Source organism: Erythrolamprus reginae, chromosome 2 (genome assembly GCF_031021105.1).
Source record: "Erythrolamprus reginae isolate rEryReg1 chromosome 2, rEryReg1.hap1, whole genome shotgun sequence".
NCBI classification, from domain to species: domain Eukaryota; kingdom Metazoa; phylum Chordata; class Lepidosauria; order Squamata; family Dipsadidae; genus Erythrolamprus; species Erythrolamprus reginae.
Window position 1 is genome coordinate 26236997 of NC_091951.1, and position 143678 is coordinate 26380674.

Sequence of the window (143678 nt, forward strand, 5' to 3'; positions counted from 1 at the left end):
AAAATTGATCGGGTCCAAAGACGGGCTACAAGAATGGTGGAAGGTCTTAAGCATAAAACGTATCAGGAAAGACTTAATGAACTCAATCTGTATAGTCTGGAGGACAGAAGGAAAAGGGGGGGACATGATCGAAACATTTAAATGTGTTAAAGGGTTAAATAAGGTCCAGGAGGGAAGTGTTTTTAATAGGAAAGTGAACACAAGAACAAGGGGACACAATCTGAAGTTAGTTGGGGGAAAGATCAAAAGCAACATGAGAAAATATTATTTTACTGAAAGAGTAGTAGATCCTTGGAACAAACTTCCAGCAGACGTAGATAAATCCACAGTAACTGAATTTAAACATGCCTGGGCTAAACATATATCCATCCTAAGATAAAATACAGAAAATAGTATAAGGGCAGACTAGATGGACCATGAGGTCTTTTTCTGCCGTCAGACTTCTATGTTTCTATGTTTTATAGAATTACACAATGAGCTTTCTTAGGTGTGACTCTCAAAACCTCTCTACATCCCAAAACTTTATGACTGATTTCCTATGACTCCCAAGATTTTAGGATATGGCAACGCCCTCAAGCCACACACTCCCAAGAGAACTAGCCTCACTCCAGCTGGCCAGGGCTGCACCCAAAAGCTTCAGGAAGGAAGAATTTTTTTTATCTGCTAAATGCCATGTGTAATTCACAATTTTAAATCCCCCAGGTCCTAATCCATAATTTTAAATCCCCCAGACCACTAATATGATTTTTTAAAGAATAAATACATTGGAAAATTAATCATCAGGGAACTTCCATTTTATTAATATGAAATGCAACTATTTAATAGAAAATTATAAATGCTTATTTAATTATAACAAAATTGTAAATGCTTATTTAATCATAACAAATATTTAAAGTTTGTTTTAATTGTAACAAAATTATTAAAGTTAGTGTAATTATTTTTAAAAAATGAAGCTTATTTGGTGGTAGCTTGCTGATGATGTTCACGAATCCCAGCGACCAGTTAGGTCCCACAGAGTTGGCCTTCTCCGGGTCCCGTCAACTAAACAATGTCGTTTGGCGGGACCCAGGGGAAGAGCCTTCTCTGTGGCGGCCCCGACCCTTTGGAACCAACTCCCCCCGGATATCAGAGTTGCCCCCACCCTCCTAGCCTTTCGCAAGCTCCTTAAAACCCACCTCTGCCGTCAGGCATGGGGGAATTGATATTTTTCCTCCCCCTAGGCTTATAAAATGTATGTATGGTATGCTAGTATGTATGATTGACTGTGAATTGCCTCACAGCTGCAAGCTAAGTATCACAGAACTGATAAGAGACTTGTACAAATTACCAGTTTGTTTGGAGACTAGTGATCTTTGCTATACCAAAAGAGGGCTTAGTTTAAGTGAATTTTCATTATAAAGAACATTGTTTTGACTTTTCAAACGTGTGTGTGTCTGAAATTTGTACCTGTGAATTTTTGGGAGGAGTCTACCAGAGAGCCCGACAGAACAATTTGAGGGGTTCTTTCTATGAGTGGGTTTTTGTTGTTGTTGTTGTTTAGTTTTGGCTGGGCACAATGACTATACACTTGTATTGTTCCCGGGTCTTTTTGGACCCGGACTAAAAAAATGTTGATTTTAGCTACTGTGGTTGTTTGAATACCTATTGCACTAGTAAACTATATGTGAACATGCTTGATCATAAACAAATGAAAAATGAAATTAATTTTTTTTTATTTTTTCAGGAAAGGGTAATTAGACACGTGTACTGTTTCGGGTCTATTTGACCCGAAGAGTTTTACAGGCCTGAAACTTGTGATTTACTTTTCCTCATTTGAGGGGTTCTTACTATGAGTGTGGGGTTTTTTTGGGTGTTGGTGGTTGGGGGGGGGGGTTGGTTTAGCTAATGCTACGTGCTGATTGTTACACTTGTACTGTTCAGGTCAATATTGACTTTTACAGGTCTGAAACTTGGGATTGATTTATTTTCCTCATTTGAGGGGTTCTTAATATGAGTGGGGATTTACGGGGGGATTGGGGGGAGTTGGTTTAATTTAATTAATAATAATAATAATTTATTGGATTTGTATGCTGCCCCTCTCCGTAGACTCGGGGCGGCTAACAACAATAATAAACACAACATGTACAATCCAAGAATAAAAAACAACTAAAAACCCCTATTATAAAACCAAACATACACACAAACATACCATGCATAACTTGTAATGGCCTAGGGGGAAGAGCTATCTCAACACCCCCCATGCCTGGCGGTATAAATGAATCTTGAGTAATTTATGAAAGAGGGAGGGTGGGGGCAGATCTAATCTCCGGGGGGAGTTGGTTCCAGAGGGTGGGGGGCCACCACAGAGAAGGCTCTTCCCCTGGGGCCCGCCAAATGACATTGTTTAGTCGACGGGACCCGGAGAAGGCCAACTCTGTGGGACCTTATAGGTCGCTGGGATTCGTGCGGTAGCAGGCGGTTCCGGAGGTAATCTGGTCCATTGCCTGGTCCATTTACCTGTTGCTACATGCTGATTCAATATTGACCTGAACAGTACAAGTGTAACAATCAGCACATAGCATCAGGTAAACCCAACCACCCCCAAAACCTCTGCCCCAACCACGGCCCCCCCAAAAACCCACACTCATAGTAAGAACCCTTCAAATGAGGAAAAGTATATCAATCACAGGTTTCAGACAAGTAAAAGTCAATATTGACCTGAACAGTACAAGTGTAATAAAGAGAAAGATCTATAATTTTGAGTTAGTGCTGAGTTTTACTTTGAAATTAGTGCTATTTTTGCTTCTATCCATGATGCTGGTGTCTTTGCCTCCTTTAAAACTGCATTCTATGTGAGGGTTATTCGGAAAGTAAGGTTACAAGCTACGTAGCTCTCGCAGGGAATGTTCGCGGCGGAAGCTGGTATTACTATCGTGTAGCAGGAAGCCAGTGGAAATGAACGAGCAGTGCCAGTGGTCAGTAGATCATCAACTGGCATTGTGGTGAAGTTTAGAGATTAGCATCTATTTATTTATTTATATTTATTTATTGTTAGAGTTGAAAGGGACCATGAAGGCCTTCAATTTCAACCCCCCTGCCCAAGCAGGAGCCCTATAGCACACCAGTCAAGTGGCAGTTCAATCTTCTCTTATAAACATCCAGAGTGTTGGAGTTCACAACGTCCGCTGGACGTTGTCCAGAGTTTCCATGTCTCTTTTGAAGTGCGGTGACCAGAACTGAACACAGTACTCTAGGTGTGGTCGGACCAGGGCGTAGTAGAGTGGCATTAAGACTTCCCTGGTCCTGGAGTGTATTCCCCTGTTGATGCAGCTTAGGATTGTGTTGGCTTTTTTAGCTGCTGCTGCACATTGTTGGCTCATGTTTAGTTGATTGTCCACCAAGACTCCGAGGCCTCTTTCGCAGTCGCTACTGCTAAGAGGGGTTTCTTCCAGGTTGTATGTGTGTCCAAGGTTTATTCTGCCTAGGTGAAAGACTTTGCTCTTCTCGATGTTAAACATCATTTTGTTGGTATGGGCCCACTGTCTTAGTCTGTTGCCAAGGTTGGGAAACACTGTTCTAAGGTATTGGCTACCCCTGCCAGCTTGGTGTCGTCTGCGAATTTGATTCCGTTTCCCTCCAAGCGCAAAGTGTGCACTGTAATATGCTACCTGAATGCTAAGGGCATGAACGCTGCTGCGATGTACCCAAGATTTGTGCATGATGGGTGCCCAAGATTTTCTCGCCAAGGCTGAACTTTGAATTTTTTTGGCTGAAGGACAATGGGTATGGCACCACTGCCCTGACTAATGTTTGCTCTCTGGAGTATGGTCATAAGCCCAAGTTTCATCTCCTGTCACTATTACACTATGCAGTTGGGAAAAGCCTCACCGTCAATCTTGAAACGGTCAAGAAATTATCGGGTGGCACCGTCTGTCCATTTTGTGCACTTCAGTAAGCATCTTGGGCGCCCACCACAGCAGCGTTCATGCCCTTAGCATTCAGGCAGCGTATTACAGCGCACACTTCACACCTGCAGGGAAATGGAATGTGGACACTCATCTCTAACCCTCACAACGCCAGTTGATGATCCACTGCTCATTCGCTTCCGTTGGCTTCCCACTACACAATAGTAACACCAACTTCCTCTGCGAACATTCCCTGCAAGAACTGTCACGCTGAGTATTGACAGCCCCAGGGACATTCAGAGATGTTCAGTGTTATTTAGTAATTAAATAGTTAACTGTGTGTGTGTTTTATTAAGGTCCTCCCATTATGATGTAAAATCCTGCCACGTCATTATGTGCATCACATCCGTCTTTATGAGATTCTCCATTTTATATAGTCATTCCTTTGTTAGAAGTCATTATGTGAAGACGTATTTTATTTGCCTCTCATGGCATATGTTTATTTTTTCCTACTTTTATAATAAAAGAAACCTTGTTTGAAAGCTAATGCTCTCTCTCACTCCATCGCCTCCAGAATGATTTATTATGGTTCACAAGGACTGTAATTAATCGCTATTTTTGACAAGAACTGCATGCCTTGTAAGCTTACTTTCCGGATAACCCTGGTATTTTGAGTGGTGTTTCCCCTAAGGACTCTTGTAGGTTTTTTTACATAGCTCAATTGGGAGTCCATCAGGTCCTGGGGTCTTATTATTATTTTGCCTTTTAATTGCCTCTGTTAATTCTGTCATTTTAATAACTTCGTTTAACATAATTTTTATTTCCTCTGGAATTTGGGGGAGATCCCCTACTCAGAAGCATTGTTGTGTATTTTCTTCTACAATGTTATTCTCCTTGTATACATTTTTATAAAAATCATATATTTTTTCTTTTCTTCCAGGCTATGACATAATATCCCCTTTTCATTTTGTAATTTGCTGATCAGTCTACTTTCCTTTCCTTATACACCACTTACCTGGTTTATTTGCATTCTCAAAAGAAATTTTGTTTAGTCCTTAATATTTGTTGCGCTAGCACTTCCTTTTCCAGCAGGCTTAACTTATGTTTTATCGAGTCCTTTTGTTGTTTTATATCTTTTCTTGCTGGTTCTATTTTTAATCCTGTCTCAAGTTAATTGTTGACTTGGGTCAATCATGAGTTCATAGAATAACAAAGACTTATCATCAAATATATCTGGAAGTGCTACATACTTGTGTTCCCCCCCCCCAAATAAGACCCAATTTTATTTTCTTTTGGGTCCCAAAATAAGCACCAGATCTTTGTTTCGGGGCATGTCTTACCCGCTTACCTTAGGACGATTGCAGCCAGGAAGCCCCTGATACCTGTTCCACCACTGTCTGATTTCTCCTGCAGCTGCTCATTGCCAGACATTGTGTAGCTCTGGTGAAGCCCATGCAAGTTGTGTCCCAACTGTTTCACAACTGATTAAAATACTTTTAACTTCGGGAGGATTTTCTCTTTTTTACTTTTATTTAACGTAATAATGTTTTGAAAAGCTATCATTACCTATACGTTTCCTTTTCGCTAAACCTCTCTAAGTGCACTAACAAAGGAAATTCAAACATTCACTAAATTCATCATTTTCTGAACTCAGTTCAAAGATTTTTCAATGGTATGAGTCCTCTGGTGTATAACTAGGTAGGAATTCTGACTGAAAGTTTTCCCACAATCAGAACATTCAAAGGGTTTCTCTCCTGTGTGAATCCTCTGATGTATTATCAGATGGGAATTACACCTGTAACATTTCCCACAGATAGGGCATTCAAAGGGTTTCTCTCCTGTGTGAGTCCTCTGGTGTATAACCAGGTGGGAATTCTGACTGAAACTTTTCCCACAGTCAGGACATTCAAAGGGTTTCTCTCCTGTGTGAGTCCTCTTGTGTTTCACCAGATTGGAATTAGCACTAAAACTTTTCCCACAGTCAGGACATTCAAAGGGTTTCTCTCCTGTGTGAATCCTCTGATGTGTCACCAGGCTGGAATTATCACTAAAGTTTTTCCCACAAATAGGACATTCGAAGGGTTTTTCTCCTGTGTGAGTCCTCTGATGTCTCACTAAGCTGGAATTACCACTAAAGTTTTTCCCACAGTCAGGACATTCAAAGGGTTTTTCTCCTGTGTGAGTCCTCTGGTGGGTCACCAGGTGGGAACTAACACTAAATTTTTTCCCACAGATAGGACATTCAAAGGGTTTCTCTCCTGTGTGAGTCCTCTGGTGGGTCACCAGGTGGGAACTAACACTAAATTTTTTCCCACAGATAGGACATTCAAAGGGTTTCTCTCCTGTGTGAGTCCTCTGGTGAGTCAGCAGGTGGGAATTCTGACTGAAACATTTCCCACAGTCAGGACATTCAAAGGGTTTCTCTCCTGTGTGAGTCCTCTGGTGAGTCAGCAGGTGGGAATTCTGACTGAAACATTTCCCACAGTCAGGACATTCAAAGAGTTTCTTTCCTGTGTGAGTCCTCACGTGTGTCACCAGGCTGGAATTATCACTAAATTTTTCCCCACAGATTGGACATTCAAAGGGTTTCTCTCCTGTGTGAGTCCTCTGATGTATTATCAGAAGGGAATTACGCCTGTAACATTTCCCACAGAAAGGACATTCAAAGGGTTTCTCTCCCGTGTGAGTCCTCTGATGTTTCACTAAGCTAGAACTATCACGAAAATGTTTCCTACAGGTAGGACATTCAAAAGGTTTCTCTCCTGTGTGAGTCCTCTGGTGTACCACCAGGTTGGAACTAACACTAAAACTTTTCCCACAGTCAGGACATTCAAAGGGCTTCTCTCCTGTGTGAATCCTCTGATGTGTCACCAGGCTGGAATTATCACTAAAGTTTTTCCCACAGTCAGGACATTCAAAGGGTTTCTCTCCTGTGTGAGTCCTCTGGTGAGTCAGCAGGTGGGAATTCTGACTGAAACATTTCCCACAGTCAGGACATTCAAAGGGTTTCTCTCCTGTGTGAGTCCTCAGGTGTATCACCAGGGTGGAATTAAGACTAAAGTTTTTCCCACAAATAGGACATTCAAAGGGTTTTTCTCCTGTGTGAGTCCTCTGATGTTTCACTAAGCTGAAACTATCACTAAAGTTTTTCCCACAGATTGGACATTCAAAGGGTTTTTCTCCTGTGTGACTCCTCTGGTGTCTCACCAGGCTGGAACTCAGACTAAAGCTTTTCCCACAATCATGACATTCAAAGGGTTTCTCTCCTGTGTGAGTCCTCTGATGTCTCACTAAGCTGGAACTATCACGAAAATGTTTCCTACAGGTAGGACATTCAAAAGGTTTCTCTCCTGTGTGAGTCCTCTGGTGTACCACCAGGTTGGAACTAACTCTAAAATTTTTCCCACAGTCAGGACATTCAAAGGGTTTCTCTCCTGTGTGAATCCTCTGATGTGTCACCAGGCTGGAATTAGCACTAAAGTTTTTCCCACAGATAGGACATTCAAAGGGTTTTTCTCCTGTGTGAGTCCTCTGATGTGTCACTAAGGTGGAACTATCACTAAAGTTTTTCCCACAGATTGGACATTCAAAGGGTTTTTCTCCTGTGTGAGTCCTCTGATGTTTCACTAAGCTGGAACTATCACTAAGGTTTTTCCCACAGATTGGACATTCAAAGGGTTTCTCTCCTGTGTGAGTCCTCTGGTGAGTCAGCAGGTGGGAATTCTGACTGAAACATTTCCCACAGTCAGGACATTCAAAGGGTTTCTCTCCTGTGTGAATCCTCTGATGTTTCACTAAGGTGGAACTATCACTAAATTTTTCCCCACAGATTGGACATTCAAAGGGTTTCTCACCTGTGTGAGTCCTCTGATGTTTCACTAAGCTGGAACTATCACTAAGGTTTTTCCCACAGATTGGACATTCAAAGGGTTTCTCTCCTGTGTGAGTCCTCTGGTGAGTCAGCAGGTAGGAATTCTGACTGAAACATTTCCCACAGTCAGGACATTCAAAGGGTTTTTCTCTTGTGTGAATCCTCTGATGTTTCACTAAGGTGGAACTATCACTAAATTTTTCCCCACAGATTGGACATTCAAAGGGTTTCTCTCCTGTGTGAGTCCTCTGATGTTTCACTAAGCTGGAACTATCACTAAGGTTTTTCCCACAGACAGGACATTCAAAGGGTTTCTCTCCTGTGTGAGTCCTCTTATGTCTCACTAAGTTGGAACTATCATGAAAATGTTTCCTACAGGTAGGACATTCAAAAAGTTTCTCTCCTGTGTGAGTCCTCTGATGTTTCACTAAGCTGGAACTATCACAAAAATGTTTCCTACAGGTAGGACATTCAAAAGGTTTCTCTCCTGTGTGAGTCCTCTGGTGTACCACCAGGTTGGAACTAACACTAAAACTTTTCCCACAGTCAGGACATTCAAAGGGCTTCTCTCCTGTGTGAATCCTCTGATGCGTCACCAGGCTGGAATTATCACTAAAGTTTTTCCCACAAATAGGACATTCAAAGGGTTTCTCTCCTGTGTGAGTCCTCTGGTGTATCACCAAGTGGGAATTCCGACTGAAACTTTTCCCACAGTCAGGACATTCAAAGGGTTTCTCTCCTGTGTGTGTGGTTTTGTGTCTCAGGAGGTGGGAATTTCTAATGAAATCTTTCCCACAATCTTGATACTGATAAGGTTCTTCCATGGAGTGAATCCTTTGACATATTACCAGGCGAGAATTATGACGGAAACTTCTCCCAGAGTCCAGATATTGAACGGGTTTTTCTCCTTGATGATTCCTCTGATCTATCACCAACTGGGAATTATAATTGAAAGTTTCTCAATGATCAAGACATTCAAAGCATTTATCTCCTATGTGAGCCTTCTGGTGTATCACCGCGCTGGAATTGTGACTTTTCCATAGTTAGGACATTCAAAATGTTTCTCTTCTGTGTGAGTTCCCTGGTGTCTCATAAGATGTAAATGTTATTGAAGCTGTTGCCACAAGCTGGACACTCACCAGTGGATTGACTCCAACCCTTTCATTCAAGCTGTTTTCTTCCTCATAAGGAGGAGCCTGCATTACTGTCTGCTCTATGTAACTTTAGTATTGACCTTTTCTTTTCCATGGAGTTCCAGATATTTCTCTCTTTTGCCGAATGAAAAATAATCTCCTTTCACTTTTCATGTAATGTATCCTTGGGTTCTGCATAATCTGCTTATTCTTTCTTGATTTTCTCTATTTTTTGTAACAGCTGCTGGAGAAGGAACAGCATTCTATGGTTTTCTGAAGGAAATGATTCAGATGTCACTCATTTTCTTCCCTTTTCAATGTTGCATATTATTTACAGTTGTCCAGAGTGCTCTTATTGCCATCCTCTTTGTCTATAAGATTCAAAGAAAAGAGTGACTTTAATTATATATGAAATGGTTAGAGGATGTGAAAAAAGAAAAAAAGGTATATATTACAATGAAAAAACACACGTGTCCCAATACTAGAATAATCACTTACATTATTGATAATTCATATGACAAATGGAGTTCTACTGAGATCCATGTTCAAACATCAATTCAATCAAATTCAGCTATGTAGTTGGGTCAATCACAAATTCTTAGCAATGCAAAGTGTTATCATAAAATATATCTAGGGATAGATTATATAATTGCAGATATATGCATTGAGAAACAAATAGATACAGTGATCCCTCGATTATCGTGAGGGTTCCGTTCCAAGACCCCTCGCGATAATCAATTTTTCGCGATGTAGGGCTGCGGAAGTAAAAACACCATCTGCGCGCATACGCAGATGGTGGAGGGTCGCAGCCGGCCTGGGGGGCTTTCCAGCACCCCCCCGAACCCGGGTTGGGGGTTCGGGGGGTGCTAGGAAGCCCCCCAGGCCGGCTGCGACCTTTTAAAACAGCCGCCCCGCGTCCCAGCTGACTTCTGAAGCAAAAGCCAAAGGCGAACTTCCGCGCTTCAGAAGTCAGCTGGGACGCGGGGCGGCTGTTTTAAAAGGTCGCAGCCGGCCTGGGGGGCTTCCTAGCACCCCCCTGAACCCGGGTTGGGCATTCGGGGGGGTGCTAGGAAGCCCCCCAGGCCGGCTGCGACCTTTTAAAACAGCCGCGCTGCGTCCCAGCTGACTTCTGAAGCCAAACGCGGAAGTGGTATAGCAAAAAAACCGCGCACGTATTTTTAATTTATTATTTTTTGTAAAATCGCGATATAGCGTTTCGCGAAGATCGAGATCGCGAAAATCGAGGGATCACTGTACACCTACCTACCCGTGTATATAGGGAGAAAATCTATGTCTTTCATGCCTGAAAAAAATGTACAAAATGGTGACAGTCGAACCTTCTGAGTTAAATTTAGAGATGTGGGGGCTTTAACTGAGGAAATGATACCGAAAGCTTGTGCAAGATTTGAAGCACCACCTTTCGTCAGCTGCAAATAAGAACAGAAAATACCGTCTACATTGCTCTGGTGACATCCCCACTCAAATAGTCTCTATTTCACCTACCACAATGGGAACTGATATCTGTGTCACTAAGTAGTTCAATCATTAAATATGATGTCACATGACAGTGCCATCTGTTCCCCTGGAGTTGTTAAGAAAATTACTGCGGGTTGTTAAAGTCAATTTCATAAGACTGTGACTTGCAATTTCCTGCCAGATACCCACTGATTTTGGTGGTGAGGACCACCTGTGCAACTAAAGATCCTCACGCACCAAGGAACTAGCGGTGGATGGGAAAAGAGCTGATGTAGTTCCCATCTTCAAAAAGGAGGGAGAAAAATGGATCCACAAAACTATAGGCCTCGGTGAGGGGTAGCATATAAATCCAACTAATAAAGAAAATAAACAAACAAACAAATAAATAAATAAAGGCAAATTACCCTGACATCAATACCTGGGAAGATCCTGAAAAAGATATAATAATAATAATAATAATAATAATAATAATAATAATAATAATAACAACAACAACAACAACAACAACAACAACAACAACAATAGCTCACATTAGAGAAACATCGTTCAGCTGTGGCGAGGGGGGCGTTTGCCCAGGTTCGCCTTGTGCACCAGTTGCGAACCTACTTGTACCGGGAGTCACTGCTCACAGTCACTCATGCCCTCATCACCTCGAAACTCGACTACTGTAATGCTCTCTACATGGGGCTACCTTTGAAAAATGTTCGGAAACTTCAGATCGTGCAGAATGCAGCTGCGAGAGCAATCATGGGCTTTCCCAAATATCCCCATGTTACATCAACACTCCGCAGTCTGCATTGGTTGCCGATCGGTTGCCGATCACAATTCAAAGTGTTGGTTATGACCTATAAAGCCCTTCATGGCACCGGACCAGATTATCTCAGGGACCGCCTTCTGCTGCACGAATCCCAGCGACCAGTTAGGTCCCACAGAGTGGGCCTTCTCCGGGTCCCGTCAACTAAAGAATGTCGCTTGGTGGGACCCAGGGGAAGAGCCTTCTCTGTGGCGGCCCCGGCCCTCTGGAACCAACTCCCCCCAAAGATTAGAATTGCCCCCACCCTCCTTGCCTTTCGTAAGCTGCTTAAAACCCACCTCTGCCGACCCTCTTCCCCCTAGGCTTTTACAATTCTATGCATGGTATGTATGTTTGTATGTTTGGTTTTTTAGATTAATGGTTTTTTAATTGTTTCTAACATCAGACTACTATTGTACACTGCTTTATTGTTGCTGTCAGCCACCCCGAGTCTCCGGAGAGGGGCGGCATACAAATCAAATCAAATCAAATCAAATAATCAAATCAAATAATAATAATAATATAAATAATTAGATTTGTATGCTGCCTGTCTCTGAAGACTCAATGAAACAAAAAATATTGCAAACACCTAGAAGCAAAAGTAACAAAAAAAGCTTCTTCCAACATATAAGAAACAAGAAAAAAGTCAAGGAAACAATTGGTTCATTGCAGGGAGAAAGTGGCAAGAAGGTGGACAAGCAACAGAGAGAAAGCAGAGGTACTTGACACGTTTTTTGCATCTGTCTTTACACAAAGGGAAAAAAACAATCCAACCTATCAAAAACAGCACCACAAAAAAACATATTAGGAACGCAAGTTAAAATAGGGAAGAAAATGGTGAAGGAATCCCTGCCTTCCCTAGACAAGGGATAGGCAAAGTTGGCTCTTCTATGGCATATGGACTTCAACTCCCAGAATTCCTGAGCTAGCATGATTGGCTCAGGAATTCTGGGAGTTGTAGTCCACAGGTCATAGAAGAGCCAACCTTGCCTACCCCTGCCGTGGATGAATTCAAATCAACAGGACCAGATGGATTAAACTCCAAGGTTCTGAAGGAACTGGCAGACGAGATCTCAGAACCACGGAACTATATCTTTCAAAGATCCCGGAGCACCGGGGAACTGCCAGAGGACTGGAAAAGAGCTGATGTAGTAGTTGCCATCTTCAAGAAAGGAAAAAAAATCAGATCCAGGAAATACAGACCTATTAGCCTGACCTCAATACCAGGGAAGATTCTTGAAAAAATAATCATGCAATGAACTAATGAACACCTAGAAACAAAGTAATAACCAAAAGCCAACATGGATTTGTCAAAAACAGATCATGCCAGACTAATCTTACAGTATTCTTTGACAAAGTGACAAAATTAGCGGACCAGGGGAATGGTCTCAATGTGGTTTACTTGGACTTCAGTAAGGCTTTTGACAATTTAGACTACTACTAAATAAAGTAGAAAAATGTGGGATGGACAGCAACATAGAAACATAGAAGACTGACGGCAGAAAAAGACCTCATGGTCCATCTAGTCTGCCCTTATACTATTTTCTGTATTTTATCTTAGGATGGATATATGTTTATCCCTGGCATGTTTAAATTCAGTTACTGTGGATTTATCATCCACGTCTGCTGAAAGTTTGTTCCAAGGATCTACTACTCTTTCAGTGAAATAATATTTTCTCACGTTGCTTTTGATCTTTCCCCCAACTAACTTCAGATTGTGTCCCCTTGTTCTTGTGTTCACTTTCCTATTAAAAACACTTCCCTCCTGAACCTTATTTAACCCTTTAACATATTTAAATGTTTCGATCATGTCCCCCCTTTTCCTTCTGTCCTCCAGACTATACAGATTGAGTTCATTAGGTCTTTCCTGATACGTTTTATGCTTAAGACCTTCCACCATTCTTGTAGCCCGTCTTTGGACCCGTTCAATTTTGTCAAATTATTATTATTGTTGTTGTTGTTATTATTATTATTATTATTATTATTATAGAAACATAGAAACATAGAAGACTGACGGCAGAAAAAGACCTCATGGTCCATCTAGTCTGCTCTTATACTATTTTCTTTTTTTAATCTTAGGATGGATATATGTTTATCCCAGGCATGTTTAAATTCAGTTACTGTGGATTTACCAACCACGTCTACTGGAAGTTTGTTCCAAGGATCTACTACTCTTTCAGTGAAATAATATTTTCTCACGTTGCTTTTGATCTTTCCCCCAACTAACTTCAGATTGTATCCCCTTGTTCTTGTGTTCACTTTCCTATTAAAAACACTTCCCTCCTGGACCTTATTTAACCCTTTAACATATTTAAATGTTTCAATCATGTCCCCCCTTTTCCTTCTGTCCTCCAGACTATACAGATTGAGTTCATTAGGTCTTTCCTGATACGTTTTATGCTTAAGACCTTCCACCATTCTTGTAGCCCGTCTTTGGACCCGTTCAATTTTGTCAAATAACATTACCAGATGGATTCAACTGCACCCAACATGTAGTGCTCAACGGAACTACATCTACATGGAGGGATATATGCAGTGTGGTAGCTCAAGCCTTTGTTTTAGACCCAGTACTCTTCAACATCTTCGTCAATGACTTGGACAAGGGGATAGAGGAGGAGCTTATCAAATTTGCAGATGACACCAAACTGGCAGGAATAGCCAACACTCCAGAAAATAGGTGCAAAATACAGAAGGATCTTGACAGACTTGAACAATGGGTGCTATCTAACAAAATGAAAAAAGTGGAAAAAAATGGTGAAAAAAGTAAGGTTCTATATTTAGGCAAGAAAAACAAAATGCACAGGTGCAGTATATGTGGTATATTGCTCAACAGTAGTAACTGTGTAGTGGACAACCATTTAAATATGAGCCAGCAGTGTGTAGCAGCTGCCAAAAAAGCCAATAAAGTTCTAGGCTTCATTAACAGAGGGATAGAATCAAAATCACGTGAAGTGTTAATACTACTTTATAAGGTCTTGGTATGGCCACATTTGGAATATTGCATTCAATTTTGGTCACCATGGTGCAAAAAGGATATTGAGACTCTAGAAAAAGTGCAGAGAAGAGCAACAAAGATGATTAGGGGACTAGAGACTAAAACATATGTAGAATGGTCGGAAGAACTGGTTTAATGAAAAGAAGGACAAGGGGAGACATGATAGCAGGCTTCCAATATCTTAGGGGTTCCACAAAGAAGAGGGAGACAAATTATACTCCAAAGCACCTGGGGGTAGAACAAGAAGCAATGGGTGAAAACTAAACAAGTAGTGAAGTAACTTAGAATTAAAAAGAAATTTCCTGACAGTTAGAACAATTAATCAGTGGAACAGCTTGCCTCCAGAAGTTGTGACTGCTCCAATACTGGAAGTTTTTAATAAGGTGTTAGATAACCATCTGTCTGAAGTAGTGCAGGGTTTCCTACCTAAGCAGGGGGTTGGACTAGAAAGCCTCCAAGATCCCTTCTAACTCTGTTGTTGCTGTTGTTGCTAAGCAAATATATATCCAGAAGTTAACATGTCAAAAACAGATCATTCCAAACAAATGTTATTTCATTCGTACACAAAGTGACTAAATTAGCAGACCAATGAAATACATAGTAAAATTGGATTTAAGTAAGGCAATTGACAAAGTAGACCATAACCTACTTTTTGGTAAAATGGAAAAATGTGGGATAGTTACATCATTCAGAATTTTATTTTGTTCTATATAAGTGTATACATTATTGAAATAAATGAACATTTGCACAATATTATCATTTTTTGAGTTTCACCTGTATTAGGGGGCTGGAGATTAAAATATAAAGACGGGTTGCAGGAGTTGGGTATGTCTAGTCTAGGGAAAAGAAAGACTAGGGGTGACAGGATATCAGTGTTCCAATACTTGAGGAATTGCTACAAAGGTGTGTGGGGGGGGGAGGGCTGTCAACCTATTCTCCAAAGCAGTGTTTCCCAACCTTGGCAACTTGAAGATATCTGGACTTCAAATCCCATTCGCTGGCTGGGGAATTCTGGGAGTTGAAGTCCAAATATCTTCAAGTTGCCAAGGTTGGGAAACACTGCTCCAAAGCACCTGAAGGCAGGACAAGAAACTGGATGGAAACTAATCAGGGAGAGAAGCAACTTAGGACTAAAGAGAAATTTCCTGACACTGGGAACAATGAAGCAGTGAAACGGTTTGCTTTCAGAAGTTGTGGGGGCTCCACCGCTGGATGCTTTTAAACAAGAGACAGAATAGCCATTTGTGCTTGTGCAGCGCGTCGGAATAGAAGACCCGCAAGGTCCCTTCCAACTCTGTCACCAACCCCCAGTGATGGAGCACCCACAACCTCTGCAGGGAAGCCATTCCCAAAGAATCAGCCTTAACTTGAAAGAGACTTTTTCAATCTTTCCACCAGCAGAAAATTGCAGCCACCAGATTCACAGCGTGCAGCGCCACTGGGCTTAATTTGGGCAGGAGGGGAACCTGCAGCAGCAGCTGACATGTTTCAGCCCGGTTGTTTCTCTGCTTCCAGGCCGTGGAGGAAATCAAACAGCCCGACTTGCTCCCGGACTCTCCACCCACCTGCCCTCGATTCACCTTCCAACTGCTGCTTATATCATAGGAAGAGCACAAAAGCCGCTCTGCGCGCCACTTTCCTCCCGTGGGCGATCCGGAAAAGGAAGTTTGGCTGTTCCAAAGGTCCTTTGTGAAAAGGCAATTGGAGTTCTACTCTTTCCTGGTCTTCCAACCCTTCTAGCAATACAGAACTCGATGGTTTTAACTCCTTTAAGATCAACCACAGGTACTATCCGCTTTCTAGGTGGAAGTGTTGCTTGTTTGTTCACCAGCTCAGATAGGAGGCCGAAAACCATGCTTCTGCACTTTCTGCCTAAGGCGTTTGCAACACGTTTCCGCTGATTAAATGCTATCAAGTTGTTTTTGACTTCTAGCAACCGACTTTTACCACTGAGCCAAGTGAAATGTGATGCTTCCTAGCAGCGAAGGGCTACCACACTATGGGCGTGGCTTATGCAGGGCGCCCTGCATTTTCTTTCAACATCTTTCATGTGGGTGGGTGGGGTGCTATCCCAAAGCACCGTCCCCCAATCCGGGCAGTAGTTAGTGTCAGCCCCTATGCCTGTTTCAATGTTCATATGTTGTAGGCTAGTTAACGTTTCTGAATACATCTACACCATATCTATCCTTGACCAGGATATACTTCTTCTTCTATGACTACTTCAGCTTCAACCACAACAACACAAGAGCACACAACAGATTTAAACTTAATATTAAACGCTTCAAACTTGACTGTAAAAAATATGACTTCAGTAACCGAGTTGTCGAAGTGTGGTACTCATTACTAGACTCAATAGTGTCATCCCCAAACCCCCAACACTTTACCCTTAGATTATCTACGGTTGACCTATCCAGATTCCTAAGAGGTCAGTAAGGGGCAAGTAGAAGTGCACTAGAGTGCCTTCCGTCCCCTGTCCTATTGCTCTCCTATATCTCCTATACCTTTCTTCTATTCCTATATCTCTTCCTCTATTCTTTCATTGATATGTTCTATTACTATACAGTATCTTCTTTTCTATTCTTTCATAGATATATTTTACTATGAGTATCTCCTCTATAACTGTCATCATGTATTTTACTATGTGTGTGTGTGTGTGTGTATATATATATATATATATATACCCACTAAAACTCTCATTGTGTATTGGACAAAATAAAAATAAATAAATAAATAAATATAAGTCTAGAAAGTATATTGTTCTTCTGTTGGAAACTTCTGTCTCCATGCATCAAATATATTCAATTCATCCACTATAGTAAAGATTTAGGTAAAAAAAAATTGAGTTTTATTCTTTTTTGACATTTTGTAATCGGAGTCCTTTCTTCCGCTGTTTAAATCCAGAAGTGAATAAAGTTTCCATGTCCCCTTTTTTATTATCCTTTCAAACTATAGTCCATAATTTAAAAGGACAAAGTTTTTTCCATTCTTTTAATTATATTTTACTCCACTGATGGTATTGAAAACAAATGTTTTCTCCCAGATGACTCCAATCTTGTTCCTCACTTTCTCACCATCAGAATAGCATTCCAGTCATCTCCGAAAAAGCTGACAGCTGGGAAGCTAGCCTGTGGCTACCTTGGAGATCTGCAACAGCCCCCACAATGTGTTTTCCTTCTTCACCACTCACCTGAGTGGCTCCGACTGTAATTAGGGTCTCCAATCAGCTGGGGCTCGGCAATTCAGCCCCCATGGGAAGTGAGCCTACTGTTCCGATATTGGCCCTGCCTTCCATTTCCATGAGAAAACTTCTTGTGAGTTCAATCAAACTAAGACCTGGCCAAAGTGTGGCCTGCGGGTCTCATGCGGCCCGCCTGCTGTCTGTGACCGGCCCGCGCCGCTGTCTGTGACCGGTCAGCGGAGGTCGGTGTCCGCTTCAGTGTGAGGATGAAAGAGCTCACCGTGTCTGCCGGGACTCTTCCTGGTAAATCATGAGAAAAGCAGGAACAGGAGGAGTCCTGGCAGATGTGGTGAACTCTATCATCGTCGGGCAGTAGGAAAAGTGAAAAGTCAGGACTCCGGTAGTTTAAATCAAACTGGTTTATTCATGGCAAGAGAGAATACAAGAACACTGGAACGGTAGATTTGCCGGAATGAGGGCAACGGCTAACCCGTTGCCCTTTTATACTCTTTTTAACGCGGGCTTTTCCCAACTGACACACATTTAACTTTCGCGGCTATTTTCTGAATAGCCGCGTCTTAACCAATCGCAGATTTTCTGCGAATATTTTTTAACAAACACAACACCCCTCCCTCTTCGGCTGAGACCATGATTACGTGTTAATCCACGTCACATAGTCCTGCAAGCGGATTGGTGGCTTTACAGATCTCTGGGACCTGCGCAGTTCATTTTGCTGGGAGCTGCTTGCCTGGACGGCTGGCTCCGTTGCTCCGCTAAGGCTAGTCTCTGACGGGCCTGGTTGCGATGATGCATTTTGATCTTCGCCGGCCGCCAGGGGCAACAAGCAGCCATCGCTGGAGTCTCGAGGTGGTTCTGGTAAGTCCTCTATTGGTTTGTCTACAGTAGGCAAAATGTCTGAGTTAGTCTTAATTCTTTTGCGTAGTTGGTCGACATGCCGATGCCAACTGCGCCCATCTGTTAATATTACAACATATGTTTTTAAACCTGTTTTATCCAATACTGTTCCATCTTTCCATTTATCGTTCGAATCATAGTCTTTGGCATAAATTAAATCCCCGATGTTAAACTGTCTCTCACTTTGTAGTTTTATTTCTTTTTGGTCATTCTGGTAATTTGGGTGAATTCTGTCTAATTTGGAACGAAGGTTTCTGCCCATTAAAAGTTCTGCCGGGCTTTTGTTTGTAGACGCTGACGGCGTAATATGCTGAATGGTTAAAAATTCATCAATTTGTTGTTGCCAATCTCCTAATGGTGCTTTGTTTAATGCTTCCTTTGTGGTTCTAACCATTCGTTCTGCTTGCCCATTAGCTTGGGGAAAATGAGGTGGAGTGAGCACATGCTTAATGCCCTGGTCTGCAAGAAATAGTTCCATTTGACGGGCTGTTAACTGAGGCCCGTTGTCAGATACCAAAATATCTGGAATACCATGTGTGGCAAACATTTTCCTTAATGCCTTTATAGTTGCACTAGTAGTTGTGGATGCCATGAGTTCAATTTCCAGCCACTTGGAGTATGCATCCACAACCAGTAAAAAGGATTGGCCCCTGATTGGTCCTGCAAAGTCAATATGTATTCTAGACCAGGGCCCTCTTGGTGTTGGCCACTCTGATGGTGTGACTTTTGGTGGGTTGGGTCTTGTTCTCTGGCAGGGTATACAACCACCCACCCATGACTCTATGTCCTTGTCCAAACCTGGCCACCATAAATGACTTCTGGCAATAGTTTTCATTTTGACTATTCCTGGGTGACCTATATGCAATAACTGCAATGCTTGCTTCTGTAAGGATTTTGGAATAACAACCCTGTCTCCCCACAATATACAATCTTTTAACACATTTAATTCAAACTGTCTATTCTTAAAAGGTTGAAATTGGTTTGGTTGTTGTTCAATTGGCCATCCCTTTAATATCCATTGTTTGATGTATTTCAAAATTGGATCTGCTTGTGTCTGATTGGCTATTTCTGTTGCTGTTAATAACGTTTGTTTACTAGTTTCAATTAATAAAACGCTTGAGGCAGGGGCTGGATCACTGACTAAATCTGTTTGGGGGCACCTGCTTAATGCATCAGCATTTCCTATGTCTTTCCCCCCCCTGTGGATTAATGTATAATTGTAAGCGGCTAGAAAAATAGTCCAACGAGTCATGCGAGGAGAAAGAAAGGCGGGAGTTTGTTTGTTTCCCGCCAAAATGCCTAAAAGCGGTTTATGGTCGGTGATTAATGTAAAGGGCCGACCACAAAGGTAATAATGAAAACGTTTAACTCCAGCGACAAGGGCTAACGCCTCCTTGTCGAGCTGGGAGTAATTCCTTTCAGCTGCCGAAAGAGTTTTAGAATAATAAGCTATTGGGGCTTCTGTGCCGTCCGGAAAGTTATGGCTGAGGACGGCTCCTATGCCGAACGGTGAAGCGTCGCAGGTTAGGGATAAGGGCATAGCTACATTATATTGCACTAGGACACTGTTGGAGGAAAGTAAATTTTTTACTGCTTGGAAAGCGGCTTGTTCTTTTGGTCCCCACGTCCAGGCAGAGTCTTTCTTTAGGAGGTTATGAAGCGGTTCTGCCACCGTCGCTTTCTGTTTAAGAAAGACGGAATAAAAGTTAAGGAGTCCTAGGAATGCTTGTAAGTCTGTCTTATCTGAAGGGATGGGGGCATTTCTTATGGCATCAACTTTGTCATTTGTGGGGTGAATTCCAAAACGATCTATTGTAAAACCCAAGAATTCAACTTTGGGCACAGCCCAAGAACATTTGTCTGCTTTTAAATGGAGTCCTGTTTCTTTAAATTTGGTTAAAACGCGCCTGATTCTGTCCCATAACTCAGATTTGGATGTGGCTGATATTAATACGTCGTCGAAATATGGAACGACCCCAGGAATATTATTTAAAATGCGTTCCATCAGACCCTGAAAGATACCTGGGGCGGTAGAGACTCCAAACTGGAGCCGGGTGCATTTAAAGGCACCTCTATGAGTTACGATTGTCTGGGCCTCAGAGGTGTCTTGATCTACGGTGAGCTGTTGATATGCCTGTGCCAGGTCCAACTTCGCGAAGATGGACCCATTTCCTAAGGTGTGCAAGAGTTGTTGCACTACTGGGATTGGATAGGCATTATGCTGTAGTGCTTTATTAATCGTGGCTTTATAATCTGCGCAAATTCTAATAGAGCCATCCGGCTTAATGGGCGTTACAATAGGAGTTTCCCATTTGGAATGATCAGTGGGAACTAAAATGCCCTGAGCTATTAATTTGTCCAATTGTTCATCCACTTTAGGCAAAAGTGGAATGGGGATTCTGCGGGGCTTTAATCGGATAGGCGAAATATTTGGGTCCAAATTAAACGAAATGGGGCTGCCTGTATATTTACCCAGAGTGCTAGAAAAAACTTCGGGAAATTCTTTCAATAAATCATTTGGGTCAAAAGAGTCACATACATTGTTAACCCCTGAAATTTCAATACCTAAAGGTTGTAACCATCTAAGTCCCAGTAAGGAGTGTTTAGGGCCGTCAACCACTAACAGAGGTAAAAACCCTTGAAATTTTTTAAACGCAATAGGAACATTTAAGCATCCTAATACTGGAATTGAATGGCCCTGAAAATCACTCAAACCCGGTTCCCAAGGTTGCAAGTCAGTTTGTTTTACACGAGGTAAATATAATTTAAGTTTTTCCCAAGGCATTATGGAATGTCTGGAACCGGTGTCTAATTCCATTTGGCAGGGGTGGCCGTTGAGGAAAAGAGAAACAAATAGCTTGTTTTCCGCAGCGGGAAAATTGCAGTTTACGGAAGAAGGGGAGTTACCTCGTTGGTTAGAAGAGGGCGGGTTGTCAGCCGGGCGGGAAACGTTGCGCGAAAACGGTGGTCTTCGATTCCTCGGTGAAAAATAGGGTCGTTGGTTTTGCTGAGTTGCTGGAGTTGGGTTGGCGGCGCGGCAGACTTCAGCGATGTGGCCGCGGCGCTGGCAACGGCGGCAATAGGCGTCCTTGAAATGGCAGCGAAAACGAGGGTGATTTCCGTTGCAGCCGGCACATCTGTCTGCACGGGAGGCTTCTTTGGCGTCATGGTCGGAGGCTCTTCGGATTTGGAGACAGGTGTCGTCTGGAGTAGCGGATTCCGCGTGTTTTTCATCAGGAGGGCAGGCGTGCCAAGGTGATTCATCAGGAATGTGATGAACGGTTGAGGTTGCGCGTTTAATTTCGGCAACAGATGTTTCAGATACCTCGGAGGCTTTTGCTGCCTTAAGAATGTCTTGGAGAGAGGCATCCTCATCAACTAAGTATTTCTTCTGGAGCGTGATATTGGTTAGACCGAAAATAAGGCGGTCAATCAGCTGTTCCTCTGGATCCTTGTATTTGCACTTCGGGAGGAGTGCGCGTAGGCGAGTTATAAAATCGTTGGTGGATTCCCCGTCCGCTTGCCTCATCTGAGCGAATTGATGGCGGTATACGCGGACAGGAGTCGTCGGCTGGTAATGAGCGGCAAGTTTTGCTTGTAGAGTTGACCATGCGACGGTTTCCAGGGTGTCTGGGTCAACGAGTGTAGAGGCTAGGCTGTAGACTTCTGTGCCGCAATAAGCGAGGAATATAGCTTTCTTCCTCTCGTCATCGGCGTCATGTAGATTGCTCGCTTTCAAGAAAAATGTGAATTTGGACATATACGAGGTCCAAGCTTCCGTCTCGGAGTTGAATACGGGCGGCGGTGGAGCCATGGCCGAGTTCATGGCTGCGTTAGCGGGAGTTCGACCTCTTCGTCGCCACTGAAAAGTCAGGACTCCGGTAGTTTAAATCAAACTGGTTTATTCATGGCAAGAGAGAATACAAGAACACTGGAACGGTAGATTTGCCGGAATGAGGGCAACGGCTAACCCGTTGCCCTTTTATACTCTTTTTAACGCGGGCTTTTCCCAACTGACACACATTTAACTTTCGCGGCTATTTTCTGAATAGCCGCGTCTTAACCAATCGCAGATTTTCTGCGAATATTTTTTAACAAACACAACAAAAAGCAAGTAGGATGCTTGGCTGCATAGCTAGAGGTATAACAAGCAGGAAGAGGGAGATTGTGATCCCCTTATATAGAGCGCTGGTGAGACCACATTTGGAATACTGTGTCCAGTTCTGGAGTCCTCACCTACAAAAAGATATTGACAAAATTGAACGGGTCCAAAGACGGGCTACAAGAATGGTGGAAGCATAAAACGTATCAGGAAAGACTTCATGAACTCAATCTGTATAGTCTGGAGGACAGAAGGGAAAGTGGACGACATGATCGAAACATTTAAATATGTTAAAGGGTTAAATAAGGTTCAGGAGGGACATGTTTTTAATAGGAAAGTGAACACAAGAACAAGGGGACACAATCTGAAGTTAGTTGGGGGAAAGATCAAAAGCAACGTGAGAAAATATTATTTCACTGAAAGAGTAGTAGATCCTTGGAACAAACTTCCAGCAGAGGTGGTTGGTAAATCCACAGTAACTGAATTTAAACATGCCTGGGATAAACATATATCCATTGTAAGATAAAATACAGGAAATAGTATAAGGGCAAACCAGATGGACCATGAGGTCTTTTTCTGCTGTCAGTCTTCTGTTTCTATGTTTCTATCATCCTCGCACTGGAGGGGACCCCGACCTCCTGCTGAGAGTGGTCGAGCACAGAAACCACTCAAACACTCCAACGCAGTGACTGTGGTGCATCGTGTTGCCATAAAGCAAACAATTAGGGGTCTGTAGAGTGGGTCTGGGTGTTTAAGTGAGGCCAGGGTCTGGGTCTTTACAGTATTGGGTAGAACTGAGTTAATTAGTGTTAATAGAAGGTACATGGTTGTGAGGGATTGCCATTGTAAACTGCATATTGTAAACTGTACCAAACTTGTACTTAAAGAGTTATGCTGCATGGGAATCCCAGCAGCGCAAAAATGGGCACTTCGCTGGCAACGGAAGTCCGTGGGTGGGGTTTCCCAGCGAGGGGAGCCTCAGGGAAATCCCAGCATTGCAAAAACACAGAAGTCCGGAGGTGGGGTTTCCCATGGAGGGGAGCCTCAGGGAAATCCCAGCAGTGCAAAAACAGGCGCTTTGGCTGGCAAAAGGGGTGAATTTTGGGTTTGCATGCATTAATCGCTTTTCCATTGATTCCTATGGGAAACATTGTTTCGTCTTACAAACTTTTCACCTTAAGAACCTCGTCCTGGAACCAATTAAGTTTGTAAGATAAGGTATCACTGTATTCCCCTTGATATTTTGATACTCCAGATACCCCCCGCCTTATTTTTTGTCATGCTCAAAACTTTTTTTTCTAGTTTTGTTTTCCCCATCTGTAAACCTCAGGGGAAGAAGAGTTTTGAGGATTTCCAGAGAAACAAATAAGATGTTGATTGCTACCTTGCTTTTTAAATCTGCATGTGATTTAGTTTTCCATACTTATCTCTTTGACAATCCTGTAAGATTCACATAAAGTATTAATTTAAATATGGTTTACAAAATGGCTGCACAATATTTTTTAAAAACATATCCCAAGGCATATATTACAATAAAAGGCAAAAAGGCAAAAATGCTAACTTAACGTCTTATATTAATTATTTACATTTAAAATGTACATGTCAAATACCTATTCAGTTATGAAATTTATTTGGTTGAGTTATCATCAAATATAAATGGGAGTGCTGGGAACAAATTACACACGCACACACACACAGATATATATTATATATATATAATTATTTACAGCAGCACAAAGCTTACAACTTCAGCCTGATGATGGTGAATGTGATTTCACCGAAACGTCACATAGACATTCAAAATATTGTCGTCAGGCATGGGGGAATTGAGATATCTCCCCCGAGCCTATATAATTTATGTATGGTATGTTTGTAGGTATGTCTGCTTAAAAATGGGGTTTTCTTAACTACTTTAAATTTTAAATTGTAAATTATTAGATTTGTTATGAATTGTTTTATTATGTTGTGAGCCGCCCCAAGTCTACGGAAAGGGGCGGCATACAAATCTAATATATAAATAAATAAATAAATAAATAAATAAATAAATAAATAAATAACATGAGGCAAAACCCGAACTCAGATCTACACACACACACACACACACACACACACACACACACACACACACATATATTTGATGATAACTCAACAAATAAATTTCATAACTGAATGGGTATTTGATATATATTTATATACAGTGGTACCTCATCTTACGAACGCCTCTTCTAACGAACTTTTCAAGATACGAACCCGGTGTTCAAGATTTTTTTGCCTCTTCTTCTGAACTATTTTCACCTTACGAACCCAAGCCGCAGCTGCTAAGATGAAGGGGTTTCTTCCCCCCCTTTTTTTAAGAAAGGGAGGGGTGGCTTGGAGTGGGGAAAAGACTCCATTTAATTAACCAGGAGAACGGCGTGTTTGCAAGCAATGAGGGGGGGTGTCTTTTTAAGAAAGAAAAGGGAGGGGTGGCTTGGAGTGGGGAAAAGACTCCATTCAATTAACTAGGAGAACAGAGTGCTTGCAGAGGCACTGAAAGGGTCTTTTGAAGAAAGAAAAGGGAAGGGTGCCCCCCTTGCCTTTCTTCCTTCCCACTCACCCTTTAAGCCTAGCCTTGCTTCTTCCACCCGCCCCCTTTAGCTGCTCCTCCCTGCCCTCTGTTCGCCTCCCTTCTAAAGTTTGGGATTTTCCTGAAGGATTTGCATGCATTATTTGCTTTTACATTGATTCCTATGGGAAACATTGTTTCATCTTACGAACTTTTCACCTTACGAACCTCCTCCTGGAACCAATTAAGTTTGTATCATGAGGTACCACTGTATATATACACATACATACACAGTGGTACCTATACAGTGATCCCCCGATTATCGCGAGGGTTCCGTTCCAAGACCCCTCGCGATAATCAATATTTCGGGATGTAGTGGTGCGGAAGTAAAAACACCATCTGCGCATGCGCGCCCCTTTTTCCATGGCCGCACATGCGCAGATGGTGGAGTTTGCGTGTGGGCGGCGGGGAAGACCCTTCGGCCGCCCAACAGCTGATCTGCTCCGCAGCGCGGCAGCAGCGAGGAGCCGAAGATGGGGTTTCCCCGTTGCCCAGGCTCCTTGCTGCTGCCGCGCTGCGGAGCAGATCAGCTGTTGGGCGGCCAAAGGAATCTTCCCTGGGTCTTCCCGCCGCCCAGGCAAAGGGGAAACTCCAAGATCGCTTGCTGCTTGCCCGTCACCCGCTTGCCCGGCCGCTCGCTTGCCGCTTGCCCGTTCGCCCACCCGCCCGGCTGCTCGCTTGCCGCTTGCCTGTTCGCCCGCCTGCCCGCTTGCCCGCCCGCCTGGCTGCTCGCTTGCCGCTCGAGAGCAAGAGGGGGAGAGATAGAGAAAGAGAGAGAAGGAAAGAAAGAGATGAGAGAGGGAGGAAGAGAGTGTGAGAGAGGAAGAAGCAAGATAGAGAAAGAGAGAGAAAGAAAGATGAGAAAGGAAGGGAGTGACGTCATCGGGTGGAAAAATCGCGATATAGCGATTCGCAATGATCGGGATCGCGAAACTCGGGGGATCACTGTAAGAACCTAATTCGTTCCGTGACCAGTTTCTTAAGTAGAAACATTCTTAAGTAGAAGCAATTTTTCCCATAGGAATCAATGTAAAAGCAAATAATGCGTGCAAACCCATTAGAAAAAAAATAAAAGCTCAGAATTTGGGTGGGAGGAGGAGGAGGAAGAAGAAGAGGAGGACCTTCGCTGCCCAGAGTGAAGGGAGCGTTTCTTTTCTCTGAACGTTGGCAGAGGTTTATTCCCTCCAAGCGCCCAGAGAAAGGAAAACGTTCTGTTCGCTCTGGGCTGCCAAAGCCTCCTTAAGCGCCACCGAAAGGCTCCTCTGGCAGCCCAGAAAAAGCCCATGATGGCCGGGATTAAAGGGGGAATGGCAGGAAACTGGCCGGGCCTTCATGCCGCTCTCAAAATTCCTGGGAAATCTTTCCGGGCTTGGGTTCTTAAGTAGAAAATGGTTCTTAAGAAGAGGCAAAAGAAATCTTGAACCCATGTTTTCCCAATAATAAAACCCAGTTTTATTTTCTTTTAGGGACCAAAATAAACACCAGGTTTAGTTTCAGGGAATATCTTACACCTTGGGAACATTGCAACCAGGCTGCCCATGCCCTAACACCTATTGCACCGCTGCTTTACTTCTGCAGCCACTAGTGGCTAGACACCATGTAGCTTGTCGCATAGCCCCGACCCTCGGAAATTAACTCCCCCCCCGGAGATTAGGACTGCCCCCACCCTTCTTGCCTTTCACAAGCTCCTCAAAACCTACCTCTGTCCTCAGGCATGGAGAAATTGATTCCCCTGGGCTGTTTCCGCTTTATGTATGGTCTGTATGAGATGTATGATTGTTTTTATATTAAGGGTTTTAAATTGTACTGTTTCTCGTTATGAGCCACTCCGAGTCCTCAGAGAGGCATACAAATCTAATTATTTATTTATTTTATTCATTAGATTTGTATGCTGCCCCTCTCCGAAGACTCGGGGCGGCTCACAACAACAATAAAAACAATATAGTAGTAGAACAAATCTAATATTAAACATATAAAACCCTATCATTATTTTTAAAAAACCAAACAGCACATTCATACCAAACATAAAACAAAGTATAAAAAAGCCTGGGGGAAAGGTGTCTCAACTCCCCCATGCTTGGCGGTATAAGTGAGTCTTGAGTAGTTTACGAAAGACAGGGAGGGTGGGGGCAGTTCTAATCTCCGGGGGGAGTTGGTTCCAGAGGGCCAGGGCCGCCACAGAGAAGGCTCTTCCCCTGGGGCCCGCCAAACGACATTGTTTAGTCGACGGGACCCAGAGAAGGCCAACTCTGTGAGACCTTATCGGTCGCTGGCATTGGTGCGGTAGCAGGCGATTCCAGAGGTACTCTGGTCCAATGTCCTGTATTGGACCAGAGTATTATTATTATTATTATTATTATTATTATTATTATTATTAATAATAATAATTCCGACTTCAGACTGACCGAATTCTGAAGTATAACACACCAGACATCCTGATTGTGGAGAAAAGGAAAGTATGGATCATCGACCGCAATCCCAGGAGACAGCAGAATTGAGGAGAAGCAGCTAGAGAAATTAGTGAAATACGAAGATCTAAAAATCGAGCTGCAACGACTCTGGCATAAGCCCGTGAAAGTGGTCCCAGTGGTACTTGGCACACTGGGCGCAGTACCAAAGGATCTCAGTGGACATTTGAAAACCATCGGAATTGACAAAATCTCCATCTGTCAATTGCAAAAGGCTGCTTTACTGGGATCGGCAAACATAATTTGCCGCTGCATCACGCAGTCCTAGGTGCTTGGGAAGCGCCCGACTGGTGATGAAATACGAAATCCAGCATAGTGACCTCGTTTGCTGTGTTCTATTGACATAGTAGTAGTACTGTAGTAGTAGTAGTAGTAGTAGTAGTAGTAGTAATAATAATAATAATAATAATAATAATAATAATAATAATAATCTTTGTCCAAATTGTTTCTCAGCTGATTAAAACACTCAACATCTGGAGAACTTTTTTTATTTTTGAGGAATTGTTTTAAAAAGGTACCATCAGCTATCCTTTTCCTTTTGGCTAAACTCCTCTACCTACACTCCAACCATTTCCACTTGATTGTATTTTCCTTCACTCTTGCTTTCCTTCTAAGAAGGCAGAGACGAACGTGAGCCAAATATGAGTATGCTATGCTGCCGGTTGCATCAGGATGTTATGTGGTGTGGTGTGCCATTACCACAGTTCACACCAGGGATGAATCCAGGGCTCATTGAAAATGGTGGCTGCTTCCAGGACAAAATCACAATGTTCAAGAATGCATGTCGTTCCCACTCTTCCCTGCCCTACATGAAGTTCAGTGATCTTCAAAAAGTATGGGGGCGAGTGTGAGGTCAGGTGGAGTGGGTTGAAAGTCAGGTGTAAGGGGCCCCTGGGCAGGGGGGGAAGTGAAAGGCCAAGGGGACACAAGGGTTAGGTTACAGAGCACAAGGATGTCTTGGAGGGTGGGGAAGGCCTAGAGATGCCTATGGAGGAAAGCTGGTCCTGCACTAGGCGGTCAAGATTTTTCTCCAGTTCTGAGTAGACTGAAATGACCGAGAAACACGGTTTCTAACTTCAACTCTTTATTCTCAGCAGGAGATTAACAAGCCGCGGTAACACTTTCACTCTGGCGCGTGCTCGGCAGAAGACGCGTAAGACCGGAGGCACTTCTATTTATACAGTTTCGCCCAGCAACAAGCGACGCCTGACAGCTCTCCAAGATTGGCGCCAAACCACAGCAGCCAATGAAAAGCTGGTAAACAACTCTTATTATAAATAGTGAATTCTGCTTAACAACTCATGTTTTTAAAACTTTACCCTGATACAGAATTTTGTAGAAACTTCTGGACATAACACCCCTCCCCCTTCTGGCTGGTTTTTTACAGAAGTTTACTCGGACAAACAAGTAATAAAATCGTCCAAATGGGCAGGCCTTCTTGGTGTTCGCTCCGACCGGCGAGGCTCGTTCAGGGCCTGGGTGTCCACAGAAGATGATGGTTCCTCGGATCCTGTTGGCGCAGAGTTTCCACGGCTGGAACATGGCAGAGCTGGGGCAGCGCTGGAGTGGTCACTGAACCCAGGTAAGTCCCAGTCTATTTGTTCCTGGGTTCTGCCCGGTCTGGTATAACTCCCTGTGGGGAGTGAAGGAGTAGAGACCCCATTACTTGTGTTAGCCATATTTTCCCTTATACTGGCTGTCTCCAGTCTCCCCCGTATATGATCTATGTGCCTCTTCCAGAGGCGGCCACCACACAGTTTGATCATATAAGTTTTAGGACCTGTTTGATCGGTCACTATTCCACTCTCCCACTGTCTGCCCATGTCAAAATTTTTGACATATACGTTTTGACCCACAAACACTGAGCGCTCAGGGGTCGTTGCGTTCTCAGGCCTCAATTTTACATAAGAGGGGTGCAGCCTGTCTAAGGGAGACCTCAACCTTCTCCCCATGAGCAGCTCGGCGGGGCTCTTATTAGTTGTTAGGCTTGGCGTGATGTGCTGAGTGAGTAGGAAAGTATCCAGTCTTTCCTGTATATCCCCTGGTGATGACCTCTTGATGGCCTCCTTGGCCACACGGACATATCTCTCCGCCATACCATTAGCCCAGGCTGCGTGGGGTGATACCAAGGCATGTCTGACCCCCAGGTGGGCTAAGAACATTTCTAGTTGCCTAGAAGTAAATTGGGCATCCAATTTATCCATTAGTGGTAGCGGTACCCTGCGAGGTTTTAGTCGAAGGGGGGGAACAGCAGGATCTAAAGAGAAAGAAATTGGGGGGCCCTTATAAGTACCTAACCCGTCCTTAAAAACTTCAGGAAATTCTTGTACAAAATCAGGTACCTTCAGATAAGTCAGTTTGTGAAGACCAGTAACAGCTAACCCCAAGGGAGCCATCCAATTTAGACCCAAAAGGGAATGATTAGCCCCCTCAACATTCAGAACAGGTAACAGATGGTGAACATTCCTAAAAGTTATAGGCACTCTAGTGCTTCCCAAAACCCTGATCGGGTGCCCCTGGAAGTCCTTTATTGTAATGTCCAGCGGTTGCAAAGAGTCCTGTGACAATTCAAGTATATAAAGTCTCAGTTTATGCCACGGCATTAAGGTAAATCTGGAGCCCGTATCCAGCTCCATGTGGCATGGTTGCCGATTTAGCAAAAGAGGAACAACAATTTTATTAGGGGCTGGTGGATAGGTGCCACAGTCTGTGTGTGTGCGGTTACCTCGGTTGTTCCATGGCCTCCGGTTCCCTCGTCCTTGTTGCCTGAATGGGCGGTAGGATCGTTGAGCAGGAAAGGTAGGCAGCAGGTCCTGATTGCAGAGGATGTCATCGGGTAGGGTGGCTCGGCAGACGGCGGCAATGTGGCCTCGTTTGTCGCAGCGGCGGCAGAAGGCATCCTTGAAGGGACATCTGGATCGTGGATGTTGACCCCGGCATCCGGCACAGGCTTGGAAGGGCGGACGAGGTTGTCTGGCAGGCGGTCCTCGCAGCTGGCAGCAGTGGTCCTCATATGTGTCGAAATCAGATGAGTTGTAGTCATGTGGATGACTGACGGGGGCACACGGAGCCTCAGCAATTTTACACACAGTAGTCAGCTTGTCATTAGACTTCAATTCAGCTGCAGTGGCTTCCGCAACTTCTGCTGTCTGAGCAGCCTTAATTACATCCTGCAGTGAAGAGTCGTCAGCTGCAAGCAGTTTATTCCTGATGGACACATTTTTCATACCAAGATAATGGCATCTGTCAACCTTGCCTCAGGATTTTCAAATTGACACTTGGCTAAAATAGTTCTGAGGCGCGTGGCAAACTGGTTAATAGTCTCTCCCTCGGCTTGAGTCATTTGGGAGAACTGGTGTCTAAAAACCCTTGCAGGTTTAGTTGGCTTAAAATGAGTTGCCAACTTGTCGCTCAAAGTTTGCCATGGCACCGAATTAGCAGGTTCAGGGTCGGTCAAAGTACCGGCCAAATCAAAAATTTGCGTGCCGCAATAGTTTAGAAATAAAGCCCTTTTTCGGCCGGCGGCCGCATCTTTCATGCCGGCGGCTTCGAGAAAATTTTCAAATTTGGCCATATAGGCAGTCCAAGTTGACCTCTCAGGGTCAAACAGTTCAGGCGGCTGGATGATCGAAGGGGTCGCCATAATGATTTTCCCGTAAAGAAAAAATTGCCTCTAGACCCTCGTCGCCAGTGAAATGACCGAGAAACACGGTTTCTAACTTCAACTCTTTATTCTCAGCAGGAGATTAACAAGCCGCGGTAACACTTTCACTCTGGCGTGTGCTAGGCAGAAGACGCGTAAGACTGGCTTCTATTTATACAGTTTCGCCCAGCAACAAGCGACGCCTGACAGCTCTCCAAGATTGGCGCCAAACCACAGCAGCCAATGAAAAGCTGGTAAACAACTCTTATTATAAATAGTGAATTCTGCTTAACAACTCATGTTTTTAAAACTTTACCCTGATACAGAATTTTGTAGAAACTTCTGGACATAACATAGACAGTATTTTGCTTAGCGACTTGCACATTTGATTAATGGCTGCCCCTGTTGTGTTTGGGCCAGCCGTTGCTCCCACAGATGGGAGAGACGTGGCACAAAGTGAATGCGAAAGCCTGGCTGACAGCCAGGAAGATGTGGCAGACAGCCAGGAAGATGAGGCCACTGGTACACAGGATTCAGCAGACAGCCCAAGGGATTTGGCATGCAGTCCCTCAGACAGTCTTTCGTCCCTGGATTCTTCTGCAGATCAATATATTGATCTGCGTAGCCGAAGAGCTATGCAAAGAAGGGATCGCTTTAAGGAGTATTACAAGTCATTTTAGGAGCACCTGGGCTGGGTGTGGTTCTTATACTGAGGGCTGGGTGTGGTTCCCTTAATGAGGGCTAAAGGGATAAAAGGGAACAAAGGCCAAGGCAAACTGGCTGTTTATCTGTGTTATTTTGTGGTTCCTGCTCTGAAGTTTCTGTTCCGTGCCGTTGGAGTTTTCAACCCAGCTTTTTCAGACAAGTGGGAGGTGAAAACTCTGGGACTTGCTGTTTGCTCCAAAGATTCAAAAGTCTTTGCTCATTCCAGGTTGTCTTTGTTTGTTTTTTCCTGTGTTTTTGTATGCGGCTGAAGTAAGCCTTGCACTATAATTGTTTTCGGACACTATGAACTGTTTTTGAGTAACCCTTTTTTGTTTATCTAATACACGTTTGCTGATTAGCAGAGCACGTGTGTGTTTGATTTCTTTTCCTTGGACTGTTACGCATTGCCTGAACCCAGTCAGGCAGAACAGCCCCAGGGAGAGCAGGGGGATTTAGGTAATTAAGGAAAGCAATTTCAATTAATAGCTGTTGCAATATTGCAACCAAAATTCAAGGCCCATAACAGTTATATATTGATTACTACTTTTATGCTGGCTGTGGAATTCTGGGACTCCAAAGAGAAAACAGAAACTCCACATAGGGGAATTCCATAACCACACAGAAAAGATCCACCAAATGGCCATATAGTCAGATACAATCCAGGTACAAAAAGGACACGAAGGAATATGGGATAAGCCCATCATCAAGTATATTAGATAAATTTTTAACTGGCCCTGAAAATAAAATCATTTCCAAACTGTATACTTACTCACTACAATATGAAAGACACGACGATGTGGTAAAAGTACCTATGGTGACATGGGCACAGAGCATTGTTTATAATATTCACTTGGAAGACTGGGAACAAATAGGGAATAGAAATTTAAAAATATCAAAATCAGTATCTTATAAGGAAAATTAGTACAAAATGTGTTGTTGATGGTATTTGGCACTGACCCAATTAGCTAAAATATATCCAAAATTGAGCCCAAATTGTTGGCAGTGTAAAAAAAATAATGGCACCTTCTTCCAGATGTGGTGGTCATGTTCCGAGACAAAAAAATTGTGGACAAAAATACACAAATGATTACAAGAAATAACACAAACAAAGATAGAATTCTTACCGGAATTGTTCCCATTGGGAATATTTAAAACGGAATACAGTAAAGCAAAAAAAAATACTTTATATTACATATTACGAGTGCAGCCAGAATTACCTTTGACCAATATTGGAAAAATAGAGAAACACCCACCCCCATCAAAAAGTAGTAATTAATAAAATATATAATTGTCCAGAAATGGACACATTGATGATGGAATTAAGGGGCCAAAAAGATTTTGAGTATTATGAAATAAGGGCACATTGGCACCGATGGATTGAGTTAAGAAATAGAAATAAAAAGATCACAAAAGATACATAAAAGCTAGTAAAACGAAGAATATACATATGTAAATTTAATGGTTTGAATAGGGACTTTGTGATTGTATGAATTAACACAAATATTACACTAATTACCGTATACGCACCTGCTGATAAGACGCACCTAGATTTTAGAGGAGGGAAATAGAAAAAAATATTTTGAGCCAAAAAGGGGAGAGGAAGAGAGGAAGGAGTGAAAGAAGGGAGTGAGGGAGGAAAGAAGGGAGGAAGGAAAAGGAAAGCAAGAAATGGAGGGAGGAAAGGAAGGAAGGAAGGAAAGAAAGAAAGAAAGGGGGAAGGGACAGGAACAGAGGAAGGAAGCAAGGAAACTTATGAAAGGGGAGAGTAAGAGAGGAAGGACTGAAGGGAGGGAGGGAGGGAAGAAGGTAGGAAGGAGAAAGAAAAGAAGAAATAGAGGAAGGGAAGGTAAAAGAGAGAAAGAAAAAGAGCAAGAAAGAAAGAAAATGAAAGAGAAATAAAAATAGAGAGGGGGAATGAAAGAAATGGAAGGAGGGAAGGAAGGAGAGAAAGCAAGAGAAAGAAAGAAAGCAAGAGAAAGAAAAAAGAATGAAAGAGCAAGAGAGCAAGAGAGAAAAAGAAAGAGAGAAAGAAAGAAAGAAAGAAAGAAAGAAAGAAAGGCAACTTCAAAGAAAGGCTCACTGAGCATCTCTCACTCTCTCTTTCTATCCCTCTTTCTTTCTTTCTCTTCCTTTCTCTCTCTCCTCTTCCTTTATTTCCTCTCTCTCCCTCCCTCTCTCTTTCTCTCCCCCCCTCTCTCCCCCTTTCCCTCTCTCTTTCTCTCTCTCCCTCTTTTGCTATCTCTCCCCCCTCTCCCTCTCTCTTTCTCTCCCCCCTTTCCCTCTCTTTCTCTCTCCCTCTCTTGCTATCTCTCCCCCCTCTCCCACTCTTTCTCCCTCCCCCTCTCTTTCTCTCTCTCCCCCTCTCTCTTTCTCTCTCTCTCCCCCTCTTTCTCTCTCTTCTTCTCACTTTCTCTCTCTTGTTTTCTTTCTGTCTCTTTCTGTCCCGGGCTCTCAGCAAGGGGGTTGCAGGAGAGGCGGGGCCGGCGAAGGTGATATTCAATGTCGGGGGCGCTCGGGCGGTTGCGCGCGCTCCCTATCTCCCTGCTAGCCCACTCGGAATATTCAAAATAAGAAAAACCTTCGCCGGCAAAGGCTTTTCTTATTTTGAATATTCCGAGTGGGCTAGCAGGGAGATAGGGAGCGCGCGCAACCGCCCGTGCGCCCCCGACATTGAAGACCTCCGCTGAGAAAAACCTTTGCCGGCATTTCCTCTCGGCGTCAAGGAGGTGCAGCGGCGGGCGGAGAGAGGGAAGGGGGGGCAGCGGCATCCCTCCTGGCCTTGGCGGGCCGCCCGACCCTCCCCACCTCCTGCAAATGCGGCGGGCGGCGGGGGGAGAGCGAGGAGCCGGTTCTGGCGGGCGCGGGGCTTGGCTGGCTGGCTGGCGGGGGGAGCGCCGTTGGTGGTGCGGAGGGAGACCCTCCTCCGGGAGGGAGGGGGCCAGGCAGCAGCTAGCCAGCCAGCCGGCGGGATGGCGCTTCCGAGTTCGCAGCCTCCCCCCCCCCCCCGCCTGCATCTTCGCTCCATAAGACGGGGCTGATTTTTCTTCCTACTTTGGGAGGAAAAAAACTGCGTCTTATGGAGCGAAAAATACAGTAATTAATATGTATATTATTACAGGAATTAATGAAATATCCGATGTAGCAATGCAGAAATACTGAATGTTGCTGATATTACAATTTTTTTGTTTGTCCTTTATTTTTTGTTGTTATTTGCTTGTCAGGGTTTTTTTTTCAAAAAAAGAGAGAGAAAATATCCACCAAAAATTCATTTTTGAAGAATTCCACTATACAGTGGTACCTCATGATACGAACTTAATTGGTTGCAGGAGGAGGTTCGTAAGGTGAAAAGTTCGTAAGACGAAACAATGTTTCCCATAGGAATCAATGTAAAAGCAAATAATGCGTGCAAATCCTTCAGGAAAATCCCAAACTTTAGAAGGGAGGCGAACAGAGGGCAGGGAGGAGCAGCTAAAGGGGGCGGGTGGAAGAAGCAAGGCTAGGCTAAAGGGTGAGTGGGAAGGAAGAAAGGCAACGGGGGCGCCCCTCCCTTTTCTTTCTTCAAAAGACACACTTTCAGTGCCTGTGCAAGCACGCTGTTCTCCTTTTTAAAATGCAAACTCTTTCCTCCTCCAAGCCGCCCCTCCCTTTTCTTTCTTCAAAAGACACCCTTTCAGTGCCTGTGCAAGCACGCTGTTCTCCTACTTTTTAAAATGCAAACTCTTTCCCTCTCCAAGCCGCCCCTCCCTTTTCTTTCTTCAAAAAAGGGGGAAAAAAGAAACCCCTTCATCCCAGAAGCAGCGGCTTGGGTTTGTAAGGTGAAAATAGTTTGGAAGAAGAGGCAAAAAAATCTTAAACACCGGGTTCGTATCTCGAAAAGTTCACTAGAAGAGGCGTTCGTAAGATGAGGTACTACTGTATCTACAAAAGGTAATATCCAGAAGCTTCTGCTGATAACCAGAAACTAGTTAATTAGCCATTTTCCTTTTCTGTCCACCTACAAATTTAATCCTGAGAAATGTTTGAGCAAAATGAATCAAGCCAAAATTGAAAAAATCAATTTCAATGAGAGATCACAAATGAAATTCAAGCACTCTAAAGTCATCTATTATTCCTCACACAGATTACCTTGCGTGCAATAAGGGATGATTTATGTTTGAAGTAATGTCCACACACTGGATATTTCAACGATTTGTCCATGGTGTGAGTCCTCTGGTATATCACTAGGTGGGAATTCTGACTGAAACTTTTGCTCAGATAGGACATTCAGTGGGGTTTCTTTCCTGTGTGAGTTCTCTGGTGTTTCACCAGGCTGGAACTATGACTAAAACTTTTCCCACAATCAGGACATTCAAAGGGTTTCTCTCCTGTATGAATCCTCTGGTGTATCGCCAGGCTGGAATTATCACGACAACCTTTCCCACAGTCAGGACATTCAAAGGGTTTATCTCCTGTATGAGTCTTCTGGTGTCTCATCAGGCTGGAATTATCACTAAAGCGTTTCCTACAGTCAGGACATTCAAAAGGTTTCTCTCCTGTGTGAGTCCTCTGGTGTTTCACTAGGCTGGAAATATGACTAAAAGTTTCCCCACAATCTCGACATTCAAAGGGTTTCTCTCCTGTGTGAATCCTCTGGTGTGCCACCAGGTTGGAATTACCACTAAAGCTTTTCCCACAGATAGGACATTCAAAGGGTTTCTCTCCTGTGTGAATCCTCTGGTGCGTCACCAAGGTGGAATTATCACTAAAGCTTTTCCCACAGATAGGACATTCAAATGGTTTCTCTCCTGTGTGAGTCCTCTGGTGTGTCAGTAGGCTGGAACTCTGACTAAACCTTTTTCCACAATTAGGACATTCAAAAGGTTGCTCTCCTGTGTGAATCCTCTGGTGTGTCACCAGGTTGTAATTACTACTAAAGCTTTTCCCACAGATAGGACATTCAAAGGGTTTCTCTCCTGTGTGAGTCCTCTGGTGTTTCCCCAAGCTGGAACTCTGACTAAACCTTTTTCCACAATTAGGACATTCAAAGGGTTTCTCTCCTGTGTGAATCCTCTGGTGTGTCACCAGGTTGTAATTACTACTAAAGCTTTTCCCACAGATAGGACATTCAAAGGGTTTCCCTCCTGTGTGAGTCCTCTGGTGTTTCACCAGGGTGGAATTTTCACTAAACCTTTTCCTACAGAAAGGACATTGAAAGGGTTTCTGTCCTGTGTGAATCCTCTGGTGTTGTATTAGGCTCCAATTATAACTAAACCTTTTCCTACAGTCAGGACATTCAAAGGGTTTCTCTCCTGTGTGAGTCCTCTGGTGTCTCACCAGGGTGGAATTCTGACTAAAGCTTTTCCCACAGATAGGACATTCAAAGGGTTTCTCTCCTGTGTGAATTCTCTGGTGTGCCGCTAAGCTGGATTTAACACTAAAGCTTTTCCCACAGATAGGACATTCAAAGGGTTGTTCTGCTGTGTGAGTCCTCTGGTGTTTCACCAGGCTGGAATTATCACAAAAACCTTTCCTACAGATAGGACATTCATAGGGTTTCTCTCCTTTATGCATGGTCTTGTGTCTCAGAAGGTGGAAATTACTAATGAAATCTTTTCCATAATCTCATAAGATTTCTCCATGGAGTGAATCCTCTGACGTATTACCAGGTGGGAATTATGATGGAATGTTCTCCCATAATTTGGACCTTGAATGGGTTTTTCTTTATGATTCCTGTGATCACCAAGTTGAAATTATAACTGAAAGTTTTCAACGACCAGGGCATTCAAAGTATTTTTCTCCTATGTGAGTCTTCTGGTGTGTCACCAGGCTGGAATTGTGACTTTTCCAAAAGCAGGACATTCAGGTAATTTGTGTGGCTTTTCTCTTTTCTGGCTCCTCTTGTGCAAAATCAGCTATTTATTGGCAATCTTTGTTTCTCGCATAATAGGCAAATCGATGGAGCTTTTCCACAGCTGATATTCTTGAGCAGCTAAAAAAGGGGGGCAATGCCTTGTTTAGTGGTGTTTTCATTCCAGTCATTTTTTGCTCAGAGGGAGACGCCTGCATTATTGTTTGTTCTACGCGACTTGATTTTACTGTTTCCTCCCCACTGACTTCTAGACATTTCCCTCTTTTGCTGAATGAAAAATAATCTCCCTCCACTTTTCATGTAATGTATCCTTGATTTCTTCACTGTCTGCTTATTCTTTCTTGATTTTCTCTCTTTTGTCTAATAGTTGCTGGAAGAGGAACAGCAGTGTATGTTTTTCTGAAGGAAATGGAAAATATTTTGATTTCTGGCTTGATTTTCTTTTCTTTTCAACGTTGCTTGTTATTTACAGTTGTCCCAAGGGCTCTTATTGCCATCCTCTTTGCCTGCAAGATTCAAAGAAAAGTGTAACTTTAATCTATATGCATAGAAAAATGTCTCTGTGTGTATGTTCCAGCATAACTCTGGAATGACTTGAGCAATTGCAACTAAATTTAATACACAGTTTACTGTATGGAAATAAATATTGTGGAGGGAAGATATCGCTAACCCCCTTCAGTGTGTGTGTGCATGTGTTACAGCATGATTCTGGAATGCCTGGACTGATGAAATGAAAAAGACTAAATTATACCCAAAATGTGAAGTCACAGTACTTTTTACAGTGATAGTTATTGTTGTTGCTATTATTATTATTATTATTATTATTATTATTATTATTATTTATTAGATTTGTATGCCGCCCCTCTCCGCAGACTTTGGGCGGTTCACAACAATAACAAAAACAATGTAAGAACAAATCTAATAATTTAAAAACACTAAAAAGCCCATTATTAAAAGCAAACAAACACACAAACATACAATGTATAAACTGTATAGGCCCGGGGGAGATGTCTCAGTTCCCCCATGACTGACGGCAGAGATGGATCTTAAGAACTTTACGAAAGGCAAGGAGGGTGGGGGCAGTTCTAATCTCCAGGGGGAGCTGGTTCCAGAGGGTCGGGGCCGCCACAGAGAAGGCTCTTCTCCTGGGTCCCGCCAAACGACATTGTTTAGTCGACGGGACCCGGAGAAGGCCAACTCTGTGGGACCTAAATGGTCGCTGGGATTCATGCGGCAGAAGGCGGTCCCGGAGATATTCTGGTCCGATGCCATGAAGGGCTTTATAGGTCATAACCAACACTGAATTGTGACCGGAAATTGATAGGCAATCAATGCAGACTGCAGAGTGTTGGTGTAACATGGGCATACCTTGGGAAGCCCATGATTGCTCTCGCAGCTGCATTCTGCACAATCTGAAGTTTCCGAACACTTTTCAAAGGTAGCCCCATGTAGAGAGCATTACAGTAGTCGAGCCTCAAGGTGATGAGGGCATGAGTGACTGTGAGCAGTGAGTCACAGTCCAAATAGGGCCACAACTGGTGCACCAGACGAACCTGGGCAAATTCAAGATACAGCCTGTTGTGCCTTCAAATGGTTTGTACTCTACAGCACTGTGGTAAAGGCTTGCAGTACTCCTATATCAGAGGGGGGCTCCCTCTAATACAGGATTGGGCTAAATACATATCTGGGCTATGCCGGGTTATCAGCTAATTGTATATAAAATGGTTGGAGATGATGTAAAAAGAAAAGTATATATTGCCAAGAAAAAAGAACCATGCCCCTATAAGTAGAATAACCATTTACATTATTGATGATTCATTTGACACTTGGACCACTACTGAGATCCATGTTCAAATATCCATTTAATTAAATTCAGTTGCTTGGTTGGGTCAATGACAAATTCTTAGCCATGCAAAGTGTTATCAAAGAAGTGGTAAGTGAGGACTACCTGTGCAACCAAAAATGCCAAAAGGTCCTCAATAGGTACCGTGTTTCCCCGATAGTAAGACCCCCCCGATTGTAAGACATATGGGGGGTTTCAGGGGGGTCGGCTAATATAAGCCATACCCCGAAAGTAAGACATATGTCTTACTTTCGGGGAAACACGGTACTAAAAGCGAGGGAGGCATTGGAGCAGTTCGCGGCGCCCTGGCGGCGGTTCCCTCCGCTTTGACGGTGCTGGTCCGCTCGCTCGTCCCCGCAACCGACCCGTTTCCCCGACACGCGTCTGGAGGGGAGGAGCCGCTCTGCGCAGTTGGGCAGCCCTGCCTGCCGGAAAGGAGGCGGGCGAAGGAGGGCGCAGCTCCGGCCGCCCGCTCGGCTCGCTTCTACAACTTCGGACCAGCGCCGTCCTTCGCCTCGCATTTCCGGGTTGGCGAGCCTGGATTGTTTTTCCTGCGAGCGCTGGTCCCCGATAAGCCTTCTGCGCCTGACTCGGCGAGGCGAGAGGGAAGAAGGAGAAGCGCAAGTGGATGTGGAGCGAAGGAAGGATAAATGCCTCCCGGGCGCTCCGCATCCACTTGCGCTTCTCCTTCTTCCCTCTCGCCTCGCCGAGTCAGGCGCAGAAGGCTTAGCAGGGACCAGCGCTCGCAGGAAAAACAATCCAGGCTCGCCAACCCGGAAATGCGAGGCGAAGGACGGCGCTGGTCCGAAGTTGTAGAAACGAGCCGAGCGGGCGGGCGGAGCTGCGCCCTCCTTCGCCCGCCTCCTTTCCGGCAGGCAGGGCTGCCCAACCGCGCAGAGCGGCTCCTCCCCTCCAGACGCGTGTCGGGGAAGCGGGTCGGTTGCGGGGACGAGCGAGCGGACCAGCGCCGTCAAAGCGGAGGGAACAGCCGCCAGGGCTGCTGCTGCGCTGCCGAGCAGATCAGCTGCTGGGCGGCCGAAGAAACCTTCCCTGGGTCTTCCCGACTTCACCCTGTCAATTTGGTGAGTGGAGGCGGGAAACGGCGGGGGGGGGTATGTAAGACATACCCCGAAAGTAAGACCTAGTGGGGCTTTTGGGGGTAAAAAGAAAGTAAGACACTGTCTTACTATCGGGGAAACACGGGTATTTTTCAGGAAGTGCTGGATTAAGCACAATTGAACCTGGTTAATACAGGGATGGGACAGAAAATACCATAATCATTGTCAAGACATGGAAATAAAAAACTTGTAAATTTTATTCATCTATCATTTTCAAGACACGTTTGGATTGCAAACTTGATATCAAGAGGGCAATATCAAGATATAATGAGAGACTTTAACTACCCTAATATCAACTGGGAGGCAAATTGTACAGGAAGTGGGAGGCTGAACAGATTCCCAACTAACTTAGCTGACAACTTTGTCATCCAAAACGTAGAGGAGGGAAATAGAAGAAAAACTATACTGGACCTAATTCTTACTGGTAGAGAAGAAGTGACAGAGCGCGTTGAAGTAGTAGTAGTAGTAAGAACAACAACAATAATAATAATAACTGAGTTGGAAGGGACCTTGGATGTCTCCCATTTTTTCTTGTAATTTTATCATAGTTTCCTGAATTACCAGGAGCGTGTTCTGCCTGACCGGGCTCAAGCGATAATTAACAGTCCAGGAAAGAAGGTCAGACACACACGTACATTGCTAATCAGCAAACTTGTATTAAACAGAAAAGGCTAAAGAAAACGGTCCTTATTTTCAGGAGTAAAACACAGTTTCCCTGAGGCTCCCCCCACTGGGATTCCCTTCATTTTTGCTGGTGTTGCTTTAAATCCCAGTGAGGGGCGCCTCAGGGAAATCCCAGCAATGCAAGAACGGGCGCTTCAGGTGGCAACGGAAGTCAGGAGGTTGGGTTTCCCAGCGAGGGGAGGCTTGCAATGGAAGTCCGGAGGCGGGGATTCCCACCGGTGCAAGGCAAAAGGATGGGGTTGCACGCATTATTTGCTTTTACATTGATTCCTATGGGGAAAATTGCTTCGTCTTACTAACTTTTCTACTTATGAACCTGGTCACAGAACGAATTAAGTTCGTACGACGAGGTATCACTGTATATTATTAAGTGGTATCAACCACTTTACCATGGTTACAGTGGCCAAAAAAGCTAATGCAATCATAGACTATAATAACAGAGGAATACAGACAAGTTTAAGTGAAGCGTCAGTATCAATTTATAATGCTTTGCTAAGACCACAGTTGGAGTACTGCAAACATTATTAAACAGATGTTGAAACTCCATAAAGAGCCCATAGAAACATAGAAGACTGACGGCAGAAAAAGACCTCATGATCCATCTAGTCTGCACTTATATTATTTTCTGTATTTTATCTTAGGATGGATAAATGTTTATCCCAGGCATGTTGAAATTCAGTTACTGTGGATTTACCAACCACATCTGCTGGAAGTTTGTTCCAAGGATCTACTACTCTTTCAGTAAAATAATATTTTCTCACGTTTCTTTTGATCTTTCCCCCAACTAACTTCAGATTGTGTCCCCTTGTTCTTATGTTCACTTTCTTATTAAAAACAGTTCCCTCCTGAACCTTATTTAAGAGCAAGAGAAGAGCAGCAAGGATAATTAGGGGGCTGGAAGATGAAATAAATAAAGACCAGTTGCAGGAATCGGTGTCTAGTCCTGTGATATCTGAGGGCACATGCGGTGTTGCCCTATGTCAGCTACAAATGCATGTGCACACTGGCCAGCTGATTTTTGGCCTTCCCTACATGGGAGGCCATTTTCACCCTGCCCAGGCTTCAGGAAAGCCTCCAAAGACTTTGGGTGACAAAAAATGGACCCAACAGGCCTACTGGAAGTCCAGAGGCTTCAGTGAGACCTGCGCGCATGCAAGGGAGGGGGCAGCATGCAGTAGGTTTTGTACACATGCAGAGGGGAGGGCATTGCATGATGGGTGTGGGCATGTGCGTACGTGCCCTTTTGGCACTCCCAGCAAAGATAGGTTCACCATCACTGCTCTAATCTAATGACAAGAAGATCTAGGGGTGACACGATAGCAGTGTTCCAATACTTGGGGGCTTCCACAAAGAAGAGGGGCAGGGTCAACCTATTCTCCAAAGCACCAGAAGGCACGACATGCAACTGGATGGAAACTAAGCAAGGAGAAAAGCAGCCTAGAGCTAAGGATAAATTTCCTGACACCCAGAACAATCAGTGGAACAGCTTAGTCTTCAGAAGTTGTGAGTGCTCCATCACTGGAGGCTTTTTAAAAAAAAGTTATTAGTTTTCAAAAAAAAATTAAAACAAGCAAGCAAACAACAAAAATAGATAAATAAAAAAGGACAAACAAAGAAGAACTACAACAACATATATAATATTAGCAAACATTCGGTATTTCTGCATTGCTACATCGCATATTTCATTAATTCCTGGAGGCTTTTGAATGGAGACTGGACAGCCCTTTGTCTGAAATAACATTGCCTCTCCTGCTTGACCAGAGGGTTGGAATAGAAGACCTCTAAGGATCCTTCAAACGATGTTCCTCTGTTACTCTCCTCTAGTGATGGAGCACCCACCACTTCTGGAGAATCAACCTTAACTTCAAAGAGGCACTTTAAATCTTCTCGCCAGCAGAAAATTGCAGCCACCAGTTTCACAGCCTGCAGCACCAGTGGGCTTAAATTTGGGGAGGGGAAAAGCCTGCAGCAGCTGACACGCTTCAGCCCGGTTGCTTCTCTGCTTCCAGGCCGTGGAGGAAACCAAACAGCCCGACTTGCTCCCGGACTCTCCTTCCACCCCCACCCCCCTCCACTCACCTTCCCGCTGCTGCTTCGATCCAGGCAGAGGAGAAAAGCCGCTCTGCGCGCCACCTTTCTCCCATGAGTGATCCGGAAGAGGAAGTTCTTCTGTGCTTCTTCTCTGCTTCCATCCTTTCTAGCAATGGAGTACTCGATGGTTTTAACTCCACTGTTAAAAGGCTATGCATTTTTCAAACGCAGATGTTACCTACCCGATTGCCATCTCCAGATACCGTAGGAGGCAGAAAATCACGCTTATCCCCGCTCTACTACCTAAGGCGTCTGCAAGATGTTTTCACTGTTTGAATCCTATCACGGTGGTTTTGACTTTTAGCAACCGACCTTTGCATCTGAGTCTAGTGAAATATGAGGCTATTTAGCTTACGAAGATTAGGTGTGCAAAGAAAAGGTCACGATGTGTGTTCTCTCCCCCAGAATTACAGAATAAGCTATTTTGGGGTGAGGGTTTCCTCAGTGGAGATCAAAGACTTTCTATACCTCAAAACTTTAAGCCTTATTTAAGGTGGCTCCCAAGGATTTAGGATATGGCAGCACCACCAGGTGAGATGCCCTAGCGCAGTGATGCTCAATCTTTTTGGGTTTGCATACGAAAATGAAGGTCACATGGGGGGCAGTCATGCAGATGCATGCCCACACCCATAATTCCATATTTCCACCCCTGTATGCCTTTCTAGGAACCGGGCAAGGGCAAATACGGCCTTCCCCAGTCCTCTGGAGCACTGTTTCCCAAACTTAGCAACTTGAAGATATTTGGATTTCAACTCCCAGAATTCCCCAGGCAGCGAATGCTGGCTGGTGAATTCTGGGAGTTGAACTCCAGATATCTTCAAGTTGCCACGGTTGGGAAACACTGCTCTGGAGGCTGAAAACAGACTATTTTCCAACTCCCAGTGGGCTCATAAGACCCGAAACCCATTGGCTTGTGCAGGACAAGAGCTCGAGTGCCCACCAATACGGCTGCGGGTGCCACTTATGACATGCATGCCATCACGACTCTAGGGGAGCCAGCTTCACTCCTGCTGGTCAGAGCTGCATCCAAGAGCACATAGTGGAGGAAATTGTGTATCTGGTAAATGCTGTTTGTCCATGCCGTGGGACGAATAGATCAGAATGGAGCTCAACTAGTGGAATATTACCCTGTGTCTTCTGTAAATTTAACAGAACCAAAAAAGAATTAGACATGGGGTTGGGAACTACCTGAAGATTGGAAAACTACATTTTGCATTTTGCTTACTCCAGCTGAATATGTACATTATTTTTCAGAGTATAAAATGCACCTTTCCCACACCAATAGAGGGTGGAAATTTCGGTGCATCTTATACACAGAATACAGCAATTTTTGGCCTCCCGAAGCCCCATGTCCAACTTGGGGGGGGGGATGGGCCCTTTTGCCTTTCCCCAGCCTCCAGGAGCTCTCTGCAGACGTCCCAAATCCTCTGACACCCGACACCCCCAAAAATGGGTGAAAAATGGATCCTTTTTTTTTTGTTGCCAAAAACAGGGTGCACAGAGGTTTGGGGCTTTTTGCAGAGTGGTCCTGGAGCCGGGAAGGACAAAAATCTTTTTTCTTACTTACCTCTTTAAAATTTTGCACCAGTGTGTCTTATAGTCCAAAAAATACAGTAGTTTGGGACAGTGAAATTAAACACCAATGTGCTGGGTGTGCTATTCATTGGATGGTGGTGGAAGGTTCATTCCAGATCAATTGTATGGGTTTGGGTAATTGATTTAAGGGATTGTTTTTTTTCTTTTCCTCTATGCCCCCGACCAGGAAAAATTTACATTTACTGTGCCTGCAGTGAATCATTCAGAACCTAACAAACATCATACTGGACAGTTTTACTGCAGGGAATGTTGAATAGTCCCACGTTGTGTCAGCTTTATGTTGCCGCAGCATTAGCTCTTTTGCAAATATTATCCATTGGCTTTGGTATATCATTGTATGGATATTTTAATTGGAGCCCCAAAGATAAAATCTAATTGCCGTTTTAAATACAAAATGATTTAAGTATTTATGGACTGCAGGCTCCCCCGGAAAAGATACAGTCGCAGACCAAACCCCCGAGAACCTATGCACTGCCATTTTTGCAGTTTTAACTGTAAATTCCTTAGCTACTATTTGTTTTTGTTTGATTGTCAATAGCTGCCCTTTGGCAACAGCAGTTGTCATTCCCCCCAAACATTCATTCAAACAACGAAGGAAGCAAACCTATGGGTGCAGCTAGGTAACATCACGCAAAATATTTTTCGCTTATCTGGAGCTTATGATATGGAAAATTTGCTGTCTACACGTCTAGTCCATTTTCACCCCTTCTGCAGTAAATAAAAACTTCACTGGCTTGGGTAGATTTTTATTAAATGGGAATTTTAATTATGGAAACACAGTGGTACCTCTACTCAGGGCCGCCATCAGGAATTTTGGGGCCCCATACAGCCTAAGTGTCTGGGGTCCCCTCCCTTCTTCCTTCCTTCCTTACCTTTTTCTTTTTCCCCCCTCTTTTTGTTTTTCTTTTCCTTCCTTCCTTCTTTCCTCACCCCAAACACTGGCACTCTGCATAACCCATGCGGGGGCTTTGGCTTCCCCTCTGCAGAACAGAAGCTGGGGACCCCTCCCTCCACATACACCAGATCCCTATAGCCCATCCGAGGGCTGGCAAAATAGGTGTGCCCCCCCACCTGCTTTTCTCTCTTTCTCTTTCTCTCTCTCTTTCTCTCTCTCTCCTTTTCTCTCCCTTTCTCTTTTTCTCTTCCTCTTTCTTTTTATATCTTTCTCTCTTTTTTCTCTCTCCCAACCTCTCTCTTTCTCTCCCTCCCTCTCTCTTTCACTTTCTCTCTCTCTCCCTCTCTCCCCTTCTCTCTTTCTTTCTTTCTCCCTCTCCCTCTTTCTCTTCCTCTTTTTATCTCTTTCTCTCTTATTCTCTCCCTTTCTCTTTTCCTCTCTCTTTCTCTCCCTCCCTCTTTCTCTTTTTATCTCTCTTTCTCTCTCTCTCTCTCTCCCCCTCCCTCTCTTTCTATCCCTTTCTCTCTCTCTCTCTTTCTCCCCCCTCTCTCTGAAGTGGGGAGGGCCGGGTTGGCACCAACGGAGCTCGAGACGGGGTGCAAAAGCAAACTACTCAGCCGGCCCGGGCCCGGATCGGAAGGAAGGAAGGAATTGTAAAAGGGGTGATCAAGAGAGGAATGGGTGAATGAATGGACGGAGGGTGGGAAGGAAGGAAGGAAAGAGGGAAGGGACAGGAACAGAGGAAGGGTGCAAAGAAAGCAAGGAAAGGTGTGAAAGGGGAGAGTAAGAGAGGAAGGAGTGAAAGAAGGGAGGAAGGAGAAGGAAAGCAAGAAATGGAGGGAGGGAAGGAAGGAAGGAAAGAAAGAGGGAAGGGACAAGAACAGAGGAAGGAAGCAAGGAAACTTATGAAAGGGGAGAGTAAGAGGAAGGACTGAAGGAAGGGAGGGAGGGTAGAAGGTAGGAAGGAGAAAGAAAAGGAGAAATAGAGGAAGGGAAGGTAAAAGAGAGAAAGAAAAAGAGCAAGCAAGAAAGAAAGAGAATGAAAGAGAAATAAAAAGAGAGAGGGGGAATGAAAGAAATGGAAGGAGAGAAAGAAAGAGAAAGAAAGCAAGAGAAAGAAAAAAAATGGAAGAGCAAGAGAGAAAGAAAAAAATGAAAGAGCAAGAGAGAAAGAAGGAAGGAAAGAAAGAAGAAAGAAAGGAAAGAAAGAAAGAAGGAAAGAAGGAAGGAAAGAAAGAAAGAAGGAAGGAAAGAAGGAAGGAAGGAAGGAAAGAAAGAAAGGCAACTCCAAAGAAAGGCTCACTGAGAGGATGCATGAAAAGAGGGACCGAGATCTCCACTTGCCTCCCCCTCGCGCCTCGCCCTTCCCACCCGGCTGCCCGTGCGCGCTTACCTGCTCCCAGTGCCAGCAGCAGGAAGGCGAGCGAAGAAGCCATTCGCTCCAGGAGGCGGGCGGTGTTCACGGCCCCCCCGGAACCCCCGGGCCAGCACCTCCGGAGGCCGAAAGGCGTGGCTCTCTTGCCCTCGCAATCCTCGGGGGGACACAAGGCCAGCAGAGAAGCCGGCCGGGCTCAACCTTCTCCCGGCTTCCCCAGCAGCGCGGCTTGGCTTCCGGAGGGCCGAGACACCCCCGTGGCGACTCCTCCTTCCGCGGCTGCCATCGGGGCCCCCTGCCTGTCTGCCAGCCTCCCTACCTTCTTTCCTCACGGGGGTGGCATGAAGGTGCAGGCCGCGGTTGGAGAAGCTCCACAGAGGCAGAGTTCGGCGAGGTGTCTCTGGTCCTTTCACTCGCCTTGGCGCGCTTTTCCCCATCGCAATCGGGGTTGGAGAGATTTGGCGGCCGCCCCCCCCCCCCCCCATTTTTCAATTTGGCCGGGCCTCTGACGTCAGTCCCAGTAGTACCGGCCTATCGGCGGCCCTGCCTCTACTTATGAACACCTCCACTGACGAACTTTTCAAGATATGAACGGGGTGTTTAAGATTATTTTTGCCTCTACTCCCGAACCATTTTCCACTTTCAAACCTGAGCCCGGGTGCGTGCGCTCTCTTACTGCTGCAGGGATTCCCAAGTGGACAGCGGTGGCACACTCCACACACACACACACACACACACACACAGAGGTGACAAACTCCCCACTCCCCCCACCCCAGGCTCGAGATCTGTGTTAATTGGAAGAACCGGTGAAAGGAGAAGCGGAAGCCAGGAGACGCGCATCTTCCTCTTCGTCCTCCTATTGATCCCATAATTGCAACCATAATTCAAGGCCCATAACAGTTATGTAGTTATGTATTGATTACTACTTTTATGCTGGCTGTGGAATTCTGGGACTCCAAAGAGAAAACTGAAACTCCACATATGGGAATTTCATAACCACACAGAAAAGATCCCCCAAATGGCCATACAGTCAGATACAACCCAGGTACAAAAAGGAATATGGGATAAGCACACCATCAAGTATATCAGATAAACTTTTAACTGGCCCTGAAAATAAAATCATTTCCAAACTATATACTTACTCACTACAATATGAAAGACACAACATAGAAACATAGAAGTCTGACGGCAGAAAAAGACCTCATGGTCCATCTAGTCTGCCCTTATACTATTTCCTGTATTTTATCTTAGGATGGATATTTGTTTATCCCAGGCATGTTTAAATTCAGTTACTGTGGATTTATCTACCACGTCTGCTGGAAGTTTGTTCCAAGGATCTACTACTCTTTCAGTAAAATAATATTTTCTCATGTTGCTTTTGATCTTTCCCCCAACTAATTTCAGATTGTGTCCCCTTGTCCTTGTGTTCACTTTCCTATTAAAAACACTTCCCTCCTGGACCTTATTTAACCCTTTAATATATTTAAATGTTTCGATCATGTCCCCCCTTTTCCTTCTGTTCTCCAGACTATACAGATTGAGTTCATTAAGTCTTTCCTGATACGTTTTATGCTTAAGACCTTCCACCATTCTTGTAGCCCATCTTTGGACCCGTTCAATTTTGTCAATATCTTTTTGTAGGTGAGGTCTCCAGAACTGAACACAGTATTCCAAATGTGGTCTCACCAGCATTCTATATAGCGGGATCATAATCTCCCTCTTCCTGCTTGTTATACCTCTAGCTATGCAGCCAAGCATCCTACTTGCTTTCCCTACCGCCTGACTGCACTGTTCACCCATTTTGAGACTGTCAGAAATCACTACCCCTAAATCCTTCTCTTCTGAAGTTTTTGCTAACACAGAACTGCCAATGCAATACTCAGATTGAGGATTCCTTTTCCTCAAGTGCATTATTTTACATTTGGAAACATTAAACTGCAGTTTCCATTGCTTTGACCATTTATCTAGTAAAGCTAAATCATTTACCATATTACAGACGCCTTCAGGAATATCAACCCTATTGCACACTTTAGAGTAATCGGCAAATAGGCAAACCTTCCCTATCAAACCTTCCCCTATGTCACTCATAAACATATTAAAAAGAATAGGACCCAGAACAGACGCTTGTGGCACACCGCTTGTAACCTGACTCTGCTCAGAATACTCGCCGTTAACGGTGAGTATTCAGCCAGCTGCAAAATGATGTGGTAAAAGTACCTATGGTGACATGGGCACAGAGCATTGATTATAATATTCACTTGGAAGACTGGGAACAAATAGAGAATAGAAATTTTAAAATATCAAAATCAGTATCTTATAAGGAAAATTACTACAAAATGTGTTGTTGATGGCACTGACCCAATTAGCTAAAATATATCCAAAATTGAGCCCAAATTGTTGGCAGTGTAAAAAAAATAATGGCACCTTCTTCCAGATGTGGTGGTCATGTTCCGAGACAAAAAAATTGTGGAAAAAAATACACAAATGGTTACAAGAAACAACACAAACAAAAATAGAAATCTTACCAGAATTGTTCCTATCGGGAATATTTAAAAAGGAATATAGTAAAGCAAAAAAACCCTTTATATTACATATCACAAGTGCAGCCAGAATTACCTTTGCCCAATATTGGAAAAATAGAGAAACCCCCACCCCCACCAAAAAGTAGTAATTAATAAAATATATAATTGTCCAGAAATGGACAAACTGATGATGGAATTAAGGGGCCAAAAAGTTTCTGAGTATTATGAAATATGGGCACATTGGCACCGATGGATTGTGTTAAGAAATAGAAATAAAAAGATCACAAAAGATACATAAAAGCTAGTGAAACAAAGAATATACAGATGTAAATTTAATGGTTTGAATAGGGACTTTGTGATTGTATGAATTAACACAAACATTACACTAATTAATTAATATGTATATTATTACAGGAATTAATGAAATATCCGATGTAGCAATGCAGAAATACTGAATGTTGCTGATATTACAATTTTTTTGTTTGTCCTTTATTTTTTGTTGTTGTTTGCTTGTTAGTCAGGGGTTTTTTTCAAAAAAAGAGAGAGAAAAGATCCACCAAAAATTCATTTTTGAAGAATTCCACTATACAGTGGTACCTCATCATACGAACTTAATTGGTTCCAGGAGGAGGTTCGTAAGGTGAAAAGTTCATAAGATGAAACAATGTTTCCCATAGGAATCAATGTACAGTGGTACCTCGAGATACGAGTTTAATTCGTTCCGGACCTGGGCTCTTAAGTCGAGCAGCTCTTATCTCGAACGACTTTTCCCCATAGGAATTAATGTAAATAATTTTAATTGGTTCCAGCCCTCAAAAAACTCACAAAGTTAGTCTAAATTATGCAGAAAGACATGTTTTTAATGAAGAAATGTACATGTACATATAAATGAATAATGAAGTTTCTTTCACTTAACTTGTAAACTTTCTTAAACTTTTAAATTTACATATGTTCAACTTCTCTGCCACCCAATCCTGTAGGACAGAGGTCCCCAACCCTTTTTGCACCAGGGACCGGCTTTAAGCGATCAAGAGAGGAATGGGTGAATGAATGGACGGAGGGTGGGAAGGAAGGAAGGAAAGAGGGAAGGGACAGGAACAGAGGAAGGAAGCAAGGAAACTTATGAAAGGGGAGAGTAAGAGAGGAATGAGTGAAGGGAGGGAGGGAGGGAAGAAGGTGGGAAGGAGAAAGAAAAGAAGAAATAGAGGAAGGGAAGGTAAAAGAGAGAAAGAAAAAGAGCAAGAAAGAAAGAAAGAAAGAAAGAAAGAAAGAAAGAAAGAAAGGGGGAAGGGACAGGAACAGAGGAAGGAAGCAAGGAAACTTATGAAAGGGGAGAGTAAGAGAGGAATGAGTGAAGGGAGGGAGGGAGGGAAGAAGGTGGGAAGGAGAAAGAAAAGAAGAAATAGAGGAAGGGAAGGTAAAAGAGAGAAAGAAAAAGAGCAAGAAAGAAAGCTGCAAGCACCCCCCCGAGCCCCCCAGGCTGGCTGCAACCTTTTAAAACACGCGCGCCGCTTCGCAGCTGTCTCCTGAAGCCGAACGCGGAAGTTAGCGTTTGGCTTCAGGAGACAGCTCCTTGGCACTTGTATCTCGAATTTGGGTTTGTAAGTAGAACAAAAATATCTCTCCCCTCCCAGCTCTTATCTCGAGTTGCTCTTAAGTAGAGCAGCTCTTATGTCGGGGTTCCACTGTACAGTAAAAGCAAATAATGCCTGCAAATCCTTCAGGAAAATCCCAAACTTTAGAAGGGAGGCGAACAGAGGGCAGGGAGGAGCAGCTAAAGGGGGTGGGTGGAAGAAGCAAGGCTAGGCTAAGGGGTGAGTGGGAAGGAAGAAAGGCAAGGGGGGCGCCCCTCCCTTTTCTTTCTTCAAAAGACACCCTTTCAGTGCCTGTGTAAGCACGCTGTTCTCCTACTTTTTAAAATGCAAACTCTTTCCCCCTCCAAGCCGCCCCTCACTTTTCTTTCTTCAAAAGACACCCTTTCAGTGCTTGTGCAAGCACGCTGTTCTCCTACTTTTTAAAATGCAAACTCTTTCCCCCTCCAAGCCACCCCTCCCTTTTCTTTCTTCAAAAGACACCCTTTCAATGCTTGTGCAAGCACGCTATTCTCCTACTTTTTAAAATGCAAACTCTTTCCCCCTCCAAGCCGCCCCTCCCTTTTCTTTCTTCAAAAGACACCCTTTCAGTGCTTGTGCAAGCACGCTATTCTCCTACTTTTTAAAATGCAACCTCTTTCCCCCTCCAAGCCGCCCCTCCCTTTTCTTTCTTCAAAAGACATCCTTTCAGTGCTTGTGCAAGCACGCTATTCTCCTACTTTTTAAAATGCAAACTCTTTCCCCCTCCAAGCCACCCCTCCCTTTTCTTTCTTCAAAAGACACCCTTTCAGTGCTTGTGCAAGCACGCTATTCTCCTACTTTTTAAAATGCAAACTCTTTCCCCCTCCAAGCCGCCCCTCCCTTTTCTTTCTTCAAAAGACACCCTTTCAGTGCTTGTGCAAGCACGCTATTCTCCTATTTTTTAAAATGCAAACTCTTTCCCCCTCCAAGCCACCCCTCCCTTTTCTTTCTTCAAAAGACACACTTTCAGTGCTTGTGCAAGCACGCTATTCTCCTACTTTTTAAAATGCAAACTCTTTCCCCCTCCAAGCCGCCCCTCCCTTTTCTTTCTTCAAAAGACACCCTTTCAGTGCCTGTGTAAGCACGCTGTTCTCCTACTTTTTAAAATGCAAACTCTTTCCCCCTCCAAGCCACCCCTCCCTTTTCTTTCTTCAAAAGACACCCTTTCAGTGCTTGTGCAAGCACGCTATTCTCCTACTTTTTAAAATGCAAACTCTTTCCCCCTCCAAGCCACCCCTCCCTTTTCTTTCTTCAAAAGACACACTTTCAGTGCTTGTGCAAGCACGCTATTCTCCTACTTTTTAAAATGCAAACTCTTTCCCCCTCCAAGCCGCCCCTCCCTTTTCTTTCTTCAAAAGACACCCTTTCAGTGCCTGTGTAAGCACGCTGTTCTCCTACTTTTTAAAATGCAAACTCTTTCCCCCTCCAAGCCACCCCTCCCTTTTCTTTCTTCAAAAGACACCCTTTCAGTGCTTGTGCAAGCACGCTATTCTCCTACTTTTTAAAATGCAAACTCTTTCCCCCTCCAAGCCACCCCTCCCTTTTCTTTCTTCAAAAGACACACTTTCAGTGCTTGTGCAAGCACGCTATTCTCCTACTTTTTAAAATGCAAACTCTTTCCCCCTCCAAGCCGCCCCTCCCTTTTCTTTCTTCAAAAGACACCCTTTCAGTGCCTGTGTAAGCACACTGTTCTCCTACTTTTTAAAATGCAAACTCTTTCCCCCTCCAAGCCGCCCCTCCCTTTTCTTTCTTCAAAAGACACCCTTTCAGTGCCTGTGTAAGCACGCTGTTCTCCTACTTTTTAAAATGCAACCTCTTTCCCCCTCCAAGCCACCCCTCCCTTTTCTTTCTTCAAAAGACACCCTTTCAGGGCTTGTGCAAGCACGCTATTCTCCTACTTTTTAAAATGCAAACTCTTTCCCCCTCCAAGCCGCCCCTCCCTTTTCTTTCTTCAAAAGACACCCTTTCAGTGCCTGTGCAACCATGCTGTTCTCCTACTTTTTAAAATGCAAACTCTTTCCCCCTCCAAGCCGCCCCTCCCTTTTCTTTCTTCAAAAGACACCCTTTTCAGTGCTTGTGCAAGCACGCTATTCTCCTACTTTTTAAAATGCAAACCCTTTCCCCCTCCAAGCCGCCCCTCACTTTTCTTTCTTCAAAAGACACCCTTTCAGTGCCTGTGCAAGCACGCTGTTCTCCTACTTTTTAAAATGCAAACTCTTTCCCCCTCCAAGCCGCCCCTCCCCTTTCTTTCTTCAAAAAAGTGGGGGGAAGAAACCCCTTCATCCCAGCAGCAGCGGCTTGGGTTCGTAAGGTGAAAATTGTTCGGAGGAAGAGGCAAAAAAAATCTTAAACACCGGGTTCGTATCTCGAAAAGTTCGTTAGAAGAGGTGTTCGTAAGATGAGGTACCACTGTATCTACAAAAGGTAATATCCAGAAGCTTCTGCTGATAACCAGAAACTAGTTAATTAGCCATTTTCCTTTTCTGTCCACCTACAAATTTAATCCTGAGAAATGTTTGAGCAAAATGAATCAGGCCAAAATCAAAAAAATCAATTTGTCACCTACAATTTCAATGAGATCACAAATGTAATTCAAGCACTCTAGACTCATACACTATTCCTCACATAGATTACCTTGTGTGCAATAAGGGATGATTTATGTTTGAAGTAATCTCCACACACTGGACATTTCAAAGATTTGTCCATGGTGAGAATCCTCTGGTATATCACTAGGTGGAAATTCTGACTGAAACTTGCGCATTTGATTAACAGCTGCCCCAGGGAGAGCAGGGGAATTTGAGAAATTAAGGAAAGCAATTTCACTTAATAGCCGTTGCAATATGCAACCATAATTCAAGGCCCGTAACAAGTTATATCTTGATTACTACTTTTATGCCGGCTGTGGAATTTTGGGACTCAAAATCTTGGTGGAAACCAAGGAGAAAACTAAAACTCCCCATATGGGAATTCCAAAACCGCATAGAAAAGATCCACCAACAATCCCTTTTTGAGGAATTCCACTATTTCTACAAAAGGTAATAACCAGAAGCTTCTGCTGGTAATTAGAAACTAGTTAATTAGCCCTTTTCCATTTTCCTTCTTTCACCACTTACAAATTTAATCCTGAGAAATGTTTGAGCAAAATGGATCGGGCCAAAATTTCTCACCTACAATTTCAATGAGAGATCACAAATGAAATTCAAGCACTCTAAAGTCATCTATTATTCCTCACATAGATTACCTTGTGTGCAATAAGGGATGATTTATGCTTGAAGTAATCTCCACACACTGCACATTTCAACGATTTGTCCATGGTGAGAATTTTGCTGAGATAGGACATTCAGTGGGGTTTCTTTCCTGTGTGAGTCCTCTGGTGTGTCACCAGGCTGGAACTATGACTAAAACGTCTCCCACAATTAGGACACTCAAAGGGTTTCTCTCCTGTGTGAGTTCTCTGGTGTGTCACAAGATTAGAATTCGGACTAAAACTTTTCCCACAGTCAGGACATTCAAAGGGTTTCTCTCCAGTATGAGTCTTCTGGTGTCTCATCAGGCTGGAATTATCACTAAAGCGTTTCCTACAGTCATGACATTCAAAGGGTTTCTCTCCTGTGTGGGTCCTCTGGTGTGTCACCAGGCTGGAACTCTGACTAAACCTTTTCCCACAATTAGGACATTCAAAGGGTTTCTCTCCTGTGTGAGTCCTCTGGTGTGTCACCAGGCTGGAACTATGACTAAAAGTTTTCCCACAATCTCGACATTCAAAGGGTTTCTCTCCTGTGTGAGTCCTCTGGTGTGTCACCAGGTTGGAATTATCACTAAATCTTTTCCCACAGATAGGACATTCAAAGGGTTTCTCTCCTGTGTGAGTCCTCTGGTGTGTCACCAGCCTGGAACTATGACTAAAAGTTTTCCCACAATCTCGACATTCAAAGGGTTTCTCTCCTGTGTGAGTCCTCTGGTGTGTCACCAGGTTGGAATTACCACTAAAGCTTTTCCCACAGATAGGACATTCAAAGGGTTTCTCTCCTGTGTGAGTCCTCTGGTGTGTCACCAGGCTGGAACTATGACTAAACATTTCCCCACAATCTCGACATTCAAAGGGTTTCTCTCCTGTGTGAGTCCTCTGGTGTGTCACCAGGTTGGAATTACCACTAAAGCTTTTCCCACAGATAGGACATTCAAAGGGTTTCTCTCCTGTGTGAGTCCTCTGGTGTGTCACCAGGTTGGAACTCTGACTAAACCTTTTTCCACAATTAGGACATTCAAAGGGTTTCTCTCCTGTGTGAGTCCTCTGGTGTTTCCCCAAGCTGGAACTCTGACTAAACCTTTTTCCACAATTAGGACATTCAAAAGGTTTCTCTCCTGTGTGAATGCTCTGGTGTGTCACCAGGTGGTAACTCTGACTAAAACTTTTCCCACAGTCTGGACATTCAAAGGGTTTCTCTCCTGTGTGAGTCCTCTGGTGTATCACCAGATGGGAATTACTACTAAAGCTTTTCCCACATATAGGACATTCAAATGGTTTCTCTCCTGTGTGAGTCCTCTGGTGTTTCACCAGGCTGGAATTATCACAAAAACCTTTCCTACAGAGAGGACATTCAAAGGGTTTCTCTCCTGTATGCATGGTCTTGCGTCTCAGAAGGTGGGAATTACTAATGAAACCTTTTCCACAATCTCATAAGATTTCTCCATGGAGTGAATCCTCTGACGTATTACCAGGTGGGAATTATGATGGAAAGTTTTCCCACAATTTGGACCTTGAATGGGTTTTTCTCCTTTATGATTCCTCTGATCACCAAGTTGAAATTATAACTGAAAGTTTTCAGTGATCAGGGCATTCAAAGTATTTTTCTCCTATGTGAGTCTTCTGGTGTGTTACCAGGCTGGAATTGTGACTTCCATAAGCAGGACATTAAGAGAATTTGTGCGGTTTTTAAAAAAAGGGGGGCAATGCCTTGTTTAGTGGTTTTAATTCCAGTCATTTTTTGCTCACAGGGAGACGCCTGCATTATTGTTTGTTCTACGTGACTTGACTTTCCTGTTTCCTCCCCACTGACTTCCAGATATTTCCCTCTTTTGCTGAATGAAAAATAATCTCCCTTCACTTTTCACGTAATGTATCCTTGACTTCTGCACAATCGGCTTATTGTTTCTTGATTTTCTCTCTTTTTTTCTAACAGTTGCTGAAGGAGAAGCAGCATTGGGTGATTTTCTGAAGGAAATGGAAAATAATTTGATTTCTGGCTTGATTTTCTTCCCTTTTCAACGTTGCTTGTTATGTACAGTTGTCCCAAGTGCTCTTATTGCCATCCTCTTTGTCTGTAAGATTCAAAGAAAAGTGTAACTTTAATCTATATGTATAGAAAGATGTCTCTATGTGTATAACTCTGGAATGACTTGAGCAATTTCAACCAAACTTGCTACACAGCTTACTGTATGGAAATAAATATTGTGGAGGTAAGATATCGCTAACACCCTGACATAGGGGAAGGTTTGGTAGGGAAGGTTTGCCTATTTGCCGATGACGCTAAAGTGTGCAATAGGGTTGATATTCCTGGAGGTGTCTGTAATATGATAAATGATTTAGATTTACTAGATAAATGGTCAAAGCAATGGAAACTGCAGTTTAATGTTTCCAAATGTAAAATACAGTAGAACCTCGACATACGAGGTGCTCTACTTACGAGGATTCCGAGATACGAGCTGGGAGAGGAGAGACATTTTTGCTCGACTCCCGAGCTCACATCCGGGATACGAGCCAAGAAGAGCTGGGCTGGCTTGCTTTGCTTCCGAGTTGATGCAGAGCCGAATAAAGCGTCACGCCCCTCTGACGCTTTCGGCGGCTTCCGAAGCGACGCTGGGCTCTTTTGCCGCCAAAAGCGTCAGGGGGGCGTGACGCTTTATTCGGCTCTGCATCAGCTCGGAAGCAAAGCAAACCAGCGCGGCTCTTCTCGGCTCGTATCCAGCTCTTGGTGAGTCCTTGGCTTCTGCTGGGGGTGCAGAAGCGGGAGGGGGGGAGCAAAAACAACGGACGAGCACTCGCTGCGAGAGAGGTGGGGGGGGAGGGGGGAGCAAAAAAACCTGATGAACACTCGCTGCGAGAGAGATGGTGGTGGGGGAGCAAAAAAACCTGACGAACACTCGCTGCGAGAGAGATGGGGGGGAGCAAAAAAAACTGACGAACACTCGCTGCGAGAGAGATGGGGGGGAGCAAAAAAAACTGAGGACTACTCGCTGCGAGAGAGATGGGGGGAGCAAAAAAACCTGAGGACCACTCGCTGCGAGAGAGATGGGGGGAGCAAAAAAAACTGACGAACACTCGCTGTGAGAGAGGTGGGGGGGAGCAAAAAAAACTGAGGACTACTCGCTGCGAGAGAGATGGGGGGAGCAAAAAAAACTGAGGACCACTCGCTGCGAGAGAGATGGGGGGGAGCAAAAAAACTGACGAACACTCGCTGCGAGAGAGATGGGGGGGAGCAAAAAAACTGACGAACACTCGCTGTGAGAGAGGTGGGGGGGAGCAAAAAAAAACTGAGGACCACTCGCTGCGAGAGAGATGGGGGGGAGCAAAAAAACTGACGAACACTCGCTGCGAGAGAGGTGGGGGAGGAGCAAAAAAAACTGACGAACACTCGCTGCGAGAGAGGTGGGGGGGAGCAAAAAAAACTGACGAACACTCGCTGCGAGAGAGGTGGGGGGGAGCAAAAAAAACTGAGGACCACTCGCTGCGAGAGAGGTGGGGGGGAGCAAAAAAACTGACGAACACTCGCTGCGAGAGAGGTGGGGGGCAGCAAAAAAAACTGACGAACACTCGCTGCGAGAGAGATGGGGGGAGCAAAAAAAACTGACGAACACTCGCTGCGAGAGAGGTGGGGGGGAGCAAAAAAACCTGACGAACACTCGCTGCGAGAGAGATGGGGGAGCAAAAAAAACTGACGAACACTCGCTGCGAGAGAGATGGGGGGAGCAAAAAAAACTGACGAACACTCGCTGCGAGAGAGATGGGGGGAGCAAAAAAAACTGAGGACCACTCGCTGCGAGAGAGATGGGGGGAGCAAAAAAAACTGACGAACACTCGCTGTGAGAGAGGTGGGGGGGAGCAAAAAAAAACTGAGGACCACTCGCTGCGAGAGAGATGGGGGGAGCAAAAAAAACCTGAGGACCACTCGCTGCGAGAGAGATGGGGGGAGCAAAAAAAAACTGAGGACCACTCGCTGCGAGAGAGATGGGGGGGAGCAAAAAAACTGACGAACACTCGCTGCGAGAGAGGTGGGGGAGGAGCAAAAAAACTGACGAACACTCGCTGCGAGAGAGGTGGGGGGGGAGCAAAAAAACCTGACGAACACTCGCTGCGAGAGAGGTGGGGGGGAGCAAAAAAAACTGAGGACCACTCGCTGCGAGAGAGGTGGGGGGGAGCAAAAAAAAACTGACGAACACTCGCTGCGAGAGAGGTGGGGGGCAGCAAAAAAAACTGACGAACACTCGCTGCGAGAGAGATGGGGGGAGCAAAAAAAACTGACGAACACTCGCTGCGAGAGAGGTGGGGGGGAGCAAAAAAAACTGACGAACACTCGCTGCGAGAGAGATGGGGGGAGCAAAAAAAACTGACGAACACTCGCTGCGAGAGAGATGGGGGGAGCAAAAAAAACTGACGAACACTCGCTGCGAGAGAGATGGGGGGAGCAAAAAAAACTGAGGACCACTCGCTGCGAGAGAGGTGGGGGGAGCAAAAAAAACTGAGGACCACTCGCTGCGAGAGAGATGGGGGGGAGCAAAAAAAACTGACGAACACTCGCTGCGAGAGAGATGGGGGGGGAGCAAAAAAAACTGAGGAACACTTGCTGCGAGAGAGGTGGGGGGAGCAAAAAAAACTGAGGACCACTCGCTGCGAGAGAGGTGGGGGGGAGCAAAAAAACCTGAGGACCACTCGCTGCGAGAGAGGTGGGGGGGGGAGCAAAAAAAACTGAGGACCACTCGCTGCGAGAGAGATGGGGGGGAGCAAAAAAACTGACGAACACTCGCTGCGAGAGAGGTGGGGGGGGAGCAAAAAAAAACTGACGAACATTCGCTGCGAGAGAGGTGGGGGGGGAGCAAAAAAAACTGACGAACACTCGCTGCACTTTCCCTGCGAGAGGCGGGGGGAAAAAAAGCAAAAAACCCCTTGTAGCGTTCGTGCCCGCGCTCGTCCCATCAGCACAAAGGGAGGGAAGTCAGAGGGCGTGGGATGGAGAGAGAGAAAGAAGGGAAGGAAGGAAGAGAAAGAGGGAGGGAAAGAGAGAGGGAGAGGGGGGAGAAAGAGAGAGAGTGAGAGATGCTCAGTGAGCCTTTCTTTGAAGTTGCCTTTCTTTCTTTCTCTCTTTATTTTTCTCTCTTGCTCTCTTGCTCTTTCATTCTTCTTTCTTTTTCTTTCATTCTTCTTTCTCTCTCTTGCTATCTTTCTTTCTCTCTTTCTTTTTCTCTCTTGCTTTCATTCTTCTTTCTTTCTCTTTCTTTCTTTCTCTCTTTCTTTTTCTCTCTTGCTTTCATTCTTCTTTCTTTCTCTTTCATTCTTCTTTCTTTCTCTCTTTCTTTTTCTCTCTTGCTCTTTCATTCTTCTTTCTCTTTCTTTTTCTCTCTTGCTCTTTCATTCTTCTTTCTTTCATTCTTCTTTCTTTCTCTTGCTTTCTTTCTTTCTCTTGCTTTCTCTCCTTCCTTCCTTCCTTCCTTTCCTCCCTCCATTTCTTGCTTTCCTTTTCCTTCCTCCCTTCTTTCCTCCCTCATTCCCTTCTTTCACTCCTTCCTCTCTTACTCTCCCCTTTCATAAGTTTCCTTGCTTCCTTCCTCTGTTCCTGTCCCTTCCCCCTTTCTTTCTTTCTTTCTTTCTTTCTTGCTCTTTTTCTTTCTCTCTTTTACCTTCCCTTCCTCTATTTCTTCTTTTCTTTCTCCTTCCCAACTTCTTCCCTCCCTCCCTCCCTTCACTCATTCCTCTCTTATTCTCCCCTTTCATAAGTTTCCTTGCTTCCTTCCTCTGTTCCTGTCCCTTCCCCCTTTCTTTCTTGCTCTTTTTCTTTCTCTCTTTTACCTTCCCTTCCTCTATTTCTTCTTTTCTTTCTCCTTCCCACCTTCTTCCCTCCCTCCCTTCATTCATTCCTCTCTTACTCTCCCCTTTCATAAGTTTCCTTGCTTCCTTCCTCTGTTCCTGTCCCTTCCCCCTTTCTTTCTTTCTTTCTTGCTCTTTTTCTTTCTCTCTTTTACCTTCCCTTCCTCTATTTCTTCTTTTCTTTCTCCTTCCCACCTTCTTCCCTCCCTCCCTCCCTTCACTCATTCCTCTCTTACTCTCCCCTTTCATAAGTTTCCTTGCTTCCTTCCTCTGTTCCTGTCCCTTCCCCCTTTCTTTCTTTCTTTCTTTCTTTCTCTTTCTTGCTTTCTTTAAAGGAAGAGAAAGAAAGAGAGAGAGAGAGAGTGAGAGATGTTCAGTGAGCCTTTCTTTCTTTCTTTCTTTCTCTTTCTTTCTCTTTCTAGCTTTCTTTAAAGGAAGAGAAAGAAAGAGAGAGAGAGTGAGAGATGTTCAGTGAGCCTTTCTTTCTTTCTTTCTTTCTCTTTCTTGCTTTCTTTCTTGCTCTTTTTCTTTCTCTCTTTACCTTCCCTTCCTCTAAACTTTCTTACTTGGCTGATTTTAATTTTTCTGCTTGCAGGCAAGTTGGCTTCCGGTTTTCTCGGTGGGAAAAAAGAGATCTCGGTGGTGTCGGTGTTTAGAGCGAGCATGGCTCCAAAAAAGGCCGCTGAGAAGAAGAAGAAGGTGATGATATCCATAGAAGCGAAGCAGGAGATAATCAATTTGCACGAAAAAGGGACTCGTGTTGTTGACCTTGCAAGGAAGTTCCAACGCAGCACATCCACCATCTGTACAATCCTGAAGCAGAAGGACATCCTTAAAGGTGTTAAACCAGCAAAAGGTGCGACAATAATTTCCCAACTCAGGACGTCTGTTCATGAAGAGATGGAGAGGTTATTGCTAATTTGGATAAAAGAAAAGGAGCTGGCCAGAGATACAATAACAGAGGCGGTCATCAGCGAGAAGGCTCGTGCGATATTCGCCGATCTGAAGAGCAATGAACCATCCTCGTCGGGAGATCCAGATGAGTTCAAGGCAAGCCATGGGTGGTTTGACAGGTTCAGAAAAAGAAGTGGCATTCACTCAGTGGTTAGGCATGGGGAGGCAGCGAGTGCAGTCATCAAGGCAGCGGAGGAGTTTATTATGCGTTTTGCTAGCCTGGTTGAAAAAGAAGGCTATGTCTCTCAACAGATATTTAACTGTGATGAGACTGGGCTGTTTTGGAAGAAAATGCCCCGTAGGACTTTCATTACTGCTGAGGAAAAGAGCCTGCCAGGACATAAGCCCATGAAGGACCGTCTAACCCTTGCATTGTGTGCAAACGCGTCGGGTGACTGTAAAGTGAAGCCACTTCTCGTGTACCATTCGGAGAATCCTCGCGCGTTCAAGACGCACAAAATTCTAAAGGAAAGACTCCATGTCCTGTGGCGCTCCAATGCAAGGGCATGGGTAACGAGGCAGTTCTTTGTGGACTGGGTAAATCTTGCTTTTGGTCCTACGGTGAAGGAATATCTTTTGGCTAATGAACTCCCCCTACAAGCCTTACTGCTGCTCGACAATGCTCCAGGCCACCCACCTGCTCTTCAAGACGACATCCTTGAAGAATTTCAATTTGTGAAGGTTGTCTTTCTCCCACCCAACACGACTTCAATCCTGCAACCAATGGATCAGCAGGTCATAGCTAACTTCAAGAAGCTGTACACGAAGCATCTGTTCCGCCGATGTTTCGATGTAACAGAGAACACCAACTTGACACTGCGTGAGTTTTGGAAGGATCATTTTAACATCGTTTCTTGCCTTAACATCATTGACCTTGCCTGGCAAGAAGTGTCAAGGCGAAACTTGAACTCGGCGTGGAAGAAGTTGTGGCCTGCTGCTGTTGCACCAAGGGACTCTGCTGAGCCCGAGGGTGAGACCGAGGACATCACCGAGACTGACACCCCATTGGAGGAGATTGTGTCACTCGGTAAGTGTATGGGTCTGGAGGTAGACGAGGGTGACATCAATGAGCTTGTCGAAGAGCATGAAGAACCGCTCTCTACAGAGGACCTGAAGGCGCTCCATGACATGCAACAGATGGATCTGACCCAAGAGATGAGCAGCAGTGAGGAAGAGATGCAGGAACCACAGAAAGCCATTCCTACCAGTGAAATCAAAGCGATGCTAGCGCAGTGGGAGAACGTTGTCAGTTTTGTGGAAAAAAATCACCCAGAGAAAGTAGCCACGAGTCGTTCAGCTGCACTGTTCAATGACACCTCATTGACTCACTTTCGCAACATTTTGAAAAGCAGGCAAGAGCAGATGTCATTGGATAAATTTCTTATGAAAAGAGCTGCTCCAAGTGAAAGTGCAGCCAAAAAGGCAAAAACAGATGATTAGGCTACTGTGTACATATGTAAATTTAAAAGTTTAAGAAAGTTTACAAGTTAAGTGAAAGAAACTTCATTATTCATTTATATGTACATGTACATTTCTTCATTAAAAACATGTATTTTTGCATAATTTAAACTAACTTTGTGATTTTTTTGAGGGCTGGAACCAATTAAAATTATTTACATTAATTCCTATGGGGAAAAGTCGTTCGAGATAAGAGCTGCTCGACTTAAGAGCACAGGTCCGGAACGAATTAAACTCGTATCTCGAGGTACCACTGTAATGCACTTGGGGAAAAGGAATCCTCAATCTGAGTATTGCATTGGCAGTTCTGTGTTAGCAAAAACTTCAAAAGAGAAGGATTTAGGGGTAGTAATATCTGACAGTCTCAAAATGGGTGAGCAGTGTGGTCGGGCAGTAGGAAAGGCAAGTAGGATGCTTGGCTGCATAGCTAGAGGTATAACAAGTAGGAAGAGGGAGATTGTGATCCCCTTGTATAGAGCGCTGGTGAGACCACATTTGGAATACTGTGTTCAGTTTTGGAGACCTCACCTACAAAAAGATATTGACAAAATTGAACGGGTCCAAAGACGGGCTACAAGAATGGTGGAAGGTCTTAAGCATAAAACGTATCAGGAAAGACTTAATGAACTCAATCTGTATAGTGTGGAGGACAGAAGGAAAAGGGGGGACATGATCGAAAGATTTAAATATGTTAAAGGGTGAAATAAGGTTCCGGAGGGAAGTGTTTTTAATAGGAAAGTGAACAAAAGAACAAGGGGACACAATCTGAAGTTAGTTGGGGGAAAGATCAAAACCAACGTGAGGAAATATTATTTCACTGAAAGAGTAGTAGATCCTTGGAACAAACTTCCAGCAGACGTGGTTGGTAAATCCACAGTAACTGAATTTAAACATGCCTGGGATAAACATATATCCATCCTAAGATAAAACACAAGAAATAGTTTAAGGGCAGACTAGATGGACCATGAGGTCTTTTTCTGCCGTCAGACTTCTATGTTTCTATGTTTCTAAGAGGTAAGTGAGGACTACCTGTGCAACCAAAAATGCCAAAAGGTCCTCAATAGGTATTTTTCAGGAAGTGCTGGATTAAGCACAATTGAACCTGGTTAATACAGGGATGGGACAGAAAATACCGTAATCATTGTCAAGACATGGAAATAAAAAACTTGTAAATGTTATTCATCTATCATTTTCAAGACACGTTTGGATTGCAAACTTGATATCAAGAGGGCAATATCAAGATATAATGAGAGACTTTAACTTCCCTGATATCAACTGGGAGGCAAATTGTACAGGAAGTGGGAGGCTGAACAGATTCCCAACTAACTTAGCTGACAACTTTGTCATCCAAAACGTAGAGGAGGGAAGTAGAAGAAAAACTATACTGGACCTAATTCTTACTGGTAGAGAAGAAGTGACAGAGCGCGTTGAAGTAGTAGTAGTAGTAACAGCAACAACAACAACAATAATAACAGAGTTGGAAGGGACCGGGGGGGGTGGGTGTCTCCCATTTTTTCTTGTAATTTTATCATAGTTTCCTGAATTGCCAGGAGCGTAGTTTGCATTTTTTGTGAGGCATTACAGTAGAACCCGGACTTACGACATTAATTGGTGCCGGAAGGAGGCTCGTAGGTCGAAACGCTCGTATGACGAAACATTGTTTCCCATAGGAAACAATGGAAAAGCGATTAATGCGTGCAAGCCCGAGAGCTGAGGCGGCGGTAGCGGCGGCGGCGGCGGCTGCGGGGAGTCCAGCACTGCCTGAGCTGTGAAGGTAAGGGCCAGGGAAAAGGGAGCCAGGCTGCTTTTTCTTTCCCGGGGGAGCGGGCGGGAAGGGCGAAGCCTCTAGGCTGATTCGCCTTCCTCCGCCGCCGCCAGCCGAAGCGAGTTGCTGGGCTGCGCGTGGCGGGAGAAGCCAGGACAACGCCGGAGCGCTGGGCAGCACTACCGCCGCCGCCGCGGGGAGAGGTGGGCATGTGGGCTGGCGGCATTGGGCTTGGTGGAAAGTCCGGGGGCAGCTCCAGCGACTCCCCTCCCGTGGCTGCTGTTGAGGCGGCAGCGGCGTCCGCCTCCGGCGCGTGGCTCTCTCTCCATTCTTCTCTTTCCCCCTCTCGGGCTCCGAATGCGGCGGCGGGAAGAGGAAACGAGGCGCAAGGCAGCGCGTCTGCAGGAACGGGTGGTGGGGTGCCGTTCTTGTCCTCACGGCGCAAAGCCACACAGTCCCGGATCGCTTGCTTCCCCGGCCAGCAAGCCGGCTGCCTGGGAAAGCGCTGAAAGCTGAAAGACAGCCGGCTTGCTGGCCGGGGAAGCAAGCGATCCGGGACTGTGTGGCTTTGCGCCGTGAGGACAAGAACGGCGCCCCACCACCCGTTCCTGCAGATGCGCAGCCTTGCGCCTCGTTTCCTCTTCCCGCCGCCGCATTCGGAGCCCGAGAGGGGGAAAGAGAAGAATGGAGAGCCGCGCGCCGGAGGCGGACGCCGCTGCCGCCTCAACAGCAGCCACGGGAGGGGAGTCGCTGGAGCTGCCCCCGGACTTTCCACAAGCCCAATGCCGCCAGCCCACATGCCCGCCTCTCCCCGCGGCGGCGGCAGCAGCGGTAGTGCTGCCCAGCGCTCCGGCATTGTCCTGGCTTCTCCCGCCACGCGCAACTCGCTCCGGCTGGCGGCGGCGGAGGAAGGCGAATGCGGCTTGGAAGCTGGGAGGGGGGCGGAAGAGCTAAGTGGCCAAAGACGTTCCGCCCCCCTCCCAGCTTCCAAGCCGCATTCGCCTTCCTCCGCCGCTGCCAGCCGCGGTTCCGAGTTGGGGGGGTGGGGGGGTGCTTGGAAGCCCCCCAGGCCGGCTGTGGTCTTTTAAAACAGCCCCGCCGCTTCTCAGCTGACTCCTGAAGCGCGGAAGTTCGCCTTTGGCTTTTGGCTTCAGGAGTCAGCGGAGAAGCGGCGGGGCTGTTTTAAAAGATCGCAGCCAGCGTGGGGGGCTTCCCAGCACCCCCCCGAACCCGGGTTGGGGGTTCGGGGGGGTGCTGGAAATGTCAGGGGCGCACGGGCGGTTGCGCGCGCTCCCTATCTCCCTGCTAGCCCACTCGGAATACAAAATAAGAAAAGCCTTTGCCGGCGACAGTCCCCCTAACAGCGTTGGGATCCCCCCACCCCCAGCAGAAGCCAAGGACCCCCAGAGTGGGGCGGCAGGGGAGGCGACAGCCTCTCCGCTCACCAAGTGCCAGGATACGAGCCGAGAGGAGCCGGGCGCTGGCTTGCCTTCCTTCCTTCCAGCGTCGCTTCGGAAGCCGCCGAAAGCGTCAGGGGGGCGCGGCTCCTCTCGCCTCGTATCCCGGATGTGAGCTCGGGAGATGAACAAAAATGTCTCTCCCCTCCCAGCTCTTATCTCGAGCAGCTCGTAAGTAGAGCTGCTCGTATGTCGAGGTTCCACTGTACGTGATTTATTTCCCCCCAGCATGCTGTCTATTGATCTTTGAGTTGATGGTGATGCTGTTGGCAGTGTAGGGTTGGAACATGTCTTCTTTGTTGTGGTAGTTGACATTTAACTGCCTTAATAACTTCACTCCACTCTACCATATATTTTAATCTCTCACTTTACTCTAAAAACCACTTTTCTTTTCAAATTGTTATTTTCCAGAGTATTCTTAGCTTGTTCCTATATAATCGTGTAGTACTTATAGTTAGCAGGCTTAGCAGTGCAGATAAATCAACAACAATAATAACAATAACAATAAGAGTTGGAAGGGACCTTGGAGGTCTTCTAATCCAACCCCCTGGCTAGGCAGGAAACCCTACACTACTTTAGAAAGAGGGTTATCCAACATCTTCCAGTGTTGGAGCATTTATAACTTCTGGAGGCAAGCTGTTCCAGTGATTAATTGTTCTAACTATCAGGAAATGTCTCCTTAGTTCTAAGTTACTTCTCTCCTTGTTCAGCTTCTACCCATTGCTTCTTGTTCTACCCTCAGGTGCTTTGGAGAATAGGTTGACTCCATCTTCTTTGTGGCAACCCTTGATATATTGGAATACTACTATCATGTCTCTCCTGGTCCTTCTTTTCATTAAACTAGCCATTCCCAGTTCTTGCAGCCGTTCTTCATATATTTTAGCCTTCAGTCCACTAATCATCTTTGTCGCTCTTGTCTGCACTTTTTCTAGAGTCTCAACATCCTTTTTGCATTGTGGCAACCAAAACTGAATGCAGTACTCCAAGTGTGGCCTTACAGCATTACAGTGATACCTCGTCTTGCAAACCTCGTCTCCATACAAACTTTTAGTGGTACAAACCCGGTGTTTAAGATTTTTTTGCCTCCTCTTCCGAACTATTTTCACCTTACGAGCCGCCACCTTTGGGATTTCCCTGAGCCTCCCCTCACTGGGAAACCCCAAGTCCTGACTTCCGTTGCCACCCGAAGTGCCCGTTTTTGCATTGATGGGATTTCCCTGAAGCTCCCCCCGCTGGGATTCCTTTCATTTGTGCTAGTGCTGCTTTGAATCCCAGTGAGGGGAGCCTCAGGGAAATCCCAGCAATGCAAGAACGGGTGCTTTGGCTTGCAATGGAAGTCCGGAGGTGGGGATTCCCAGCGGTGCAAGCCAAAAGGGGTGACTTTTGGGATGGGGTTCCACGCATTATTTGCTTTTACATTGATTCCTATGGGGGAAATTGCTTCGTCTTACTAACTTTTCTACTTACGAACCTGGTCACGGAACGAATTAAGTTCGTAAGATGAGGTATCACTGTATATTATAAAGTGGTATCAACCACTTTGCCGTGGTTACAGTGGCCAAAAAAGCTAATGCAATCATAGACTAGAATAACAGAGGAATACAGACAAGTTTAAGTGAAGCGTTAGTATCAATTTATAATGCTTTGCTAAGACCACAGTTGGAGTACTGCAAACATTATTAAACATTTGTTGAGACTCCATAAAGAGCCCATAGAAACATAGAAGACTGACGGCAGAAAAAGACCTCATGATCCATCTAGTCTGCCCTTATACTATTTCCTGTATTTTATCTTAGGATGGATAAATGTTTATCCCAGGCATGTTGAAATTCAGTTATTGTGTATTTACCAACCACGTCTGCTGGAAGTTTGTTCCAAGGATCTACTATTCTTTCAGTAAAATAATATTTTCTCACGTTGCTTTTGATCTATCTGAGGGCACATGCGGTGTTGCCCTATGTCAGCTACAAATGCATGTGCACACTGGCCAGCTGATTTTTGGCCTTCCCTACATGGGAGGCCATTTTCACCCTGCCCAGGCTTCAGGAAAGCCTCCAAAGACTTTGGGTGACAAAAAATGGACCCAACAGGCCTACTGGAAGTCCAGAAGCTTCAATGAGGCCTGCATGCATGCAAGGGAGGGGGCAGCATGCGGGAGGTTTCGTACACATGCAGTGGGGTGGGCATTGCATGATGGGTGTGGGCTGTGCGTACGCACCCTTTTGGAACCCCCAGCAAAGATAGGTTCACCATCACTGCTCTAGTCTAATGACAAGAAGATCTAGGGGTGACACGATAGCAGTGTTCCAATACTTGGGGGCTGCCACAAAGAAGAGGGGCAGGGTCAACCTATTCCCCAAAGCACCGAAGGCAGGACATGCAACTGGATGGAAACTAAGCAAGGAGAAAAGCAGCCTAGAACTACGGAGAAATTGCCTGACACCCAGGACAATCAGTGGAACAGCTTAGTCTTCAGAGGTTGTGGGTGCTCCATCACTGGAGGCTTTTTAAAAAAAGTTTTATTAGTTTTCAAAAAAAATTTAAAACAAGCAAGCAAACAACAAAAATAGATAAATAAAAAAGGATAAAAAAACAACAACTACAACAACAAATATAATATTAGCAAACATTCAGTATTGCTGCATTGCTACATCGCATATTTCATTAATTCCTGGAGGCTTTTGAATGGAGACTGGACAGCCCTTTGTCTGAAATAACATTGCCTCTCCTGCTTGACCAGAGGGTTGGAATAGAAGACCTCTAAGGATCCTTCAAACGATGTTCCTCTGTTACTCTCCTCTAGTGATGGAGCATCCACCACTTCTGGAGAATCAACCTTAACTTCAAAGAGGCACTTTAAATCTTCTCACCAGCAGAAAGTTGCAGCCACCAGTTTCACAGCCTGCAGCACCAGTGGGCTTAAATTTGGGGAGGGGAAAAGCCTGCAGCAGCTGACACGCTTCAGCCCGGTTGCTTCTCTGCTTCCAGGCCGTGGAGGAAACCAAACAGCCCGACTTGCTCCCGGACTCTCCTTCCACCCCCACCCCCCTCCACTCACCTTCCCGCTGCTGCTTCGATCCCTGGCAGAGAAAAGCCGTTCTGCGCGCCACCTTTCTCCCATGAGTGATCCGGAAGAGGAAGTTCTTCTGCGCTTCTTCTCTTCTCTCCTCCCATCCTTTCTAGCAATGGAGTACTCGATGGTTTTAACTCCACTGTTAAAAGGCTATGCATTTTTCAAACGCAGATGTTACCTACCTGATTGCCATCTCCAGATACCGTAGGAGGCAGAAAATCACGCTTATCCCCGCTCTACTACCTAAGGCGCTTGCAAGATGTTTTCACTGTTTTAATCCTATCAAGGTGGTTTTGACTTCTAGCAACCGACCTTTGCATCTGAGTCTAGTGAAATATGAGGCTATTTAGCTTACGAAGATTAGGTGTGCAAAGAAAAGGTCATGATGTGTGTTCTCTCCCCCAGAATTACAGAATAAGCTGTTTTGGGGTGGGGGTTTCCTCAGTGGAGATCAAATACTTTCTATACCCCAAATCTTTAAGACTTATTTAAGGTGGCTCCCAAGGATTTAGGATATGGCAGCACCACCAGGTGAGATGCCCTAGCGCAGTGATGCTGAATCTTTTTGGGTTGGCATACGAAAACGAAGGTCACATGGAGGTAAGTCTTGCAGATGCATGCCCACACCCATAATTCCATACTTCCACCCCTGTATGCCTTTCTATTTATTTTATTTATTTTTTAGATTTATATGCCGCCCCTCTCCGCGGACTCGGGGCAGCTCACAGCAAAATATAACAAATAATACGGCCTTCCCCAGTCCCCTGGAGCAGTGTTTCCCAACCTTATCAACTTGAAGATATTTGGACTTCAACTCCCAGAATTCCCCAGGCAGTGAATGCTGGCTGGGGAATTCTGGGAGTTGAAGTCCAGATATCTTCAAGTTGCCAAGGTTGGGAAACACTGCCCTGGAGGCTTAAAAAAGACTATTTTCCAACTCCCGGTGGGCCCAAAAGACCCGAAAACCATTGGCTTGTGCAGGACAAGAGCTCGCGTGCCCACGGATATGGCTCCGGGTGCCACTTATGACATGCATGACATCACGACTCTAGGGGAGCCAGCTTCACTCCTACTGGTCAGAGCTGCATCCAAGAGCACATAGGGGAGGAAATTGTGTATCTGCTAAAAGCTGTTTGTCCATGCCATGTGACGAATAGATCAGAATGGAGCTCAAATAGTGGAATACTACCCTTTGCCTTCTGTAAATTTAACAGAACCAAAAAAGAATTAGACATGGTGTTGGGAACTACCTGAAGATTGGAAAACTACATTTTGCATTTTACTTACTCCAGCTCAATATGTAGATTATTTTTCAGAGTATAAGATGCACCTTTCCCACACCAATAGAGGGTGGAAATTTTGGTGCATCTTATACACAGAATACAGCCATTTTTGGCCTCCCAAAGTCCCATGTCCAATGGCAAAAAAAAAAAAAAAGGTGAAAAATGGATTCATTTTTTTTGCCAAAAACAGGGTGCACAGAGGTTTGGGGCTTTTTGCAGAGTGCTCCTGGAGCCGTGAAGGGCAAAAATCTTTTTTCTTACCTCTTTAAAATCTTGGTGCGTCTTATACACCAGTGCGTCTTCTGAGACAAAAAAATTGTGGACGAAAATCCACAAATGGTTACAAGAAATAACACAAAGAAAGATAGAATTGTTACCGGAATTGTTCCTATTGGGAATATTTAAAAAGGAATATAGTAAAGCAAAAAACCCCCCTAATATTATATCAAGAGTGCAGCCAGAATTACCTTTGCCCAATACAGTATTAGAAAAATAGAGGAACCCCCCACCCCCACCCCAGAAAAAGAAAGTAGTAATTAATAAAATATATAATTGTCCAGAAATGGACAAACTGATGATGGAATTAAGGGGCCAAAAAGATTTTGAGTATTATGAAATAAGGGCACATTGGCACCGATGGATTGAGTTAAGAAATAGTAATAAATAGATCACAAAAGATACATAATAGCTAGTAAAACAAAGAATATAAATATGTAAATATTAATGGTTTGAATAGGGACTTTGTGATTGTACGAATTAACACAAATATTACAGTAATTAATTAATATGCATATTATTACAGGAATTAATGAAATATCCAATGTAGCAATGCAGAAATACTGAATGTTGCTGATATTACAATTTTTTTGTTTGTCCTTTATTTTTTTGTTGTTTGCTTGTTTGTCAGTTTTAAAAAAATCTGAAAACTAATAAAACTTTTTCAAAAAAGAAAGAAAGAAAAGATCCACCAAAAATTCCTTTTTGAGGAATTCCACTATATCTACAAAAGGTAATATCCAGAAGCTTCTGCTGATAACCAGAAACTAGTTAATTAGCAATTTTCTTTTTCTGTCCACCTACAAATGTAATCCTAAGGAATGTTTGAGAAAAATGAATCAGGCCAAAATTCAAAAAATCAATCTCTCACCAACAATTTCAATGAGAGATCACAAATGAAATTCAAGCACTCTAAACTCATGTACTATTCCTTACATAGATTACCTTGTGTGCAATGAGGGATAAAATATACCAAATAGTATAAGGGCAGAGTAGATGTGTATAAAATACACAAAATAGTATAAGCACAGACTAGTTGGACCATGAGGTCTTTTTCTGCCATCAATCTTCTATGTTCCTATGATTTATATTTGAAGTAATCTCCACACACTGGACATTTCAAAGATTTGTCCATGGTGAGAGTCCTCTGGTATATCACTAGGTTGAAATTCTGACTGAAACTTTTCCTGAGATAGGACATTCAATGGGTTTCTTTCCTGTATGAGTCCTCTGGTGTTTCAACAGGCTGGAACTCTGAGTAAAACTTCTCCCACAGTCAGGGCACTCAAAGGGTTTCTCTCCTGTATGAGTTCTCTGGTGTCTCACCAGGCTGGAACTCATACTAAAGCTTTTCCCACATATAAGACATTGAAAGGGTTTCTCTCCTGTGTGAGTACTCTGATGTGTCACCAGGCTGGAATTCTGACTAAAACTTTTCCCACAATCAGGACATTCAAAGGGTTTCTCTCCTGTATGAGTCCTCTGGTGTATCACCAGGTGGTAATTCTGAATGTAACGTTTCCCACAGTCTGGACATTCAAAGGGTTTCTCTCCTGTGTGAGTCCTCTGGTGGATCACCAGGTGTGAATTCTGAATATAACGTTTCCCACAGTCAGGACATTCAAAGGGTTTCTCTCCTATGTGAGTCCTGTGATGTTTAACCAAGCTAGAATTATTACTAAAACCTTTCCCACATATAGGACATTCAAAAGGTTTTTCTCCAGTGTGAATCCTCTGGTGTTTCACTAGGCTGGAACTATGACTAAAAGTTTTCCCACAATCTCGACATTCAAAGGGTTTCTCTCCTGTGTGAATCCTCTGATGTGTCACCAGGCTGGAATTATCACTAAAGCTTTTCCCACAGATAGGACATTCAAAGGGTTTCTCTCCTGTGTGAGTCCTTTGGTGTTGCACCAGGCTCGAATTATAACTAAAACATTTCCCACAGTCAGGACATTCAAAGGGTTTCTCTCCTGTGTGAATTCTCTGGTGTTTTACCAGGCTAGAACTCTGAGTAAATCTTTTCTCACAATCAGGACATTCAAAGGGTTTCTCTCCTGTGTGAGTCCTCCGGTGTCTCACTAGGCTTGAATTATCACTAAAACCTTTCCAACAAATAGGACATTCAAAGGGTTTCTCTCCTGTGTGAGTCCTCTGGTGTTTCGCTACGCTAGAATTATCACAAAAACCTTTCCTACAAATAGGACATTTAAAGGGTTTCTCTCCTGTGTGAGTCCTCTGGTGTATCACCAAGTAGGAATTCAGACTGTAACATTTCCCACAGTTAGAACATTCAAAGGGTTTCTCTCCTGTGTGACTCTTCTGGTGTTTCACCAGGCTGGAACTCTGACTAAATCTTTTCCCACAATCAGGACATTCAAAGGGTTTCTCTCCTGTGTGAGTCCTCTGGTGTCTCAACAGGCTTGAATAATCATTAAAGCTTTTCCCACAAATAGGACATTCAAAGGGTTTCTCTCCTGTGTGAGTCCTCTGGTGTATCACCAGGTGGGAATTACGACTGAAACCTCTCCCACAGTCAAGACATTCAAAGGGTTTCTCTCCTGTGTGAGTCCTCTGGTGTATCACCAGATGGGAATTCTGACTGTAATGTTTCCCACAATCGGGACATTCAAATGGTTTCTCCCCTTTGTGAGTCCTCTGGTGTGTCACAAGGGTGGAATTCTGACTGAAACTTTCCCCACACTTTGGACATTTATATTGTTTGCCTCCTGTGTCAGTCCTCTGGTTTGTTATGAGACTGGTATTCTGACCGAAACTTTTCCCACACTCTGGAAACTCATATGTTTTCTCTTCTGTGTGAACCCTCTGGTGTTTCACCAGGCTGGAATTATCACAAAAACCTTTCCTACAGAGAGGACATTCAAAGGGTTTCTCTCCTGTATGCATGGTCTTGTGTCTCAGAAGGTGGGAATTACTAATGAAACCTTTTCCACAATCTCATAAGATTTCTCCATGGAGTGAATCCTCTGACGTATTACCAGGTGGGAATTATGATGGAAAGTTTTCCCACAATTTGGACCTTGAATGGGTTTTTCTCCTTTATGATTCCTCTGGTCTATCCCCAAGTTGAAATTATAACGGAAAGTTTTCAACGATCAGGGCATTCAAAGTATTTTTCTCCTATGTGAGTCTTCTGGTGTCACCAGGCTGGAATTGTGACCTTTCCATAATCAAAACATTAAGAGAATTTGTGCGGTTTTTAAAAAAGGGGGCAATGCCTTGTTTAGTGGTTTTCATTCCAGTCATTTTTTGCTCACAGGGAGACACCTGCATTATTGTTTGTTCTACGTGACTTGACTTTACTGTTTCCTGCCCACTGACTTCCAGATATTTCCCTCTTTTGCTGAATGAAAAATAATCTCCCTTCACTTTTCACGTAATGTATCCTTGACTTCTGCACAATCTGCTTATTTGTTCTTGATTTTCTCTCTTTTTTTTCTAACAGTTGCTGAAGGAGAAGCAGCATTGGATGATTTTCTGAAGGAAATGGGAAATAATTTGATTTCTGGCTTGATTTTCTTCCCTTTTCAACGTTGCTTGTTATTTACAGTTGTCCCAAGTGCTCTTATTGCCATCCTCTTTGTCTGTAAGATTCAAAGAAAAGTGTAACTTTAATCTATATGTATAGAAAAATGTCTGTGTGTGTATGTTCCAACATAACTCTGGAATGACTTGAGCAATTTCAACCAAACTTGGTACACAGCTATTGTATGGAAATAAATATTGTGGAGGTAAGATATCGCGAACACCTCTCAGTGTGCATAATTTATTTATTTATTAGATTTGTATGCCGCCCCTCTCCGAAGACTCGGTGCGGCTAACAACAATAAAAAAGACAATGTAGACAAATCTATTATTAAAAATAATCTTAAAAACCCCCAATTTAAAAACCAATCATACAAACAAGCATACCATATATAAATTCTATAAGCCTAGGGGGAAGGGAAAAATTTTCAATTCCCCCATGCCTGACGACAGAGGTGGGTTTTAAGGAGCTTACGAAAGGCAAGGAGGGTGGGGGCAACTCTGATATCTGGGGGGAGCTGGTTCCAGAGGGTCGGGGCCGCCACAGAGAAGGCTCTTCTCCTGGGTCCCACCAAACGACATTGTTTAGTCGACGGGACCCGAAGAAGGCTCACTCGGTGGGACCTAACCGGTCGCTGGGATTCGTGCGGCAGAAGGCGGTCCCAGAGATATTCTGGTCCAGTGCCATGAAGGGCTTTATAGGTCATAACCAACACTTTGAATTGTGACCGGAAATTGATCGGCAACCAATGTAGACTGCGGAGTGTTGGTGTAACATGGACATGCCTTGGGAAGCCCATGATTGCTCTCTCAGCTGCATTCTGCACGATCTGAAGTTTCCGAACACTTTTCAAAGGTAGCCCCATGTAGAGAGCATTACAGTAGTCGAACCTCGAGGTGATGAGGGCATGAGTGACTGTGAGCAGTGAGTCCCGGTCCAGATAGGGCCGCAACTGGTGCACCAGGTGAACCTGGGCAAACGCTCTCCCCCACCACAGCTGAAAGATGTTTCTCTAATGTGAGCTGTGGATCGAGGAGGATGCCCAAGTTGCGGACCCTCTCTGAGGGGGTCAATAATTCCACCCACCAGAGTAATGGACGGACAGATGGGATTGTCCTTGGGAGGCAGAACCCACAGCCACTCCGTCTTATCTGGGTTGAGCTTGAGTCTGTTGACACCCATCCAGACCCCAACAGCCTCCAGGAACCGGCACATCACTTCCACTGCTTCGTTGACGGGACTGCTGAAATGTAAAAGACTAAATTATACCCAAAATGTGAAGTCACAGTACTTTTTACAGTGATAGTGTGCATTTTGGATTCAAGATACAGCCTGTTGTGCCTTCAAATGGCTTGTAATGTACAGCACTGTGGTAATGGCTTGCAGTACTCCTATATTAGAGTGGGGCTCCCTCTTATAAAGGATTGGGCTAAATACATACCTGGGCTATGCCGGGTTATCAGCTAGTTGTATATAAAATGGTTGGAGATGATGTAAACAGAAAAGTATATATTGCCAAGAAAAAAGAACCATGTCCTTATACTAGAATAATCATTTACAATATTGATGACTCATTTGACACTTGGACCACTACTGAGGTCCATGTTCAAATATCCATTTAATTAAATTCGGTTGCTTGGTTGGGTCAATGAGAAATTCTTAGCCATGCAAAGTGTTATCAAAGAAGTGGTAAGTGAGGACTACCTGTGCAACCAAAAATGCCGAAAGGTCTTCAATAGGTATTTTTCAGGAAGTGCTGGATTAAGCACAATTGAACCTGGTTAATACAGGGAGGGGTGGGACAGAAAATATTGGCAAGACATGGAAGTAAAAAAACTTTTATTCATCTGTCATTTTCAATACACGTGTGGATTGCAAACTTGATATCAAGAGGGCAATATCAAGATGTAACGGGAGATTTTAACTACCCTGATATCAACTGGGAGGCAAACTGTACAGCAAGTGGGAGGCTGAAGAAAACCTATAGTGGACCTATTTCTTACTAGTAGAGAAGAAGTGATAGAGGGAATTGAAGTAGTAGTAGTAGTAACAAAAACAACAACAATAATAACAGAGTTGGAAGGGACCTTGGATGTCTTCCTTTTCCCCCCTGTAATTTTATCGTAGTTTCCTGAATTTCCAGGAGCATAGCTTGCATTTTTTGTGAGGCATTACCTGATTTCTTTGCCCCCAGCATGCTGTCTATTGATCTTTGAGTTGATGGTGATGCTGTTGGCAGTGTAGGGTTGGAAGATTTCTTCTTTGTTGTGGTAGCTGACATTTTAACTGCCTTAATAACTTCACTCCACTCTACCATATATTTTAATCTCTCACTTTTCTCTAAAAACCACTTTTCTTTTCAAATTGTTATTTTCCTATTCTTAGTTTGTTCCTATATAATCATGTACTACTTATAGTTACCAGGCTTAGCAGTGCAGATAAATCAACAACAATAATAAAAATAACAATAGTTGGAAGGGACCTTGGAGGTCTTCTAGTCTTCAACCCCCTGGCTAGGCAGGAAACCCTACACTGCTTCAGAAATATGGTTATCCAACATCCTTCAGTGTTGGAGCATTTATAACTTCTGGAGGCAAATTGTTCCAGTGATTAATTGTTCTAACTGTCAGGAAATTTCTCCTTAGTTCTAAGTTGCTTCTCTCCTTATTCAGCTTCCACCTATTGCTTCTTGTTCTACCCTCAGGTGCTTTGGAGAATAGGTTGACTCCTTCTTCTTTGTGGCAACCCCTGAGATATTGGAATACTACTATCATGTCTCCTCCCCTGGTCATGCCCAGTTCTTGCAACTGTTCTTCATATGTTTTAGCCTCCAGTCCCCTAATCATCTTTGTCGCTCTTGTCTGCACTTTTTCTAAAGTCTCAACATCTTTTTGTATCATGGTGACCAAAACTGAATGGAGTATTTCAAGTGTGGCCTTACCAAGGCATTATAAAGTGGTATTAACACTTCACATGATCTTGATTCTACCCCTCGGTTAATGCAGCCTAGAACTGGGTTGAAAGGGAGCATTGAATCCTAGTGTATGTCGCAGTGGCCAAAAAAGCTAATGCAATAAGGCTATAATAACTGGCTATAAAAGCTAAGGCTATAATAACAGAGGAATACAGACAAGTTTAACTGAAAGGTTTATTTATAATTTATAATTTATAATGCTTCCCTAAGACCACAGTTGGAGTACTGCAACCATTATTAAACAGAGAGAAGAGCAGCAAGGAAGATTAGGGGCTTGGAAGCTGAAACAAATAAAGACCAGTTGCAGTAATTTGTGCCTGTGATAGCACGCAGAGCCATATCTGAGGGCACATAAGGCATTCCCCTATGTCAGCTTCAAATGCACGTGCATGCTCGCCAGCTGATTCTTGGCCTTCTGGAGGGTGTAGGGAGGCCATTTTCACCCTTGCTCAGGCTTCAGGAAAGCCTCCAAGGACTTTGGGTGACAAAAAATGGACCCAACAGGCCTACTGGAAGTCTGGAGCCTTCAGTGAGGTCTGCGCACATGCAGGGGAGGGGGCAGCATATGGGAGGTTTTGTACACATGCAGGGGGGAGGGCATTGCATGAGAGGTGTGGGCATGTGTGTATGTACCCTTTTGGCACCCCCAGCAAAGATAGGTTCACCATCACTGCTCTAATCTAATGACAAGAACAATTAGGGGTGACACAATAGCAGTGTCCCAATACTTGGGGGCTGCCACAAAGAAGAGGAACAGGGTCAACCTATTCTCCCAAGCAACTGGATGAAAACCAAGAAGCTCTGGAGGGAAGCCATTGCCAAAGAATCAACCTTAACTTCAAACAGGCACTTTAAATCTTCTCACCAGCAGAAAATTGCAGCCACCAGTTTCACAACGTGCAGCACCAGTGGGCTTAAATTTGGGCAAGAGGGGAACCTGCAGCACCAGCAGCTGACACGCTTCAGCCCGGTTGCTTCTCTGCTTCCAGGCCGTGGAGGAAACCAAACAGCTACCGGACTCTCCTCCCACCTGCCCTCAACTCACCTTCCAGCTGCTGCTTGGATACCAGGCAGAGCAGAAAAGCCGCTCTGCGCGCCACCTTTCTCCCATGAGTGATCCGGAAGAGGAAGTTCTTCTGCGCTTCTTCTCCCCTCCCATCCTTTCTAGCAATAGAGTACTCGATGGTTTTAACTCCGCTGTTAAAAGGCTATGCATTTTTCAACACAGATGTTGCCTACCCGATTGCCACCTCCAGATACCGTAGGAGGCAGAAAAACACGCTTATCCCCTCTCTACAACCTAAGGCGTTTGCAAGATGTTTTCACTGTTTGAATCCTATCAAGTTGGTTTTGACTTCTAGCAACCGACCTTTGCATCTGAGTCTAGTGAAATATCAGGCTATTTAGCTTACGAAGATTAGGTGTGCAAAGAAAAAGTCATGAGGTGTGTTTTCTTCCCCAGAATTACAGAATAAGCTGTCTTGGGGTGGGGGTTTCCTCAGTGAGAATATGCTGCTGTGCTTGCTCCTACAGGATCTTTGTGGATTCCAGCGCATTGCCTCCGCCAAGCCAAGGATGTCATGACATCAGTCCCTGGATCCGGTCCCAGAAATGGCGAAGGTGATTCCCCAGATAGAACAGTGACCAATTCAATCCTGTTGTGCCAGTCATCCAATGACATGGAGAGATGTGAAGAACTTGACCGCCAAATTGTAGTGCTGCAGCAGCAGCAAGCAGACCAAACCCCCGAGGACTTATGCACTGCCATTTTTGCAGGTTTAACTGTAAATTCCTTAGCTACCATTTGTTTTTGTTTGTCAATAGCTGCCCTCTGGCAACAGCAGTTGTCATCCCACCCAAACATTCATTTGAACAATGAATGAAGCAAACCTATGGGTGCAGCTAGTTAACATCACACAAAATGTTTTTTGCTTATCTGAAGCATATGATATGGAAAATTTGCTGTCTACATGTCTAATCCATTTTCCTCTCTTCTGCAGTAATTCAAAACTTCACTGGCTTGGGTGGATTTTTATTAAATGGGAATTTTAATTATGGGACTATATCTAATTGTCGCTCCAAGTCTTCGGAGAGGGGCGGCATACAAATCTTACAAATAATAATAATAATTGGAGGTTCGCTGCATACCGTGTTTCCCCGAAAGTAAGACAGTGTCTTACTTTCTTTTTATCCCCAAAAGCCCCACTATGTCTTACTTTCGGGGTATGTCTTATATTGGGAAAAAATTGTCGAATTTTTTGTTTTAACCATAAAATTAACATTTATTAACAACCTGAACAGCGGCGCGGAAGTGGGCAGGAGGCGGTGCTCATTAAGATCAGAGGGAGGTGGCAGACGCGGCGATGTATGGAGAGGGGGACGGCGCAGGCGTGGGCAGGAGGCGGCGCTCATTTGGATCAGACGCAGGCGGCAGACGCGGTAACGTATGGAGGGGGGGTGGGTCGGAAGTGGGCAGGAGGCGGCGCTCATTAAGATCAGAGGGAGGTGGCAGACGCGGCGACGTATGGAGAGGGGGACGGCGCAGGCGTGGGCAGGAGGCGGCGCTCATTTGGATCAGACGGAGGCGGCAGACGCGGTGACGTATGGAGGGGGGCGGGGCGGAAGTGGGCAGGAGGCGGCGCTCATTAAGATCAGAGGGAGTTGGCAGACGCAGCGACGTATGGAGAGGGGGACGACGCAGGCGCGGGCAGGAGGCGGCGCTCATTAAGATCAGAGGGAGGTGGCAGACGCGGCGACGTATGGAGAGGGGAACGGTGCGGACGTGGGCAGGAGGCGGCGTGCAGCTAGATGAGAGGGAGGCGGCAATACCCCCGTGTTTCCCCGAAAGTAAGACATATGTCTTACTTTCGGGGTACGGCTTATATTAGCCGACCCCCCTGAACCCCCCGATACGTCTTACAATCGGGGGTGTCCTACTATCGGGGAAACAGGGTATTATTTACAATTGCTTTGTATCCCATGGTGTTAGCAATCCCTGCAAATATAACCTGTGCAAAAGTAGTTAATTATACATCTTCAAGTAAAAAACCTCACTGTCTTTGCAGTGACTCATATAAATTGCACCATGTTTGAGCAGATTTTCTTTAATTTTGCCCATGTTTGGCTACCGCAAGGATGGTTTTTTAAATGTGGTCAAGAAACTTTCAACTGGAATATTTTTCCAAAATTTTTCTTGCAATCTGGACATTCATATGGTTTCTCTCTTGTGCAAGTCCTCTGGTGCATTATCAACTTGGCCGGCTTGCTGTTGTGGTTAGCTCTGGCCCAGCTCCTGCCCCAAGGACTGTGGATGTGGGGGAGACATCCACATGCTGCAGGCCCGTTTTGCCCCCAGTGGAATCTGATGATGAAGGCTCCTCTGACCAAGAAGACATGAGTGACAGGGAGGAGGAGAGTGGGGCAGACAGCTCAGAAGGAGATCAATTATCTAGCTCCTCCTTGGATTCAGAACAAGAGTTAATGATACAGCCACGCATACAGAGAGCGATGCATAGGCAACAACAACTGAGACATTATTATCAAAGAAAATGAGGCCACCTGTGGTTGGGTGGGGCTGTGGTAATTAGTGAGGCTACTATAAAGAGCAGCCTGTGGGTTTGGCCATTGTGGAGGATTATCTGATCGTTGTGTTTCGTGACTACTTTACTGACTTTGACCTTTTGTGTGCTGCTTTTTCTCCGCTTTGAAACTAAACCAGAGCAAAGTGTGTTTCACTTTGTGAAAGAAGGACTGTGAATTGCCTCACAGCTGCAAGCTAAGTATCACAGAACTGATAAGGGACTTGTACAAATTACCAGTTTGTTTGGAGACGAGTGCTCTTTGCTATCCCAAAAGAAGGCTTAGTTTAAGTGAATTTTCATTATAAAGAACATTGTTTTGAATTTTCAAACGTGTGTGTGTCTGAAATTTGTACCTGTGAATTCTTGGGAGGATTCTACCAGAGAGCCCGACAGAACACTTGCTATAGCTTTTGCCGCATTGGGACTTTTCTCTAGTGTGAGACTTTCCATGAACAATTGGGAAGTTGGTCTGACTAAAGGTTTTGCTGCATTGGGAACACTTGTATGGCTTTTCTCCAGTACGGCTCCTTCCGGGCATAATCAGTTGTGATCTACAATATACGAGTGTTTTGCACAATAGGTAAATCTGTAGATCTCTTCCACCACTGACACTCTTGGATTCTCAATGAAGTCAAAACTACAGTGATACCTCGTCTTACAAACTTAATTGGTTCCGGGACGAGGTTCTTAAGGTGAAAAGTTGGTAAGATGAAACAATGTTTCCCATAGGAATCAATGGAAAAGCGATTAATGCGTGCAAGCCCAAAATTCACCCCTTTTGCTAGCCGAAGCGTCCGTTTTTGCACTGCTGGGATTCCCCTGGGGTCCCCCTCCATGGGAAACCCCACCTCCAGACTTCTGTGTTTTTGCAATGCTGCAGGGGAATCCCAGCATTCCCAGCGAAGGGAGCATCAGTGAAATTGCAGCATCGCAAAAACACTGAAGTCCTCAAAACCCCACCTCCGGACCTCTGTGTTTTTGCGATGCTGCGGTTTCCCCTTGCTGGGAAACCCCACCCCCGCACTTCCATTGCCAGCGAAGCGCCCGTTTTTGTGCTGCTGGGATTCCCCTGCATCACCACAAAAACATGGAGGGGAGCCTCGGGGGAATCCCAGCAGCGCAAAAACGGGTGCTTCACTGGCAACGGAAGTCCAAAGGCGGGGCATCCCAGCGGTGGCGGTGGGTTTGTAAGGTGAAAATAGTTTGTAAGAAGAGGCAAAAAAATCTTAAACCCCAGGTTTGTATCTCAAAAAGTTTGTATGACGAGGCATCGCTGTAGTCTCAATCCCTTCTTGGGTGGAGCATTGATTCAAGTTACTGCTTTCTTCCTAACAGAGCAAGGTATATCTGCAGATTTATTCCACCTGCATCAAGGTCTGCCTTATCTGGCTGACCAAGTGACCTTTTTGTTTCCACTAGCTTATTTATTTATTTATTTATTTATTTATTTATTTATTTATTTGATTTGATTTGATTTGATTTGATTTGATTTGATTTGTATGCCGCCCCTCTCCGCAGTCTCGGGGCGGCTAACAACAGCAATAAAACAGTATATAACAAAATCCAATACTAAAAACAGTTAAAAGCCCATTATATAAAAACCAATCATACATACAGACATACCATGCATAAAATTGTAAAGGCCTAGGGGGAAAGTGTATCTCAATTCCCCCATGCCTGGCGGCAGAGGTGGGTTTTAAGCAGCTTTCGAAAGGCAAGGAGGGTGGGGGCAATTCTAATCTCTGGGGGGAGCTGGTTCCAGAGGGCCGGGGTCGCCACAGAGAAGGCTCTTCCTCTGGGTCCCGCCAAGCGACATTGTTTGGTTGACGGGACCCGGAGAAGACCCACTCTGTGGGACCTAACTGGTCGCTGGGATTCGAGCAGCAGAAGGCGGTGCCTGAGGTAATCTGGTCCGGTGCCATGTAGGGCTTTATAGGTCATAACCAACACTTTGAATTGTGACCGGAAACTGATCGGCAACCAATGCAGACTGCGGAGTGTCGGTGTGACATGGGCATATTTGGGAAAGCCCATGATTGCTCTCGCAGCTGCATTCTGCACGATCTGAAGTTTCCGAACACTTTTCAAAGGTAGCCCCATGTAGAGAGCATTACAGTAGTCGAGCCTCGAGGTGATGAGGGCGTGAGTGACTGTGAGCAGTGAGTCCCGGTCCAAATAGGGTCGCAACTGGTGCACCAGGCGAACCTGGGCAAACGCCCCCCTCGCCACAGCTGAAAGGTGTTTCTCTAATGTGAGCTGTGGATCGAGGAGGATGCCTAAGTTGTGGACCCTCTCTGAGGGGGTCAATGATTCTCCCCCCAGGGTGATGGACGGACAGATAGAATTGTCCTTGGGAGGCAAGACCCACAGCCACTCCGTCTTGTCTGGGTTGAGTTTGAGTCTGTTGACACCCATCCAGGCCCCAACAGCCTCCAGGCACCGGCACATCACTTCCACTGCTTCGTTGACTGGACATGGGATGGAGATGTATAACTGGGTAGCTTCCACATATTACCTTCTTTTTCTGAACTAGGAAATTATTCCCCTTCATATTTTGATACGTTTCTTCCAGATAGTCTATTTATTGTCCAGCTCAAAACTCTTTTCCTGGTTTGTCTCTTCCTTGTCTGAAAGCTGCTATGGAAGAAGAGTTTTGGGGATTTCCAGAGGAACTAATAAGATTTTGACTGCTGCCTCAGTTTCCTTTGCGTTTGAACACTGCTTACGATTCAGTTCTCCACAGTGCTCTCTTTGGCATTCTGTTGCCTGTAAGATTCACATAAAAGGGTTAGCTTAATTATGATTTATAAAATGGTTGAACGATATTTTTAAAACACAGACCAAAAGGCATATATTACAATAAAAGGCAAAGATGCCAAAATGCTAACGTAACCTCTTATATTAATTATTTACATTTTCGATATACATGTCAAATGCCCATTCAGTTATGTAATTTATTTGTTGACTTGGGTTAATCATGAGTTCACAGATTTCAGAGAGTGATCATCAAATATACCTGAAAGTGCTGGGGACAGATTACACATATATACATACCCATATTTCCCCCAAAATAAGACCCAGATTTATTTTCTTTTGGGCCCCAAAATAAGCAACAGGTTTCAATTTTCGGGGTATGTCTTACCCACTTACCTTAGGACCATTGCAGCCAAGCCACCCATGCCCTGGCATCCAGGGCCGCCATCAGGAATTTTGGGGCCCCATACAGCCTAAGTGTCTGCCCCCCCCCCGCCATTTTAAAACCACTGTCCCCCAAATCCCGTGTCATGCCCACCATGGCCACACACCCTGGGCAAGCCCTCCCCCTCTGAGGTCAAACACAGCCCTGATGTGGCCCTCAATGAAATTGAGTTTGACACCCCTGGCCTAGAGGCTGAATCCTATGAACAAGGGCTAAGAGAACGAGTATGTTTAGCTCAACAAATAGAAAACTGAGGGGGAATATAATAGTAGTTTCCCAATCCTTAAAGGGCTGCCACAGAGCAGATGGCATCTATTTATTCTCCACGCCACCTGAAGGTAGTACAAGAAGCAATGGGCGGAACCTCACCAAGAAGAAATGCAATCTGGAAATAAGGAAAAACTTGGGACTGGGCGGCTTAGAAATAAATAAATAAATAAATAAATCCCTTCTTTTTTATTAAAAGAAATTAATAATTTAAAAAAACCAAAATCCATTACTATTAAAACTAAAACAACCAGTAAAACTATTTAAAAAAACAGGTGAGGACTGGAGTTTTTTTGTTATTATTTAAGTGCTTTTACCATATGCTTTAAATCAAGTCACTTCGCTCTCTGTTTCTCTCTCTTTCCTGTCATTCTCTGCCTCAATCATTTTCTCATTTCTCTTTTTTTCTCCCCTTTTTTCTATCATTTCTCTCTCTCTTCCTTCCACTCTTCTCTTTCTTTCTTTCTCTCTTTCTCTATCTCTCCCCCTCTTGCTCTCTCTTTTTCTCACTTTCCCTCTCTTGCTTTCTCTCTCCGTCTTTCTCTCTTGTTTTCTTTCTCTCGTTCTCTCTCTTGCTATCTCTTTCTCTCCCCCCTCTTTCTCTCTCGCTCTCTCGCTCTCTTTCTCACTTTCTCTCTATCTTGCTCTGTCGCTCTCACTCTCTCTCGTTCTCCGGAGGCTGGCAAAAGTGATTTTCAATGTCGGATGCGCGCCTGCCCGCGCACCCGACATTGAAAATCACCTTCGCCAGCCCTCGCTGTGAGAACGCCTGCCCCGCCTCTCCTGCAGCCCCCTCGCTAAGAGCCCGGGACAAAAGCACTCTTGGCGAAGGAACTGCGAGAGCGGCGGGGCGGGCGTTCCCGCTGCGGGAGGAGCCGTGCTCCAAGGTGGGAAGCGGAAGAGAGAGGCGGATTGGGCGGGCGGGGGGCAGCGGTGAGTAGCCAGGGGCGCGAGGGGGCTAGAGGCGTGGGGGGCGGGGGCGGCCGCGGCTCTGTGCGCGCCCTTGGAAAAAGGTGCATGGGGGGCGTTTTGGGGTGCGCTGGCGCAGGCATGCACAGCCTACAGGGAACGGTGCTGGGCACAATGACTGCTGCAGGCACCAGGGGGCCGGCACACAGTGGCGGGCCAAAACCGCCCCCCCATTTTTCAATTTGGCCGGGCCCCTGACGCCAGTAGCAGTAATACTGGCCTATCGGTGGCCCTGCTGACATCTGTTGCATCACTGCCTGACTTCTCCTGCGGCCGCTCATGGCCAGACACCGTGTAGCTTGTTGCGCAGCCCATGCAAGCTGTGTCCAAACTGTTTCTCAGCTGATTAAAACACTTTTAACTTCTGGAGTAACATCAACTATCCTTTTCCTTTTGGCTAAACTCCTCTTAAGTGCTCTCCAACCATTTCCACTTGACTGCATTTTCTTTCACTCTTGTTTTCCTTCTGAGAAGGCAGAGAAGAATGTGAGCCAAACATGGGTAAGCTATGCTGCCGCTTGTGACAGGACACCACTTGGTATGTTGCACCATTACCAAAGTTCACACCAGGGATGAATCCAGGGCCCATTGAAAATGGTGGCTGCTTCCAGGACAAAGTCATGAGGTCCAGGGATGCATGTCCTTCCCTCCCTTCCCTCCCCAACATGACGTTTAGACATCTTCAAAAGGTTAGGAGGAGGGTGTGAAGTCGGATGGGGTGAGGGCGGAATCAGATGTAAGGAGACCCTGTTGGGTGGGGGGATTGAAGGGCCAAGGGAACACAAGGGTTTGGGTACAGAGCACAAGGATGTCTTGGAGGGTGGGGGAGGCTTATTTATTATTGTTTATTATTTGTTTATTTATTGGATTTGTATGCCGCCCCTCTCCGTGGACTCGGGGTGGCTAACACCAGTGACAAAAAACAGAATGTAAAAATCCAATACTACAACAGCTAAAAACCCTTGTTATAAAACCAATCATACATACAAACATACCATGCATAAATTGTAGAAGCCTGGGGGGAAGGATTATCTTAATTCCCCCATGCCTGACGGCAGAGGTGGGTTTTGAGGAGCTTACGAAAGGTAAGAGATGCCTACAGCTGGAAGCACCTTTTTTACCCCAAAAAAGAGGGTAAAAATGTGTCTGTGTCTTATACACTGAATGTAGCTCCATCCAGCCACCCCCACCCTTTGGTCTCTGCCTCCCAACAATTTACCTTCTTGCAGCAAGCAGCCCAAAGCCTGATTAGCATAAGCCACTGATTACATGCCTCCTGACCCTAAGCTGATTGATTGAAGCTGCAGGCAAGCCCACCTGCCAAAATGAAAGTGAAACTAACGCTGCACGAAGTAAATTGCGGGCAGGGAGAAGCAAGGCAGAATTTCATTTTCTTGTGCTAATCAGACTGTGCTGAAACTGGCTTTGTTGTTTGCTGCAAGGAGGTAAGACAATAACTATAAATGCCTATAGAATGTTCAAATTATTAGATTTATTTTTTAAAGCCTAACAGGATCTGTGAAAGTATAATCAGAAATGTAGCAATGTTTCCTGTTTAATATTAAGATAAACCCTGACTTAGTCTGGAGTTGATTTGTTTAAATAATTGGGAGAGTTAGTGTGATTGCATTTAAGAAAACCTGGTGACATCAACATTTATTTGATCAGATTTGATCAGATTTGATTATACTGCCATAATGTACATTTCCCCAATAATTTGCTATTTCTATGATTCAGACACATATGTACAGAAATACACAGCAAATAGTGTATATCAACAGTGCTGGTTGCTGGTTGCTAGTTGCTGGTAGGTAAATTGCTGGGAGACAGAGGCAAATTTGTTTTTCCTCCCCAAAACTAACGGGTGTCTTATACAGTAGTACCTCTAGATACGAGTTTAATGCGTTCCAGAACGGAGCTCGTATGTCGAACAACTCGTATCTGGAACAAATGTCTTTAGACTTTGTTTTTCCCCTCCGGGATAACCAGAAGCAAGGATTCTTGCGCCACCTAGTGGAAGCTCGGCTCGTATCCCGAATTTGAGCTCGGGTGTCGAAAAGAAATTTTGCTCCCGTCGTGGCTCGTAACGTGGAATACTCGCATGTGGAGCAACTCATATCTAGAGGTACTACTGTACTCTGAAAAATGCAGTAGTTATGTCTTGATTACTACTTGTATGCTGTGGAATTCTGGGGTTCAATATCTGGGCAGAAACCAAGGTAGAAGACTGAAACTCCACACATATGAATTCCATAACCAACATACAACAGCTCCACCCAAAACTCCTTTTTGAGAAATTCCACTACTTCTGCAAAAGGTAATATCCAGAAGCTTCTGCTGATAATCAGAAACTAGTTAATTAGCCATTTTCCTTTTTTCTCCACCTACAAATTTAATCCTGAGAAATGTTTGAGCAAAATGAATCAGGCCAAAATTTAAACAATCAATTTTTCACTTACACTTTCGATGGGAGATTACAAATGAAATTCAAGCATTCTCTAAACTCATCTACTATTCCTCACATGGATTACCTTGTGTGCAATAAGGATGATGTATGCTTGAAGGAATGTCCACAGACTGGACATTTCAAAAATTTGTCCACTGTGGGAGTCTTCTGGTGTATCACTAAGTAGGAATCCTGACTGAAACTTTTCCTGCAGATAGGACATTGAAAGAGTGTCTCTCCTATGTGAGTCCTCTGGTGTTTCACCAAACCAGAACTTTGACTGAAACTTTGTCCACAATCAGGACGTTCAAATGGTTTATCCCCTGTGTGAGTCCTCTGGTGTCTCACTAGATTGGAAATAGCACTAAAGCTTTTCCCACAGACAGGACATTCAAAGGGTTTCTCTCCTGTGTGAGTCCTCTGGTGTTTCACCAGACTGGAACTTTGACTGAAACTTTTTCCACAATCAGGACATTCAAATGGTTTATCTCCTGTGTGAGTCCTCTGGTGTCTTACTAGATTGGAAATAACACTAAAGCTTTTCCCACAGACAGGACATTCAAAGGGTTTCTCTCCTGTGTGAGTATTCTGGTGTGTCACCAGGCTGGAATTCTGACTAAAGCTTTTCCCGCAATCAGGACATTCAAAGGGTTTCTCTCCTGTGTGAGTCCTCTGGTGTATCACCAAGTGAGAATTCTGAAAGTAACATTTCCCACAGTCAGGACATTCAAAGGGTTTCTCTCCTGTGTGAGTTCTCTGGTGTATCACCAGGTGGGAATTCTGACTGTAACGTTTCCCACAGTCAGGACATTCAAGAGGTTTCTCTGCTATGTGATTCCTCTGGTGTTTCACCAGGCTAGAATTATTATTAAAACTTTTCCAACAGCTAGGACATTCAAAGGCTTTCTCTCCTGTGTGTGTACTCTGGTGTGTCACCAGGCTTGAATTCTGACTAAAACTTTTCCCGCAATCAGGACATTCAAAGGGTTTCTCTCCTGTGTGAGTCCTCTGGTGTATCACCAAGTGAGAATTCTGAAAGTAACATTTTCCACAGTCAGGACATTCAAAGGGTTTCTCTCCTGTGTGAGTTCTCTGGTGTATCACCAGGTGGGAATTCTGACTGTAACGTTTCCCACAGTCAGGACATTCAAGAGGTTTCTCTGCTATGTGATTCCTCTGGTGTTTCACCAGGCTAGAATTATTATTAAAACTTTTCCAACAGCTAGGACATTCAAAGGCTTTCTCTCCTGTGTGTGTACTCTGGTGTGTCACCAGGCTTGAATTCTGACTAAAACTTTTCCCGCAATCAGGACATTCAAAGGGTTTCTCTCCTGTGTGAGTCCTCTGGTGTATCACCAAGTGAGAATTCTGAAAGTAACATTTCCCACAGTCAGGACATTCAAAGGGTTTCTCTCCTGTGTGAGTTCTCTGGTGTATCACCAGGTGGGAATTCTGACTGTAACGTTTCCCACAGTCAGGACATTCAAGAGGTTTCTCTGCTATGTGATTCCTCTGGTGTTTCACCAGGCTAGAATTATTATTAAAACTTTTCCAACAGCTAGGACATTCAAAGGCTTTCTCTCCTGTGTGTGTACTCTGGTGTGTCACCAGGCTTGAATTCTGACTAAAACTTTTCCCACAGTCAGGACATTCAAAGGGTTTCTCTCCTGTGTGAGTTCTCTGATGTATCACCAGGTAGGAATTGTGATTGAAACTTCTCCCACAGTCGGAACATTTGAACGGTTTCTCTCCTGTGTGAGTCCTCTGGTGTGTCACCAGGGTGGACCTCTGACTAAAACTTTTCCCACAATCAGGACATTCAAAGGGTTTCTCACCTGTGTGAGTCCTCTGGTGTCTCACCAGGCTTGAATTATCACTAAACCGTTTCCCACAGATAGGGCATTCAAAGGGTTTCTCTCCTGTGTGAGTCCTCCGGTGTATCACCAGATGAGAATTACGACGGAAACCTCTTCCACAGTCAAAACATTTGAAGGGTTTCTCTCCTGTGTGAGTACTCCAATGTTTCACTAGGCTGGAAACCTGACTAAAACTTTTCCCACACTCAGGACATTCAAAGGTTTTCTCTCCTGTGTGAGTAATCCAGTGTTTCATCAGGCTGGAATTATCACGAAAATCTTTCCTATAGATAGGACATTCAAAAGGTTTGTCTCCTGCATGCATGGTCTCGTGTCTCAGAAAGTGGGGATTTGTAATTAAACCTTTCCCACAATCTCCATATTTATAAGGATGGATAATGCATGGGGTGAATTCTTTGACGTATTACCAGGCGGGAATTATGACTGAAAGTTTTCCAACAATAAGGACATTCAAAGCATTTCTCTCCTACGTGAGTCTTCTGGTATATCACCAGGCTGGAATTGTGACTTTCTCATAATCAGGACATTCAAAGGGTTCCTCTTCCATGTGAGTTCTTTGTTTTATCACGAGATGGAAATTTCTAATGAAGTTTTCCCCACCATCTAGACATTTATGAGTTTACTATAACCCTGGATTCAATCTACTGATGCATCATCCGACTGAAATTGTGACTATTTTTCCCCCCACAATCAGAACATTCAAAGGGCTTCATATCTGTGTGAGTCCTTGGCTGCTTCACCAGGATGGAATTCTCACTGAAATATTTCCCGCAGGAGTTTCAAATGGTTTTATTCCTGTGTGTGTGTCCTTTAGGACCTAGGAAGTTCTAATGAAAATTCTAATGAATTTGAATGAATTTCTAAACGAACTTTTCAGACAATACAGTCATATGTTTTCTCCCTCCTGTGAGTCATCTGATGTAGCACCATGGTGCCATGCTCCCTAGAGCATTTATTTATTTATTTATTCATTCATTCATTCAATTTTTATGCCGCCCTTCTCCTTAGACTCAGGGTGGCTTACAACATGTTAGCAATAGCACTTTTTAACAGAGCCAGCCTATTGCCCCCACAATCCGGGTCCTCATTTTACCCACCTCGAAAGGATGGAAGGCTGAGTCAACCTTGAGCCGGTGATGAGATTTGAACTGCTGACCCTTCAGATCTACAGTCAGCTTCAGTGGCCTGCAGCAAAGCACTCTATTTACTGCATTGAGAGCACTTTGTGGCTTTCCCCTTGTGTGGAGGTGCTTCCATGATCCACAAGGGAGCTGTTTTGATCATAGTTTTTGCCACATTCAGGTAATTTGCACGGCTTTTATCTTTTCTGGCTTGCCTTGTGCATAATCAGATGTTATTTGCAATTTGTGCTTTCCCCACAATAGGCAAATCTATGGAGCATTTCCACAGCTGATATTCTTGAGGAGGTTAAAAGTATGGACAATGCCTTGTTTAGTGGTGCTTTCATTCAATCCATCTTCTTTTTCACAGGGAGAGGCCGGCATTACTGTCGGTTATACGTGATTTTACTTTTCAATTTCCTTCCTGTTGACTTCCAGATATTTCCCTCTTTTGCTGAATGGGTAATAATCTCCTTTAAATTTTCATGTAATGTATCACTGAGTTCTGCATAATCGCCTTATTCTGTCTTGATTTTTCTTTCCTTTGCGTTATCTCTGCTGGAGGAGAAGCACAATTGTATTGTCTTCTGAAAGAAATGGAAAATATTTTGATTTCTGGCTTGATTTTCTTCCCTTTTCAGTGTTGTTTGTTATTTAGAGTTGTCCCGGGTGCTCTTGTTGCCATCCTCTTTGTCTGTAAGATTCAAAGAAAAGTGTAACTTTAATCTATATATATATATATATATACAGTGTTCCCTCGATTTTCGCAGGTTCAAACTTCGCGAATAGCCTATACCACGGTTTTTCAAAAAATATTAATTAAAAAAGATTTCACGGTTTTTTTCCTATATCACGGTTTTTCCCACCCGATGACATCATACGTCATCACCAAACTAATAATTTTTGCAAATAAATAACAAAAAATAATAATAATTGTTAATAAATAATTATGTTTATAAATATCAGGATCACTAAGTGTCTTATTCAATGGTGAGTACCAGTAATAATGGTGAGTAAATGGTTGTTAAGGGAATGGGAAATGGTAATTTAGGGTTTTAAAGTGTTAAGGGAAGGCTTGTGATACTGTCCATAGCCAAAAATGGTGTATTTACTTCCGCATCTCTACTTCGCGGAAATTCGACTTTCGCGGGCAGTCTCGGAACGCATCCCCCGCGGAAATCGAGGGAACACTGTATATATAAAACTTATCAGGAAAGACTTAATGAGGGGGCCGGAGGCGCTGGGGGGGGGGCGGCCGACATTCGAAACAATCTTTGCCGGCCTCCTCACTTTCGTCACTCCCCACCCTCAACTTCAAGCCCGGCTCCTTGCGCGGCCTTGGAAAAGGGTGCGTGGGGGTAGTTTTTGGCTGTCCATAGCCAAAAATTGTGTTTTCTCTTCCGCATCTCTACTTTGCGGAAATTCGACTTTGGCGGGCAGTCTGGGAACGCAACCCCCGCGAAAATCGAGGGATCACTGTATTCCAGTATTTGAGAGGCTGAGCGGGCAATTTACATGTGTGCGCAGCATTTGAAAACAGCCCATTTTCAGCTCTAAAATTCATCTTCTACTGCAGCACCGGTGAGTAAAACAGTTGGAGTGTTGCAATCCACTATGCTGTGCAAATCAGCTGAGCTTGAAAACACGGAAATATGGAACAGACTAGAGAAGGGCGGGTGGCCAGGGCCAACTAATTGCCAGAATTACCGGTTTACCCGAACTACTGGGTCCCCCAAACCGGGTTGAACCGGATGAACCCCACCCCTGAATGGTGATGCTGTCTTTCCCACATTTTCCTAGCTTATCAAAAAGTAGGTTGTAATCTACTTTATCATGTGCCTTGCTGAAGTCTAAATATACTATGTCCATAGAATTTCTCTAGTCTATTAATTTAATCACCTTGTCTAAGAAAGAAATATGAAGTTTGGCATGATCTGTTTTTAAGATCAAAAGCAACATGAGAAAATATTATTTTACTGAAAGAGTAGTAGATCCTTGGAACAAACTTCCAGCAGACGTTGTAGATAAATCCACAGTAACTGAATTTAAACATGCCTGGGATAAACATATATCCATCCTAAGATAAAATACAGAAAATAGTATAAGGGCAGACTAGATGGACCAGGAGGTCTTTTTCTGCCGTCAGACTTCTATGTTTCTATGTTTCTATGCTGGCTTTTAATTAAAACTTTTTAGTTTCTAGATGTTCGTAGATCTGCTTACCCCCCCTCCAGTATCAATGTTAGGCTGTAATAATAGAGAGATATAGTCAAGATCAAGTGAAGCATTAGTACCAATTGAGAATGCTTTGGTAAGACCATAGAAACATAGAAGTCTGACGGCAGAAAAAGACCTCATGGTCCATCTAGTCTGCCCTTATACTATTTTCTGTATTTTATCTTAGGATGGATATATGTTTATCCCAGGCATGTTTAAATTCAGTTACTGGGGATTTATGTACCACGTCTGCTGGAAGTTTGTTCCAAGGATCTACTACTCTTTCAGTGAAATAATATTTTCTCATGTTGCTTTTGATCTTTCCCCCAACTAACTTCAGATTGTGTCCCCTTGTTCTTGTGTTCACTTTCCTATTAAAAACACTTCCCTCCTGAACCTTATTTAACCCTTTAACATATTTAAATGTTTCGATCATGTCCCCCCTTTTCCTTCTGTCCTCCAGACTATACAGATTGAGTTCATTAAGTCTTTCCTGATACGTTTTATGCTTAAGACCTTCCACCATTCTTGTAGCCCGTCTTTGGACCCGTTCAATTTTGTCAATATCTTTTTGTAGGTGAGGTCTCCAGAACTGAACATAGTACTCCAAATGTGGTCTCACCAGCGCTCTATATAAGGGGATCACAATCTCCCTCTTCCTGCTTGTTATACCTCTAGCTATGCAGCCAAGCAGACCACACTTGGAGTACTTAACAATTATTATTAAAAAGTTGTTGAGACTCCACGAAGAGCCAACAGAAGAGCAGCAAGGATGATTAGGAGGCTCAAGGCTGAAATGTTGCAGGAATTGGTGTCTAATCCTGTGATGATGAACCAATGGCATGTGTGCCACAAGTAACACGTGGGGGCCATATCTGAGGGCACACAAGGCATTGCCCTATGTCAGCTCCAACACACATGTGCGTGCTGGCCAGCTAATGCCTGGCCTTCCAGAGTGTTGTGATTCAGCCTGAGGCTCCTCAGGGACCGGCTGGATCTCTGCCGGATCCATGCCCAGAGGAGGAGGACAGTGAGCAGGAGGGGGAGGACCAGGCAGACGGGGGAGAGGAACGTCAGGAAGAGGAGGAGGGAGAGCAGCCTGAGACCCCCGAGGGGGGCCCTCTCCCCAGCTAGTAGCCTGGATTCATTGGATGAAGACGCACAGGCTATAATAGACATGAGGCAGCGACGAGCAGCTCAAAGACGGGGCCAATTAGAAAGGTACAGTGGTACCTCAAGATACGAACCCCTCGTCTTACGAACAACTCATGATACGAACCCGGGGTTCAGAAAAAAATTGCCTCTTCTTACGAACTTTTTTCGAGTTACGAACGGTTCAGGAGGCTGAAGTGAATTCAAGTCGAGGGAGAGTCTGCCCAGAGACCGATGACGCTGCAGATGGGAGAATTTCCATTGGCCCATGGAAATTCTCCCATCTGCAGCGTCATCGGTCTCCGGGCAGATTCTCTCTCGACTTCAGCCATGAAGCAACTTCAGCCTCCTGAACCACAAACCCGGAAATTCAGCAAAAGTTCGGGGTTCAGGAGGTTGCTGGGAAGCCCCCCAGCCCGGCGGTCACCTTTTAAAACAGCCGGGCGGCTTCCCAGGAGCCTCCAAACGCCAAACTTTTGCCAAACTTCCGGGTTCCGGAGGCTGAAGTGAATTCAAGTCGAGGGAGAGTCTGCCCGGAGACCGATGACGCTGCAGATGGGAGAATTTCCATTGGCCTTCCTGGATGTTGCCAATTTTTTTGCGGGTTTTTTTTTGGTTGCACGAATTAATTGATGTTACATTGTTTCCTATGGGAAACAATGTTTCGTCTTACGAACCTTTCGTGTTACAAACCTCCTCCTTGCACCAATTAAGTTCGTATCATGAGGTATTACTGTATTTCCATCCCTGAATTGGCAACAGCTGGGTTTGGGTGTGGTTCTCCTCAGCAGGGTTGAAAAGGCAGGCCCACCCTTACAGTCTTGTGGAGAGTTATCAATTGGGAGTCCTGTGACCTTGCTTCGATTCTTGGCGTCTCTGATCTTGGCTTGTGGCCTAGAAGACTGGAAGACTTGGGGGAGGCGTGGGTTTTATTATCTCCAGCGTTGTTTTTGCCAGCAAGAATCCTGTTTTATTGCCTGGCCTTCGTGAAACCTCTGTGAAGCTTCATAGTGTTCCTGTCTGTAAGAACAGTTTTTGTTACCTGTGTTAGAAACATAGAAACATAGAAGTCTGACGGCAGAAAAAGACCTCATGGTCCATCTAGTCTGCCCTAGTGTTTGCTTTCAATTATATAAACTGCCTTTGCTTTTTACCAGTGTGCATCTAGTGTTTGCTTTCAATTATATAAACTGCCTTTGCTTTTTACCAGTGTGTCTGGATACTCTTTTTGGTTGGTGTTGGCGTCTGGGGGGACCCAGGCAGAACACAGAGGAAGCCATTTTCACCCTCCCCAGGCTTCAGGAAAACCTCCAGAGCCTGTGGGGGGGTGAAAAACAGACCCAATGGGCCTACCAGATGTTTGTGTGGGAAGGTTGTGCACGCATGCATGGGGGAGAAGGACACTGCATTATGGGGTGAGGGCACACGCACACCCTTTTGGCACCCCAGCAAAAAAATATTTGCCATCACTGGTCTAATACGGGGGTCGGTAGCATAGTTCCCTCTAAGCTGAGCAGTGAGCAATCACTCACTTAAAAATCATAATCAACTCAGAGTTTTCCAAACCTGCCCAGAAGCCGAGAGGGAAAGAGTGAGAGGGAAGGAGAGAGAGAGGAAGAGAGAGAAACAGATAGAAAAAAGAGAGGAAGGAAAAGAGAAAGAAAAAGAATGGGAGTAAGGAAGAGAGAAAGAAAATCAAAATCTAGTTTGAAACTAGCTCAACTATTTAAGTGGCATTTTGATATTGATAGAATTGCCCTATTATGAGCTCACTGTTGTAGACACACAGTACAGTATTTTATTTTGAAATTCTCTGAGGCAAAACAGGGTGGGTTTTTTGTTTGTTTGTTTGTTTATTTATTTATTATTTCTGTGCCACCCAGTCCCAAAGGGACTGCCACTGAGACACTATACTTTTCTGCCCCCCACCCCCAAAATTAGAGGGAACACTGGTCGGTAGCATTAAACATTCAGAGCCATTTGTACACTTTTCCACAGAAAAGAAGACACTGGGAGCCACAAATCCTTCCCATGCCAGATTATTTCCCGAGCAGCCACAAAACCAGCATATGTAGCTGAATTAAATGTTCTGAAATTTTTATTTCCTTGGATTTAGCCATAGTTGGCCAACCAGAGGTCAAAAAGATTAATCGCATGCCAACGGGTTCCACACATTGGCAGTTGTGACACACATTTTGAGCAACAGGGAGCCGCAGCTGAGGAATGAAAGAGCCACATGTGGCTCCAGAGCCACGGGTTGGTGACCCCTGGTCTGGTCTAATGAAAAGAAGAACTAGCTGTGACATAATAGCAGTGTTCCAGTACTTGAGGGGCTGCCACAAAAAAAAAGGAGGTGGGTCAAGCAGAAAAGCAGCCTAGAACTACAGAGAAATTTCCTGACACTCAGAACAATCAGTGGAAGAGCTTAGCCTTCAGAAGTTGTGAGTCTTCCATCACTGGAGGCTTTTAAACAGAGACTGGACACCCATTTGTCTGAAATAGCATTGTGTCTTCTGCTTGATCAGAGAGTTAGAATAGAAGACCATTAAGGATCCTTCAAATTATGTTCCTCTGTTACACTCCTCTAGTGATGGATCACCCACAACCTCTGGCGAATCAACCTTACCTTATAAATGCATTTTAAATCTTCTCACCAGCAGAAAATTGCAGCCACCAGTTTCACAACGTGCAGCCCCAGTGAACTTAAATTTGGGGAGGGGAGGAACCTGCAGCAGCAGCACCTGACATGCTTCAGCGCAGTTGCTTCTCTGCTTCCAGGCCGTGGAGGAAACCGAACAGCCCGACTTGCTCCCGACTCTCCTCTCACCTGCACTCAACTCACCTTCCAGCTGCTGTTTCGACCATGGGAAGAACAAAAAAAGCCGCTCTGCACGCCACCCTCCTCCCATGAGCGATCCGGAAGAGGAAGTTCCTTCGCGCTTCTTCTCTCCTCCAAACCTTTCTAGCAATAGAGTACTCTATGGTTTTAACTCCATAGTTTAAAAACTCCCGATTTAAAAACTATGCATTTTCAAACACAGATGTTGCCTACCTGATCGCCATCTCGAGATACCCTAGGAGGCAGAAAAATACGCTTGTTCCCTCTCTACTAACTAAGGCGTTTGCAAGACGTTTTAACTGTTTAAATGTTGGTTTGACTTCTAGCAACCGACCTTTGCATCTGAGTCAAGTGAGATGTGAGGCTGCTTAGCTTACGAATATTACGTGCAGGGCCATAAAAGTTCATAAAGCCTCCCCCCCCCACCCCGAATTACAGAATAAGCTTTCTTTGGAGGTGTCCCTCAATGGTGATCAAAGCCTCTCTACAACCCAGATCTGTAAGACTTATTTATACAGAATACCCTACGAAACTAGACTTACAATCCTGGGTCTTGAAAGCTTAGAACTACGAAGCTTTAAACATGATCTAAGTATTGCCCACAAGATCATATGTTGCAAAATCCTGCCTTTCAAAGACTACTTCAGCTTCAACCACAACAACACAAGAGCACACAACCGATTCAAGCTGAACATTAACCGCTCCAAACTTGACTGTAAAAAATATGACTTTAGTAATCGGGTTGTTGAAGCGTAGAACTCATTACCGGACTCGGTAGCATCATCCCCTAACCCCCAACATTTTACCCTTAGACTATCCATGGTTGACCTCCAGATTCCTAAGAGGTCAGTAAGGGGCGTACATAAGCGCACTAGAGTGCCTTCCGTCCCGTCCTATAGTCTCTCCTATATCTCGTATTTCTTCTCTACTATATCATCTATAACCTTCATTGTGTATTATTGTGTATTGGACAAAAATAGATAGATAGATAGATAGATAGATAGATAGATAGATAGATAGATAGATAGATAGATAGATAGACAGACAGACAGACAGACAGACAGACAGACAGACAGACAGACAGACAGACAGACAGACAGACAGACAGACAGCTAGATAAATATGTGGCTCCCAAGGATTTAGGACATGGCAGGAACACCAGGTGAGATGCTCCAGGAGAGCCAGCTTCACTTCTACTGGCCAGGACTACATTCAAGAGCACCCAGCATGAAGCTTTATTCCTGAAGGAGGAAATTGTGTATCTGCTAAATGTTAAATCCCATATGTAAATTCTGTAAATTGTAAATTTATTTGCAGGGAAGTCTCCATTAGGTCACAGATAGAGGAAAATGTGCAGCAGGGCCTAGAAAATGGGGGCTAAGAAAGAGGGGACAATTGTCAATATATAGTAGAAGAAAGAATAGGACAGAACAGAATGGAAGGGATCTTGGAGATATTCTAATGCAACCCCCTGCTTAGGCAAAAAAAACCCTATACCATTTCAGATAAATAGTTGTCCAAATCTCTTCTAAAAAGCTTTCAGTGTTGGAGCATTCACCACTTCTGGTGGCAAGACAACAACAACAATAGAGTTGGAAGGGACATTGGAGGTCTCCTAGTCCAACCGTCTGCTTAGGCAGGAAAGTAGCACTGATTATTTGTTCTACCTGTTGGGAAATGTCTCCTTGGTTCTAAGTTGATTAGTTTCCATCCATTGCTTTTTGTCCTATTTTCAGGGGCTTTGGAAAATAGCTTGACTCCCCTTCTTTATGACAACTCCTGAGATAGCAGAACGCTGCTATTACATCACCCCTGTTCCTTCTCTTAATGAAACTATACATACCCAATTCCAGCAGCCCTTCTTTATATATATTTAGCCTCCAGGCCCCTAATCATATTTTCTGCTCTTCTCTGCACTCTTGCGAGAGTCTCAACATCTTTTTCACATCGTGGTGATGAAAATTGGATGCAGTATTCCAAGTGTGGCCTTACCAAGACCTTATAAAGAGGTATTAACACTTCACGTGATCTTGATTCTATCCCTCTGTTAATGCAACCTAGAAATGTGTTGGCTTTTTTGGAAACTGCTGCACACTGCAGGCTCATATTTAAATGATTGTCTACTACAGGCCTGCTAGCAACTGGTGGCTGGCAGGCCAGATCCTACTTGCTTTCCCTACCACCTGACTGCACTGTTCACCCATTTTGAGACTGTCAGAAATCACTACCCCTAAATCCTTCTCTTCTGAAGTTTTTGTTAACACAGAACTGCCAATACAATATGCAGATTGAGGATTCCTTTTCCCCAAGTGCATTATTTTATATTTGGAAACATTAAACTGCAGTTTCCATTGCTTTAACCATTTATCTAGTAAAGCTAAATTATTTACCATATTACAGAAGCAAAAACTTCAGAAGAAAAGGATTTAGGGGTAGTGATTTCTGAGAGTCTCAAAATGGGTGAGCAGTGTGGTCGGGCGGTAGGAAAAGCAAGTAGGATGCTTGGCTACATAGCAGAGGTATAACAAGCAGGAAGAGGGAGATTGTGATCCCGCTATATAGAGCACTGGTGAGACCACATTTGGAATACTGTGTTCAGTTCTGGAGACCTCACCTACAAAAAGATATTGACAAAATTGAACGGGTCCAAAGACGGGCTACAAGAATGGTGGAAGGTCTTAAGCATAAAACGTATCAGGAAAGACTTAATGAACTCAATCTGTATAGTCTGGAGGACAGAAGGAAAAGGGGGGACATGATCGAAACATTTAAATATGTCAAAGGGTTAAATAAGGTTCAGGAGGGAAGTGTTTTTAATAGGAAAGTGAACACAAGAACAAGGGGACACTATCTGAAGTTAGTTGGGGGAAAGATCAAAAGCAACATGAGAAAATATTATTTTACTGAAAGAGTAGTAGATCCTTGGAACAAACTTCCAGCAGACGTGGTTGGTAAATCCACAGTAACTGAATTTAAACATGCATGGGATAAACATATATCCATCCTAAGATAAAATACAAAATATAGTATAAGGGCAGACTAGATGGATCATGAGGTCTTTTTCTGCCATCAGTCTTATGTTTCTAAGATTTGGCTGTTGTTGGTGTGTCTGGGATGGAGGTTGTGCAAATAGGTGGTTGTGGTTTCTTTTCAAACCTGCAGTAGAACACATTCAGGTCATCTGCCAGTTGCTGATATCCTTCAGCTTGGGAAGGTGGTTTGCTGTAACCGGTGACCTTTTTTAGATTTTTCCATATGTTTGCTGGATCATTTGTTGAGAATTGATTCTTCAGCTTAAGAACGCCTCTACTTAAGAACTTTTCTAGAGAAGAACCGGGTGTTCAAGATTTTTTTGCCTCTTCTTAAGAACCATTTTCTACTTAAGAACCTGAGCCCGGAAAAATTTCCCAGGAAATTTGAGAGCAGCATGAAGGCCCAGCCACAGTTTCCTATCATTCCCCCTTTAATCCCAGCCATATCGGACTTTTTTGAGCTGGCAGAGGAGCCTTTCGGTGGCGCTTAAGGAGGCTTTGGCAGTCCAGAGCGAACAAAGCATTTTCCTTTCTCTGGGCGCTTGGAGAGGGAATAAACCTTTGGCAGCCCCCAGAGAAAAGAAATGCTCCTTGGGCTGCCCAGAGCGAATGGAGCATTTTCCTTTCTCTGGGTGCTTGGATAGGGAATAAATCACTTTGCTATGTTGACCCCCTTGCACTGCCTCCCATATACCTGGTGTGAGGTTATTTTAATATAAATTCCCACTTAATGTTATCGAAGGCTTTTTGAGTGTCTAAAAATAGTAAAGCTACTTGCTTTTCATTTTGTATTTCATAATACTCTAATATTATTCTTATGTTATTTGTCTCTTGGGCAAAACAAATCATTTTGGTCAATATCTATGAAGTTGTTTAAGTATTTTTTGAGTCTTCTCCATAATTGACATGAATATTTTATAACCTGAGTTTAATAAAGAGAAAGGTCTATAATTTTGAGTTAGTGTATGGTCTGAGTTTTCTTTTGGAATTGGTGCTATGTTTGGTTCTATCCTTGACGCTGGTGCCTTTGCCTGCATTCTATACAAGGGTTATTCGGAAAGTAAGGTTACAAGGCACGTAGTTCTTGCAGGGAATGTTTGTGGCGGAAGTTGGTATTACTATCGTGTAGCAGGAAGCCAGCAGAAATGAATGAGCAGTGCCAGTGGTCAGTAGATCATCAACTGGTGTTGTGATGAAGGTTAGAGATTAGCATCCTCATTCTATTTTCCTCCAAGTGCGAAGTGTGCACTGTAATATGCTACCTGAATGCTAAGGGCATGAGCGCTTCTGTGATGTACCCAAGATTTGTGCGCAACGGGTGCCCAATATTTTTCTCGCCAATGCTGAGGTTTTAATTTTTTGGTTGAAGGAGAATCGGTATGGCACCACTGCATTGATTGATGTTTGCTCTCTGGAGTATGGTGATAAGCCTGTTTCACCTCCTGTCACTATACAGTTGAGAAAAGCATTGTTTTAAATCTCAAAATGTTCAATAAATTATCAGGCGGCACTCACTGTTGATTTTGTGCACTTCAGTAAGCATCTTGGGCACCCATTGTAGCAGCGTTCACACCCTCAGCATTTAGGTAGCGTATTACAGCGCATACTTCGCACTTGCAGGGAAATGGAATGAGGACACTCATCTCTAACCTTCACCACAACACCAGTTGATGATCCACTGACCACCGGCCCTACTCATTCGCTTCCGTTTACTTCCCATTACACGGTAGTAATACCAACTTCTCCTGCGAACATTCCCTGCGAGAACTACCTGCCTTGTAAACTTACTTTCCGGATAACCCTCGTACTTGTAGTTTTTTATATAGCTGAAGTGGAACTCTATCAGGTCCTGGGCTCTTATTATTATTCTGCCTTTTAAATGCCTCTGTTAATTCTGTCATTTTAATATCTTCATTTAATATAATTTTAATTTCCTCTGAGATTTTGGAGAGATCCGCTACTCTGAAGCATTGTTGTTTATTTTCTTCTACCATGTTATTCTCCTTCTTGTATAAATTTTTATAAAAACCATAAATTTTTCTTTTCTTCCATGCTATGACATATTCCCTTTTCATTTTGTAGTTTGCTGATCAGACTTTTTTCTTTTTTCAGTTTATACATCAGACACTTACCTGGTTTATTTGCATTCTCAAAGAAATTTTGTTTACTCCTTAATATTTGTTGGGTTAGCTCTTTATTCTACAGCAGGCTAAATTTGTGTTTTATCAAGTTCATTTGTTGTTTTATATCTTTTCTTTGTGGTTCTATTTGTAATCCTATCTCTAATTTCTTAAATTCATCCCCTAACCCTTTTCGTTCAAGTTTTTTCTTTTTATGTTCTGTGGCCATATATAGGCTATTACCATGCCCCTCATAACTGCTTTCGCTGTGTGTCAGAGATTTTGTCAACTAGCATGTTTTATCTTATTGTCTTAGAAGAAATCAATTGGTTCTTTCACTTTTTCTTTAAAATCTTTGTCTTTTATTATTGCCCCTTTCAGAGATTTCAATATACATGTCAAATACCCATTCAGTTATAAAATTTAGTTGTTCTTGGGTCAATCATGAGTTCATAGTATTACAAAGACATAAATATATCTGGAAGTGCTGGGGACAGATTAAACATATACCGTATTTTTCGGTGTATAAGATGCACCAGTGTATAAGACTCACCTAGATTTTAAAGGAGGAAACCAAGGAAAAAAGTACAGTGATACCTCGTCTTACAAACGCCTCGTCATACAAACTTTTCGAGATACAAACCCGGGGTTTAAGATTTTTTTGCCTCTTCTTACAAACTATTTTCACCTTGCAAACCTACCGCTGCCGCTGGGATGCCCCGCCTCCAGACTTCCGTTGCCAGCGAAGCATCCGTTTTTGTGCTGCTGTGATTCCCCTGAGGCCCCCCTCCATGGGGAAACCCCACCTCCGGACTTCCGTGTTTTTGTGATGCTGCAGGGGAATCCCAGCAGCGCAAAAACAGGCGCTTCGCTGGCAACGGAAGTCCGGAGGTGGGGTTCCCATGGAGGGGAGCCTCAGGGGAATCCCAGCAGCGCAAAAACAGGCGCTTCGCTGGCAACAGAAGTCCGGAGGTGGGGTTCCCATGGAGGGGAGCCTCAGGGGAATCCCAGCAGCGCAAAAACAGGCGCTTCGCTGGCAACGGAAGTCCGGAGGTGGGGTCTCCCATGGAGGGGAGCCTCAGGGGAATCCGAGCAGCGCAAAAACAGGCGCTTCGCTGGCAACGGAAGTCCGGAGGTGGGGTTCCCATGGAGGGGAGCCTCAGGGGAATCCCAGCAGTGCAAAAACGGGCGCTTCAGCTGGCAACGGAAGTCCGGAGGTGGGGTTTCCCATGGAGGGGAGCCTCAGGGGAATCCCAGCAGCGCAAAAACAGGCGCTTCGCTGGCAACGGAAGTCCGGAGGTGGGGTTTCCCATGGAGGGGAGCCTCAGGGGAATCCCAGCAGTGCAAAAACGGGCGCTTCAGCTGGCAAAAGGGGTGAATTTTGGGCTTGCACGCATTAATCGCTTTTCCATTGATTCCTATGGAAAACATTGTTTCGTCTTACAAACTTTTCACCTTAAGAACCTCGTCCCGGAACCAATTAAGTTTGTAAGACAAGGTATCACTGTATTCTGAACCAAATGATGTAGTATTATATTATTTAATAAAATACCAGTGTAGCAGAATACTTTTTACAAACATGCTTACTTTTATAACCATGTACACTTTTTACAAACTTCAAACTTGACAGCTTCAAGACTTGTGGACTTCAACTCCCAGAATTCCTCCACCAGTCATGCTACCTCAGGAATGGGAGTTGAAGTCCACAAGCCTTAAACTTGCCAGGTTTGAAGGCCCTTGCACTCCTAACCCCTAACTCAGGGGTCTTCAAACTTGACAGCTTTAAGACTAGTGGACTTCAACTCCCAGAATTCCTCCACCAGTCATGCTACCTCGGGAATGGGAGTTGAAGTCCACAAGCTTTAATCTTGCCAGGTTTGAAGACCCTTGCCTTTTCCTTCCTGTTGCCCCATCCACCAGAGACCCTTGGTAAAATTGGAGCAGGGACAATGTTTATCTGCTTACACACTTCCTAGAAAGCCCAATGCATGTATCAAAAAATTCTTGTTCCCGCAAGAAAGAACAATAATGTTTTCTTCATAAACAATTTAGCTTAAACCATGTTCATGAACGTCAACTCCCATTCTAAACTTGTCCTCCTCTATCTGTGGCCACTTTGCTCTTTAAACCTTCCAGCTCTATTAACAAAGAGCCATAAAGATTATCACCGGAGATTCAAGAAAGGAAGATTCAAAAAAGTGTTCGGAAACTTCAGATTGTGCAGAATGCAGCTGTGAGAGCAATCATGGGCTTCCCTAAATATGCCCATATCATACCAACACTCCGCAGTCTGCATTGGTTGCCAATCAGTTTCCGGTCACAATTCAAAGTGTTGGTTATGACCTATAAAGCCCTTCATGGCACCGGGCCAGATTATCTCAGGGACCACCTTCTGCCGCACGAATCCCAGCGACCAGTTAGGTCCCACAGAGTGGGTCTTCTCCGGGTCCCGTCAACTAAACAATGTCGGTTGACGAGGCCCAGGGAAAGAGCCTTATCTGTGGCGGCCCCGACCCTCTGGAACCAACTCCCCCCAGAGATTAGAATTGCCCCCACCCTCCTTGCCTTTCGTAAGCTCCTCAAAACCCACCTCTGCCGTCAGGCATGGGGGAATTAAGATAATCTTTCCCCCTAGGCCTTTACAATTTATGCATGGTGTGTTTGTATGTATCATTGGTTTTATAACAAGGGTTTTTAGCTGTTGTAGTATTGGATTTTTACATTCTGTTTTTTGTCACTGTTGTTAGCCGCTCCGAGTCCACGGAGAGGGGCGGCATACAAATCCAATAAATAAACAAACAAACAAATAAATAAATAAGATCAAAGGGGGGGGGTAGCGAAGTGACAGTACCCTGTTAGTCAGCTCACTAGGGCAGCAACTGGGGTGGCAGCTCCTCGGGCAGTCTGGGAGCAGGCTTTGTGCAGGAAGAGCAGCAGTGGTTGGAAGGGCTCACTTCAGGCAGCAGCAATGGCAGTTCCTCTGTAATCTAAATATTTAAATTTGCACGTGTGTTACTGCTGCTGAGGGGGGGCCCACTAGGGCAGCAACAGGACAGCAGTAATCTCCTCAGTAATCTCAGAAAATAATAGGATCTCCTGTTCTTCTCTTCTACAAAGCAGGAAAGACAGGGGAAGAACCCAGGGAAGCAAGGAAAGCAAGAAGTCCGGGAGGGGGGTGAGAAGACCGATTAGGTCCCACAGAGTTGGCCTTCTCCGGGTCCCGTCAACTAAACAATGTCGGTTGGCGGGCCCTAGGGGAAGAGCCTTCTCTGTGGCGGCCCCGACTCTCTGGAACCAGCTCCCCCCAGAGATTAGAACTGCCCCTACCCTCCTTGCCTTTCGTAAAGTTCTTAAGACCCATCTCTGCCGTCAGGCATGGGGGAACTGACATATCTCCCCCGGGCCTATACAATTTATGTATGGTATGCTTGTGTGTATGTCTGTTTAATAATGGGGTTTTTTAATATTTTAAATTGTAAATTATTAGATTTGTTATAAACTGTTTTTATTGTGTTGTGAGCCGCCCCGAGTCTACGGAAAGGGGCGGCATACAAATCTAATAAATAATAATAATAACAATGCCCCCCCCCCCGGCGTCGCTGCCTTGCACCCTCCCTCCAGGCAAAGAGCCGGCCCCCAGCATTCTAGAACAGTGATTTTCAACCTTTTTTGAGCCGCGGCACACTTTTTACATTTACAAAATCCTGGGGCACACCACCAACCAAAATGACACAAATCTAATAAATAAATAAATAAATAAATACATACATACATACATACATACATAAATAACCCCCTCATATATATAATCCCATGTAACATCCCCTTATAAATACAGTCAATCATCAATCATCCCTCCTGAAATTTATACCGCTGTCTCATTTCTGGGTACTTCTCCTGTCTTTCCCCCTTTTCTCTCTCATGTTTCTCATTTCTCTCTCTTCCTCCCTTTTTCCCTCATTCCTTCTCCCTTTCACTTCTCCTCTTTTTCCATCCCTGTCTCTCTCCCCCCCTTATGTGTGTGTATGTATACACACTCCAACCATTTCCAAAACCAGGTGAGGGCTGGGGTTTAATTCTCTTTTATTCTTTTCAAAAACAGGTGAGGGCTGGGGTTTTTTTCTTATTATTTGGGTGCTTTTTACCATATGCTTCAAGAATCACCTCTCTCTCTCTCTTGTTTCTCTCTCCTCTCATTCTCTGCCTCAATCATTTTCTCATTTCTCCTCCCCTTTTTGTTCTCATTTCTCTCTCTCTCTCCTTTCCTCTTCCTGTCTCTCTTGCTATCTTTTTTTCTCTCTCTCTCTTGCTTTCTTTCAGTATCTCTTGCTATCTCTTTTTCTCTCTTGCTTTTCTTCTCTCGTGCTTTTTCTTGTTCTTTCTCTCTCTCTGTTGCTCTCTCTCATTCTCTTATTTTCTCTCTCTCTCTCTTTTCTTTCTCTCTCTCTTAGTCTCTCTCTCTCTTGTTCTCTCTTATTTTCTTTCTCTCTCTTTCATGCTTTCTCTCTCTTGTTCTTTATCACTCTCTCTCTCTCTCTCTGTTGCTCTCTCTCGTTCTCTCTCTTCCTTTCTTCTCTGTGGAGGCCAGCGAAGGTTTCCCTTAGTTTGAATGTTCCGAGCAAGCAGCCCCTTTACTGACAGCCCGGGACAGGACTGTGAGAGGGGTGGGCGTTCCCACAGCGCTTGGAGCGGCTAGCGGCCGGATCGCCAGCGCCGCTGCAGCCACCGCTGTGGAAGAAGCCGCACCCCAAAAAAGCTTGAGAGAAGGAAGGATCGGGCTGGCGGGGACAGCCACAAGTGGAAGCCTCAGCCCTGGAGCCCCCTCGCGCCCATGGCTTCTCGTCGATGTCTCTGCCTGCCCGATCCGCTGGAGTGCTAATAGCAGCGGCGGGCAGGAGCCCCCCCCCGCTATTCCCGCCGCCGCCACCGCTATTAGCACTCCCGCGGATCGGGCAGGCAGAGGCATCGATGAGAAGCCATGGGTGCGAGGGGGCTCCAGGGCTGAGGCTTCCACTTGCAGGCCCCCCCCCTATTCCCGCCGCCGCCGCTATTAGCACTCTCGATGCCATTGCCACCATGGGGAGGCAGGGGCAGCCGCGGCTCCCTTTACTCCTACTGCCGCACCTCCCTGCCCCTGCCTCCCCACGGTGCCTCCGGCCAAACGCGCCTCTGGCTTCTCCGCCCTGCCCCATTGCCCGCCCACTCTCCTCCGCCGCCGCCTCCTGCCTTGGGGCGAGGAGTCCGGGACTGTGTGGCTTTGCGCCATGAAGAGAAAATGGCAGCAGGGAAAAGTCGGCCGTTTTCTCTTCATGGCGCAAAGCCACACAGTCCCGGACTCCCGGCCAAACGCGCCCCTGGCTTCTCCCCCCTGCCCCATTGCCCGCCCGATCCGCCCACTCTCCTCCGCCGCCTCTCGCCGCGGCACACCTGACGGTGTGTCGCGGCACACCAGTGTGCCGCGGCACACCAGTTGGGAAACGCTGTTCTAGAACACCACCGCCAAACAGATGGAACATTTGCAACGGAGGAAGGGGCGAAGCGAGGAGGAAGTCAAGTTTGCAGCTGCAGCCGCCGGGCTTTAGTAACAGGAAAAAACACCAGTAAAAGCCGACGGATGAAGCATTTGCTCCTCTCTGTCCCCCACCCCACTAAGTCAGGCAGCCCTCATTCCTTCCCCCACTCCCCCAAGAAATAGAAGTCGCTCCCTTCTGTGTCAACGGACCAATTACCTCCTGTAGTTCATAGGACTCCTGGCAGGTGACGGCTTGAGGTGTGGGAGCAGCAGCCGGGGCGGTGCAGCAGCTGGCGCTGGCTGAGGCTGCTGGACATGAATGGGCAAGTTGCTCTGTTTAGCCATGATGCTGCCGTAACTCGCTCACAAGCGGCAACCTTCGGTGTATAAGATGCACCCACTTTTGACACAATTTTCAAAGGTAAAAAGCTGTGTCCTATATACCAAAAAATACGGTACATACCTCTGTTTTCCCCGAAATAAGACCCTATTTTATTTTATTTTAGATTAATAATAATAATAATAATAATAATAATAATAATAATAATAATAATAATTTATTAGATTTGTATGCCGTCCCTCTCCGAAGACTCACAACAATGATAAAAACAGTATTATAGTGAAACAAATCTAATATTAAAAAGAAATATCTAAAACCCTATCATATTAAAACCAGACAACATATACATACCAAACATAAAATATAAAGAGCCTGGGGGAAAGGTGTCTCAAATCCCCCATGCCTGGCGGTATAGGTGGGTCTTGAGTAGTTTACGAAAGACAAGGAGGGTGGGGGAAGTTCTAATCTCCGGGGGGAGTTGATTCCAGAGGGCCGGGGCCGCCACAGAGAAGGCTCTTCCCCCGGGGCCCGCCAGACGACACTGTTTAGTCGACAGGACCCGGAGAAGGCCAACTCTGTGGTACCTTATCGGTCGCTGGGATTCGTGCGGTAGCAGGCAGTTCCGGAGGTACTCTGGTCCAATGCCATGTAGGGCTTTAAAGGTCATAAACAACACTTTGAATTGTGACTGGAAATTGTGATCCCAACATAAGTAGTAGGTTTTCGTTTTAGGGCATGTCTTACCCGCTTACCTTAGGACCATTACAGCTAGGCCGCACCTGACACGAGTCGGATTTCTCCTGCAGCTGCTAATTGCCAGATACTATGTAGCTTCTCGCGAAGCCCATGCAAGCTGTGTCTAAACTGTTCCACAACTGAATAAAATACTTTTAACTTCTGGAGGATTTTCTCTTTTTTTCTTTTTCTTAACGTAATAATGTTTTAAAAAGCTATTTTTAGCTATCAGATTCCTTTTGGCTAAATACCTCTAAGTACACTAACAAAGGAAATACAAGCATTCACTAAATTCATCATTCTCTAAACTCAGTTCAAAGATTTCTGTATGGTATGAGTCCTCTGGTGTATAGCTAGGTAGGAATTCTGACTGAAAATTTTGCTACAGATTGTGCATCCAAATGGTTCCTTCTCCTGTGTGAATCCTCTGGTGTACCACCAGGTGCGAATTATCACTAAAACTTTTCCCTCAGATAGGACATTCAAGGGGTTTCTCTCCTGTGTGAGTCCTCTGAGGTGTCATTAGGCTGGAATTATCACTAAAGTTTTTCCCACAGATTGGACATTAAAATGGTTTCTCTCCTGTGTGAGTCCTCCGGTGTCTCACGAGGTTGGAACGCAGACTAAAGCTTTTCCCACAATCAGGACATTCAAAGGGTTTCTCTCCTGTGTGAGTCCTCTGGTGTATCACCAGGTTTGAATTCTGACTAAAACTTTTCCCACAATCAGGACATTCAAAGGGTTTCTCTCCTGTGTGAATCCTCTGGTGTATCACTAGGTCGGAATTCTGAGTGAAACGTTTCCCACAATGAGGACATTCAAAGGGTTTATCTCCTGTGTGAATCCTTTGGTGTATCACTAGGTAGGAATTCTGACTGAAACTTTTCCCACAATCAGGACATTCAAAGGGTTTCTCTCCTGTGTGAGTCCTCTGGTGTATCACCAGATTGGAAATCAGATTAAAACTTTTCCCACAGATAGGACATTCAAAGGGTTTCTCTCCTGTGTGAGTCCTCTGGTGTCTCACCAGGCTGGAATTCAGAGTAAAGCTTTTCCCACAGATATGACATTCAAATGGTTTCTCGCCTGTGTGAATTCTCTGGTGTGTTACCACTCTGGAATTATCACTAAACCTTTTCTCACAGATAGGACATTCAAAGGGTTTCTCTCCTGTGTGAGTCCTCCGGTGTCTCACCAGTGTAGAACTGAGACTAAATTTTTTACCACAATCATGACATTCAAAAGGTTTCTCTCTTGTGTGAGTCCTTTGGTGTATCACCAGGTTTGAATTTTGAATGAAATGTTTCCCACAATCATGACATTCAAAGGGTTTCTCTCCCGTGTGAGTCCTCTGGTGTATCACTAGGTAGGAATTCTGACTAAAACCTTTCCCACAATCAGGACATTCAAAGGGTTTCTCTCTTGTGTGAGTCCTCTGGTGTGTCACCAAGTTTGAATTCAGACTGAAACTTTTCCCACAATCAGGACACTCAAAGGGTTTCTCTCCTGTATGAGTCCTCTGGTGTATCACTAGGTAGGAATTCTGACTAAAACATTTCCCACAATCAGGACATTCAAAGGGTTTTTCTTTTGTGTGAGTCCTCTGGTGTATCACCAGGTTTGAATTCTGACTGAAACCTTTCCCACAATCAGGACATTCAAAGGGTTTTTCTCCTGTGTGAGTCCTCTGGTGTTTCACCAGGTTTGAATTCTGACTGAAACTTTTCCCACAATCAGGACATTCAAAAGGTTTCTCTCCTGTGTGAGTCCTCTGGTGTGTCACCAGACTGGAATTATCACTAAAGCTTTTCCCACAAATAGGACATTCAAAAGGTTTTTCTCCTGTGTGAGTCCTCTGGTGTATCACTAAGTGCGAATTTTGACTGTAACATTTCCCACAGATGATACATTCAAAGGGTTTCTCTCCTGTGTGTCTCCTCTGGTGTCTCACCAGGCTGGAATTATCACGAAAAACTTTCCTACAGATAGGACATTCAAAGGATTTTTCTCCTGTGTGAGTCCTCTGGTGTATTACTAGGTAGGAATTCTGACTGTAACGCTTCCAACAGTCAGGACATTCAAAGGGTTTCTCTCCTGTGCATATGGTTTTGTGTCTCAGGAGGTGGGAATTTCTAATGAAATCTTTCCCACAATCTTGATACTGATAAGGTTCTTCCATGGAGTGAATCCTTTGACGTATTACCAGGCGAGAATTATGACTGAAACTTCTCCCACAGTCCAGATATTGAACAGGTTTCTCTCCTTGATGATTCCTCTGATCTATCACCAACTGGGAATTATAATTGAAAGTTTCCCAATGATCAAGACATTCAAAGCATTTATCTCCTATGTGAGCCTTCTGGTGTATCACCGCGCTGGAATCGTGACTTTTCCATAGTTAGGACATTCAAAATGTTTCTCTTCTGTGTGAGTTCCCTGGTGTCTCATAAGATGTAAATGTTATTGAAGCTGTTGCCACAAGCTGGACACTCACCAGTGAATTGACTCCAACCCTTTCATTCAAGCTGTTTTCTTCCTCATAGGGAGGAGCCTGCATTACTGTCTGCTCTATGTAACTTTAGTATTGACCTTTTATTTTCCACGGAGTTCCAGATATTTCTCTCTTTTGCCGAATGAAAAATAATCTCCTTTCACTTTTCATGTAATGTATCCTTGAGTTCTGCATAATCTGCTTATTTTTTCTTGCTGCTGGAGAACGAGTAGCATTCTATGGTTTTCTGAAGGAAATGGAAAACATTTTGATTTCTGGCTAGATTTTCTTCCCTTTTCAATGTTGCATGTTATTTACAGTTGTCCAGAGTGCTCTTATTGCCATCCTCTTTGTCTATAAGATTCAAAGAAAAGAGTAACTTTAATTATATATGAAATGGTTAGAAGATTTGAAAAAAGAAGAAAAAAGTATATATTACAATGAAAAAGCTCACATATCCCAATACTAGAACAATCACTTGCATTTCATATGACAAATGGAGTACTACAGAGATCCATGTTCAAATATTAATTGAATCAAATTCAGTTATTTAGTTGGGTCAATTGCAAATTCTTCGCAATACAAAGTGTTATCATCATATATATTTTGAAGTGCTAGAGATATGTTATATAATTGCAGATATATGCATAGAGAGAAAAATCTCTACCCATCCTCGAATACAGCTCATCTTTTTGGAACCCGTATTGCATCTCAGACATTAACACCCTTGAAAATGTCCAAAGATACTTCACTAGAAGAGCCCTTCACTCCTCCACTCGAAATAGAATACCCAATGAGACTAGACTTTCAATCCTGGGCCTAGAAAGTTTAGAACTAAGACGCCTTAAACAAGATCTAAGTATTGCCCACAAGATCATATGCTGCAACGTCCTGCCTGTCGGCGACTACTTCAGCTTCAACCACAACAACACAAGAGCACACAACAGATATAAACTTAATATTAACCGCTCCAAACTTGACTGTAAAAAATATGACTTCAGTAACCGAGCTGTCGAAGCGTGGAACTCATTACCGGACTCCATAGTGTCATCCCCAAACCCCCAACACTTTACCCTTAGATTATCTACGGTTGACCTATCCAGATTCCTAAGAGGTCAGTAAGGGGCGAGTATAAGTGCACTAGAGTGCCTTCCGACCCCTGTCCTATTGCTCTCCTATATCTCCTATACCTTTCTTCTATTCCTATATCTCTTCTTCTATTCTTTCATTGATATATTCTATTACTATACCTTCTTTTCTATTCTTTCTTAGATATATTTTACTATGAGTATCTTCTCTATAACCTTCATCATGTATTTTACTATGTGTATATAGATATATACCCACTAAAACCCTCATTGTGTATTGGAATAAATGAATGAATGAATGAATGAATAAACAAACAAACAAACAAACAAACAAACAAATCTACACATGTATAAATGGAGAAATTCTATGTCTTTCATGCCTGACAAAATGTACAAAATGGTTACAGTCGAACCTTCTGAGTTAAATTTAGAGATGTGGGGGCTTTAACTGATGAAATGATGCCGAAAGCTTGTGCAAGATTTGAAGCACCGCTTTTCCTCCGCTGCAAATAAGAGTAGAAAATACTGTCTATATTGCTCTGGTGACATCCTCACTCAGATTGTCTGTACTTAACCTACCACAATGGGAACTGATATCTGTGTCGCTAATCAGTTCAATCATTAAGTATGATGCCACATGGCAGTGCCAACTTGCATCTGTTCCTATGGAGTTGTTAAGGGAATTATTGTGGGTTGTTAAAGGCAATTTCATATGACTGCGACTTGCAATTTCCTGCCAGTCTATCCACTGATTTTGCTTATCAGAATCTAGCTGGGAAGATCACAAATGGGGATCATGAGTGTGGGATGCTGCAGCCATTATAAATGGTGATTTGAGGCACTCTTTTTCCTGCACCTTCCAAACCACAGTCAGTCCTGAAGTGCGGACACTGAACAAGTGCTGGGTTTAGCATTAATTTTGTGGACCAGGTGCACGTCTCCTTCTACTGTATCATAGTAACTTTGAAGGCTTAGGGAAGAAGTGGCGAGGACTTCCTGTGCAACTAAAGATGCCAAAAGGTCTTCAATAGTTATTTTTTAGAAGTGACAGGCAGGAGAGACACAGCAGAGCTAGTTAATTTATTAGAAACATAGAAGACTAATGGCAGAAAAAGACCTCATGGTCCATCTAGTCTGCCCTTATACTATTTTCTGTATTTTATCTTAGGATGGATATATGTTTCTCCCAGACATGTTTAAATTCAGTTACTGTGGATTTATCAACCATGTCTGCTGGAAGTTTGTTCCAAGGATCCACTACTCTTTCAATAATAATAATAATAATAATAATAATAATAATAATAATAATAATAATAATAATTATTATTATTATTATTATTATTATTATTATTATTATTATTATTATTATTATTTATTGGATTTGTATGCCGCCCCTTTCCGCAGAATCGGGGCGGCTGACAACAGTAACAAAACAGTATAATCCAATACTAAAACCAGTTAAAACCCATTATATAAAAACCAATCATACATACAGACATACCATGCATAAAATTTTAAAGGCCTAGGGGGAAAGTGTATCTCAATTCCCCCATGCCTGGCGGCAGAGGTGGGTTTTAAGCAGCTTACGAAAGGCAAGGAGGGTGGGGGCAATTCTAATCTCTGGGGGGAGTTGGTTCCAGAGGGCCGGGGCCGCCACAGAGAAGGCTCTTCCCCTGGGTCTCGCCAAACAACATTGTTTGGTTGAAGGGACCCGGAGAAGATCCACTCTGTGGGACCTAACTGGTCGCTGGGATTCGTGCAGCAGAAGGCGGTCCCTGAGGTAATCTGGTCCGGTGCCATGAAGGGCTTTATAGGTCATAACCAACACTTTGAATTGTGACCGGAAACTGATCGGCAACCAATGCAGACTGCGGAGTGTTGGTGTGACATGGGCATATTTGGGAAAGCCCATGATTGCTCTCGCAGCTGCATTCTGCATAATCTGAAGTTTCCAAACACTGATTTGCATATATCTTCAGACAAAAAGAAAAAATAGCCAAACCTACCAAAAACATAACTGTAAAAGGTAGACAATATACAAATTGAAAAAGGCAAGAAAATGGTAAGATAACACCTGTCCATTCTAGATGAGTTCTAACTACCAGGACCAGATTTGAAAGAGCCAGCAGATGCTATCTCAGAACCATTGAACCAGATCTTTCAAAGATCTTTCAAATATCTTCACGCAACAAGGAACTACCAGTGGATGGGAAAAGAGCTGATGTAGTTCCCATCTTCAAAAAAGGGTGGTGGTGGAAATGGATCCATAACACTAATGTCCTCGGAGAGTGGCGGCATATAAATCCAATTAATAAATAAAATAAATAAATAAAGGCAAATTACCCTAACATCACTACCTGAGAAGATCCTGGAAAAGATAACGAAACAAAAGATCTTGCAAACACCTAGAAGCAAAAGTAACAAAAAAAGCTTCTTCCAACATGTTAGAAACAAGAAAAAAGTCAAGGAAACATTTGGTTCATTGCAGGGAGAAAGTGGCAAGAAGGTGGACAAGCAACAGAGAGAAAGCAGAGTTGCTCAACACGTTTTTTGCATCTGTCTTTACACAAAGGGAAAAAACAGTCCAACCTATCAAAAACACCATCACAAAAAACATATTAGGAACAGAAGGTAAAATAGGGAAGAAAATGGTGAAGGAATCCCTGCCTTCCCTAGACAAGGGATAGGCAAAGTTGGCTCTTCTATGACATATGGACTTCAACTCCCAGAATTCCTGAGCTAGCATGATTGGCTCAGGAATTCTGGGAGTTGTAGCCCACAGGTCATAGAAGAGCCAACCTTGCCTACCCCTGCCGTGGATGAATTCAAATCACCAGGATTTGATTACCAGCCTGACCTCAATACCAGGGAAGATTTTTGAAAAAATAATCGTGCAATGAATTAACGAACACCTAGAAACAAACAAAGTAACAACCAAATGCCAACATGGATTTGTCAAAAACAGATCATGCCAGACTAATCTGACAGTATTCTTTGACAAAGTGACAAAATTAGTGGACCAAGGAATGCTGTCAATGTGGTTTACTTGGACTTCAGTAAGGCTTTTTGACAAAGTAGACCACAACCTACTACTAAACAAAGTAGAAAAATGTGGGATGGGCAGCAGGACCACCAGATGGATTCAAAACTGGCTAACCAACTGCACCCAACGTATAGTGTGCAACAGAACTACATCTACATGGAGGAATGTATGAAGTGGAATACCTCAAGGCTCTGTTTTAGGCCCAGTATTCTGCAATATCTTCATCAATGACTTGGATAAGGGGATCGATGGGGAACTTATCAAATTTGCAGATGACATCAAACTGGCAGGAATATTTATTTATTTATTTATTAATCAGATTTGTATGCCACCCCTCTCCGCAGACTCGGGGCGGCTCACAGCAATAATAGTACAATGTAAACAAATCTAATATTTAAGTTTAAGTTAATTTAAAACCCCAATTTAAAAACCAATCATACATACTAGCATACCATGCATAAATTTTATAAGCCTAGGGGGAGGGAAAGTATCAATTCCCCCATGCCTGACGACAGAGGTGGGTTTTAAGGAGCTTACGAAAGGCTAGGAGGGTGGGGGCAACTCTGATATCCGGGGGGAGTTGGTTCCAAAGGGTCGGGGCCGCCACAGAGAAGGCTCTTCCCCTGGGTCCCGCCAAACGACATTGTTTAGTTGACGGGACCCGGAGAAGGCCAACTCTGTGAGACCTAACTGGTCACTGGGATTCGTGCGGCAGAAGGCGGTCTCGGAGATATTCTGGTCCGATGGCATGAAGGGCTTTATAGGTCATAACCAACACTTTGAATTGTGACCGGAAACTGATCGGCAACCAATGCAGACTGCGGAGTGTTGGTGTGACATGGGCGTATTTAGGAAAGCCCATGATAGCTCTTGCAGCTGCATTCTGCACGATCTGAAGTTTCCTAACACTTTTCAAAGGTAGCCCCATGCAGAGAGCGTTACAGTAGTTGAGCCTCAAGGTGATGAGGGCATGAGTGACTGTGAGCAGTGACTCCCGGTCCAAATAGGGCCGCAACTGGTGCACCAGGCGAACCTGGGGAAACGTCCCCCTCGCCACAGCTGAAAGATGTTTCTCTAATGTGAGCTGTGGATCGAGGAGGACGCCCAAGTTGCGAACCTTCTCTGAGGGGGTTAGTGATTTCCCCCCCCCCCAGGGTAATGGACGGACAGATGGAATTGTCCTTGGGAGGCAAAACCCACAACCACTCCATCTTATCAGGGTTGAGTTTGAGTCTGTTGACACCCATCCAGACTCCAACAGCCTCCAGGCACCGGCACATCACTTCCACTGCTTCGCTGACTGGACAAGGGGTGGAGATGTAAAGCTGGGTATCATCTGCATATTGATGATACCTCACCCCATGCCCTTGGATGATCTCACCCAGCAGTTTCATGTAGATATTAAATAGTAGGGGGGAGAGGACCGACCCCTGAGGCACCCCACAAGGGAGTAACCTAGAGTTCGACCTCTGACCCCCCACTAACACCTACTGCGACCGCCCGGAGAGGTAGTAGGAGAACCACTGAAGAACAGTGCCTCCCACTCCCAACCCCTCCAGCCGGCGCAGAAGGATACCATGGTCAATGGTATCGAAAGCCGCTGAGAGGTCAAGAAGCACCAGAACAGAGGATAAACCCCTGTTCCGGGCCCGCCAGAGATCATCCATCAGCGCGACCAAAGCAGTTTCCATGCTGTAGCCGGGCCTGAATCCAGACTGTTGAGGGCCTAGATAACAGGCAACACTCCAGAAGATAGGCGCAAAATCTTGACAAATGTGAACAATGGGTGCTATGTAACAAAATAAAATTATAGGGTGAAAAAAGTAAGGTTCTACATTTAGGCAAGAAAAACAAAATGCTCCAGTTATATGTCCATACCTTTTCCCAAGTATTTAAGTCTATCTCTTTGTTTAGATTTCTACACCAGCTAATCATATTGTCCTTTAACGTCCATTCTGTATTTTTACAATTAGTTAAAAATTTATGTTTTTCCAATTAACTAGTTTTAATTTGTTGTTAATAATTTACCTAGAATGTTATTGTCCTTTCTAAATATATATGTTATTTTGTCTTTATAAAACCTAGACTTTATCTGTGTATATTGCCCCCAATCTATAACAATACCTGTCTCCAACAAGTCCTGGTTCGTTTTTAAATTCCACTTATTATCTAATAGGTCTTTGTATTTCCAGATCTTGCCTTCTTGCATTAAGTTTGCATGTAATATTCTAATTTTCTGAGATGGGGGATTTGGAGTTTTCATGAACTATACCTCATAGTCATCACAATTATGACAAATCATGGCTTGAACTATCTTGCCTTCCATGTTATGAATATCTCTCATCTATTAAATTTCAGCTTTTAAGTTACCTTACTGAAATAAATGAACATTTGCACATTATAATTTTTTGAGTTTCACCTGTATTAGGAGGCTGGAGATTAAAATATAAAGAAGGGTTGCAGGAGTTGGGTATGTCTAGTCTAGGGAAAAGAAAGACTAGGGGTGACAGGATATCAGTGTTCCAACACTTGAGGAATTGCTACAAAGGTGTGTGTGGGAGGAGGGCTGTCAACCTATTCTCCAAAGCAGTGTTTCCCAACCTTGGCAACTTGAAGTTATTTGGACTTCAACTCCCAGAATTCCCCAGGCAGAGAATGCTGGCTGGGGAATTCTGGGAGTTGAAGTCCAAATATCTTCAAGTTGCCAAGGTTGGGAAACACTGCCCCAAAGCACCTGAAGGCAGGACAAGAAACTGGATGGAAACTAATCAGGGAGAGAAGCAACTTAGGACTAAAGAGAAATTTCCTGACACTGAGAACAATGAAGCAGTGAAACGGTTTGCCTTCAGAAGTTGTGGGGGCTCCATCGCTGGATGATTTTAAGCAGAGACTGGGTAGCCATTTGTCTGAAATGATATTGGTTCTCCTGCTTGACCAGGGCGTCTCAATAAAAGACTTGCAAGGTCCCTCCCAGCTCTGTCACCAACCCCCAGTGATGGAGCACCCACAACCTCTGCAGGGAAGCCATTCCCAAAGAATCAGCCTTAACTTGAAAGAGGCTTTTAAAATCTTCCCACCAGCAGAATATTGCAGCCACCAGTTTCACAGTGTGGGTTTAATTTGGGCAGGAGGGGAACCTATAGCAGCTGACATGCTTCAACCCAGCTGCTTCTCTCCTTCCAGGCCGTAGAGTAAAAACAAACAACCCGATTTGCTCGCGGACTCTCCTCCCACCTGCCCTCAACTCACCTTCCAGCTGCTGCTTCGATCCCGGGAAGAAGAAAAAAGCAACTCTGCATGCCACCGAAATCCGGAAGAGGAAGTTCGGCTGTTCCAAAAGTGCTTTGTGAAAAGGCAACTGGAGTTCTACTCTTTCCTCGTCCTCCAACCTTTCTAGCAATACAGTACTCAGTGGTTTTAACTCCTTTAAGATCAACCAGAGGTACTATACGCTCTCTAAGCAGAAGTGTTGCTTGTTTGATCACCATCTCAAATCGGAGACCGAAAACCATGCTTCTGCAGTTTCTACCTAAGGTGTTTGCAACATGTTTCCACTAATTATTGTCCCTACTTTATCTCATATATCTTTTCTTCCTTTCCTATATCTTCTCCTCTATTTTTATATCTTTTCTTCTATTCTTTTCTTTATATATATTACTACATATCTATTCTCTTCAATATGTATTATGTATTGGACAAATAAATAAATAAATAAAAATTAAAATTAAATGCTATCAAGTTGGTTTGAGCAATGTATTTTAGCCTCTATGCCCTTAATCATCTTTGCTGCTCTTCTCTGCACTCTTTCCAGAGTCTCAACATCTTTTTTTTACATCCTGGTCACAAAAACTTGATGCAGTATTCCAAGTGTGGCCTCACCATGACATTATAAAGTGGTATAAACACTTCACATGATCTTGATTCTCTCCCTGCTTATGCAGCCTAGAATTTCTTTGGCTTTTTTGGAAACTGCTGCACACTACAGGCTCATATTTAAATGATTGTCTACTACATATATGCTAGCAACTGGTAGCAGGCAAGCCAGATGTGTTGCATCCAGGCCACACCCACCGCAGGTCGACAAAGGCAAAAAAAAGTTGTAATACATTACAATACATCACATGATATGATCAAATGTGACATCTGTGGTTTACTAGAACGCCGCAGTTAGCTACTCACAGTTAACTACTCTTTCTAAATGTATTTTATATGCATTTCTAAAATTTAGAAATATAATTCTGTATTTTAAAAAATGACTTTGCTTCTCAAAAGGTCAGATAAGGGAATCACGTAACTCCAGGACATTGCAACTGTCATAAATATGAGTTCGCTATCAAGCATCCAAATGTAAATTACACGACCATGGGGATGCTGCAACGGTCATAATTGTTAAAAAAAGTCATGTTTTTTTTTTAGTGCTATTGTAATTTTGAACACTAAATGAACTGCTCTGAGTTGAATACTACCAGTATTATATTTATTCCTTTTTCATTCGGGAACTTCATGGGTTGTTGTTGTGAAATTGTGTCCAACCCATTGTGATCCATGGGAAGTGTTCCTTCAGGCCTTCCTGTCTTCTAAGCTTCCTGTAAGCTTAGAATGGCTGCTTCAGTGACTCCATCCAGCCAACTCATTCTCTGTTGTCCCCTTCTTCTTTTGCCCTCAATCCTTCCCAATATTATGCTCTATGAAACATAGAAACATAGAAGTCTGACGGCAGAAAAAGACCTCATGATCCATCTAGTCTGTCCTTATACTATTTTCTGTATTTTATCTCAGGATGGATATATGTTTATCCCATGCATGTTTAAATTCAGTTACTGTGGATTTACCAACCACGTCTGCTGGAAGTTTGTTCCAAGGATCTACTACTTTTTCAGTAAAATAATATTTTCTCATGTTGCTTTTGATCTTTCCCCCAACTAACTTCAGATTGTGTCCCCTTGTTCTTGTGTTCACTTTCCTATTAAAAACACTTCCCTCCTGGACCTTATTTAACCCTTTAACATATTTAAATGTTTCCGTCATGCCCCCCCCTTTTCCTTCTGTCCTCCAGACTATACAGATTGAGTTCATAAGGTCTTTCCTGATGCGTTTTATGCTTAAGACCTTCCACTATTCTTGTAGCCTGTCTTTGGACCTGTTCCATTTTGTCAATATCTTTTTGTAGGTGAGGTCTCCAGAACTGAACACAGTATTCCAAATGTGGTTTCACCAGCACTCTATATAACGGGATCATAATCTCCCTCTTCCTGCTTGTTATACCTCTAGCTATGCAGCCAAGAATCCTACTTGCTTTCCCTACCGCCTGACTGCACTGTTCACCCATTTTGAGACTGTCAGAAATCACTACCCCTATGAGCAATGTTCCCTCTAATTTTTTTCCGGTGTGGGCGGAAAAGTATAGTGTCTGAGCGACAGTCCCTTTGGGACTGGGCGGCATAGAAAAATAAATAAATAAATAAATAAATAAATAAATAAACAAACAAACAAACAAACAAACAAGAAAAATATTCCCTTCTTTTTTTATTAAAAGAAATTAATAATAAAACAAAACCAAAATCTATTACTATTATTATCTTCTCTTTTTCCATCCCTGTCCCCCCCCCCCCTGTGTGTGTGAACTCTTGAACCATTTGCAATTAGAGGTGAGCTATTGGAAATGGTTCAAGAGTTCACAAACACACACACAGACGGCTGGGGGTTTTTCTCTCTGTTATTATTTGGGTGCTTTTTACCATATGCTTTAAACCAAGAGTCATTTCTCTCTCTTTCTCTCTCCCCCTCTTGCTCTCTCTCTCTCTCTCTATTGCTTTCTTTCTCTCTCACTCTTTCTTTCTATCTCTCTTGCTTTCTTTCTCTTCTCTCTCTTGCTATCTCTCTCCCCCTTTCATCTCTCTCTCTCTTTCTCTCGTTTTCTTTCTCTCACTCTATTGCTTTCTTTCTCTTCTCTCTCTTGCTATCTCCCCCCCCCCTTTCTCTCTTTCTCTCAGCAGGTGGGGCGGCAGGGTGATCAGCTGTGAGGCGGAGCACATAGCTAATCTTCCTAAGGTTAAGTAACATCACATTTCACTATTTCGCTTGGCTTATTTGCCAGAAGTCAAAAACAATTGTCTCTCCTTATCTCATTTATCTTTTCTTCCTTTCAAATTTGTTCACCTATACTTTTATATCTTTTCTTCTATATTACTACATATCTATTCTCTTCAATGTGTATTATGTATTGGACTAAATAAATAAATAAAAATAAAATAAAATAAATAAATAAAATAAATAAAATAAAAAACTTGGTAGCTCACAGACCACTTAGAGATGGGACAAGTGTTCCCTATCCGGACATGGAAGTCAAGAGGACAATATCCGTGCCCAGAAAGAAGACAATACAGTAGGCGGGCTCTGTGGTTGATTTTAGAGTTAAAACCATCAAGTACCGTATTGCTAGAAAGGATGAGAGAAGCGAAGGACAGAGTAACTTCCTCTTCCGGGTCACTTACGGGAGGAAGGTGGTGGGCAGAGTGACTCTCTTCCCATGGTCCAAGCACGAAGGTGAGTTTAGGACAGGTCGGAGGACAGGTTGGGAGCAAATCGGGCAGTTTGGTTTCCTCCATAGTGTGGAAGCAGAGAAGCAACTAGACTGAAGCATGTCAGCTACTGTTGCAGCTTTCCCCCCCCTCTCCAAAGCCCGTTGGAACTGCACGCTGTGAAACCAGTGGCTGCAATTTTCTGCTGGTGGGAAGATTTAAAAAGTGTTTCAAGTGAAGGTTGATTCTTTTGGGAATGGCTATTGAGATTCTCCTGTATCTTGACCCTGTGTTTTGGGGTGTTGGGTATTCCTGCCAGCTTGATGTCATTTCAAATTTGATGGGTTTGGTGAACCAGGACCTGATTCTCAGAACACCAGGACGTGGAGGGAAGTGGCAGATGTTACATAGAAACATAGAAGACTGAAGGCAGTAAAAGACCTCATGGTCCATCTAGTCTGCCCTTGTACTATTTCCTATATTTTATCTTAGGATGGATATATGTTTATCCCAGGCATGTTTAAATTCTGTTACTGTGGATTTACCAATCGTGTCTGCTGGAAATTTGTTGCTTCTGATCTTTCCCCCAAATAACCCCAAATAGTGCCCCCTTGTTCTTGTGTTCACTTTCCTGTTAAAAACACTTCCCTTCTGAACCTTATTTTGTTATATCAAAAATCCTGGAACACGGGATTGGAAAAAAACTGATGTAGTTCCCATCTTCAAAAAAGAGAGAAAACCAGACCCAGGAATCTACAGACAATCAGCCTAACACTGATATCTGGGAAGATAATGGAAAAAATAATAAAAACATCTAGAAGCAAAAAAGGTTTTAATTAAAAGCCAGCATGGATTTGTTAAAAACAGGTCATCCCAATCTTATTTCATTCTTTGACAAAGTGACTAAATTAGTAGATCAGATAAATGCTTTGGGCATAATATATTTAGACTTCAGCAAGGCATACGATAAAGTAGACTACAACCTCCTTTCTGATACGCTAGAATGGCCAGATTACCTCTGGAACCGTCTGCTACTGCACGAATCCCAGCAACCGAAAAGGTCCCACAGAGTTGGCCTTCTCCGGGTCCCGTCGATTAAACAATGTCGTTTGGCGGGCCCCAGGGGAAGAGCCTTCTCTGTGGCGGCCCCGGCCCTCTGGAACCAACGCCCCCCGGAGATTAGAACTGCCCTCACCCTCCCTGTCTTTCGCAAACTACTCAAGACTCATTTATACCGCCAGGCATGGGGGAGTTGAGATAGCTCTTCCCCCTAGGCCATTACAAGTTATGCATGGTATGTTTGTGTGTATGTTTGGTTTTATAATAGGGGTTTTTAGTTGTTTTTATTATTGGATTGTACATGTTGTGTCTATTATTGTTGTTAGCCGCCCCAAGTCTGCGGAGAGGGGCGGCATACAAATCCAATAAATTATTATTATTATTATTATTATTATTATTATTATTATTATTAGAAAAATGTGGGATAAACAGCATCACCAACAGATAGATTTCTAACTGGCTGATAAACTGTATTCAACAAATTGTCCTTTGTGGTACTAGATCTACATGAAAGGAGGTAAGCCCTAACCAGGGGATAAAATAATGCGCTGAAGCTGTCCAGACTAAGGATGAATATCTGGTAAGCAGATTCTTTTCCCTATTTTCCTCCCCCAAAATTAAGATGCATCATATACTCCCAAAAATACAGTACGTCTTGATCTTGCCCTCTTGGTATAGTTTGTTTTGCACATGTGAAAATGACAGGTGAATAAAATCCATATGTTTTATTATTTCCATGTCTTTCAAATAAGTATGGTATTTCCTGTCCCATCCATATATTAAACACGTTCAATTGTGCTTAATTCAAGAGTAAGTCTGAATCTGATCGAACACTTGTAAGAGCGTTTATTAAGACTTACAAAGTGGCGCTCAAGGCGGCAAGATGCGCGTATCATGCCGCCTTGATTGCATCAGCGGAATCCCGCCCGGCCGCTCTGTTTAGGGTGACCCGCTCCCTTCTTAACCAGGGGGGAGTTGGGGAGCCCTTGCAGAGTAGTGCCGAGGAGTTTAACACGTTTTTCGCTGATAAAATCGCTCAGATCCGGGCGGACCTCGACTCCAATTGGAAAACAGAGTCGGCTGACAATGAGTCAGTTGGGGTGACTGGGGCCCGTACTTGTCCACCTGTCTGGGAAGAGTTTGATCTGGTGACACCTGATGAAGTGGACAAGGCCATTGGAGCTGTGAGTTCCGCCACCTGTCTACTGGATCCGTGTCCCTCCTGGCTGGTTTTGGCCAGCAGAGAGGTGACACGGAGCTGGGTCCAGGAGATTGTCAACGCTTCCTTGGGGAGGGGACCCTTTCCATCATCCTATAAAGAGGCGCTCGTGCGCCCCCTCCTCAAGAAGCCTTCCCTGGACCCAGCCGTACTTAATAACTACCGGCCAGTCTCCAACCTTCCCTTTATGGGGAAGGTTGTTGAGAAGGTGGTGGCACTCCAGCTCCAGCGATCCTTGGAAGAAGCCGATTATCTAGGTTCCCAGCAGTCGGGTTTCAGGCCCGGTTACAGCACGGAAACTGCTTTGGTCGTGTTGATGGATGATCTCTGGCGGGCCCGGGACAGGGGTTTATCCTCTGTCCTGGTGTTTCTTGACCTCTCAGCGGCTTTCGATACCATCGACCATGGTATCCTTCTGCACCGGCTGGAGGGGTTGGGGGTGGGAGGCACTGTTCTTCAGTGGTTCTCCTCCTACCTCTCCGGTCGGTTGCAGTCGTTGTTAGTGGGGGGTCAGAGGTCGACTCCGAGGTCTCTCCCTTGTGGGGTGCCTCAGGGTGAGGTATCATCAATACGCCGATGATACCCAGCTTTACATCTCCACCCCATGCCCAGTCAACGAAGCAGTGGAAGTGATGTGCCGGTGCCTGGAGGCTGTTGGGGCCTGGATGGGTGTCAACAGACTCAAGCTCAACCCGGATAAGACGGAGTGGCTGTGGGTCTGGGGCGGAACATCTTCATTGGTTCCGCCTCCCTGCGGGGGAGGATTGGAGCCAGGAAGTCGAGCCGTAGTAGAAAATGGTCTGACCATGACAAAGGCAATGCTTCTAAGCCCCTTAGTCTCAGACCATTACTCAGTTGCTCGGAAAGGAATACCATGTCAGGTGCGTGCCCTCCCTCATGAGTCGGACCCTGTACTACTTGAGTCAGGTCCATGGCTGTCATGGTGGTCATGAACTCCTGTGCCAACCCAGAGGTTTCGCCGAGTGACGGCAGGTTGAAGTCCCCCAGGACAATGAGTCCGGGGAACTCCACCGCCAACCCGGCTACCTCCTCGAGTAGCACAGGCAGGGCTTTTGACACACAACTGGGAGGCAGGTACGTGAGAAATAAGCCCACCTGAACCCCTAAGTCCAACTTCATCAAGAGAGACTCGCAACCCGCAATTTCCGGAGCAATGAGTCTACGCAGGCAAAGGCTCTCCCTGGCTATAATAGCCACTCCTCCCCCCCCTTCCATGGGGTCGAGGTTGATGCCATATCTGAAACCCGGCTGGGCAAATTTCAGAGAGAGGAACACCTCCCTCTGGGCCCAGCCAGGTTTCAGTAATACGTGCCAGGTCGGCCTCCTCATCCAGGATCAAATCCCGGATGAGGAGAGCTTTATTTACCACCGACCTGGCATTAAGCAGCAGCAACCTGAGCCCAGGGCCAGACTTACACTCACCACCAGTACCCAAGATTGGGCTCACAGAGCCAGAACAAGGGACCGTTATTAAGCAACGATCCCTCATTCCCCTGGAACGGCTAACTCTGTGGCCCCCGCCATATCTGCCTCTCCCCAGCAACACAGGGATATTCCGACCCCCTGCCACCCCAGAGATCGGTGCCCCTTCCTCTCCTGTCTCCCGAGCGTCAGGTGGGCCAGACCTATCATTCACACTACTATCACTCAACTCATCCATACCATAACCCCACCCACCCCCACCCACCCAATCATACCAGTCATTCCACTCATACCCACAAGTATTTTTATCCCAGTCATCCATTACTTTAGGACCCCAATTATGTTAAAAGTCAATTAAATTAGTAACAGTGTAAAATAGCAGTTAATAACAATTTAAAACACTAAAGCATTAAAAATATAAGTATATAAAATATAAGATAAAAATTGTAAGTTAATATGAATTAATTTTGTTTGATGGTATAATCAATTGTCCATTGGGACACAGGGTCTAAATACAGTTTGGTTCTTCTAGGACTGGTCAAGATCGGTGACCAGTACTGTAAAAATTCTGTCTCTTTGCCTCGATTGAGAATGTCCCAAGTTCTTCCTCTCTGGGGGCTCCAGTTTCCATCAGGTGCCCTGGGCAATCTCCAGTAGTCCTCAGTCCCACTTGATAACATCTCTATCTCCATCGCCCCTTCGTAGCTCCACGTTCTTAAAGCTTCTGCTGGGCGCCCCCCCCCCCCCAAGACAGCAGCCACTCCCACTGGCCACTGCCCCAAGTGCCTCGGTGTTTCCAGGCGTTTCCAGGCGTTTCAAGAGTCTTTTGGCTTTGCAGCTGACACAGGCAGGCTCCCTCCAGCACGTTCTTAAAGCTTCTGCTGGGCTCCCCCCCCCAAGACAGCAGCCACTCCCACTGGCCACCGCCCCAAGTGCCTCGGTGTTTCCAGGGGTTTCAAAAGTCTTTTGGCTTTACAGCTGACACAGGCAGGCTCCCTCCAGCACGTTCTTAAAGCTTCTGCTGGGCTCCCCCCTCAAGACAGCAGCCACTCCCACTGGCCACCGCCCCAAATGCCTCGGTGTTTCCAGGGGTTTCAAAAGTCTTTTGGCTTTACAGCTGACACCTGATACATGCTGTTTTTATCATTGTTGTTAGCCGCCCTGAGTCTACGGAGAGGGGCGGCATACAAATCCAATAAATAAGTAAGTAAGTAAGTAAGTAAGGTAAGTAAGTAAGCAAGTAAGTAAGGAAATAAATAAATAAATAAATAAATAAATGTGCTTAACAACTACAGAGGAACAGATGTAAGTTGGCATTGTCATGTGACATCATGCTTAATGATTGAACTGCTTAGTGACGCAGATATCAGTTCCAATTACGGTAGGTTAGGTAAGGACTATTTGAATAAGGATGTCACCAGAGGGACGTAGACTATATTTTGTGCTCTTATTTGCAGGTGAGGACCTTCAGGAGCAAAATTTGTGCTTCAAACCTTGCAGAGGCTTTCGGCATCATTTCATCAGCTAAAGCCCCCACATCTCAGAAGGTTTGACTAACCATTTTGGGACATTTTGTCAGACACGAAAGACATAGATTTTCTCCATGTATACATGAATAGGTGGGTGTATTTGGATTTCTCTCTATGCATATATCTGCAGTTATATGGGTGCAATGGGTGAACAGTGCAGTCAGGCGGTAGGGAAAGCAAGTAGGTTGCTTGGCTGCATAGCTAGAGGTATAACAAGCAGGAAGAGGGAGATTGTGATCCCGCTGTATAGAGCGCTGGTGAGACCACATTTGGAATACTGTGTTCAGTTCTGGAGACCTCACCTACAAAAAGATATTGACAAAATTGAACGGGTCGAAAGACGGGCTACAAGAATGGTGGAAGGTCTTAAGCATAAAACGTATCAGGAAAGACTTAATGAACTCAATCTGCATAGTCTGGAAGACAGAAGGAAAAGGGGGGACATGATCGAAACATGTAAATATTTTAAAAGGTTAAATAAGGTTCAGGAGGGAAGTGTTTTTAATAGGAAAGTGAACACAAGAACAAGGGGACACAATCTGAAGTTAGTTGGGGGAAAGATCAAAAGCAACATGAGAAAATATTATTTTACTGAATGAGTAGTAGATCCTTGGAACAAACTTCCAGTAGATGTGGTTGGTAAATCCATAGTGACAGAATTTAAACATGTCTGGGATAAACATATCCATCCTAAGATAAAATACAGGAAATAATATAAGGGCAGACTTGATGGATCATGAGGTCTTTTTCTGCTGTCAGTCATCTATGTTTCTATGTTTCTATATAATCTATCCCCAGCACTTCAAGATATATTTGATGATAACACTTCACATTGCTAAGAATTTGTTATTGAGCCAACTAAATACCTGAACTTGATTGAATTGATATTTGAACATTGACCTCAGTATCCATGTATCATTTGAATCATCAATAATGTAAGCGATTATTCTACCATGTTTCCCTGGAAATAAGACAGGGGCTTTTTTTTTAACTCCAACATATGGTCTTGGCCATATCAGGGGTGCCTTATTATTTTGAAAATGCAGTAGGTGGGGAGTGCGGGACATTACAGTTATCTTGTCCCCACTAGCCCTTCTTTTTACTAGACTACCCATGCCCAGTTCCATCAACCTTTCCTCGTATGGCCTGGTCTCTAGTCCCCTCATCATTTTAGTTGCTCTTCCTGGCAGCCCTTGGCTGTTTAAAGAAATCACTGTCTCTCCCAAACACCCACCTTTCATACTCTATAACTTTCCTTCCAACTGGAGCACTACATAACCCTGGCACTTTGACAGACAATGCAGCCCAGCCTTGGTGAAAATTATCTCCTGCTCGGAGGACAACAGCGCTGGGTTTGCGACTCTCCTCCCCCCTCCACTCTTGCCCCAGGAAAAACAACTCATGGCCTGCCCCTCTTCATCCCCTGTCTCCCCCAAATTGTGCCCAAAACCTTTTCAGCATCTAGCATCTTTATAGCTTTCATTTCTCAGCAGGTCCTTGCAGGGAAACTCTTGGAAATGTAAAGGAAAACTTATCACCAGTGCAAGCAATTGTTTGTTTGTTTGTTTATTTATTTATTTATTTATTAGATTTGTATGCCGCCCCTTTCCGTAGACTCGGGGCGGCTCACAACATAATAAAACAATTCATAACAAATCTAATAATTTACAATTTAAAAATTTAAAGTAGTTAAGAAAACCCCATTTTTAAGCAGACATGCCTACAAACATACCATACATAAATTATATAGGCCCGGGGGAGATATCTCAATTCCCCCATGCCTGACGACAAAGGTGGGTTTTGAGGAGTTTGCGAAAGGCAAGGAGGGTAGGGGCAGTTCTAATCTCTGGGGGGAGCTGGTTCCAGAGAGTCGGGGCCGCCACAGAGAAGGCTCTTCCCCTGGGGCCCGCCAACCGACATTGTTTACTTGACGGAACCCGGAGAAGGCTGACTCTGTGGGACCTAATCGGTCGCTGGGATTCGTGCAGCAGAAGGCGGTCTCGGAGATATTCTGGTTAACAACCTCTTGCACTGGTGATTAGTTTTCCTTTACATTTCAAAGAGTTTCCCTGCCAGAGACCTTCCAAGAAAGAGAAGCATTGTAGCTGCCATACGCTGGTAAAATGTTCAGGCACAATTTGGGGGTGGCAGGTGTGGCAGGTGGTGGTGAGGGGCATCTTCCCAGCGTCTGGCAGCTTCTCTTTCTTGGGAGGTTTGTGCAGGAAAACACCTTGAAATGTAAAGGAAAATTTGTGAGATAAGTTGTTAATTGCTTGCTTGCTCTCGCGAGACGTTTTCCTTTACATTTCAAGAAGTTTCCCTGCAAAGACTGCAGGGAAAGAGAAGTGACGAACTGCCAGACACCAGTTAGATGTTCATGCACAATTTGGGGGTAGCAGATGGGGCAAGGAATGCATATACGTAGATGGGGAAGGGAGCTTATTTTCAAGGCGGGGCTTATTTCAATGCATGTCCTGAAAAGCCCTGTCGGGCTTATTATCAGGACAAGTCTTATTTTTTGGGAAACACAGTAGTATTGGGGCGTGTTTGCTTTTTCATTGTTTATATATATACATATCTAGATATATATCTAGATATATATATATAGAATTGTCGGCTATCAATAAAATTAACTGCCTTGGAAATGGCCCTGGGTTGGGCCGAGAGGCAAATAAGGAGCTGTGATGTTCCTTCAATACCCCAGGGTGATTCGACACCAAAATATGTAACCCTTCCCTGGTGCAGAGCTGAATGGATTGGATACTGTAGCCTAGAGGATAATTCTCTGCCTTATAAGGCAAAGGTTGCAGGTTCAAGTCCCAGTGGGTATGGCTAGCTGATGAGGCCAAAATAATTTCTGGATCCTGCATGGGAAGAAACCCGAATATACCAAGACCGTGTGTGTGTGTGTGTGTGTGTGTGTGTGTATGTATGTATGTACCGTGTTTCCCCGATAGTAAGGCAGTGTCTTACTATCTTTTTACCCTCAAAAGCCCCACTGTGTCTTACTTTGGGGGTATGTGTTATATTGTCCCGGGCACCGGGGCCGGCTCGTCTTCGGGCTTCGGCCCGGGCGAGGCCTCTTCTCCTCCGGGCGGGCGGCGTTAGGCGGCGTTGCGCGGCAGGCGCGGCTGCCCGTCGGGCCCCGGCCTCCATCCCTCCTGCGCCGCGGCGGGGCCGGTCCGCGATGCGCGTCCTGGGGGCGCCCGGCTGGCCGGCTCCGGAGGCTGCGGCTCCTCCCGCTGCTGCCCAACGCCGAGGATGCCCCGCACCCAGCCCGGCTACGGCAGCAGGCAGGCAGGCAGCCCCAGGCGCGGCGGGGAGAGCAAAGGCGGCTTTGGCCCGGGCGAGGCCTCTTCTCCTCCGGGCGGGCGGCGTTAGGCGGCATTGCGCGGCAGGCGCGGCTGGGGCTGCCTGCCTGCCTGCTGCCATAGCCGGGCTGGGCGCGGGGCATCCTCGGCGTTGGGCAGCAGGCAGGCAGGCAGCCCCAGGCGCGGCGGGGAGAGCAAAGGCGGCTTCGGCCCGGGCGAGGCCTCTTCTCCTCCAGGCAGGCGGCGTTGCGCGGCAGGCGCAGCTGCCTGGAGGAGAAGAGGCCTCGCCCGGGCCGAAGCCGCCTTTGGTCTTCCCGCCGCGCCTGGGGCTGCCTGCCTGCCTGCTGCCGTAGCCGGGCTGGGCGCGGGGCATCCTCGGCGTTGGGCAGCAGGCAGGCAGGCAGCCCCAGGCGCGGCGGGGAGAGCAAAGGCGGCTTCGGCCCGGGCGAGGCCTTTTCTCCTCCGAGCGGGGCGGCATTAGGCGGCGTTGCGCAGCAGGCGCGGCTGCCCGTCGGGCCCCGGCCTCCATCCCTCCTGCGCCGCGGCGGGGCCGGTCTGCGATGCGCGTCCTGGGGGCGCCCAGCTGGCCAGCTCCGGAGGCTGCGGCTCCTCCCGCTGCTGCCCAACACCGAGGATGCCCCGCGCCCAGCCCGGCTACGGCAGCATGCAGGCAGGCAGCCCCAGGCGCGGCGGGGGAGAGCAAAGGCGGCGGCGGGAGTAGCGGACGCCTCCCTCGCTTTTAGTACCGTGTTTCCCCGAAAGTAAGACATATGTCTTACTTTTGGGGTATGGCTTATATTAGCCGACCCCCCTGAAAACCCCCCATATGTCTTACAATCGGTGGGGTCTTACTATCGGGGAAACACGGTATGTGTGTGTGTGTGTGTGTGTGTGTGTGTGTGTGTGTGTGTGTGTGTGTATATATATACCAAGACCGTCATATATATATATATATATATATATATATCACATGTTTTTTGCTGAAATTTTAAAATTAAGAGAGACTAAGATGGCACCATTTCAGTCTTGTTCTGGCCTCATCAGTTAGCCACACCCTACTGGGATTTGATCTGGCAGCTTCTGCCTTGTAACGCAGAAAATTAACAGCTGAGCCACCAGACCTGATCCCTTCAGCTCTGTACCAGGGAGGGGCTATATGTTTTTTATGTTGGATCACCCTGGTATATTGAAGGAACGTCACGGCTCCTTTTTCCCTCTAGGCCCAACTCAGGGCCATTTCAAGGCAGTTAATTTATTCATAGCCGACAACTATATTCTGTATGTATCACATGTTTTTTGCTGAAATTTTAAAATTAAGGGAGACTAGGATGGCATCAAGAATATATATATATTCTTTTTTCACATTATCACTAAATATTTTATAAACAATTAATATTACACTTTTCTTTCAATCTTACAGACAAAGAAGATGGCAATAAGAGCACTCAGGACAACTGTAAATAATAAGCAATGTTGAAAAGGGAACAAAATCAAGCCAGAAGTCAAAATATTTTCCATTTCCTTCAGGAAACCATAAAATTCTGCTCCTCCTCCAGCAGCTGTTGGACAAAAGAGAGAAAATAAAGAAAGATTCTGCCAAATTCAAGGATACATTACATGGAAAGTCAAGGGAGATTATTTTTCATTCAGCAAAACAGGGAAATAACTGGAAGTCAGTGGGGAGGTAACTAAATTAAAATCACGTAGAACAGACAGTAAGGCAGGCCTCTACCTGTGAGGAAAAATACAGCTTGAATGAAAACATCACTAAACAAGCCATTCACCATATTTTTGACCTCCTCGAGAATATTGGCTGTGAAAAAAACTCCATAGATTTGCATATTGTGGAAAAGGCACAGATTGCAAATAACAGCTGATTATGCACAAGAGAAGCAAGAAAGGAGAACATACAAATTATTTTAATGTGGCAAAAGTTATGGTCACAACAGCTCTATGTTCATAAAAACACCCACACCATCCATTCTGTGAGAAATTGAACATCCATTCTGTGAGAAATTGAACATCCATTCTGTGAGAAATTGAACATCCATTCTGTGAGAAATTGAACATCCATTCTGTGAGAAATTGAACATCCATTCTGTGAGAAATTGAACATCCATTCTGTGAGAAAGTGAACATACATTCTGTGAGAAATTGAACATACATTCTGTGAGAAATTGAACATACATTCTGTGAGAAATTGAACATACATTCTGTGAGAAATTGAACATACATTCTGTGAGAAATTGAACATCCATTCTGTGAGAAATTGAACATCCATTCTGTGAGAAATTGAACATCCATTCTGTGAGAAAGTGAACATACATTCTGTGAGAAATTGAACATACATTCTGTGAGAAATTGAACATACATTCTGTGAGAAATTGAACATACATTCTGTGAGAAATTGAACATACATTCTGTGAGAAATTGAACATACATTCTGTGAGAAATTGAACATACATTCTGTGAGAAATTGAACATACATTCTGAGAAATTGAACATACATTTTGTGAGAAATGTTTCAGTGAGAATTCCATCCTGGGGAACCACCTGAAGACTCACAAACCAGAGAAAACCTTTGAATGTTATGGTTATGGGAAAGTTTCAATTGTAACCTGGTAATACAACAGAAGACTCAAATAGTAGAGAAACGCTTTGAATGTCCTGACTGTTGGAAATTTTTGAGTTATAATTCCAAATTGACGATAGACCAGAGTAATCATAAAGGAGAAAAACTTGTTCAATGTACTGAGTCTGTGAGAAGTTTCAGTCATAATTCCCGCCTGGTCAGAGGATTCAAACCATGGAGAAACCTTATGAGGGTACAGATTATGGGCAAGATTTCTTTATAAATTCCCACCTCCTGCAAAACAAGACCATGCGCATAGGAGAGAAACCCTTTGAGTGTCCTATCTGTGGAAAAGGTTTTAGATATAATTCCAGCCTGGTGACACACCAGAGAACTCACACAGGAGAGAAACCCTTTGAATGTCCCGACTGTGGGAAAAGTTTTACACGGAGATCCAGACTGGTGTCACACCAGAGGATTCACACAGGAGAGAAACCCTTTGAATGTGCAGAATGTGGGAAAAGTTTTACTTGGCGTTCCAGCCTGGTGTCACACCAGAGGATTCACGCAGGAGAGAAACCCTTTGAATGTCCAGAATGTGGAAAAAGCTTTAATGGTAAATACAGCCTGGTGATACACCAGAGGACTCACACAAGAGAGAAGCCCTATGAATGTCCTGATTGTGGGAAAGGTTTCAGTCAGAATTCAGACCTGGTGAAACACCAGAGGACTCACACAGGAGAGAAACCCTTTGAATGTCCTGATTGTGGGAAAAGTTTTAATCGGAGTTCCAGCCTGGTGTCACACCAGAGGATTCACACAGGAGAGAAACCCTTTGAATGTCCAGAATGTAGGGAAAGTTTTAGTCACAGGTCCACCCTGGTGAAACACCAGAGGACTCACACAGGAGAGAAACCCTTTGAATGTCCTGATTGTGGGAAAAGTTTTACTCGGATTTCCAGCCTGGTGTCACACCGTAGGATTCACACAGGAGAGAAACCCTTTGAATGTCCAGAATGTGGAAAAAGTTTTAATGGTCAATACAGCCTGGTGGTACACCAGAGGACTCACACAAGAGAGAAACCCTTTGAATGTCCTGAGTGTGGGAAATGCTTTATTGATAATTCCAGCCTGGTGAGGCACCATAGGACTCACACAGGAGAGAAACCCTTTGAATGTCCTGATTGTGGGGAAAGTTATAGTCACAGGTCCAGCCTGGTGAAACACCAGAGGACTCACACAAGAGAGAAACCCTTCGAATGTCCTGAGTGTAGGAAATGCTTTAGTGATAATTCCAGCCTGGTGAAACACCAGAGGACTCACACAAGAGAGAAATCCTTTGAATGTCCTGATTGTGGGGAAAGATTTAGTCACAGGTCCAGCCTTGTGTCACACCAGAGGATTCACACAGGAGAGAAACCCTTTGAATGTCCAGAATGTGGAAAAAGCTTTAATGCTAAATACAGCCTGGTGAAGCACCAGAGGACTCACACAGGAGAGAAACCCTTTGAATGTCCTGACTGTGGGAAACATTATTATCAGAATTCCCACCTGGTGATACACCAGAGGACTCACACGGGAGAGAAACCTTTTGAATGTCCTATTTGTGGGAAAGGTTTTAGTGATAATTCAAGCCTGGTGACACACCAGAGGACTCACACAGGAGAGAAACCCTTTGAATGTCCTGATTGTGGGAAAAGCTTTAGTATGCGTTCCAGTCTCGTGAAACACCAAAAGATCCACACAAGAGAGAAACCCTTTGAATGTCCTGACTGTGGGAAAATGTTACCATCAGAATTCCCACCTGGTGATACACCAGAGGACTCACATGGGAGAGAAACCTTTTGAATGTCCTATCTGTGGGAAAGGTTTTAGTGCTAATTCAGGCCTGGTGAAACACCAGAGGACTCACACAGGAGAGAAACCCTTTGAATGCCCTATTTGTGGGAAACGTTTTAGTGCTAATTCTAGCCTGGTGAGCCATCAGTGGACTCACACAGGAGAGAAACCCTTTGAATGTCCTGATTGTGGGAAAAGTTTCATTAATAATTCCAGCCTTGTGAGACACCAGAAGACTCACACAGGAGAGAAAACTCTTCAAATGTCCTATTTGTGAGAAATCTTTCAGTCACAATTCCCACCTGATGACACACCAGAGGACTCACACCATGGAGAAATCTTTGGAATGTCAGTCTATGGGACATTACGTGAGCCATAAATCATCCCTTATTGCACCCAAGGTGATCCATATGAGGAAAAGTAGATGAGTTCAAGGAATGCTTGAATTTCATTTGTGATCTCCTATTGAATGGGTATGTGGGAAACTGATTTGTTTTGAATTTTGGTCCAATTCATTTTGCTCAATTATTTCTCGGGATTAAATTTATAGGTGGAGAGAAATGGAAAATGGCTAACTATTAGTTTGTGATTAATAGCAAAAGCTTCTGCTTATTTCTTTTTGCATAAGTAGTGGTATTCCTCAAAACCAAATTGTGGGTGAGCTTTTGTATGTGGTTATGGAATTCCCACATGTGGAGTGTCAGTCTTTTACCTTGGTTTTGCCCTGATTTTGAGCCTCAGAATTCCACAGTCAGCATCAAAGTAGTCCTCAAGATATAACTATCGTGAGCCTTGAATTACGGTTGCATGTTGCAATAATTGTTAAGTAAAATTATTTTCCTTAACTACCCAAACCCCCACTGCTCTCCCTAAGGCAGCCATTAATCAAATGTGTGAGTTGCTAAGCAGAACACACTCTACTCAGAGTTGAAGAAAACTCTTGGAGGCCTAGTGCAGAGCCAAGCTTGCCTGCTGTAGGTATCTCAGACTTCTCGCACCTTCCAAGACATCCTTGTTCTCTATATCCTAACTCTTGTTTTGCCCTAGGGTCCTCCCCAATCCACCCGACCTCACAACCTTCTCCTTCTTCCTTTTGAAGATCTCTGAACCTCATGTTGGGGAGGGAAAGGAGGGATGGGCATTCATCCTTGGACCTCATGACTTTGTCCTGAAAGCAGCCACCATTTTCAGTGGGCCCTGGATTCATTCCTGGTGTGAACTGTTGTAATAGCACAACATGCCATACGGCCTCCTGCCATAAATGGTAGTATAACATACTCATACTTGGCTCACATTCTTCTCTGCTTTCTCAGAAGGAAAGCAAGAGTGAAAGAAAATGCAGTCAAGTGGAAATGTTTGTAGTGCACTTAGAGGAGTTCAGCCAAAAGGAAAAGGATAGTTGATGGTAGATTTTTAAAACATTATTTCCTAAAAAAAACAAAAACGAAATCCTCCAGAAGTTAAAAGTGTTTTAATCAGCTGAGAAATAGTTTGGACATAGCTTGCATGGGCTCTGCAACAAGCTATATGGTGTCTGGCCATGAGCGGCCGCAGAAGTCAGGCAGCGATGGAACAGATGTCAGAGCATGGGCGGCCTGGCTCCAATGGTCCTAACATAAGTGGGTAAGAATGCCCCGAAACTGAGACCTGGTACTTATTTTCGGGCCCAAAAGAAAATAAAACTGGGCTTTTATGTGAATCTTGCAGGCAAAGGAATGCCAATGAGAGCACTGTGGAGAACTGAATCACAAGCAGCATTAAAATGCAAAGGAAACCAAGGCAACAGTCACCATATTATTGCTTCCTCCAGAAAGCCCCAAAACTCTTTTTCTCCAACATCTTCGGAGTCTTCAAATCTAATAAATTGAATTGAATTGAATTGAATCTTAAAGACAAGGAAGAGAAAACCAGGAAAAGAGTTTTGGGTTACACTAAAAATAGACTATCTGGAGAAACATCAAAATATCAAGGGGAATAATTTCCTACTTCAGAAAAAGAGGGAAATATCTGGAAGTCAGTGAAAATGAAAAGGTCACTTGGACAGTCAGATAAGAAGAGCCAGTGATGGGCTCCTACGGGAACGGTCAGGAACGCAGTTCTGGTAGCAAAATTTGGAGCTCCACCCCAGAGCACCCAATTTGCACTGAAAGATGTTGAAACGAAATGCATAAGCCACACCCACAGTGTGGTAGTAATACAGATCAGAATGGATTTCTTCCTAAAAGACAAAAGACAATATGCGTATAATTTTAAATACTATTGAATATTATGAACAACATCCTGAAAAACAAATGGCGCTGATGTTTTTAGATGTGCAAAAAGCATTTGATAATGTAAATTGGCAATTCATGAACAGACAACTACAATATATGAACTTTGGTGCAAGATTCCTTCATGTCATTGAGGCAATATATAAAAAACAATCAGCTAAGATACTGATAAATGGTGAAATGACACAAAAGATCGAAATTTTTAAAGGTACAAGGCAAGGATGTCCCTTATCTCAGCTGTTATTTATTTTGTCACTGGAAGTTTTAAACAGAAATATTAGATCTGATTATCAGATCTCAGGACTAAAGATTAGATGCCAAGAATATAAGTTACAGGCTTTTGCTGATGATTTAGTTTTTGTACTTGAAAATCTAATAACTTCAGGCCCCAAACTCTTATCACAATTTGAAAGATACGGAAAGGTAGCAGGACTAAAGATCAATAAAGACAGAACAAAACTAATCACAAAGAATATGACCAAAGAGCAGAAATCACAGCTTAAAAGATGTATGGATGTTCAAAGGGTGAAAGAAGTAAAGTACAGTATTTGGGAATCCATTTAACAGCTAGATGTTCATCACTGGAAGATAATTATGTAAGGCTTAAAAACCAGATAGAGAAAGACCTTCAAAAATGGAAGAATCTTCAGACATCACTAGGGCAGAATTGCTCTAATTAAGATGAATATTTTACTAAGATTATTGTTCTTATTTTCCACTATTCCAATTAAACTTGAAAAGACCTTTTTTAATGAGCTAAATAAAATGGCAACAAAATTTGTTTGGCAAGGGAAAAGACCAAGAATCAGTTTAAAAAACTTACAAGATACAAGAGAAAGAGGAGGATTTGGGCTACCACATTGGGAGCTCTATTACCCAGCAGCGGCAATGATGTGGGTAAAGGACTGGATTCTCCTTAGCAATAAAAGACTACTGGTATTAGAAGGACATGACTTGCAAATACGTTAGCATGCATTTATGTGGTATGAGAAGAAGAACATACATAGTTACTTTCAGAGACATATTATAAGAAGTTCGTTGATGGCAATTTGGGAAAAGATGAAAGCAAAACATTATTCAAAAGTACCATTTTGGATATCGATAATAGAAGTATCTATGCACCCCAATAGACTAAACTGGTCTAATACTGTAAGATATAAGGATATACTGACACAATCATGAAAGTTAAAACCACTTCAAGAATTAGAAAAACAAGGCACAAAACTGGATTGGTTTATGTATTTACAGTTACAATCAAGATTTGAGAAAGACATTAAAACAGAAGGTATTAACTAACAAAAACAGAATTAGATCAAATCTTATTGGGTCAGGAAGTTTACTCGATCAAAAATGTTTACAAATACTTCTTAACTATTGAATTACAATTTGAGTAGGTTAAGGACACAATCATAAAATGGATGAGAAATATGGGATATACAATAGATAGATATTCTTGGCAGCAATTATGGGAGATAAATTATAAAATGACAATGTGAACTGCATTTAAGGAAAATATGTATAAGATGTTTTATAGATGGCATATATCACCACAGAAGCTAGCAAAAATGTTTCAGAATCTGTCGATGAACTGTTGGAAATGCAGCGAGTTACCTGGCTCATTCTATCACATGTGGTGGACTTGCCCGGAAGCACGTAAATTTTGGACATGAATTCAACATTGGATTCAGAAGATTTTAAGAAAGACTATTGATCTCAGACCCGAGATATACCTTCTGGGTATTTTACCAGATAATTTTGATAAAGAAGAGACGTATTTAATTATACATATAATTACAGCAGCTAGGATTGTATATACACAATGTTGGAAATTGAATAGGATACCAACGGAAAGGGAAGTTTTGAGAAAAATTATGGAATGTGCAAAGATGAGTAGATTGACTTTGAAACTTAAAGATAAACAAGACTCGGATTATTATAAAATTTGGGGGAAGTTCTATGATTGGATAGAAGATTAGGAGACATATTATGTATGTATTAGTAATTGGTTAATTTTGGAAAAATTGAAACAAGAGAATTTGATTTAATCTTTGCAAGCCAGATGGCAAAGATGAGAAATGGTGGTAGCACTATATAATGATATAACACAAATTTACTTATTGTTCACTTAAACATATAAAACTTTATTTTACGATGTAGGTGATATATTATGAATAGTTTCTTTTACTAAAGAAACATAGATAGAGAGAGAATTTTTAATTAGCTATATGATATAAGATTAAATTTAGATAAAAGATATTTTAGTACTCTTTATATTGTTGTAATCTTTTGTAGTAAGACGGTGAAGGAAAAAATTGAATTTAGAATTTTAATAATTGCTAATAATGTATAAAATTAACAGAAAATTTTACATAAGACCCTACATTGAGCGAGTAATGAGAAAAGAAAAGTTTGCATACGATTGATTTTAAGCCTTGTTGTGTTTATAACTACATATCGTTTTATTTGATGGTGGAGAAAAATAAAAAAATCTTATACTGAAAAAAAAATTGGTAGCCCATCACTCGGAAGAGCGTAATGCAGACCTCGCCCTGTGAGGAAGAAAACAGTAACAATGCTCCATCCAACAAGGGAATGAGATTTTTTTTTTTAAAGTTTTATAAAGTTTTTATTTACAGTGATAAATAAAATGAATACATTTATGTACAAATAACAGTGTAAACATGTCAAGATACAGAAAAAAAGAAATGAGTAATTAAGAAACAAAGATTGTGTATCAAATTATGGCCTAGATCATATGCATTTAATAGTAAAGACAAAACAAAACAAACAAACAAACAAAAGAAAAGAAAAAGGAAGAGAGTAAAGAAGACAAAAAGGGGAAAAAAGAAAAGTAAAGGCGGGCTGGTGTACGGTAGATCTGTATTGGAATTACAGATAAGCCACGCCCACAGTGTGGTATTAATACAGATCAGAATGGATTTCTTCCTAAAAGACAAATAAAAGACAATATGCGTATAATTTTAAATACTATTGAATATTATGAACAACATCCTGAAAAACAAATGGCGCTGATGTTTTTAGATGTTCAAAAAGCATTTGATAATGTAAATTGGCAATTCATGAACAGACAACTACAATATATGAACTTTGGTGCAAGATTCCTTCATGTCATTGAGGCAATATATAAAAAACAATCAGCTAAGATACTGATAAATGTTGAAATGACACAAAAGATTGAAATTTTTAAAGGTACAAGGCAAGGATGTCCCTTATCTCCGCTGTTATTTATTTTGTCACTGGAAGTTTTAAACAGAAATATTAGATCTGATTCTCAGATCTCAGGATTAAAGATTACAGACCAAGAATATAAGTTACAGGCTTTTGCTGATGATTTAGTTTTTCTACTTGAAAATCTAATAACTTCAGGCCCCAAACTTTATAACATTATATCTAATATTTTGAATTATGAATGAGTAAGAGAAAGTGTTGAATATAGCAAGGTAAGGAGATTTTAAGAAAGCCAGTCTAATTTTAGTATATATCGATGTCTCATACATCCATTGAGAACAGAAGATTTGACACCAGATATGTGTCTATTTAAATCTATAGGATTCTTAACATTTGTTGTGCAAATTGTTCTTTTTTTACAAACCAGCGATAAAAAGGAACCCAGCAGTTATTGAATAGAGAATCATCATTGTTTCTAATTTCCAGAGTTAATTTGGTCATTTCTGCACAGTATTTAATTTATTCTATTATTAGGTCATCTTGAGGTATGTCTTCGTTTTTCCACCATTGAGCAAATACTAATCTGGCTGCTGTAGTGATAATTAGGTAAACTTGATTTTTGGAAATATTCTGTCTTGGGATACCCAAAAGAAAGCATTCTGGTGTTATGTCTAGTTTAAAATTTAAGATTTCATCCAGTCAGACTCCTATTTTTTTCCAATAAGCCTGTGATTTTTCGCATTGCCACCATAAGTGGAAGTAAGTGCCTTGTTCTTTTTGACATTTCGAGCAAGTAGATGGCAGTTTTTTATTCAGGTTAGCTAATTTTCTAGGAGTAATGTGCCATCTGTAGAACGTTTAAATCATATTTTCCTTATATGGAATGGCTAAAGTCAATTTAAACTTCCTGCTCCATATAAGTTGCCATTCTTCAGCTTTAATTTCCTTTTTAAGATCAAAATTCCATTTTTTAATGTTAGTTTTTATTTTGGTATTGTCGAATTCATTAGTTGTTGTTCTGTCAGGCTCTCTGGTAGACTCCTCCCAAAAATTCACAGGTACAAATTTCAGACACACACACGTTTGAAAATTCAAAACAATGTTCTTTATAATGAAAATTCACTTAACCTAAGCCCTCTTTTGGTATAGCAAAGAGCACTCATCTTCAAACAAACTGGTAATTTGTACAATTCCCTTATCAGTTCTGTGATACTTATACCTTGCAGCTGTGAGGCAATTCACAGTCCTTCTTCTTTCACAAAGTGAAACACACTTTGGTCTGGTTTAGTTTCAAAGCGGGAAAAATCAGCACACAAAAAGTCAAAGTCAGTAAAGCAGTCAGGAAACACAACGATCAGATAATCCTCCACAATGGCCAAACCCACAGACTGCTCTTTATAGCAGCCTCACTAATTACCACAGCCCCACCCAACCACAGGTGGCCTCATTTTCTTTGATAATAATCTCTCAGTTGTTGTTGCCTATGCATCGCTCTCCGCATGCGAGAATCTGTTCTGAATCCAAGGAGGAGCTAGATAATTGATCTCCTTCTGAGCTGTCTGCCACACTCTCCTTTTCCCTGTCACTCATGTCTTCTTGGTCAGAGGAGCCTTCATCAGCAGATTCCACCAGGGGGGGGCAAAACAGGCCTGCAGCATGTGGATGTCTCCCCCACATCCACAGTCCTTGGGGCAGGAGCTGGGCCAGAGCTAACCACAACAGTTGTTAAGCAGCAATAGAATTTTTTGTTTACTTTTCCTTGTGGTCCCAGAAATATTTTATCTAACAGGTTATTTTTTGCGATTCCTAGCGTATTTTTGTCTTTAGTAAATTTTGATTGGATTTGTAGATATTCCCACCATAATTTTTGATGTCCTTGAGAATCCAAGAATGTCAGTGGTGGAAAAGATCCACAGATCTACCTATTGTGGGAAAAGCAGATTATAGATAACAGCCAGTTATGCCTGAGAGGATCCGCTGGCTGCTAGACCTTCATGGGTGGAAAACCCACGTTTTGGGGGGCACTGCCAAAACCACCATGGGAATCCTCTGCAGCTTCTACCAGTGTATTTTCCCTTGTCCCAAATAGAATCTCAGTAAAAATGCCAGGCAAATATCCCTCACAATCTGCCAGGTTGACAGACAGTATGGAGACCATTCTAATAGTGCATAGGTTGGGCAATACAGTATATGCAAATATATATAGCCCAAAAGGGGAAAATTGTAGGAAGCCCCACTCCACCCAAGAATGAAAAGTTTTGGGGAATATTAAAAGAGAGAGAACATTATATTTCTCCCAAGGAAAAATGGAGAAACACATTTTTAGAGGCAGAAAGCAACCCCCAGTCTTTCTTTTTTTTTATTTTTATTTTTTTCTAAAAAATAGTTTGTTTTTTTCTAAAAAATAATTTATTAAATTAATTTAAAAAAGGGGAGTATAAACATGAAGAGAAAAAGGATAAGGGGAAAGGATACAATATCAAGTGATTTAGGAAAATGATAGCATTATACATAGTAATACATTAAAAAAATGTGTTACAATAATGTATTTCTCAGACTAAGTAAAATATATCCTTATTGTTACCATTTATATCTTATGTTATATTTGTAATTCATACATTTAATTTCCAATTTCTAATACGTATATATATATATATTGGTTAGTAGAAAATGATGTGTGAAAAGGGAAAATGAGTAAAGTAGAATATAGGTAAGGAAAGATAGTGTATTGATATTCAACTGGAATAGTTAAGTAAATTTAAAGTTTATTTAAAGAAAAGTATTTAAGAAGTATTGAGGGGGTTAAATCTGCGTGTGACGCAGACTTTTTTGGGAGGTGCGACATAGTATAGTAGGATGATAGGGGGTGTATATGTACTGTGTAATAAATGTATTCTTATGTGTAAAAAGAAAAAGTATGAGAATTGATATAGAAATTGATGAGTATTTGTATTGATATGTTATGTGGTGCATAAGAGTTTCTATTTGGTTTAAAGACGAATAAAGAGAGATATGATATAAAATCTTTTTCAAATTGAATTTCAGTTTAGTTAGTTTTGGAATTATTTTAATAGCCGACAGCAGATGCTTAATAAGAAATCCTGGACCAACCTATTCACACAAAAAAGGCCTTCACCTCCAGATGATAGGACAGGACATGACCTTAACCCCATGCATTGAAAAAAGTGGGAACAATACTGTTCTGATCCCAGCTGAAAATCACAACTCTTTCCCAGCAGATAGAGAATTGTGAGTACTTTGTATAGTAACACCTAGAGAGATAGCTACAGTGTAAATAGTGTAGGTTTGCTACGAAAGAAGTAAATATTTTCCTAAGAAACTCTGCAGTAGTAGGTGTCTTCAATTATCTTCAAGATAAAGGTTCCTGATATCTTGGTCAGAGGCAGGCTGGTTAGCTGTGTTGGCTATCTAAGTAGGCCACCTTCTGCAAAACGTTACTCCAATTGGTAGCAGT

The 143678-nt window shown here is 43.9% G+C and overlaps 4 protein-coding genes, 1 long non-coding RNA gene and 2 pseudogenes across 9 annotated transcripts; 3 read left to right on the forward strand and 4 right to left on the reverse strand.

Annotated features, from left to right (window-relative positions):
- Window positions 1-5395: 5395 nt before the first annotated feature.
- Window positions 5396-16018, reverse strand: LOC139160067 (zinc finger protein 850-like). 2 transcript variants are annotated; one of them, XM_070737595.1, is made up of 2 exons: window positions 15733-16018; window positions 5396-9259 (listed from the first exon to the last, which is right to left on the reverse strand). In XM_070737595.1, exon 2 carries the CDS (start codon window positions 8577-8579, stop codon window positions 5535-5537), a length of 3045 nt encoding a protein of 1014 aa, XP_070593696.1. In that variant the 5' UTR covers window positions 8580-9259; window positions 15733-16018; the 3' UTR covers window positions 5396-5534. The 2 variants fall into 2 exon arrangements, with proteins under 2 accessions (XP_070593696.1, XP_070593697.1); XM_070737596.1 differs by having other exon boundaries at window positions 15718-16018.
- A 12489-nt stretch (window positions 16019-28507) lies between these two features.
- LOC139160075 (zinc finger protein 135-like) lies at window positions 28508-75988 on the reverse strand. Of its 4 annotated transcripts, XR_011557877.1 has the most exons (3): window positions 43341-43409; window positions 35894-38122; window positions 28508-29053 (listed from the first exon to the last, which is right to left on the reverse strand). XR_011557877.1 is itself a non-coding variant. In XM_070737607.1 (2 exons), exon 2 carries the CDS (start codon window positions 37316-37318, stop codon window positions 36032-36034), a length of 1287 nt encoding a protein of 428 aa, XP_070593708.1. In that variant the 5' UTR covers window positions 37319-38122; window positions 75953-75988; the 3' UTR covers window positions 35859-36031. The 4 variants fall into 4 exon arrangements, 3 of the variants coding, with proteins under 3 accessions (XP_070593708.1, XP_070593707.1, XP_070593706.1); XM_070737607.1 differs by lacking the exons at window positions 28508-29053; window positions 43341-43409 and adding an exon at window positions 75953-75988 and having other exon boundaries at window positions 35859-38122; XM_070737606.1 differs by lacking the exons at window positions 28508-29053; window positions 43341-43409 and adding an exon at window positions 69128-69191 and having other exon boundaries at window positions 35859-38122.
- On the reverse strand, window positions 54638-78260 carry LOC139160084 (zinc finger protein 850-like; annotated as a pseudogene).
- A 4238-nt stretch (window positions 78261-82498) lies between these two features.
- Window positions 82499-118559, reverse strand: LOC139160082 (zinc finger protein 585A-like). The gene is made up of 4 exons (XM_070737616.1): window positions 118501-118559; window positions 109260-111474; window positions 87770-89651; window positions 82499-83569 (listed from the first exon to the last, which is right to left on the reverse strand). The coding sequence occupies exons 2-4, from the start codon at window positions 110806-110808 to the stop codon at window positions 83533-83535; spliced, it is 3468 nt and encodes a 1155-aa protein (XP_070593717.1). The 5' UTR covers window positions 110809-111474; window positions 118501-118559; the 3' UTR covers window positions 82499-83532.
- A 3186-nt stretch (window positions 118560-121745) lies between these two features.
- LOC139160089 (uncharacterized) lies at window positions 121746-132445 on the forward strand. The gene is made up of 4 exons (XR_011557880.1): window positions 121746-121797; window positions 123333-123411; window positions 126951-127112; window positions 131754-132445. It is a non-coding gene; the product is annotated as an uncharacterized lncRNA (long non-coding RNA).
- A 279-nt stretch (window positions 132446-132724) lies between these two features.
- The window catches only part of LOC139160085 (zinc finger protein 850-like), a 32876-nt pseudogene continuing 21922 nt past the window's right edge, over window positions 132725-143678 (forward strand).
- Window positions 134650-139521, forward strand: LOC139160081 (zinc finger protein OZF-like). Its single transcript, XM_070737615.1, has one exon. It carries the CDS (start codon window positions 134734-134736, stop codon window positions 135019-135021), a length of 288 nt encoding a protein of 95 aa, XP_070593716.1. The 5' UTR covers window positions 134650-134733; the 3' UTR covers window positions 135022-139521.

Coding starts and splice junctions, on each gene's coding strand:
- LOC139160067 (XM_070737595.1), bottom strand. CDS start 8,579: ATGGAAGAACCTTATCAGTATCAAGATTGTGGGAAAGATTTCATTAGA.
- LOC139160075 (XM_070737607.1), bottom strand. CDS start 37,318: ATGCATAAAGGAGAGAAACCCTATGAATGTCCTATCTGTAGGAAAGGT.
- LOC139160082 (XM_070737616.1), bottom strand. CDS start 110,808: ATGGAAGAACCTTATCAGTATCAAGATTGTGGGAAAGATTTCATTAGA. Junction 89,652..109,259: donor ATGTCCTGATTGTGGGAAAA/GCTTTAGTCTGC, acceptor ACTGTGGAAGAG/GTTTCCGTCGTAATTCTCAT. Junction 83,570..87,769: donor TCATCCTTATTGCACACAAG/GTAATCCATGTG, acceptor TGAATCTTACAG/GCAACAGAATGCCAAAGAGA.
- LOC139160081 (XM_070737615.1), top strand. CDS start 134,734: ATGGGAGAGAAACCTTTTGAATGTCCTATCTGTGGGAAAGGTTTTAGT.